Source organism: Caretta caretta, chromosome 3 (genome assembly GCF_965140235.1).
Source record: "Caretta caretta isolate rCarCar2 chromosome 3, rCarCar1.hap1, whole genome shotgun sequence".
In the NCBI taxonomy this organism is placed as follows: Eukaryota; Metazoa; Chordata; order Testudines; family Cheloniidae; genus Caretta; species Caretta caretta.
The window spans coordinates 73710368-73854546 of record NC_134208.1 but is presented as its reverse complement, the minus strand read 5'-3'; the positions used below and the strand labels follow the sequence as shown (position 1 = coordinate 73854546).

At 40.9% G+C, this 144179-nt stretch overlaps 1 protein-coding gene and 1 long non-coding RNA gene across 4 annotated transcripts; one reads left to right on the top strand and one right to left on the bottom strand.

Moving 5' to 3' along the window:
- Window positions 1–22938: 22938 nt before the first annotated feature.
- Window positions 22939–143327, bottom strand: FUT9 (fucosyltransferase 9). 3 transcript variants are annotated; one of them, XM_048844973.2, is made up of 2 exons: window positions 143145–143327; window positions 22939–24515 (listed from the first exon to the last, which is right to left on the bottom strand). In XM_048844973.2, the coding sequence occupies exons 1-2, from the start codon at window positions 143272–143274 to the stop codon at window positions 23428–23430; spliced, it is 1218 nt and encodes a 405-aa protein (XP_048700930.2). In that variant the 5' UTR covers window positions 143275–143327; the 3' UTR covers window positions 22939–23427. The 3 variants fall into 3 exon arrangements, with proteins under 3 accessions (XP_048700930.2, XP_074982689.1, XP_074982690.1); XM_075126588.1 differs by lacking the exon at window positions 143145–143327 and adding an exon at window positions 72962–72990; XM_075126589.1 differs by lacking the exon at window positions 143145–143327 and adding an exon at window positions 30163–30294.
- Window positions 101847–107781, top strand: LOC125634366 (uncharacterized). Its single transcript, XR_007355891.2, has 3 exons — window positions 101847–101932; window positions 102526–102591; window positions 105987–107781. It is a non-coding gene; the product is annotated as an uncharacterized LOC125634366 (long non-coding RNA).
- Window positions 143328–144179: the final 852 nt, after the last annotated feature.

Here is a 144179-nt window from a genome sequence, read left to right as displayed (position 1 = left end):
GGTTGGAGCCCAGAGAAGTGGGTGAGCCAGCCTGCCCCTTTCCTCTCCACTTGCCAGTGATGAGAGTGGCTAAGTCAGACTGCAGTTTGCCCTTGGAGGAAGGGGCTACACTGAGGCCAGTGATAAAACCAGAAGCTGCTGGTGCCCCAGAAGGTGGAGAGAGAGCCAGAGGAGTGGGCACAGCCAAAAGGCAGTGTTCAGAAGTGGATGCCGTGGTCTGGGAGTGATGTGGGTCTGACTGTGAGGATGGTGGAGACCAAGAAAGTAATGGAGGGTGAGATCCCCTAGCAAAGGTGTGCTGCTGAAAGAGCTAATTCCCTAACCAACCCAGAAGGAGGTGCTACTATGGTGAGTCTGACCCTGTTACAGTGAGTAATATCCTCCACTGAAGCAAACTGGGGCAGCTTCACTGAGCTATGCCAAGTTATACCAGCTGAAGATCCAATCCAATGTAATTTGAATTTTTAAAAGTAGTCCTCTTCTAACATGCTTGCTCAGTTAATTATCAAACCTTTTTATGTAGCTAGACTCTGCTGGGGCTTGTGTTGGGATTTAGATTTGAGGAGGTTTGGGGTATTTATTAGTGCCTTTTTAGAAGATTGTTAAGGCCCTCAAGGCATTCATTGGATGGGCACTATTTTATTTTACTACAAATGTGAATGAATAAATAAAAATACATAAATTTACACAGCAATTCTTCACCAAGATATTTTAGTACCTAGCTGTCACATTGTTTACTACAAATTAAAGAGGTCATTACATTGCAGGAAAGCCATTTTAATCTGCTGGTTTTTAGGATATTCCTATAGAATTGCAGTGCACTTAAAAAAAAAAAGTTTTTCTAGCTGAAGTATTCTTTTCCTAACTTGCCTTTTCAAAATTAAATGTGAAGTATGCAATAATATGTGAATTTCAAAGGGCTTGGAGGTTCCATTTGGTTAAACATCCAAATATGTTAATGTTACTTCCATTTTTTTCAAAGTCTTTGAGGTCTTTCTCTCTTGCTGCTTCAGCCTTTCATAACCCATTCTTCTGCTTTCCTTTCAACCTTACGAAGTGCTCATTTTATCAATTTTTAAAAAATTAACACCTATAGAGTTAAGGAATTTCAGCAGATGACTATCAAAGGAGCAGGAGTTCTTCTGCTTGTTCATCATTTCCCTCCCATATTAGTGTCAGTTCTATCCAGCCCACAATTTGAAATATGAACTGAATTTTTCCTTCCTTTTTTAATTATATTCAGACTCTCCTTTGTGAGCAGGAGAAATTCTACCCCTGAATAGCTATGTGGCAGGGAATAATAAGTGAACTCCTTTTATCAGGGGATTTCATATATCTACAAGATTGAATTCACTGTTATATTGTTGAGTCATGGAGGAGGACTTTGATAGCAATCTAGGGAGGAAAGGTGATCTGTCCGCTGTGAAATTTAAACATAAATTATAATCACCTTTTATATAGTATGGTTCAGGGAATTCACCTTCAGTTAAAAAGAAATCAACACTATAAAATGTGGGTAAATCTACATTAGGAGTGGGTATATTAATTGTCATCTGAATGTTGTCAGTGGGATGCACTGAACCATAAAACCATAAGATATTTCTTGAATGGATTTATAGCTCACTAGGGGCTAACCATTACTACTACCCAGCTTATGGAAAAGATGAATTTTTGTGGATGGTAGGGTGAGAATATTTTATTTCATATAACTTTTTATAAATTTTATAGGTTAAAGACTTTAGAAAAAGGGTGCCTAAAGTTAAGCATCTAAATCCATTCTTTGGTGTCTAGAGGAACACTTTCCAAAGTACCTAAAATTTTGGAGCCTAAATCCTTTTCAAAAGTGACTTAGCGCCTGTGTACACTTAAAATGCTACAGGGGCCCAGTGGAGCCACAGGTACAGGGGAATCTCCAGTTGGCATAGGTAATCCACTACCTCAAAAGGAGGTAGCTGGGTCTACGGAAGAATGCTTCCATCAGCCTAGCACTGTCTACACAGGGATGTAAGTCGGTTTAACTATGCTGCTCAGAGGTGTGGAATTTTCAAACCCTTGATGCAGTTATGCTGAGCTAATTTTCTCATGTGGACCAGGCCTTATGCACTTAGTGTCATATTTTCAAAGGTATTAAGACATCAAAAGATGCGTACAGGTGCCTAAATAACTTTAAAAATCTAACCCTAGGAGCCCACTTCTACTGAAAGCCAACAAAAGGCTCCTAAGTGCCTAGTCACTGTTGAAAATGGGACTTAGGCTCTGTCAAGGCTGAATCCCCACTCTGTCACTCCAAGTGTAGAAAGTGGGGGGGCCCCCAAGGATTCTAAAAATTAATACTGGCCACTCCAGGCTTGTATTAAACTCCCAAGGTTACAGCTTTTCTCTGACCTTGGTTTGGTAAATGCTGCCACCACCAAAATGCAAAAAAAATCCCTTAGACCCAGGAAGGAGCACTTGAGAATTCCTCCCTGTGGGGTACCCTCAAGACCTTTCACCCCACCCCCACCTCTGGGGAATAGCTGAAAAAGAAAACAAAGGAAATTAGCTGTTGCCCCCAGCTAATCAAACAGCATATGCACAAACTTCTTAGGACACCAAAAATCCAATCCTGTTCTTAAAAAATAAATTTTATTAAAAACAAAGAAAGAAAATACACCTGGAACTTAGGCTTTTGCTAGATTTTAGAAGAGCAATTCCAAAAACTAAGCACGCAAAACAGCTTTCTTGGGAGTTCAGCTTACAGGTTACAAGCAAACAAAAGCATCTGGGGTTAGCACAGAGGAGATCCACAAGCCAAAATAAAATAACTTGATCATGTCTACCTAAACATTCCCTATCCAATGAGTCCTGCTAGGTATGTAAAATTTTTCATACCTGGTTCAGACCTTACACAGCATTTCTGCTTATAGCATTGCTGCTCCATGTTCCTGCAGCCCAGAGAACAACAGACAAAGGGAAAGTTTTTTACCATTTTAAAAAGTTCTAGCCTTCCCATTGGCTCTTTTGGTCAGGTGCTCACTGTTTTTTTCTTTACCTGGGGGAATTTAACCCTTTACAAGTAAAAGACATTTACCAAGAGGGATTTTACGGCTGGCTGGCTGGGTGCCCATCAAAGGGAGCTTGCCCCCCCCTCTTCCCCACCCTCTCCTCCACCTTTATTTATCACAGGCTCTTTGGAAAATTTTACTAAATTGGAGTTTGGAGGTATCTTCTGAGACTATTGAGAGTAGCTCCTGATTTTGCCACTGTACTTTTCATACATTATTTTCCAAATGGGTTGATAACTACTTCTGAGCCTGTGGGCTCTTTGTGGAAAGTTCCCCTTTACTATTAACAGTCTGTGGTATGTTGGGTCACCTAAGCCTCGCTCTAAATAGCAGTTTCCATCGAGAACTATTTGTTTCCATCACTGTGAGCAGCGTTTTGTTTGTATGAAGGCTTGGGTGGAATGGGTTGGCTTGGGTGTTCTTCATAAACTCCCTTATTTGCCATTCTCATGTTTCAAAAATGTCTGTCTCCCAATCAGGGAACAGAGGGAAATAAATGTGGTGGGCAAGGATCCTCATATGGTTTATATGAAGCAAATGTGGTTTGTAGGGGGAAGAGGGGACCTGGAAAAGGGGTGCCAGTGGAGTGAACATTTGTCCCCAGAGAAGCTACAACTGCTGTAGAGGAGTTTAGGGAGGGAATGAGCATGAGGTGGATGCAATCCACCTATGCGGAGGAGAGAATCAGGGCTCTGGCTGATTTTTTTTTTTTCAGCCCCAAACTAGGTTTTTCCTCCTCTCCAGGGATCTGAGGAACATCTCTCTCAAGCTGTGTGGGAAATGGCTTTCCCATCCCATGAAAAATTTGAGATTTCCAAGATTTTCCTATTCCACAGCAGGACAAAACCAAGACCTTATGAATGTTTGCAGGACCAAAGTTTTGTTGAACCTGACCCTTTCCTAGAAAAAGCTTGGGTTTCAGTGGATCAACACTTTCCAACAAAAGTTTATTTGAAAAATTCCCGACCAGTTCCCCTCTTTTCTCTCTCTCCTTCTTTTCTCCCTCTTCTGCTTCCTTCCTATCAGTACCATTTTTTCTCTTCCTCTCTTTTCTTTTACTTTTGCAGAAGCAACAGGAGGGCTGGCTGCAGTCACCATTATTCTCCAGCAAGGATACCAGGGTGGAGCTGATCCATGGAGTTACGTGAGTGACAGTCTGTTTTTTATCTGCTGTATCTCTGGAGGTGGCACTGTACAAAGTGGTGGGGTATTTTTTTATTAATAGGATGGGACTGATGACAGACTTGACATTGAATTGGTGACAAGTTGAAAGATAACTAGGGAGGGGCTTGGATGTTAAAATGAGGGAGAACTGTGAAAGAAAATGTTGTCTAGGGGACAATAGGTTGGGGAGTGGGATATTTTCAAGAACATTTTAAAACTTGAATGCATTGTTGGGCAGAAACACCAACAAAAATAATTAACTTTGAACGAGATAACAGAGCTTATTAAGAATTTATTCATCTCTCCTGGGGGATGTAGTGTCATTCAATGGAGATATCACTGCAGCATTAGTACAGTGCAATCAACAATGCCTTGAAATTCATGTTTCTGGACATCACAAGGAATTTTAATTAAATTATGCTAATATGTTATGTTAGGAAAATAAGTCACGTAAGGCTTTGAGGTGGTGTAGGCTTTGAGGTGGTGGGCCAGAAAATGTGAGAGAGGAATTGTCTTGTGGTAGGAATAGGGGATTGGAAGACAAAATGAAGGAGAAGAAGAAGAAACAGGAGCTGGCCTCAGGGTGAGGCTAGCAGCTGCAAATCAGTATTGGGAACCTCCTGGGAGTGGAGCCAGGAATTGCTATAGGGAGCAGGACAAGGAATCGCCAACAGGTTGCATGCTTACAAATGGGATTATGATTGCAGTTTGGGCGATGAGTCGTTGAGACAACCTCTCTATTAAGATGTGGTCCAGTGTTTTCAACTGCATTACAAAGGTGCCCATTAGCATACTATCTAGGCACTGCCTTGTGACCAGTTTCACAAGCTTAATTATGAGATCAAGAACCTCAGGCCCCAATTCAGGAAAGCATCATGCTCCATGAAAGCTCCTAAGCATGTGCTTTGACTTCCAGGGGACAATGATTAACACTAAACATGCGTTTATAGACTTTCCAGACTAGAGATGGTTTAGGCTTCCCTTGTGAAAGATTCACAAGATATCTGGGTTCTGCTGCTGGCTATGCTGCCAACTTGCCCTGTGACAAGAAGCAACCGCTCTACTTTGGAAAAAGGAGAGGGATACATTTACATAATACAAGTGTTTTGAAGGATATGGTTCTGATCCTGCAAATACTTATACTTGTGCTTAATTTAAGCATGGGAGTGCTCCCATTGACTGCAGCTTGACCACTCATATGATTCAAGTTAAGCACCTGCATAAGTGTTTGCAGGATAAGGGCTTAAATCATTAATGCTGTGAGATCCTTGGTTGAAAGGTGTTGTAAGTGCCAATTATTATAATAGTGCACACTTGGGCCTATTTTTGCTAAAAAGATCTCCTGCAGCGCATTCCACATTTGTTCACATATATATTTTATCCTAAAAAAAGTGTGTGGCTCTATAGTATGTTTATCTGAAAACCCAGTGTATATCCTGAAACCCAGCTGAACTGCAATGCACAAATGACATGCTCAGAGTGGAAAATCTCTGCAAAGATTCAGGTTTTGGCTCTTTAATTTTTTAAAGAGGATCTGAGTAATAAGTGCCAGAGCTTGTGGGAAAGAGGATGCTTTTTAAATCAAATGAAAGATAAAATTTTTCAAACACAGCATGAAATGTGCTTTGGCAGAGGAAGCTGTAGTTGAGAAGTCACTATCTGGATGACTGACCTAGTAAAAGTAGTCCCACAGGAACAAAAACGGGGTGTATTGAATCCAAATATTTACCTTCTGACAGCAGTTGCTTACCTTTAATAACAATGAGTATGTAAGGGTATGATTCACAAAGGTGTTTAGGGACCTAATGCCCATTGATTTCACTGGCAGTTAGGCTCCTAAATACCTTTGTGAATCCTATCCTAAATATTTTTCTTAATGTTCTGGTTCTGAGCAATAGCTAGTTGAATTTCTAAGCAACAGTTGTTCTGCACTTGGGGCCCAGTCCTGCACCTTTAAGTCAATGGGAGCTTTGCCATGATTCCTGTGAGTGCAGGACTTGGCCTTGTACAATAATCTGATATCTTGAGGCACTTCTAAATAAACTGTTTTGAGGGTAAAACAGCCATTGTGGATTTAATTGATGCAGCATATAGATTACATTGCAATATATTTGTTTGACAAATTATAGATCTAATGAAAAGGCACCTGATTGCTCATGTTTCTCAGTATGACTTCATTTCAGTGCATCTGAGGACTAATTAGATTTGCATTTGGAGACAATGAATGGATAGTGGTGCAAAGCTTTAGGGTTCATGAGGTCAAGAATCGGGTTTCAAAGTAACAGCCGTATTAGTCTGTATTTGCAAAAAGAAAAGGAGTACTTGTGGCACCTTAGAGACTAACCAATTTGAGCATAAGCTTTCATGAGCTACAGCTCACTTCATCAGATGCATACTGTGGAAAGTGTAGAAGATCTTTTTATACACACAAAGCATGAAAAAATACCTCCCCCCACCCCACTCTCCTGCTGGTAATAGCTTATCTAAAGTGATCACTCTCCTTACAATGTGTATGATCAAGTTGGGCCATTTCCAGCGCAAATCCAGGGTTTAACAAGAACGTCGGGGGGGGGGGGTGGAGGGGTAAGGAAACAACAAGGGGAAATAGCCACTCCCAGTCTCTATTCAAGCCTATTTCCCCTTGTTTCCTTACCCCCCTCCACAGACGTTCTTGTTAAACCCTGGATACACATTGTATTACAATACACATTGTAAGGAAAGTGATCACTTTAGATAAGCTATTACCAGCAGGAGAGTGGGGTGGGAGGAGTTTCATGGTCTCTGTGTATAAAATGTCTTCTGCAGTTTCCACAGTATGCATCTGATGAAGTGAGCTGTAGCTCACAAAAGCTTATGCTCAAATTGGTTAGTCTCTAAGGTGCCACAAGTACTCCTTTTCTTTTTGCAAATACAGACTAACACAGCTGTTACTCTGAAACCTGTAAAGAATAGGAGTGTTTTGAGGTTTTTTCAAACAGCAAAAATTAGATGCTTTTTTTCAAAACATATCAAAAGTAGCGTAACCTCTTCTATGTTAGGAGAGCACAGGGACTGCAATTTTGCCCAGAACATGCAGACACACCTGTGAGTCGAAGGCTCCTTCAATCTTCCCACCCATTCTCTTGTCTCTTGCACAGAATTCAGGTATAGCTTGCCTTGAGTTATTCCACGTGACACTTATTCTGGATAACTCCATTTATTTCAGTGAAGATGTTTCAAATTCACACCAATGCAACTGAAAATAGAATTTGGTCCCATTATGTTTTGCCATTTGCTACTGGGGGAATTTTTTTGCATATCTATATAAAGATCCTTCAAGTGATGTGAATGTTCATCTGTAAAGTAAATCGAGCAATCAAAAACAAGTATGTACATTAAAATATAAAAACATTTCATTCATCCTTTGAGAAACACTTAGAGGCTTAGGGCCCTCTGACGATAACATACACCTGCATTTTCAGAGGTGACTAATTTTGGGTGCCCAACACGAGCACCATAAGGAGGCCTGATTTTTTTCAAAGGATGGATGCACAGCACTTCCAGAAAAACCATATATGTGCCCAAATAGTTTTACTCACTAACCTACTTCTCAGTCTTCATATTGGGAATTCTGATGACATTCTGAAGAGAATCTTCTTCCTCTTCCTTTGTCTGGAGGTTGGTCAGGACATGCAGGTGAATGACTGTCAGATGCAGGGATGGATTTATGCAGGAGGCCACAGCTTTATTAACTTAACACTGGGGGAGGGATGTTATCCACCCACCCTCTCCTAGGCCAGGCATTTAATTGGGCCCAGTACAGGGCTCCCACCCTATAACCAATAACTTGAAGTAAACCCTCTTTGGTTTACCCTAAGACTCGGCTTATTTCTGAATCCTCTCACCTTACCCTAGTTCTCCTCCCTCCACTTCCAGTAAAAAGGCTAACAAGTAACTCAATATGCAAAGTTATCAGGTTTTCCTGTCTCCTTACAGAGAAAAAGTCCACCAGAAAAATCCCCAGTCTCCTTTACCTCTGGAAGCTGTCCCTGTTCTCTAGTCACACTGGACAGCACAAATTTTGACAAACTCAACATTACTATATTTTGCCCAGCATTAAATCCCTGTTCTTACTCCTTCTTACCTAAACTGTGCTTGCAAAATACAACCCTCCAAATCCCCGGCCAATTTATCCCCATATGAAAAAATTCCTTCATGATCCCAAACAGAGACCTGTCAAATGCACAGTACGCTAGAAACACAGCCCACCTACAGGGAGGCAGGGTAGGACATCAATAGCAGCAAGATAACCCCCAGATGCCTGGGAAGGCTGTAAATAGAAAGAAGGGGGAACAAAATAGCCAACTGGTTCCTCTAATCCCTACATGGATAGCTTATGGGAGTTAGACAAGACTCTCCTCCTCTAGTCATGCTCCCATGTGTATCATGAGGGACAAGGCAGGGCTCAGCTCCAAAATGTCTGGGCATGAGCTTACCCCTCTCCCAGGAGTTGGCCACCCCCCTTCTGGTCCAGCCAAAACTCTCACCACTGAGAAAGGGAAGGGCATTTGTCCAGCCCCTTGGGTGCCATTGGAAACTGCTGTGAGGGAGTGTACCTGCCTTGTGAAAGCAGAACTCTGCTGAAACACCTCAAACACGGAGGTGTCCTGTTGAATGGTAACCAAGTCACATATGACAGCAAACCAAGATATTTGTCACAGATATAACTGGAGCAGTAGTTAACCAATACCTGACATTTTGCTCTTTGAAGATATATTTTTTTTAAAGTCATTTTTGCTTCTTACGTCTCTTTTAAGCATATGCAGAATCTCATTTATGAGACATGCCTGGAAAAAGCACAGTCAGACAGCACAATTTTGGTTAACATAGGGGACTGAATCAGGGCTACTGAGTTTAAAAAAATGACTCTCTATAGTTTGAGCTAAAGAGCCAGCCTCTAGCACTGGGGCCCATAACAGATTCACATCCTCTGGGAATTGTGCACTGACCACAAACAAGGTACAGCAGAACACATTGTAACAGGTGCTCCCTATTGTTTCAGGGACAAATGCTACTGGTTTTACTCATGTGAGTGTGTTCAGAGGGACTACTTGTATGGATAAGGCTGGGAGGAATTTCACCCTTATTGTTTTCAAATGTATGATCTATGGAGATACATATAACACCAAAAGCTATTGTTTAAAAATATATTTTAAACAATAACTTTTGGTTTGGATTTCCAAACATTCTCAGCCTAGGCCCTGCCCTGCCTCTTCCCACCCCCACCCCTGAGCGCACACCCCCCCCTCGCTCTGCCCCCTCCCTCCCAGTGCCTCCTGCATGCTGCTGAACAGCTGATCTGTGGTGGGCAGGAGGTGCTGGGAGAGATGGGAGGAGCCGATTGGCAGGGCTGCCAGCAGGCCAGAGGCACGGGGGGGAGTAAGAGGCATAGGTGCTGGGACGACCGGTGATGCTGGTGCTGCCACATGCCTTGGCTTGAAGTGGTTGCCATCAGATCCAGGGTTTACAGTTTGGTTCAGTGGCTCTCAGCACCCCTCACTCTACAAATTGTTCCTGCACCACTGGTGGGAGAAGCTGATGGAGGGGCGGGTAGGTGCTGAGCACTCACTATTTTTTTTTTTTTTGGAGGACCTGTGGAGCTGGCACCTGTGGTTCTCAGTACTGGATGAAGTCTGCTTCCATTGTAGTCAAGGACAGTTTAGGCCAACGCTGACCGCTTCTGAAAACTGTACCCGTAATGGATAGACAAACAACAGAAGAAGTGTTTATTGGCCCTGATCCAACGTTGGAGACAATGAAAAAACTCCCATTGATTTCAGTGGTCTTTGGATCAGGCCTTTGAGGAGAAAACTTACAAGAATAAAAACAGAGAAAACAGACATCAAAAATCAAGAACTATAATAGACTTAGAATGTTTCTTTTTATTTTTAATATACCTATTACAATTTGTTAGGCATATATAGAGCACTATTATTTACATATCCAGTGTTTATCCTTTGGGGTGAATTCCAGTGCTAAATAAATAAGCCATGAGTTGCTTGTTAACCATGTAGAAAACAAACTTCCACTAGAATGATTTCACATAATGATGATGTCCTTGATATGGTTACAGTTGCTTGTAGTTTCAGACAGTAGATCTCTTCAGATTGCAGTCAAATGGTGTATAAAATTATAAACATAATTACAGATAATCAGAAGAAAATTATAACAATACAGCAAATTAAAAACAATACTGAAAAACCATCAGCCTCTACATTTTTCACAGTCATTTCAGAATGAAACTATAGTCTAAGGGCAACAAAGTGATACGTTTTGGTAAAATCCCAATCATGAAATATCTAGCGCCATTTAAGATGTAACCTTTGGGGAAAATAAAGGTACTTCAGTTAGTAATTATTAAACATAAAACACATTTTAAAAGGCCTTCTTTCTGTCATGGCTTCTTAAAAAATGTCTGCATCTCAGGATTATTATTATTTTTACTGAAGTTCCTCTTCAATTATCACAATTTTATATATATATACATATAATAGATCATACCATCGACAAAAGGAACACAATTATCTGGGATCACAAAGCAAGGGTCCAAATCAGTTCCCATTCAATGTTATGCATGTAAGCTCAAATAGGAACTGGACTTTGGCCCAATCTTGCATCAGGGTCTGTAAGCTCAGAGCCCTGCAACCGTACAGAGTCCTTTAATCTTCTACTACTAGTATATGGGTGCAGGGTCCCATGCGGATATGTCCTAATGAAGGATCAGAGCTTTAAATCACACAAATAATGGTAGGTTATTTCTCATAATTCTTGTCAATAATATTTTGGAGGTCAATCCTATGACCTGTCATCAAATTGTTTGAATATCTGGGATATTCAACTATAGCACAAAGTAGTGGATTCTCCAAGCTACATAAAAAGACAGAGGATTGAGTTAATAATTGTCAAGCATTTTTCCTTACAATTTTAACATTCCCACATTTATGTTGGTAAAGAACTGGCTTTCTTTACTTGTTGTATCATTTATTATTAGACAAGACATTTTAGATTTTAACTGCACTGTAGTTTGTCAAATGAATTGTTTTGGATTTTAGAAGCACTTTTTGCTACAGATTTCAGCCTCTGGCCTTTTTAAGACACCTGTCTAACTATTAAAAATAATATTTTAAAGCAAAACTGATGTTTGATATAAAGTAACACTTGTGTTGTTGTAAACATGGAAAAATATTCTACAAAAAACAAGTAGAAAAGTGATTTCTGATTTATGAATATGGTTTATATAAAAATGCAAGTCACTAATCTGTATGCTAAGAATGGTCCTTGCTGGGCAGTGTTGTGATGGTACATCACATTTTCACAGTTTACATTGACACAGTCAGAACCATAATGTGATGACATCCTTAGATCAGAAAAATATTATTTTACGAACTGTACATTTGGCATCTGTTTTCAATTTTATACATATATAAAAGTGCAAAATACAATATGTTAATACAAGGTTTTGCAAATCCTATTAAAAACTTCTGAATTTTTAACCCTTCTGCTCAGTCACTGGAAACTGTTTGGCACATTAGGACTTTAGTTTAGATAGAAAACATCTCCCTTTGTTGCTGTCACTCTTTTCACTGCATCTTTAAATAATTAAATTACTCCAAAGGAATTAACCTTTCCTTTCCCTACCTGTAACGCTTGAGTGATTAAAACATAGCAGTAAAAAAAAAATCATAGATGCTAGGATAATTTATTCACTCAGCAATATATAGAATAGACCATGTCTGACTGCTGATTTCATCCACTGTCAGAGGACAGTGACTATACAGCATGTTCTCCAAATACTGACTGCCAAAGTGGTTGGCTGAATATGGTCTCCAGAATCCCTTAGAACTTTATCCTAACTTCAGATGTGCAAGTGCTGGTTAACCCATATATCTTTAAAATTCTGCTATTTGGCATGCCCATGTATTTGAGATTAAACCTAAATCCCAGAAGTGAAATCTGAGCTCCACTAAATAAATAGCCAAACTCCCATTGACTTCAATGGGGACAGGATTTCACCCAGGTCACTTTCCATGGGGTTGGATTCATGGAAAGAATAACAAGTACTTATTTTGACTACCAAATGACAACAAATAAAGTGTAAACTTATTAATTATTTAGAAATATTAGAAAAGTAATGAATAATTCCAATAATGATGGACATTTAATGTGTGGACTGGCACCATACTTTATAAATACTAGTACTGGATTGGCTACACGGGAGACTGAAATGCTCTATTTAATCATAAAACAGTCATAGGTAGAAGCAATGCAAATTACACCATCTTTCTAATGACTCTGTGCTCTGATCTGGAGAAAAAGCGCTAGGGGAGACTCCATTCAGTCCTTGGTTTCTTAGATTAATTGTGCTAATTGTATGAAGATTGTTGTGACACGGCCATGGATGCAGTAGGAACTGGACTGAGGTCACCATATAATGTACTGGAGGTTGTCAACCAGTTGTCAGAACAAAAAAAAAAAAAAAAAAAATTAGCAGGCATAACATAGTACTGAGTGTTTCTATTGTCCCAACAATTTTTTCTTAAACAAATAGGTCTTCTCTGGCTTTTCTAAATTACCACAATTAATAAAGATCTATTACTTTTCCCCCCATTTTCCATGTCTTGTCTGCAACTCAGCCACAATTACTTGACAATCATCCCGCAATTCAGTAGGGCCTTACTAATGGGGTTCCAATATTTCCAAGAGCATTATAACATGCGTCATTCTGTGGCAATTATACCATAAACTCAAACCATCACTGAATATAATTATTTAATCCATTTACAGGCATTTCTATAGCTCTTACAAACACATCTAACAAACTGCCTTTTCATGACAGGTTTCAGAGTAACAGCTGTGTTAGTCTATTCGCAAAAAGAAAAGGAGTACTTGTGGCACCTTAGAGACTAACCAATGTATTTGAGCATAAGCTTTCATGAGCTACAGCTCACTTCATCGGAAGCTTATGCTCAAATAAATTGGTTAGTCTCTAAGGTGCCACAAGTACTCCTTTTCTTTTTGCCTTTTCATGCTGAATTTTCTAAAGCTAGAATCAGGAATTAGCTCTGGAACTGTTTGTTCCAACACAAATAAGAAGTCTATTTATCAGTAACAGTCATACAACAGTCCTCCTCTTCTTTTAGTCATACAACAGTCATCCAGTCCTGAATTCCCTGCTTAGCTAAAACTCCAGTTGGAGTCAACAGGCTATTTGGCTATGTAAGCCATGAAAGATAATGCTGAAATAACTACTTTCTGTGAAACCTACCTGCTCTCTTTGCATTCATCCTACCAAAAACTCGTATTATTTAAAATCAGTCAAATTAAAACACAGCCATGACTGTTAGTTTTAATAGTAACTGACAATCTGCAATAGGATAAGATCCTGATCCAGCAAAGCACTTGAGTATATGGTTAAATACAAGCATGTGAATAGTCTCATTGAAGTCAGTTAAGAATGCACTTAACTTTAAGCACATGCTTGAGTCCTTTTGGAGTCAACAGGGCTTAAAACTGTATTTAGGTTTTTTGCTGAATGGAGTCCACAGTGCTTTGTTAGATAAGGTCCTAAATCAGGAGTACCTTCAATGAAGTCACAACTTTTGAAGTAATACAAGAATTAGAGTTGATCATGTCAAAAATGAAATATGCATCAGTTAAAGTTCACTCCCCAAGCCACAAAAAAGAAGCATAAATGATTTTTTGTCTTTTAATCCAACAAAAGACACAACAGGAGCATTATTAGCTAATCATCGGCAACATTTAGTTCTTTAACTGATGATCGTCAATCTGCCACGTGAGCCATCTGCTCCAGGTAAAGGAAGAAGTGGAATGGAATTACATACTAACTTTTTCTAAAGATTTTGCTTTTAGAAACCAATGTTTATACTCAGTGACACTGACTAACTTTTCACTATGTATTAAACAACACTACCAGTTTTATGTATTCTCTTCACACATTACATACCAAGCCTGAAAACCAGGAATTCCTACTCCATCAGCACAGTACTCACTTGTCTGTGTACACAGTACTCACAAAAAGAAAAGGAGTACTTGTGGCACCTTAGAGACTAACCAATTTATTTGAGCATGAGCTTTCGTGAGCTACAGCTCACTTCATCTGATGAAGTGAGCTGTAGCTCACGAAAGCTCATGCTCAAATAAATTGGTTAGTCTCTAAGGTGCCACAAGTACTCCTTTTCTTTTTGCGAATACAGACTAACACGGCTGTTCCTCTGAAACAGTACTCACAGTACGTCGCCTCAGGACAAAATGCAGAGACAAAATTTCTCGATACTTTAAATGATTGCTTCTTGGAGCAGCTGGCACAGGAACCCACAAGGGGAGAGGCAACTCTCGATCTAGTCTTGAGTAGAGCACAGGATCTGGTCCAAGAGCTAACAATAACAGGACTGCTTGGAAAGAGTGACCATAATATAATAACATTTAAGATTCCTGCGGTGGGAAGAACACCTCAACAGCCCAACACTGTGGCATTTAATTTCAGAAAGGAGAACTATGCAAAAATGAGGAGGTTAGTTAAACAGAAATTAAAAGGTACAATGACTAGAGTGAAATCTCTGCAAGCTGCATGGACACTTTTCAAAGACACCATAACAGAGGCTCAACTTAAATGTATACCCCAAATTAAAAAATACACTAAAAGAACTAAAAAAGAGCCACCGTGGCTTAACCATGTAAAAGAAGAACTGAGAGATAAAAAGGCATCTTTTAAAAAGTGGAAGTCAAATCCTAGTGAGGTAAATAGAAAGGAGCATAAACACTGCCAAATTAAATGTAAAAATGTAATAAGAAAAGTCCAAAAGGAGTTTGAAAAACAGCTAGCCAAAAACTCAAAAGGTAATAACAAAATGTTTTTTAAGTGCATCAGAAGCAGGAAGCCTGCTAAACAACCAGTGGGGCCCCTGGACGATCGAGATACAAAAGGAGCACTTAAAGACGATAAAATCATCGCAGAGAAACTAAATGAATTCTTTGCTTCAGTCTTCACAGCTGAGGATGTTAGGGAGATTCCCAAACCTGAGCCGTCTTTTGTAGGTAACAAATCTGAGGAATTGTCACAGATTGAAGTGTTACTAGAGGAGGTTTTCGAATTAATTGAGAAACTTAACAATAACAAGTCACCGGGACCAGATGGCATTCACCCAAGAGTTCTGCAAGAACTCAAATGTGAAATTGCGGAACTATTAACTATGGTTTATAACCTGTCCTTTAAATCAGCTACTGTACCCAATGGCTGGAAGATAGCTAATGTAACACCAATATTTAAGAAGGGCTCCTAGAGGTGATCCTGGCAATTTACAGACGGGTAAGTCTAACGTCAGTACCGGGCAAATTAGTTGAAACAATAGTAAAGAATAAAATTGTCAGACACATAGAAGAACATAAATTGTTCCGCAAAAGTCAACACGGTTTCTGTAAAGGGAGATCATGTCTTACTAATCTATTAGAGTTCTTTGAGGGGGTCAACAAGGGGGATCCAGTGGACATAGTGTAGATTTCCAGAAAGCCTTTGACAAGGTCCCGCACCAAAGGCTCATACGTAAATTAAGTTGTCATGGGATAAGAGGGAAGATCCTTTCATGCATTGAGAACTGGTTAAAAGACAGGGAACAAAGAGTAGGAATAAATAGTACATTTTCAGAATGGAGAGGGGTAACTAGTGGTATTCCCCAAGAGTCAGTCCTAGGACCAATCCTATTCAACTTATTCATAAATGATCTGGAGAAAGGGGTAAACAATGATGTAGCAAAGTTTGCAGATGATACTAAACTGCTCAAGATAGTTAAGACCAAAGCAGACTATGAAGAACTTCAAAAAGATTTCACAAAACTAAGTGATTGGGCAACAAAATGGCAAATGAAATTTAATGTGGATAAATGTAAAGTAATGCACACTGGAAAAAATAACCCCAACTCTACATACAATATGATAGGGGCTAATTTAGCTACAACTAATCAGGAGAAATTTATGAAGAAATTGGAAATTGGAGTCATTGTGGATAGTTCTCTGAAGATGTCCACACCGTGTGCAGCGGCAGTCAAAAAAGCAAATGGGATGTCAGGAATCATTAAAAAAGGGATAGAGAATAAGACAGAGAATATCTTATTGCCCTTATATAAATCCATGGTATGCCCACATCTTGAATACTGCATACAGATGTGGTCTCCTCATCTCAAAAAAGATATACTGGCATTAGAAAAGGTTCAGAAAAGGGCAACTAAAATGATTAGGGGTTTGGAACGGGTCCCATATGAGGAGAGCTTAAAGAGGCTAGGACTTTTCAGCTTGGAAAAGAAGAGACTAAGGGGGGATATGATAGAGGTATATAAAATCAAGAGTGGTGCGGACAAAGTGAATAAGGAAAAGTTATTTACTTGTTCCCATAATATAAGAACCAGGGGCCACCAAATGAAATTAATGGGTAGCAGGTTTAAAACAAATAAAAAGTTCTTCTTCACTCAGCACACAGTCAACCTGTGGAACTCCTTGCCTGAGGAGGTTGTGAAGGCTAGGACTATAACAGGGTTTAAAAGAGAACTGGATAAATTCATGGAGGTTAAGTCCATTAATGGCTATTAGCCAGGATGGGTAAGGAACGGTGTCCCTAGCCTCTGTTTGTCAGAGGGTGGAGATGGATGGCAGGAAAGAGATCACTTGATCATTACTTGTTAGGTTCACTCCCTCTGGGACACCTGGCATTGGCCACTGTCGGTAGACAGGATACTGGACTGGATGGACCTTTGGTCTGACCCAGTACGGCCGTTTTTATGTTCTTATGTCTCATTTGTTCTTTAAAAAAAAAAAATTGTCCCTGGCAATATCGTGCTTAAATTTAATGTACCTCAGCCAAGCTGCTTGTTCATTGTGACTGTGATCCTCTCCGGATGACAAGAAAAGGGCATTCAAAGAACTGGCAACCCTGGGTTTCTTAGGAATGCGGATGCCTTATGGCATATGAGCTGTAGTGACTGGGAAATGAAAGAAAAACTGCTTTTTAAGAAGGATCTAGTGACTGCACTGACTGCACTGATAAAGCATCCCACTATGTAATGTTTTCCACATTGATGAAGGGGAGAACGTTGATAGCTCATGGTAAGATAGGAAGCCTAAAAATGTCCAAAAGACAGCCTTGTAATGAATGAGTAAGGCGTGCAGGGGTATGGCTTGAAAATGAAGCAATGTAAAGGATGTGCTTATACTATATAACATTGTATGAAAAGCACATGTTTTGCGTCCTCTCTCTCTTTTAAGCTGGTACACTGAAAAATGTATTTTCAGTGCACAGAAAATAAATGACTGTTGGCGTAACTGGAAACTATTAAGCATGCACCCAGGTTATGGATGACTGGAAGATAAAAGATGCCTGAATGCTTGAATTAAAATCATTGATAAAAATGTGGAGAGTTATCTGGCCAGTCATTTTTCACTTCTCTTTTCCTCTAACACTATCTTCTTCCACCAAATCCTCTAAAGCAGTGGTTCCCAAACTTTAACAACCTGTGAACCCCTTTCACTAAAATGTCAAATCTCACAAACCCCCTCCTAAAAATGAATATTTCCAGGGATTTTCTCCTTTACCTGAGTATAAATTATAAAAGCAGTGATCCTGGAAATATAGTTTGTTTTTATGATATGCTTATTATACCCTATTTATTATTAATTATTATTTATCATTACAGTATTTTATTACATTATGAAAATGGCAACACTCTTCCAGGATCTCACTTTCGTAGCTTGTACCACTTTGAATAAGCCTGTTAGAAGACAAGGCTCCTATGTTTCATCAAGGAGTATCAGATGTGAAACAGCAGGAAGGTATCTAAGAAGCCAACTCAGAGTTCCTCCTACACAAGCATTTAGGTCTGAACAGTCCAGGCAAACAACACATGTTACAACAAAGCTTAAACTTGTTCTTCATAATAATTTAAAAAACAATACTAGCTGTCTATTTAATTTTAAAAACAGCAAAAAATATCCACCTCCCTTTCCATTTCTTATAAGGAGTCTTGAAGATTAAATCTCCTCAGTGTGATAGATATGCTTGCTTTGATCTGCTTAGCTCTTGGAAGTCCAGGGGCTCCGGGCTGCCGGCCCCATGCTGCCCAGGGTTCCTAGGGACATCTCTGTCTGCCATTAGGGAATTTTTTCCTGAGAACAGCACTGTTCTGTGGAAAGCACTAATTATAGCATTAATTGACTGATTTCTTGGAAGCAATTCTTTAGAGTAATCAAGTTTGCATCTAAAGAAAAAAACTTTCACTTCCAAAAGTCAAGATCCACCATCCCAAAAAAGCTGTCATTGTCTGAAAGGAGAGGCACCAACAATTACACCTGCTGCATCTGCATTTTTCCATCCGAATGGAATTGGCTGTCACCAGGCATGATATTAGGAAGAAATATTTCTAATCCCAACCTCTTAGAAGTCGATGAAAGAATTCTCGATAACTTCGATCACACTATGATTGAACCGTTAGACTCTTCTATTAAAGCTGACATGTCAAGCAGCGCCAGTGGGATTGAATATGACAATGGTTATAACAGATGTACTAGCAGCACAAGTGTGCTCCTTAGCTTATTTTAATTTGTTGACCGGTTTTTACAAAGTGGTAAACCTGATTTGAAGCTGGATTTTCATCTTTTGTGGAAGAAAGAAAACTCAGCAACAAGGAAAAAAGGAAAGAAAAAGAAAAAGATCCAGAAAAGGGTAAAGCAAATTTGTTGTTATTGTTAATTAAAAGAAAACATACATTATTAAATATTTTTGGTGTATGGCCACACATCCTACCATGTCCTGCCAGACTAACTCTAGCCCTTTGGTATGGTGACTTAGCAGGCAGAGAATTCTATAAATCTCCACGAAGGATGGAGTGTTTCTGACAGGAGTAATTCAATAAGAGAAAAAAAAACCATTTGCTTTTTTAAAATAACCTGGTTAGCCAGTCCCTTGAAAAATAAGTGACCAAAAGAAATCTCCTCCACATGAGAATTCTTGACAGTGTACATTCAGAAGAAATAGAAAAGAGCCCAATTCATCAATTTTCTTCATGTTTCCCCTCCAAGAATGAACACAAAGGGAAAGAACTAAACAAATTAATGCAGCACCCCTGGTGATCAAGGCTCAGAGCCACCACATGCATTGTGGCAAGATCTTATTTAAAACAATAAAACCAAACTGTGTACACCTATATGTGCAATTATATTTAATGGACATAGCAAGAATACTACTGCCAGCAAACAAAAAAGTAATTGTGCCTGATTCTGAGATCTTTGTCAGCGGAATACTCATTAACATCAGTGGGTACTTTGCCTGAGGTAAAATGGCAAGATATTAGGTAATCAGAAAGGAATGTTAACAAGCTCTATGGTTGTAATTGTGAAATCCGACCAACTATTTGTTAAAAGGCAATCACGTACACAGCAGTGTACAATACACAGATATAGACAGTCCCTGCCCCAAAGAGTTTACAGTCTGCAATGTAATAGAAACCTTAAGCCAATTTTAGAGCATACTGATCAGGTCAGACTCACCGAGCACAAGAGTTCTGTAAAAATATTAAGCTCTCAAGTATTTGTCAAACTACAGAGGAGACTTGGGCTGGTGTGGCCTAGCCTGAAACCCTCCCTCCTGTTTGCTCAAAAGGCCTCAAGCCCCTTGCCTGAAGCCATCTCCTTGGAGTTAAGTGGTGACTTATTTCCTCATGATTTAAAGGAGGGGCTGTATTGTCCTTGTTGGGTTATTTATGGAGTGCCTGGCTTATCTATGTCCCAGCCTCACCTTTCAGCAGAGCTGGCAATGTATTAGGATAGCGTCACTTTTTAAAGACTTGTGTATATTTTTTGGCTCATTTAGCTCTTTGTTAGGTTTCTCTCTGATTTTCTCACTAACACTCAAGACACCGTGAGAGACCTAATCTGAACGTGAAGGATTGTGTGAAAATACACAAAAGATACAAACTTAGGCCCTGCTCCAGCAAAGCACTTCAACATATTCATTACTTTAAACACTAGAATAGTCCCACTGAGCCTGATCCAACTCTGACTGATGGCACTACTCATGGGCTTAAAGTTAAGCATGTTCTTATGTGCCTTGCTAGATTGGTATCCTATGGTTTCTGTAGCAACAAAACATACACCTTCTTGTCTCATCATTATGGCTTCTTGTTGTTAATATGACAAGTACATCAGCTGAGTCCTGAAGCCAGGGGACTAGTTTTGACTTGATATAAGGGCTTTTAACATGTAAGACAACTTCAATTAGCTGAAAAGAAATAAAAGAGTATATACAGTTCACCAAGGCATTGAACCAGTCAATACAAAGACTCTCAAACTTCAGAATCAGCTGGATCTGGTCACAGATTATTTCAAAATGGTGTGGCACATTAAAATGCTGTGAATGTACTTGCCTCCTGAAGAAAAAAAAAAAGATGAAAAAGTGTCCTGGTTTTTACCTTGTAATAGTAATTTGTTCACTATAGAAATACCACCCATATATTTTACACGTGGGTGAGTTCTCTTTTTAGATAGTAACTTTCTTTGAGGACTGGATTTCATTCTATCAGATTAATGCACAACATGAGCTGTCCCTTTATATTTCATACTGCAGTACTGGTGAATTTAGGAGATTCACAGTATGCTATAAGTAAACCTTTTAAGACTTAGCAATAAATGGGCATAATTAAATATTTGAATCATGAAAGCAACTTTTGAACTCTTAGGTAAAAGATCAAGTCTAGTTCATAGTTCTATAACCTTTTCATTCAGTGTTCCATGTTATGTTCTTAAGTTTACAGTTCTTTTACACCATTGAGCATTTGTGTTCCATCTTCGATTACAAGGAGGTAACACAGAAATTAACATATCATTCACCCAATGTTTACCATAAAAATCAACTGCTGACATAGGCCCCACTCCAGCAAAGCACTTACACCCATGCTTAAAATTAAGTACGCCCTTAAGTGCTTTGCGGGATCAGGGCCTTAAATATTATTCAAGCTGTACTTTTTCCTGATGTAAGTTTTTATATTTTCTTCCTTTTTCTAAATTTTTGGGTTCTTTCTTCATGCTTTATTTCAGCTGCTGACTACTTTTTAGATTAAACTAAATCTAGAGGGATGCTGCCATTCTGTTTAGGCATAGTCCAAACTTTCTGCCTCTGATTTACTTTCATTTAAGGATGTTAAGTTTGGACCAGATCCATAACCAGTAGCTGTCAATGGAACTGTGCTGATCTACACCAGTTCAGAATCTGGGCCTTGAGTATGTTCCCTTAAAGTTCTCCTTCAACAATTATTTCTTTTCAGGTTCTTATACTACAGTATATCTTATACAGTTAGTATATTCAGATGTACATAGTCAAACCTGACTGAGATCATACCAAAATAAAGGGGCTTGAGTCTAAGAGCTGTCTACAAGTCAGTGGGAGCTGTGGGTGATAAGTACATGTTGCCATCAAGAACTATGTACAGTGGCTTTATCTTAGTACAAAATACATCTACATTATTAAACCACCAGATCTATGATTATCTATAGTATTGGGAGTTTTAATCCTAGTTGCCGAGGTTACTGGATAATGAATCCAAATAATGCACATATTAATAGACATATTAAAAACAATAATGACAAAACTGCATTTCAGAATTTGCTATGATAGCACACATAATACTATGAACATATTTATATTGAAATCTTGATAATATCCATTGTTCTGATGGGTACTTTTTAAAAATACCTTTCATATTACGTACTTTCAAAACAGCAAGAAAAACCCCTAAAAACAAACTGAGCCTTTGTTCGAACTAGAGCAGGTTGAATAATAATCTAATGTATGTAATTAGTTTCACAATTTTTTTCTAATAAAATATTCAATCAATATTTCTTCACATTATTCACCCACTTCAGGATGCTATCCAGCTGTGATTAAAGTTCAATTAAAGTTGGAACAGACTTTTATAGAGTTGGGTGAATAATTTGCAAATAATCAGAATATATAAAAATTGCAAAATCTTCCAATTTTTTTTTGAATAATAGGCATATCCAGTGGAGCCTGTACAGCTGTATCAGTAGGATGTCTCTTGCAGTGATTGTGGATGGAAGACAACCAAAGATTTGGTACACAGACCGGATATCAGCAGAGCTCAGAGTGACCAATCTGCATGATAGCTTGGCGTACAACCATGAGTTTTGGAAGAAGGCTATAAGCATCGCTGACCCCGAATAGAGAAGTGTTAAAAAAGAAGAAAAAGAGCTGAGCATCTAGTTATAAAGATGAGTGTGATCAAATGAGTATATTGCAATTTATTCAACTGTATTTAAAGTAACATAACCTGTGACCCTGATTCAAAAAAGCACATGCTTAAGTTTAAGCATGTGCTTAAATGCTTTACCAAATCGGGGCTTCAAACACTAACTTGGGAGCTTAATTTTCTCAATTCCTCAGTACTCTATCTTATGGAGATGAGAGCAAATCCATATATTTCCAAGGTATCGTAATGGAACTAACTGTAAGGGGAATACCTTTTTCCTGTTTAAAGCCCAAAGGCTCTCTTATATTGTGATAACTTTTTAAAGCTTATTTATAATACATTTTTTCTGAATCCATATACCCTATAAACAGGAACCACTTAAAGTAATGCAGTGTATTCAATTCTAGAGTGTTCTTAGAATTTAAGAGAGCAGAAATTAAACCATGACAAACATTATTGTCTTTTGAAATGTTACACAAATTTCAAAGTAACCATTTCAAACTAAACCAATTTCATTAAAATTCTCTATGATATCTTAAGATGTCTTCATTTTCCACACATGTTAAATAGCTCATCTAAAGTAAAAAACACAATGTTAAAAATCACTACATCTTGTGTAAGACTGGGACAGATAATCGACTGAAAACGTGAAAAAACCCTTGAATAAAAACTAAAATAAACAATAAATTATTCTTCAGTGCACATAATTAGCTATATACAGTATAATTTAAAACTGAGTATTGATGACTGCTGATGCTGAGCTTTTAAAATCTCTGACAAACATAAATAAGATACCCCAAGAGGGGACAGCTGATAAAAACTGACATAAAACACAGATTTTTTTTTTCCTTCCCACCTCCACTTAGGCTACAGATTATGTCAGTTTCTTTGAAAAAATGCACAAAAAGGTAAAAAGTTCAATTCCAAAACCATTTTTCTAAATTCCCAATGGACTTGTACTCCTGATGTCTCTTTACATGGTCACAAGCAAGGCATGCATGTGATTCCCAGAACCGAGGAAGATGCACTGAGAAGTCTTTCCTCCAGTTAAAGTAGCTAAGATACAGCTTATTATTTTTGTCAAGCATTAGAAGATATTCTGCTAGCTCTCTTGGGGAGAGGAAATCTTCCACATGAATGAAAGAATCTGCTGGAATATAATTCTCATAGTTTTCTCTGGATGGGCCCAATACAACTGGTACAGATCCAGCCAGAAAAGCATTGTAAAGTTTTTCAGTAATGTAATCTTTGTGGATTGAGTTTTCAAAGGACAGGTAAAATTTACAAGTGGAGATAGTTGGAATCAAGTTTTTATCATTCACATAGTCTCCAAATGCTTGCCCATAGGTATGGATTTCAGTATATTTGCTTAGCTCATTATAATACTTGACTCGAGCATGCTCGGGGTTCCAGTTACTTACAACCCAACATACCAACTTCTCTTTGCTTGGCACTTCAAATGCAAATGGGCTTGTGCTAACCTTCATGAAGCCATAAGGCACTTGAATATCTGAATCACGCCGATAAGTCAGGGTCAGGTTGAACAGGTGTTCAATGCCACTCTTTTGTGGAGTGTGAGTTGGAGACTCCAAGTTCATCCAAATCCATTTCTGGAATGGCGGCCTAGCTTGCTGAGGTAAATTAGTGAGATCCCAGCTGATGTCTCTGTGGTGAATAAGGACGGCATGAGATCGGTTATATAGTGAGCGGTCAATAGTTAGATGGCACCCTTGGATGTTGAACATTGTTTGACAAGATGCAAGATCAAATGTCTGTCCAAATGGCCAAACCCAGATCAGTATTGTTGTTTCATTAAAATAATTGCTTTTGGTAGAAAAGAAGCTCTTCATTTTCAGAACTGAGCTGGCTGATTCTATGGGACCAGAGATCCAGCTGTTTGTTGGTTTGATGTAAATAAGTAAAAATGCCATGAAACAACCCAGCACAATGAAAATAATTAAAAATGGCCGAAAAATGCCTTTGGATGTTGATGTCATAATTTGTTCTGAAAATAAAAACAAGAGGTGTTAATTGTGTACAAGTGTTCTATTAAAGCAATCACACATCAAAATGAATAGCATTTTCAATATAAAAGCCATAAAACTGTGTGGATTTACCCATGAACTTCCAAAGAATTTTCAGTAAAAAGGAAATACCCCCACACACACGACAAACAGTGGCACACCACCTTTGCATTTTGTAAGCTAATTTAAATAAACTGAAGGAGTGTTTAGGGGTTTAGATGCATGTGACTACATCAGTATAATTTGCTCTGCCAACTGTATGCCTTTTAACTTGGTTCAATATAGAGAGTGTAGGCTGAGACTGTAGGCTCAGTCCAGGAGAAAGCAGACAGTCAGACACAGTTAGTTCCTGGACTCCCCTCCTGTTCCTGGGTGAAGAATAATTAATTTACTACACTCCTTTCTGGGTATAACATTCTCCCTACCATGTGTTCAGCTGGCTGTGCTGATGAGTATGTGTCAGGGGCTGTGGGTCCATGCACTTCCCAACAACTTACTCATGGGGGAAGGGTAAACATTATTGCAAATGCAGCCCCTGCCTGATTTCTAGATGGGATGAACATCCATACCTACAATTAAGTACAGCTAGAAAAAGAATCCAGGAATACTGGCTCACATTCTCGTGCTCTAACCCCTAGACTCACATCATCCCTAAGTAAGGGAAAACACGTGATGATGAGATGCCACATGAAGGCTAAATTGTGGTTTTTGTGCCACAGGCCTGGGTAGGCAGCAGTGCAGAGTTACAGTGCCCTAGGAATACCAGAGAGATTGTGCCCCTGTGATATGCCAGTTTTCCTGTGTTACTCCTTAGATGAGGGGATGAGCAGTCTACTCTGTCCATTACTATGGAGTTCATTGCTCCCCATGGTGCACCATATGGGCCCACGTCCTCCCTGTCTCCTTTCTGGAGTCCTGTTCCCCATGGGAGGATGGGGAGATGGAGCAACCATTCAAGGTGGAGTGGCTTGTTGCTTGTCCCTCTGCTACTTAGTGTAGCCATAAAACTTGAAGGCATTTGTAAAAATACATTTATTTAGTAAATTGAGAAAGGGAGATTGCATGACAGGAGAAATGGAGAAGTAGTCAGGTACCCAAGAGGTCAGAAGGCATCCCAAATATACATACACACTGTAAATGTCTCATTCTGCAAAGCAGTTTGGTTACAACAAAACATTTTCATGGCTTTTATATATTTCTGTGACTTTAAGACTTTGTTATGAGCTGCTTTCACAAAGTTTACTATGGAAAGCCCACACCAGAGTGTAAAAACCCCATTTAAAAAAAAAATATTCAAAAGAGTAGAAAGAATTTGAGAAACCTTCAGGCCTCTTAACCCAGTTTGAAAGCTCTCAGTACCTCACCTGTAAAATAAATATTTAAATACAGCATTAACACATGACAGGAAGTGTTTTAAAGATCTATTAATACAATATGCCTTTGGGTGAATTGTGAGGGTAAAGAGTCATGTGTAAGTCTGCAGTTCAGTTATAAGAAAAACTACTTGTATGAATATTATGGGTGTCCATTTAACATACATCTTTCATCCCAAGTCCTATAGCCTCACTTGTGGCCTGGGGACAAATAGATTTTTTTCTTTTAAAAAGGCAGATTTTTTTTAATTCTCACGACTGTGCTGTGACATAAGGCTGCCCATTTCACTGAATCCACTCTGCCGCACTCCCTATTATGTACCATAAATGACACGGGCTAGCATATGCTCCGCCCCTCTGCTTACATTAGCAGAAAGGACCCTTAGTCAGCAAACCAGCCCTGGAGGGAGCAGAAAGGAGCTCCTGCGGTCTCCATGCCATCTTCTCTTCTTCTGCTGACCCATTTATGCTCCTGTATCAGGATCTGGCACTTGTAACATGCTGGCACCACTTGCCTGAAAAACACCTTATCCTGTTAGTAGGTAGCATTTCTGTTGTGAAGATGCTACAGGGGTTCTGCTGAGTCCCTAAGGCAGGGGACTCATACCTCACTTGGTATAAAGGAAGCGGGAAAGACTCTCAGAGAGAGGTGATCTAGAGTGCAGGGTGAACCATTCTGAGGAAGAAACCCTAGGCAGGGGCAAGTCTGAGGAGAAGATCTGAGGTAATCTCCATGTTACTTTATTGTTGTTTTCTTTGCTAATAAATCCAAACCCGAGGCAGGGGGTTAGTACATAAATTATGTTTGAAGAGCAGGTGGAAAGGAGGTGGAAAAGAGGAGCAGCCACTCTTCATGATACCATCCCTTACTGCTCCAGTAGCTTTCCAACTGAAACTCTGATTGGGAGTTAATGCTACCTTCCACAGATACTATGCATAGCTTTGTGTGAATCTATCAGTGGCAGCATGGCTCCTGCAGCAAAGAAAAAAATCAGAGAAGTCTCCAACAGGATTCCTGAAATCCTCACAGCCCTAATCTCTGCATAGTAGTGGCAGATGGAGTCATTCGAGTCCTTTCTTTCTAAGTGAACCTAGGGGGTAATGTTGGGCCTTTGCTCATCTGATTCGACAGCTCTCTCATATGAAAATCCACAGGATTCCATTCTGTCTTGCCTCCTTTTAAGGTGTGGCCATTAAGGTGGTTTATGATGAAACATAGTATGCAATGTCTTTAGTACATAGATAATGCCTAGTTCTCCATCTTCTGATCTGGTTAGTCCAGCTGAAGAACGTATTCGGTGCAAACGGAGACTAGGGCCTAGCTGGCTCAGAGTCAACCCAGACAAGATGAAAATCATGCTTGTAGGTTGGGAAAAGCTATTACTGACTGTGGTTATTTCAGTTTCCTTGACTGAGGGAGTTTTCCGGCCGTTTCTGACAGAAATTTTGCAACTTTGGGATTCTATCAGAATTTGCTTCTGGATATCTAGGTAACACGAGAGGCCAACAATACTTTTTTTTTTTTTAATCTGTTACTGGGTAGAAGGTTGTGATCTTTTCATTTAAATGTGGTCCATGTAGGTTACATCTGTACCGTGCTAGTCAGAATACAAGTTGCCTACTTGCTTAGCAGCATTTCCTGAAGGAACTCATTTCATTTGTGGCGCTGTGATCTGTACTGGGCCTCCAGTTTGTTTTGGGGGATGATTCAATGTGCTGGTTTAAATGTACAAAGTCCTAAATGGTATAAGACCTAGCTACACCTCTTCCTCCTTTCGATAAAGGCTGTTGAGATCAACTAAGGTGCTTGAGTGAATAACACCCTGCTTTAAGGGCATAAGGGGATGTATTTATTAATACAGATCGATGAAAGGGAATGAATAGAGTTCATGACTTTTTTGTTTTGTTTTGTAATATTTGTTAATATTCTTAATGTACACACCCTTTCTCCTTGTGCCCTTCATAGTGTGAAAGGATAGACAGACATGTTTTAGAAGTCTATCTACCTAATAAATGAATATTCTTAAGTATTCTGAACAGAGAGGTAGCTGGGGGTTAAGGGGTTGAGTTCAGGTAGCAAGGTGACCTCAGTTCTTTTCCTGACTCTGCCACTGACTGGCTTTATGAACTTGGACACTATATAAGTCACTTCATCACTACATCCTTTTCCTTCTGTAAAGGGGAATAATTGTGTTGATTACTCATAATTTTGAGTGAAAAGTGAATAAATGCAAAGTTTTGCTACTGTTATTTATTATTATTTCTCAATTTCTTTGTGATAAAATTGCAATCTAAGCAAATGACAAACATTATGAAACACTAGTAAGTGCTAGGCCATCACAACAAGATGAAATCCAGACACAAGGGGAAAACCAAAGAAACACCATAATTTTTTTCCCCATTGAGAACCAAGGTTTTTTCAAGGTGACTTATGGGGTTGCAATGCCAAATACATTATTAACACAAGGGCATAGCTACCTGATAAGAAGAATCTTAAAACAGGAACATAAAAGGAAATGCCTTATCTTGGTTTGGCAAACATATGTTAACAAGTCACTCAATAAGCATTAACGAAGTCTTATCAATTTCCAGAAAAAAGGAAAAACTACAAGAGAATAATCAAAGTATAATTCCTCACAGGGATGAAACCGAAGGAGCAAAATCATTTGCACTCTACCACAGAGTTATTCACAGCTCTAAGAAAATTCAGAATGGTTTATAATGGAAAATAATGTCCAATGATTGTACAAGAACATAAATAACCAAAAAGGTAAAAACATGACCTAAACACATAAACAAGAATGAAAACTAGAACATTTTCAAACAAAAACAAGTATCCTTTAAATCTCTACTACATACTGTAAAACTAGGAGAAGAAAAAAACAACCCAAAATCTATACTTCAAAAAGAAAACTCTCAGTTGACACCCAAGGGCTGGTATTTCTTGGAATGCGCATATCAAAAGGAAGAGTAAAAGAGCAGGAATTTCCAGCATAACAAGTTGGGAAATATAAAAGCTTAACAAAAGAAGTGGAAATCACCAAGAAGTAGAAATTTTATATAGGAAAAAAGAAGCTTTTCTGCAACAAACAAGCAGAACATTCATCTACGGGTATGGGTAAGTACTGATAGTATAATCTAAAATAGTCTGAAAGAAATGCTATATTAGTTATACACACATACATACTCTTAGAAGGTAAAACAAAGTAGGGGTGATTTTGTTTCATTTTCTTTTCTTTCTGATTTTCCTTTTATTCTGACTACTTATTATCCAGCCTAACATACATTCGGGTATATCTAAGAACAACTGTCAATATCTCATTAAATGGAAGCATTTCTACACATACCGTGGTTAGTGCACTGCACACAGAAGATTAACAGATATTTTAGTCAGTTTCTATAGACACGAAATGCTTGCTATGGAAAACTACCTTTTAAGGTTAAATATTTCCTAACTTATTCATAGAATCATAGACTTTAAGGTCAGAAGGGACCATTATGATCGTCTAGTCTGACCTCCTACACAACACAGACCACAGAATCTCACCCATACACTCCTGTAACAAACCCCTAACCTATGTCTGAGCTACTGAAGTCCTCAGATCATGGTTTAAAGACTTCAAGGTGCAGAGAATCCTCCAGCAAATGATCCGTGCCCCATACTGCAGAGGAAGGCGAAAAATCCCTAGGGCCTCTTCCAATCTGCTCTGGAGGAAAATTCCTTCCCGACCCCAAATATGGCGATGAGCTAAACCCTGAGCATGTGGGCAAGACTCACCAGCCAGACACCCAGAAAAGAATTCTCTGTAGTTACTGGTCTTTTTTCCTCCAGATATGTGGGATAACCAAGAGATATTAGTGATGTGACATTCAAATATTCAATTTTCATTTTGGTTATTGGACTTTTATTGTTCCAGAAGTATGTTACTTTCAATGTACCACAAAACTGTAAATAATTTATATTGTTCAACTGTTTTCTTAATAGGTTATGTAGAATTACTTACAGTACCTTATAATTGTAATTTGCTAAGTAGTCTTTCCCCATCTTCAGGAATATATTCCTTTCTTGTTTCTGGTACAAGCCCACTGTACTTATGAGGAAGTAGGAAGCATTTAAGAAGGGAGTGTAGAGGGTGGGGAAATTGAAGAGCTCTCACTCATTCCTACTGTAGCAGTAGACTTGGCAGAATCTGATTTTTTTAAAAATAATGTTGATAGATAATATCTGTGTATTTTTAAGCTTTTTTATTTTTACCTGTTTAAATTTTCAGTCGTGCAAAACAATGCATTTAAAGCATTATGTTCAATTTTAATCTCGGACACTGGTGACTGAATGTCACAACAAAACAGTTGCATTTGAAGGGTAGAGTATCTATCTTCAGGTGAATTTGACCTAAAAATAAAACAGAAACCACTCAGATCAGAATTCTTCAGATCATGGACACACACTTCAGTCCTAAAACACTCTGAAAGTGCATCAGTCCAGGCTTCCTTGACGGCAATAAGTCAGTAATGGAAACTGGAAGATGTAATCAAGATTCAATCAATGCCTCCTTAATCTTGACAATGTAAAATAAATCCATTTCCTTTTTTGAGGCTAAAGTAGAAAATGTTACAGAAAAGCGGAACTTGCTGTGAAATAAGAAAATATCTGGGTGGTGAAATCCTGGTCTCATAGAAGTCAATTGCAAAACTGCCATGGACTTTAATAGGATCAGAATGTTACTCCTGGTACTGAATGCAACCACTGCATTTGTGATTAAAGCTCCTTTAGAAAGGAAATCCCAAGGTAACCAAAGATCATGTGAGAGCAAAAAGGGAGAGTACTGGGAGTCTCAGCAGGGGAAGAAGGTACAAATCCTAAAAAATTTACCGGGTAACTACTGCCTAAACTGCTGGACATGGACAAGAATAGTGACTCAGATGAGAGATGCCACTGAATCCCAATGCGACATGCAGTAGGTACAGCGTGCAATGGAGGGACTATTATTGCCATAATGGCAGATGGGAGCAAGAGAAACAGAGCACAGAATTCAGTGAGACAAAAGGGTGACCTGATGTATGGGAAACAAAACCTTTTTATTTTATTTTTTTATACCTCACCCTTTTAACTCAGAGCAGGCTCAAGGAAATGGCCATCATCAAACAATCCTTAAATTATGAGAGAATCAAATCCAGCAAAATTGAAGATCACTTACAATATTTAAATATTGTACATATATTCTTGGATAACAAATCTGCCTTAAACTTCTGAAAAAATTCCAGGAAAAAAGGAAAGGCAGTGACTCAGACTGAGACTGTTAAGCAAATCTGTCCAAATATGTTGCACCTGATGACATTTTGGGAGGTAAAACAGCATTACTTAAGAATCATGCATTATAAATAAATTTGTTTTCCAAATGTTGTTAATAACAGTTTCAATTATTAAAAACAAAAGCATTTTTAAAATCCACTTTAGGTTTTCACCATTGATGCTCTTTGTTTACTTTTGGCATTTCTCAAGTTGGACAACAAAAATCTATGAAGTCAGCTTCATTTTTGTTTATGGTCAATTTTACGTTCAGGTTTACAGTGCTTCCAGGTTTGGGACACAGACATGACAAAGGGATGGTTAATTGTTTAAAAACAACTGTTTTAAACTGATTTTTAAAATATACAAATGATGGAAAACAGGATAGACACATTTTATGTTCTAAAAGCTTTTTTTTTAAATAAAGCAAACACATTAAATTCTGTGCTATACTAGAATGGATACTGATTCTTGAATTTATTATAAGTTAGGAATCTTCCTTTCCGTACCCCTGGTTTTTAGTACTGTCATATTTCTATTCCGATCTGTTCTATTCAGGTCCTTATACCATGATTATCATCTTAGTCTCCGAGTCCCTGTGATAAATGAAGGGGAGGGTAGCCCCCGTTTATGAACACCCAGCCAAGGAAAGGTCAGCCTTCATCACCCATGTAGGGTTGTATGAATTTAATGTGCTCCCTTTCAGACTGTGAAATGCACCAGCCACCTTCCAGAGATTGGTAGATAACCTTCTGGCTGGATTTGGGGAATTTGCAGTCGCCTACCTCAACGATGTGGCTATATTCTCAGATTCATGGGCAGAACACCTGGAACACCTCCAAGCTGTCTTCCAGCACATAAGGAATGCAGGATTAACCGTTAAGGCCAAAAAGTTTCGAATAGGCCTAAACAGGGTAATGTATCTTGGACACCAGATGGGTCAAGGTACTATCAATCCCCTACAGGCTAAAGTAAATGCTATCCAAAATTGGCCTGTCCCTAAGTCAAAGAAGCAGGTCCAATCCTTCATGGGCTTGGCCGGGTATTACCAAAGATTTGTACCAAACTACAGCCAAATTGCCACCCCACTGACAGACCTGACCAGGAGAAAAACAACCAACTGCAGTTCAGTGGACTGAGAAGTGTCAAAAAGAAAAGGAGTACTTGTGGCACCTTACAGACTAACAAATTTATTTGAGCATAAGCTTTTGTGAGCTACAGCTCACTTCATCGGATGCATTCAGTCGAGTACTGAATGCATCCGATGAAGTGAGCTGTAGCTCACGAAAGCTTATGCTCAAATAAACTGGTTAGTCTCTAAGGTGCCACAAGTACTCCTTTTCTTTTTGCGAATACAGACTAACATGGCTGCTACTCTGAAACCTGAGAAGTGTCAGAAAGCCTTTAACCAGCTTAAGACGGCCCTTATGTCTGACCCTGTCCTGAGGGCCCCAGACTTCAACCAACTGTTCGTCATAACCACAGATGCATCCGAGCATGATGTAGGAGCAGTTTTAATGCAGGAAGGACCAGATCAATAATTCCATCCTGTCATGTTTCTCAGCAAAAAACTTTCTGAGAGGGAAAGCCACTGGTCAGTCTCAGAAAAAGAATGTTACTCCATTGTGTAAGCTCTGCAGAAGCTAAGCACATACATTTGGGGATGGCGGTTCCACCTGCAGGCTGACCAGAATGCACTGAAGTGGCTTCACACAGTCAAAGAGACTAACAAAAAACTTCTTTGGTGGAGTTTAGGTCTTCAAGACTTTAATTTTGAAATACAACACATTTCAGGAGCCTCTAACAAAGTGGCTGATGCACTCTCCTGGGAAGGTTTCACACAATCAGCCAGGTAAAGATGTCCCTGCCTTCTAAGTCAATGTAGTCCTTGAAATGTAAAAAGTACTGTTTAGTTCTTCATGTAATTATTAGTAAAATTAAAGATGCATGAATCCTATTAACTCTGTTTCCTAAACCTCCAGGAAGAAATCCCAGCTGGTGGGGACTCAACCTGAACCAGGCTGGCCAGCACTGTCTGTGATTTGGGGTGGCGGGTGGGTGATAAATGAATGGTTGGGAGTAGCCCTGTTTATGAACACCCAGCCAGCCAGTTAGCTGTAAAATCCCTCTTGGTGTCTGTTCTCTGCTTGCTTTACCCGTAAAGGGTTAACACGCCCACAGGTTAAAGAAAAGGAGTGGGCACCTGACCAAAAGAGCCAATGAGAAGTCTAGAACTTTTAAATTTGGGAAAGAAACTTTCCTTTTGTCTGTTGTTCTCTGGAGAAGGAGACACAAAGCAGCAATGCTGTGTAAGGCTTGAACCAGGTATGAAAATTCATCTTCCATACCTAGAAGAAATTATTTGGATAGGGAATGTTTAGTTAGATACAATCAGGTTTATTTTTTATTTTGGCTTGTGGATCTCCTCTGTGCTAACCTCAGATGCTTTTGTTTGCTTGTAACTTTTAAGCTGAACTTCCAAGAAAGCTATTTTGGGTGCTTGATTTTTGGAATTGCTCTTTTAAAATCTAGCAAAAACCCAAGTTCTGGATGTATTTTCTTCTTTTTAGTTTTTAATAAAATTTACCTTTTTTAAGAACAGGATTGAATTTTTGGTACCCTAAGAGGTTTGTGTATATGCTGTTTGATTAGCTGGTGGCAACAGCTAATTTCCTTTATTTTCTTTCTCAGCTCTTTCCCGGAGGCGGGGGGTGGGGTGGGGGGTGAAAGGGCTTGAGTGTACCCCACAGAGAGGAATTCCCAAGTGCTCCTTCCTGGATCCAAGGGTTTTTTTTTGCATTTGGGTGGTGGCAGCATTTACCAAGCCAATGTCAAAGAAAAGCTGTAACCTTGGGAGTTTAATACAAGCCTGGAGTGGTAAGTATTAATTTTTAGAATCCTTGCGGGCCCCCACTTTCTGCACTCGGAGTGACAGAGTGGGGAGTCAGCCTTGACAGCCCCTTACAGAAGTACATTAGAATAACAACTTATATATTGTTCCAGAATTGTGTTTGAATCAAAGGGATCTGTAATATCACTCCACCAAGACGGAGGAGGGATGTTATAATTATTTATATTACCCGAGTGCCTCAGAGCCCTATTGTGCTAAGTGCTGTACAATCATAAAACAAAAACAAAAAACAGTCCCTGCCCCAAGGAGCTCACAGTCTGAGACAAGAGACAACAAAACATAGGTAGATAGGAGTATATGTTTATACTAATTCCACTATATTTTAGTGTTTTATAGAGGTGAAATTGCTCTGTTTGTGTGTAATTGGCTGGGTGCATGTGAGGGGATCTGCACATGCAATTTGCACCCTTTGTACTAGTGAGAGTGGCTGTGTTGGAGGCAAAATTCACTCCCAGGTGAACCCAGGAGGCTGCTCAGGAAAGAGGTTCAATCAGCTCATCTCCTGTTGGCCTGCTTCAAGTGTCTCTGAGACCTTGTAGCAGTGCTGGGGTTATCATTGGCTTGCAGCAATTTGCCCCTCCTACAGCAGACTTACCACCACAGTGCGGGGTTGCAGCGTGTAGTCAGTCAAATCAGATGAGGAGCACATTATACAAACATAAAGAAGACACTATCCCTGCTGAGAAGAATTTGTAACTCAATTTTTATAATTCATACTGGAATAAATGGCATACAGGAACCCAGTGCTACAACACAGGTGCAGATACTGTGGTGCTGGGAGCTATGCAAGTACACAAATAGATGCAGTGTTCTTGTACACATGCTGGTCCCAGGATATTATTGGAAACAATTTTTTATTTCAGAAGTTGGAGAAAGCTACTAGGGGAGAAGCTGTTGTAGATTTGATTTTGACAAATAGGGAGGAACTCATTGAGAATTTGAAAGTGGAAGGCAGCTTGGGTGAAAGTCATCATGAAATGATAGAGTTCATGATTCTAAGGAATGGTAGGAAGGAGAACAGCAAAATAAAAACAGTGGATTTCAAGAAGACAGACTTAAGCAAACTCAGGGAGTTGGTCAGTGTGACGTACCTCTCTGGTGTTATCTGGATTGGTGATCTGCTAGGTCATTCTAATCCTTGACTCTGGGAGCCAGCCTTACCCTGCACTGCTGTGAGAACTCCCACTCCTGGGCTGTTCATGCACAGCCTCTGGCATGTAAGTTGCTCATTGGATTGTGTATCCGAATGACACTAGCCAATATCTCCGGTCCCAGAAACAACCCTAGGAACCTCCATCTTGCAGTGTCCAGTTATGCCTGCTGGATGCTGGAAGCTTATATGAGTTTGTCAATTTAACAAAGAAATTGATATGTACCAGGCTTGTTATTCCAAGGGGAGTCTCTGACACACTTCAAACCAAATGCACTGCTTCAGGTAGGATAAACAAACAGATTTATTAACTACAAAGATGACTTTTAAGTGATTATAAGTCAAAGCATAACAAGTTGGATTTGGTAATATGAAATAAAAGCAAAACGCATTCTAAGCTGATCTTAACACTTTCAATGCCCTTACAAACTTGGATGCTTCTCACCACAGGCTGGTTGGTTGCTCTTCAGCCAGGCTCTCCCCTTTGATCAGCACTTCAGTCGCTTGGTGTGATGGTGTCTGTAGATGTAGGTGGAAGAGAGAGAGCATGGCAAATGTCTCTCCCTTTTATCATGTTCTTTTTTCCCTCTTGGCTTTGCCCCCTCCCCTTCAGAGTCAGGTGAGCATTACCTCATCACAGTCCTAAACTGGACAAAGGAAGGGGGAGTGACTCACTCTGAGAGTCTAGCAGATCCTTTTGTTCCTGTGAGGCTGGGCTGGGTTTGTCCCATACCTGCCCTAATGAGGTGTGAACTGCCTCTCTGCTCTTGGAGAGTTTTTTCCTGGGCTTATTTTAAGCCATGAGGATACATTTTCAACCTCCTTGCTACATACATGAAATTATAACCTGTAACATTATTGTAACAACAATACTCAGTGCATCATGAGCCTTCCAAAGACAGCCGACATGACAAACTTCATATTGAATACCACACAATCATTTTACAAGGATGAACATGGGGGTGCTGGGTGTTCCCCCAAGGTACAGAGCAACACAGTAGGTAAGATCCCATGGGAAGCAAGTCTAAGGGGAAAAACAATTGAAGACAGTTGGCAGTTTTTCAAAGAGACATTATTAAGGGCACAAGAGCAAACTATCCCACTGGGTAGGAAATATAGGAAGTATGGCAAGAGAGCAACCTGGCTTAACCAGGAGATCTTCAATGATCTAAAAATCAAAAGACAGTTCCACAAAAAGTGGAAACTAGGTCAAATTACAAAGGATGAATATAAACAAATAACACAAGTATGTAGAGACAAAATTAGAACGGCCAAGGCACAAAAAGATATCAAACTAGCAAGAGACATAAAGGGAATCAAGAAAACATTTTAAAAATAAATTAGAAGCAAGAGGAAGACCAAGGACAGAGTAGGCCCGTTACTCAATGAGGGGGGGAAAACAATAACAGAAAACATGGAAATGGCTGAGGTGCTTAATGACTTTTGTTTTGGTTTTCACCAAGAAGGTTGGTGGTGATTGGATGTCTAACATAGCGAATGCCAGTGAAAATGAGGTAGGATCAGAGGGTAAAATAGGGAAAGAAAAAGTTAAAAATTACTTAGGACTTGTCTACACTGGCAATTAACAGCACTGAAACTTTCTCACTCAGGGGTGTGAAAAAATACCCCCCCCCCAAGCGCATCAAGTTTCAGCGGTCTGAATTACCAGTGTAAACAGTGCCCCAGTGCTGGGAGCTATGCCCCTCGTTGAAGTGGGTTTTTCAGAGCACTAGGAGAGCCCTTTCCCAGTGCTGTGCTGCGACCACACAAGGCATGTTAAAGCACTGCCGCAGCAGTGCTTTAGCGTTGCCAGTGTAGACTAGCCCTAAGACAAGTTAGATGTTTTCAAGTCACCAGGGCCTGATGAAATGCATCCTAGAATACTCAAGGAGCTGACTGAGAAGATAATGGAGCCATTAGCAATTATCTTTGAAAGTCATGGAAGATGGGAGAGATGCCAGAAGACAGGAAAAGGGCAAATATAGAGTAAAAGGGAAATAAGGACAACCAGAGGAATTACAGACCAGTCAGCTTAACTTCTGTAACACAGCTGCAAAAAAGGCGAACATCATTCTGGCATGTATTAGCAGGAGTGATGTAAGAAAGACATGAGAAGTAATTCTTCTGCTCTACTTTCTGCTGATTAGGCGTCAACTGGAGTATTGTGTCCAGTTTTGGGTGCCACATTTGAGGAAAGATGTGGACAAATTAGAGAAAGTCCAGAGAAGAGCAACAAAAATGATTAAAGATCTAGAAAACATGACCTATGAGGGAAGATTGAAAAAAATGGGTTTGTTTAGTCTGGAGAAGAGAAGTCTGAGAGGGGATGTGATAACAGTTTTCAAGTACATAAAAGGTTGTTACAAGGAGGGAGGAATAGCTCAGTGGTTTGAGCATTGGCCTACTAAACCCAAGGTTGTGAGTTCAATCCTTGAGGGGGCCATTTGGGATCTGGGGCAAAAATTGGGGATTGGTCCTGCTTTGAGCAGGGGGTTGGACTAGATGACCTCCTGAGGTCCCTTCCAACCCTATGATTCTATGTTTCTATGAAGGAGGAGGGAGGAAAAATTGTTCTTAAAACCGCTGAGGATAGGACAAGCAGCAATGGGCTTACATTGCAGCAAGGGTGGTTTAGGTTGGACATCGGGAAAAACTTTCTGTCAGGGCAGTTAAGCGCTGGAATAAATTGCCTAGGGACCTTGTGGAATCTCCATCATTGGAGATTTTTAACAGCAGATTAGACAAACACCTGTCAGGGATGGTCTACTCTAGATAATACTAAGATGGACTGGACTAGATGACCTCTTGAGGTTCCTTCCAGTCCTTAATAAACAATAAACAAGGTGAATTCAGTAATATATTTAATTGGACCAGCTTCTGTTGGTGAGAGAGACAAATTTTTGAGCTACACAGAGCTCTTCTTTAGGTCTGGGAAAGGTACTTCAAGCATCAGAGCTAAACACAAGGTGGAACAGATCATTTTAGCATAAGTTGTTAGCAAATATTCTAAGGGACAATTCAAGGTGGAGAGGCCCGTTAACACCTCTGAAGTCAGAGGACAAAAAAGGGTGGGTTAGTGGCTTAGGGATTGTTGTAAACCCTAAATCCAGTGTCTCTGTTCAGTCCATGATTTTTAGTGTCTAGCAGTGTTATGAATTTAAGCTCTCAGGCTCATCTTTTGAAAGTGTTGTGCAGTTTTCCTTTGAGGATGAGGATGGATAGGTCAGATCTAGAGTGATGGCTTTGTGAAAAGTGTTCCCCCACAGGTGATAGGGTGTTCTTGTCTTTTATCGTTTTCCTGTGTGAATTCATTGGAGATCATAGTGATTGTCTGGTTTCACTCATATAACTGTTATTTGGGCATTTAGTGCAGTGGATGAGGAAAGTGAACAGACACACATTATTATTACAACGATCTGTTCGACCTTGCATTTAGCTGTGATGCTTGGAGTATCTTTCCCAGGCCTGAAGAAGAGCTCCGTTTAGTTCAAAAGCATGTCTTACTCACCAACAGAAGTTGGTCCAATAAAAGATATTACCACACGTCTCTCTAAATAGACAGATAACACACTCTTATTAGTACACAGTTTCCACAGATATGTCCATCCATCTTTAAATAACTGGAACAAAAAATGATTAGTTTCAAGTTACTAATGTTTTGTAATCCAGCCTCAGGTCACCAGTGACTAAAAGTTTTACCATTTGATAAATGCTTGAGATCCTCTGTGTAGGGAGTTGGTGTAATCAGTTCTAACAGATAAACTTTCACATCACCAAAAGCAACTGAATAATTCACAGTGCTCGAGTCCTGTTTGGAGGCTTACTGATAATGCCAATAATTGGTGTATGTACCCAGGAGACAGAAATAACCTGTCACATCTATATTACAGAACAGGATTCAGGTCAGCTAGGGTGCCTGAGGAACCCATAGGTCTGTTGCCTATGTTGTTTCTGTTCTGTGGACACACATAGGTCTGTTACTTCCAGTGGTGTCAATGTGATACTTGTATCAATTACCAGCTTCACTAAAAAAGGAGAAAAATATTTACAAATCAGATAATGAGCATTTCTAAAAATTGAGTTACTTTGAATTGCTAGTGGAGTAACTAAGTACAGAAATTATCTTCCAGGCTTCCAAGAATCCTGTACTGACTGGAAAATCTGGTTTTTCTGGTATCCTACAGTTCATTTTGAAAAGGTTTCACAGTTTACAGGAAACATTCCTGTGGTAATGGGCTTTGTTTGAATATACAGAGTGAGCATTTATTCACTGTCCATAAACATTTTAACAGAAAGTAGAAGATTATTTAGGATTCCTGGTGTAATCTGCGATCAACAGATACTGTTACTTGACTGGAATTCTACATTAAGCGCATAACAAATGAAATGTGTGTGCCTGACAAATATATTTTTAGATAGATTACCTTTATTTGCTGATAAAATTAAAATGAAAGAAATTACATTTCAGCCTCTCTTGAAGCAGCCTATTATAATGAACTGAATAGTAAAAGTGAACAGGAAAGCTCTAATAGGATCTCAAAGATTTCAAAAACAGAGTAAAATATAGTAATCTCCCAGACTTATGGAAAGATATTTTAAAATATCATTTGGTGTGAGTACGTAAGACAGTTTTGCACAGCTGATGAGTTGATTGTATCATTTTTCTAGCTAGACTATTCTTCTACTGGAGAGACAAGGTGGGTGAAGTAATATTTTTTATTGGACCAACTTCTGTTGGTGAGAGAGACAAGCTACCAGTCATCAGGGCTTTTCTTCACGTCTGGAAAAGGTACTCTGAGCCTCACAGACAAATGCAAGGTGAATCAGCTTGTTCAGCATAAGTAGTTAGCACATATTCTAAGGGACCATTCAAGGTATTGAGATATTACATTGCCACTCCCATGGAAGGGTAATTGCTTAAATGGGGTGCTCCTGTTTGGTATATAATTTAGATTTTGGAATAACAAGATTTACAAAACCAGAACAATAGAAATGTTTCCATTACAATTATCTTTAAAAATTCAGTGGAAACAGTTTTGATTTAAAAAAAAAAAATCCCTGCAGCGTCCAGATTGTGGTTCTGTGTTAATACATGACAACCTGAGAGTGATATTTACTAGAAAGGCTCTATAAACTACAGTGAAATTAACTCCCAAGAGGAAAGAAATACAAAAAGAAGATAAGAATTTTTAAATTAATTCAGTTTTAAAGTTCTGAGGCACTGGGGGTCCTAGTTCTAAATAGGTCTCCAGTACCTCTGATGGCTGCAGGCTGCTTCTGTTCCAGCTACCATTTGGTCCACTAGAGGACATGAGAATGGAAAGCATTCCACCACCTACAACTATAGCAGCAGCCATGGTGAGGACCAGGCCTGCTAGCCACTCCCATGCCTGCCTGGATGATAGTAGTTTGGGGCATCAGACCCAAGAAGCTTGCACTCCTCTCCCCTCCCTTCCCCCACAACACTGCATCAGCCACCCCTATCAGCAACAGGACCAGAGGGGAAGCCTTCATCTTCCAGCCAGCTGACACCTCCATCATCCTTTCAGTCATTTCCTTTGATCTCCTCACCTACTCTGCTGCCTGCCTCACTACACTTGTTTATAATCCACCATAATCCACTTTTTCTCTTTCCTCACCACCTCTCGCCAACAGAAGTTGGTCCAATAAAAGATATTACCTCCCCCACCTGGTCTCTCTAAAGACAGTTTAGGTGAGTTTGAATAATATTTGTTTTGGAGCCACACATCCATTCCACCATAAAGGATCTCAGCACCTTCACGTAACTTGCATGGCCAATTTCACTTTCATGCACATTGCAGATATGTATACAGTATATACCATATCCATACATTGACCTGCAACCTTGAAGTACTGTTGTATTTTTTTTTTAACACTGCCAATTGTTAGGCTTGTAAGGATTAGATTTTTAATCAGTAAATGTTGGTAAACATCCATTTCATTGTACATACAGAAACTGGTGAAAAATATTTTCACTGATAAAAATAGAAATGTATAGATATGCAAAGTAAGAAAAATACTGCTTGACAACTTATTACAGTTTAATTGAAGGATATTTATTTAGTATATTTTGAGATGTGATGTTGACAATGTGTTTTAATAGTTATAAATCTTTTTAACTTTTTGAAATCAACATCTACTGACATTAAATAATTATTGTCTGATCTGTCATGTTCTCCTAAACCTATCTCCCCATAATTTCCCACAACTGTGAAAATTTAAATAGCTAAAATATTGAAAAAAATGCTTAAATATAAACATCAATATCATACGTTGAAATTATAAAAAAAATAAAAATTGAATTCTGCTAATCCTACCCATAGTTCTTATTCAGACAAAACTTCTATTTAAGATCGTTCTTATCTTACGTTCTTTTCACATGAGTGTAACTCCTTGCTACTCAAGCTGAACACACTCCAAGGAGAGAGGTGAGGGGATATTTTTGAAGCAGTTTCTTCCGTTTTTTTGAAGCACTTCCGTTTTTTGAAGCAGTTTCTTCTGTATTTTTGAAGCACTTCTCTCCCTCTACAAAGTATGTGCCTTTCAGTTTTAAATGATTTTAAATGAAACTAGCCTTGAATCAGCCAGTAGAAAATATTGATAAAAAGGGTATATTCAACTCCTCTTAAAGATTATATTTTGTTATATTAAAAAAATAATGACATACCTTAGGGGGTAAGATTTTTTCTATATCAAATGGAAAATGTTTTGATAAAGCCCATTTGAGTGTATACTGCACTGCAATATAATTATTTAAAAAGCCCTCTTTCTATTTGCCAAAAACAATACTCAAAATAAACACTTCTTTAAAAACCCTAACTTTCTTCATTAGTTCACACCATACCCTGGCAAGAGATGAATTTACAATTCACATTTCCAAACAACGAGGAGTCCGGTGGCATCTTAAAGACTAACAGATTTATTTGGGCATAAGCTTTCGTGGGTAAAAACCCCACTTCTTCAGATGCATGGAGTGAAAATCACAGACACAGGCATAAATATATATTGGCACATGAAGAGAAGGGGGTACCTTAAAGTGCAGAACCAACATTGAAGGCCAATTTAGTTAGGGTGGATGTGGTCCACTCCAAATAATTGATGAGGAGGTGTGAATACCAAGAGTGTGAAAATTGCTTTTGTAGCGGGCCATCCACTCCCAGGCCCTATTCAAGGCCAAATTGATGGTGTTAAGTTTGCAAATGAATTGTAGCTCTGCAGTTTGAAGTCCGTTTTTGAAGGTTTTTTGTTGAAGAATGGCTACTTTAAAATCTGTTATTGAGTGTCCAGGGAGATTGAAGTATTCTCCTGATGTTTGATTTGTGTCCATTTACCATTTTATGTAGAGACTATCCAGTTTGGCCAATGTTCATGGCAGAGGGGCATTACTGGCACATTATTGGGAGTGGACCACATCCACCCTGACTAAATTGGCCTTCAACATTGGTTCTCCACTTGTAAGGTAACTTTGTCCTCTTCATGTGCCAATATATATTTATGCCTGTATCTGTGGTTTTCACTCCATGCCTCTGAAGAAGTGGGCTTTTTACTCACAAAAGCTTATGCCCAAATAAATCTGTTAGTCTTTAAGATGCCACCAGACTCCTCATTGTTTTTGTATATAATTGAGTAGAGTTGTAAAGCCATCCAAACTCTAGTGTCCCTCATCAATCTAGTGTCTGAGTGTGATGCTCTGTACCTTGGGGGAACACCCAGCACCCCCATGTTCATCCTTATAATATGATTGCGTTGTATCCAATACAAAGTTTGTTATGGCGGGTGTCTTTGGAAGGCTCATGATGCACTAAGCATTGTTGTTACAATAATATTATAGGTTATAATTTCATGTGTGTAGTTATGAGGCTGAAAATGTATCCTCATGGCTTAAAATAAGCCCAGGCAAAAACTCTCCAAGAGCAGAGAGGCAGTTCACACCTCATCAGGGCAGGTATGAGAAAACCCAGCCCAGCCTCACAGGAACAAAGGACGCTGGCCTCAGCAGCAATAAAAGGATATGTTGGACTCTCGAGTGAGTCACCCCCCTTCCTTTGGCCAGTTTGGGACTGCGATGAGGTAATGCTCACCTGACTCTGAAGGGAGGGGTGCAGGGGGGGGAAAGCCCAGAGGGAAGAAAGGACATGATAAAAGGGAGAGACATTTTCCATGCTTTTCCTCTCTCTTCCACATACATCTATAGTCACCACTCCAAGTGACTGAAGTGCTGATCAAAGGGGAGAGCCTGGCTGAAGAGCAACCAACCAGTCCGTGGTAAGAAGCATCTAAGTTTGTAAGGGAATTGAAAGTGTTAAGAGCAGCTGAGAATGCGTTTTGCTTTTATTTCATTTGACCAAATCTGACTTGTTATGCTTTGACTTATAATCATTTAAAATGTATCTTTGTAGTTAATAAATCTGTTTCTTTATTCTACCTGAAGCAGTGTATTTGCTTTGAAGCATGTCAGAGGCTCCCCTTGGGATAACAAGCCTGGTAAATATTAATTTCTTTATTAAATTGACAAACTCATAAGCTTGTAGCATCCCATGGACATAACTGGACACTGCAAGACGGAGGTTCCTAGGGTTGTGTCTGGGACCAGAGATATTGGCTCGTGTCATTCGGTTGCACAATCCAAGAAGCAGCTTACATGCCAGAGGCTGTGTCTGAACAGCCCAGGTGTGGGGGGTTCTCAGAGCAGTGCAGGGTATGGCTGGCTCCCAGAGTCAAGGATTGGAGTGACGTAGCAGATCACTGGTCTGGATAGCACCAGAGGGGAACGTCTCATCTGGATCAGTAGAAAAAACAGTATTGGGTTGTGGAGAGCCACCCAATTTTAAAATATCTGTAGGGGAACCGCAGTACTAAAAAGTGTGAGACCCACAGGTCAAAACTGACATTTCTTGTTTCCGCATTTCCTGTGAGCTCCTCTTCTTCAGTGTATCAGTCAGAACACAGAAGACTTTGGTCAGCCTAAACTGTATGAATGCAAGTTAGACAGACTTAAAGGTATTTAGGTGTCTAACTCTCCCGAGGAGCTAGGCAGCTAAATACCTTTGAGGATCTGGGTCTTAGCTCTTCTGCTTGAATCTTTCTTGATGCTTTGCATGTTTGTACCCACATCTGGAATAGGCCACCCAGTTTGTGAATTACTGTGGGCACTATATATATTTTGTCAGGAAAAGTGCATTAACACCAACAAGCTGAGTGAACCTTGTATTTTATGGTCCTGATGAGCAAACTGGAGTCCTGCAGTACAACAAAATGAAGAAGCAAAGCAACAGTCCAACAGCAGCTAATGCATTCTCTACAGACTGGCTAGACGAGACATAATGGTGTATTGGATAATCATTGACTGCTATGTACTGTGCGCTACTCATCCAGAGAAGAAGGAAAAAGTGAACATGCTTTGGGCAGTTAACCCTTATTAAGCTTCACAGTCTCTCTTAATAGCAAGGAAATCCTCTGCTGCCCAACTAAAACAAAACAATGGAAACAAAGGTACACAGAGAGACAGAAACAAGTTCTCTGATAAGACTGTAAAAAGGTCAAGCCCAGTCAATCACCTTACAAGGTATTAGTTATGACCTGACAGAAAACATGACAGACTGAAGAGCAAACATTCACAGGAATATCCTGGCTTATATTCACTGCTTGAGAACAAAACACAAAAAGTGATAAGCAGTGAAGAGCCCTTCTTAGTGACTGAGTATATTTCTTTCTTCAGCCATTGGGGAGAACAAGAAATCCCCTCAATCCTGATTTAGCATGAGGAGTGCTGCAATAACATATCACATGGATGTCAATAAGAAAGGGGAAACCAATAAAACAGACAGGTTGGGAAGTCGTCTTTGTTACTTGTGAAATCTCCACACCATGGACTGGATTCACCATGGCCCTGCACTCTGTGGAGTCAGTGAAGAGTGAGTGTGAAATGACATCAAATCATAATGATATTGTTTTGTATTTGCTTTGCACTCACGCTGCACTATGAGAGATGCCGGGCAATGGTGAATCTTGGCACAAAAAATTGGAGTGTGTTACTAAAATTTACAGGTGACACAAAGTTGGGAGGTATTTCCATTATGGAGGAGGACTAGAATATCAGACGAGAATATCTGGATGACTTTGAAAACTGGAGTAATAGAAAAGGGATGTGATTTAATAGTGCAAATGGCAAGGTAATGCATTTAGGGACTAACAACAAGAATTTTTGCTATAAGCTGGGAACATATCAGTTAGAAGTAACAGGGGAGGAAAAAGACATGGGTGTATTAGTTGAATACTGGATGACTATGAGCCGCCAGTGTGATTCGCCTGTGAAAAAGGCTAATGCAATCCTAGGATGCATCAGGTATTTCCAGTAGAAATAGGGAAGTGTTATTACCTTTATGCAAAACACTGGTGAATGCTCTGTGTGCAATTCTGGCCTCCCATGTTTAAGAATAATGAACTCAAACTAGAACAGGTGTAGAAAAGGGCTACTAGGATGATCAGAGGAATGGAGAACCTGTTTTATGAGAGGAGACTTAAGGGACTTGGCTTGTTTAGCCTAACCAATTGAAGGCTGAGGGGAGATGTGATTACCCTCTATAAATACATCAGAGGGATAAACATCAGGGAAGGAGAAGAGTTATTTAAGTTAAGGGCCAATGTTGGCACAAGAACAAATGGCAATAAATAAGGCTTGAAATTAGACAAAGGTTCCTAACCATTAGAGGACTGAAATACTGAAACAGACATCCAAAGGGAGTAGTGGGAGCAAAAACCTATCTTGTTTCAAGTTTGAGCTTGATAAGTTTATGGAGGGGATGGTATAATGAGGTTGCGTACAATGGCATATGGCCCATCTATGACTGATATTAGCAAATATTGTCAATGTCAAAGGATTGGGACACTAGATCAGGAGGGATTTGAGTTACTACAGAGATTCTTTCCCAGGTGTCTGGCTGGTGGGTCTTACCACATGCTCAAGGTCTAACTGATTGCCATATTTGGGGTTGGGAAGGAATTTCTCCCCCAGTCAGACTGGCAGATACCTGGGGTTTGTTTTTTTTTACCTTCCTCGACAGTGTGGGGCCCGGGTCATTTACTGGCTTGAACTAGAGTAAATGGTGGGTTCACTGTAACTTGAATTCTTTAAATTAGGATTTGAGGACTTCAGTAGCTCAGCCAGAGGCTATGGACCTACTACTAGAGTGGATGGGTGAGGTTCTGTGGTCTGTGATGTGTAGAAGGTCAGACTAGATCAGGGATCGGCAACCTTTGGCAAGCAGCCTGTCAGGCCAACGGCCCACGCCGCTTCCCGCAGCCCCCATTGGCCAGTGGGAGCTGCGATTGACTGAACCTGTGGACGTTGCAGGTAAACAAATAGTCCCGGCCCGCCAGCAGATTTCCCTGACTGGTCGTTTGCCAAAGGCTGCTGATCCCTGGACTAGATGATCCTCATGGTCCCTTTTGGCCTTAAAGCCTCTGAGTCTGTATGGTAGGTCATACAGTCTACAAAGAAATACATACTGATAATACATAAAAACCAACCAAGGATAAGGGCCCAAGCCTCACTCATGCAAATGGTCCTGTTGCAAACACAAAACATGTAAAAAAGCAGAAAATGTGTAGATCCCCCCTCCTGCCCCCAAAAAGTTTGTCAAAATATTGTAAAAAGTCTAACATCAGAATGAAGTGACTAGCAAACATGGGAACAAATATAGTGACAAACCAATTTAAGCATCTGATACCTTTGCCTGCTATGTAGTTTTAAAGTTAGTGACTAGCACAATCACTGTTATTAGGAAGTTTAAAACAGTAACACAGAAAAAGAATGAAATCTAGACAGAAATCCAACCTTTACTAACCAAGCTCAAGGAGAATTGAAAAGGAGGACTTGTGGCACCTTAGAGACTAACAAATTTATTTGAGCATAAGCTTTCGTGAGCTACAGCTCACTTCATAGGATGAGTGTTAATTTGAACATTCAGAAAAACAAAACAGAAAGAAGAAAAAAAAAGACTTGCATATTATTGGGTGACAGCTTTGCATCAGTGTTGGCCATGAGAAGCAAAATAGATGTGTGTGAGAGGTGTAGTAAATTAAAATGCAAATGTACTGAAGAAAGCAGGCATGACAAAACAAAATCTGTTTATAAGATTCAATGGTCACAAATCGAGAATGCCTTTAGGAGGACAAGATGCAGATACATCACTCTAACATGACTGAATTTTAATATATGTCAAAGAGACTTACAGCCCTGAATGCATACTTTTATATATCATATTAATCTAACTAAATAACAGTGGCAGCTATGGTTTTGAGCTACATAAGGAAGCCTTGCAATTAGAAGCAGGAAAAAGCTATCTGGACCAACATATTAACTCTTTTTGAAGTTAGGTTCAATCTAGGCATATTATTCACACACTTTTTTCATTTATCGTCCCCATGAACCTATTTGATGTGTTTATTTATTTTGGTGGTTTCCAGAGTCTCCAGACTTCGACATTATACCTTCTCTTTTTGAAGCTTTTCCCAGTGTGCAAAAAAATGCAACCTCTACAAACTATCAGACCCTTTCAAAGATTTGTATTAGGTCACTGTCACAGATTATTTTAACAAACATCAGGGCTAGCCACCTCTTGTTTGCAGTGATTCAGCCAGATCCTCATGGAACACCAAGGTCACACCCTTTGTTGCTACTTCCTGGCTTGTCTTGGAGTAAGACAAGGATTTCATTAAGTATTGTAGTTTGGGCTTAAAACGTTCTCACTATCTGCTCTGCTTATGATGCAGCCCAATGTATATTTCTTCTTTCTTTATCCTCCCATACCCTGAGGGTGCTGGAATCTTTGTAGAAGTTGGGGGGGCAGGGACAATTCCAAAGTGCAGAAAAATTCTGCAGGGGACATGAATTCTGCACTTATGTTTCTTTTGTTAAAAGTGGAGGGGGGCATGACCTCTTGGCCCCCTTGGTTCTGGCACCGGTGCCTCAGATACATAAGGTGTACCCCATTTTTTGTCTTTTATGTCAGTCTTGTGCTAGTCTACCATGTTAATGGATTTGACTTCTTTTTCTATTTTTCTGCATAATGGATTGCTCTACTTAGAATTTTTGATGTTGCAAAACACTCTTTCCAATTGACTCTGAAGATCTTCTACAAGCATTTCCTTTGGAATGAATTGATCTTCTTATCAATTTCTGTTGTCGATTTCCATTACTCTGATCCACAAAGGAGAACAGACATGATGCTGGCATTAGAATTTTGCATTTTTCTGTCAGTGCCAACCATACTACTTTTCTAAATCTTTCCAAGTGTATGTGTATGAAAGTTGTTTGCTGCTTTTCATATTTGTTGCTTGACATCTAGTTTGGTGTCATCATCATTGCACATCACACTCTCTAGACAGGTAAAATAACTTCTTACTTTTGGGACATTAATAGCCATATATTTAGTCTTCCCTTTGTTGATGAACAAACCAACTTGTTTTGCTGTGTTTTCCAAATGCTTGGGTGTTTTTTTTCTGTCCCCCATTAAGCAATGTGTTGACCTAAGCAGAACAGTCACCAGCAAAAACTAGGTCATCCAATTGTGCTTTATCGTTTGTTCATAAAATTCCTCAATAGCCTTCTGCAGTTACTTTCCTCATAATGACAGGTTTCAGAGTAGCAGCCGTGTTAGTCTGTATTCGCAAAAAGAAAAGGAGTACTTGTGCCTAGTCTCTAAGGTGCCACAAGTACTCCTTTTCTTTTTTCCTCATGATATAGTCAATAGTGGAGATCTAATAAACCCTTGTCTTACTCCAGTTGTCACTAGAAACCATTGGATGATGTTGTCACCATATCTGACTACACATTTGTCATTACCATATAGCTCCTTGATTATTCGAATTTTTTTGTGTTGGTACTCCGTAATAGGTCTTCAAAGATTGGCTCTGTGTATATTGTCAAAATGCTTCTAGAAATTTATAAAAATTATCACAAGAAGTGCTTGCCACTCCACAATTCGTTCTATAATTTGCCTGAGATCAACAATATGGTCTGCACATGATCTTAAACCTGCTTGTTCCTTTCTAAATTGAAGGTCTATTTGTTTCTTGATATGTTCCAGGATATGTTACACGTGATTTTCCCAGATACTCAGAGTAATGTGATTCATCTCCCGTCATTGCAATTTGGCAATTTTACTATAAGGTCTCTCTTCCACTGGGCTGCGTTCTTCATTTCATATTCTATCCAAAAACACAAGGAAAGTCTGGAGGGCTATTTCATGACTTGCTTTAAGCATCTCTGCAGTAACGTTATCATCTCCACCTGCTTTCCCATTTTTGTGCTTACTGATGGCTTTTCTAACTTATTCCATTGTAATATTTCTTATGTTAATAATCACACTTATACTGAATGCAAAACAACTTTTGGTAATGTGACTCCAAGAGACAGTAGTTATAGTACATACCCTTAAAGATCATGCAAAAACTCAGAGTATTACATAGCTATTTACAAGGCAAAATCGTACTGCAGGAAATGACTCTAAATTAAAAAAGAATGAATAGTTAATTACCATACTGAGATTTCCCAATTACAGACGGTCCTGGATACTCAGAGCCGTTTGTTTTAGAAAAATTAAAAATAGACAGCACTGTTAAAGCTCTCAGCCCTCTCTTTTTACAGGTGTTATTTCTCTCAACCTTTCTCCTCCATCAGGCATTTCTCTCAGTGTCTCTATCTGACCCCTCCAGGGAAAGCTGAAATTTGGGTGTGTTTTTGTTCTCCTTCACTCCTCCTTATAACTTATCAGCACTCAGTTATCCACATTCGCACGTACACTTAGTTTGATCCCTGCCTAGGAAACATATCCTTTAGCTCATTTAAAACAACAGCCTATATACACATGCCACCAGCGTACCAGAACTGATATATAGTCAAGGCCAGGTCAGCTAGCATACTGGGCAGGCCATGTATTTTTGAGATGGAATCCTCTGCCAGTTGCCTCCATCAAATCATTTTTATATCATTGGAATGCAAAAAAGCCCTACAATTATCCCACTAATAGCCATCTCCCAACACAAAGTTTCCAACCCAGATGATATTTGATGACTGTCCTTAAGCTAACTGTCATCAGAATTTTTTAACAGGGGCAAAATAGCATACTTTCCCCTAAACCTTATTCTTGGAACAGCTGAAATTTTGGTGGAAAATGTATAAAAAAATTCAACTGGAGGTAGATGCCCAGCATGGAAAGTTTCAGCCCAAATGGTTAATGTTTGGCAGAGTTATAAGCCACTGAAAATAGATTCTTATAACAGTTAGAGTCAAGCAACCTTAATAATAGGCAGTGCTACCAGCCCCACCTATAATAAAATGCATTTTTTTCCCCATCAATAAAATATTTTTTTCTTGCCCCTAAGACTGATGGATGGTCTGACACAAGGAGAGAGTTTCATATGAGGTTAAGGAACTTAATTTTCTCAATCTTTAGAGCAGTTTCTTTTTGAAAGGGGAAATTCTCTCTGGTGTGAGGGCCACCAGAAGGCCCATGCACAATAAGTCCCTTTTATGCACTCAAAATAGGGTGAAAACCCACTGCACTACCTGAATTTCACTCACCGCACCATTCCTGAAAATATGTATGCATCTTCCTAACTTTAAGTATGTGAGCAGTCCCATTTAAGTTAATGAGACTACTCATGTGCTTAATGTTAGTGCATGTCTATACTTACCTCTGGAGCGATTGATCCAGCAGGGGTTGATTTATCACGTCTAGTGAAGAACACTCTCCTGTCGACTCCGGTACTCAACCGGAGTGAGAAGCATAGGCGGAGTTGAGAGGGGAGCATCAGCAGTCGACCTACCACAGTGAAGACATCATGGCAAGTACACCTCTACACCGATATAACACAAATTCAGATATAACGCGGTAAAGCAATGCTCTGGGAGGCGGGGCTGCATGCTCTGGCGGATCAGTGCATCAGGCTCCAACACGCTGCTCTGAGCGGCGTGTTAAGGGTGCTGGGCTGGGGCCGAGGGGTTGGATAAGGGGCAGAGGGTCTCGGGGGACAGTCAGGGAACAGGGAGCAGGGGGGGTTGGATGGTTCGGAGGTTCTGGGGGCGGGACGGTCAGGGGACGGGGAATAGGGGCATTGGATAGGGTGTGGGAGTCCCGGGGGGGGGCTGTCAGGGAGTGGGGGTGTGGATAGTGGTCAGGGCAGTCGGGGACAGGGAAGAAGAGGGGGTTGGGTAGAGGGTGGAGTCCTGGGGGTGATTAGGGATGGGGGCGGTTTCTGGGGGGGCGGTCAGGGGACAAGGAGCAGGGGGGCTTAGATGGGGGTAGTCAGGGGACAAGAAGCAGGGGGGTTGGATGGGTCAGGAATTCTGAGGGGTCAGTCAGGGGGCAGGAAGTGACTATTAATAACGGAAATGCTCAAGGCCAAAGCAAGTTGGATATAACACGGTTTCACCTATAAGACGGTAAGATTTTTGGCTCCCGAGGACCACATTATATTGGGGTAGAGGTATAGCTCTAAGTACGTAGACTTCAGCTACGCTATTTTCATAGCTGAAGTTGTCTAACTTAGACTGACTTAGCTCGCCACCCCCACCCCAGTGTAGACCAGGCCTTGTAGGATTAGGGCCACAGGGCCAGATTTACAAAATTAAGTGCCCAACTAGCTCACACACATTTGTAAGTCCCACAAGGCATCTATTTGCATCTTTAAGCCCCTAAATACATTTAATAACCTTTTATTAAAAATGGTTGTACTGCATCCTATACTTGCCTTTAATATGGATACAAACTACCTGAAATGTATAAAATTTTATAGTATATCACTGCAGCATGTATATAATTTATTTATTTTACAAAATTTAAATACAAAAAATATGCACATTGAATCTTTTTTTAACTGGTTCCATTATGTCTGCCTGAACTAGCTTATTCTTAGCAGGCCTGGAAAACTGATTGGCAACTTGAATAGATCTCCATATTCTTCTTTTATAAAGCCGGTAAGAAATTAAAAATATGTTTCCATCATACACAATTCTCTATCACTTAATTTCAAATCCAACAATCATATAATTTTCTTCATCCTTGTGTACATATCTGAAATATCCTTATAGTTATCTAAAAAGTTTGTTTTAAATTTACTGCTCACTGTTTCTTTTCATTCTAACATTTTTTTTTGCTTGTTTTCTATTTTCCCAATTTATCCTAACTCCCATTTTTTCATTTTCCAGAATTGATCTGTCTTATATTTCTCTTCGTTTGGACTGGAATTGGTCTTTCATACAATATGTTTTTATCATAACAGATCATCATACAACAGAAAACTTCCCTACACAAACATACAAAGTACAACCAGCATTCCAATAACTCAGTAGTCCTATTGAATTGCTGCTTACATGTGTATAGTTTAGCATGTTTATAAACGTTTTCAGTATAAAATCTGAAACCAACAATCATTCTATGTGGATAATCACAATTTGGACAATCTCATTTTAACTTGTTTATTATTTCATTGTATATGGCCCCAGTTGCAGGTTTGCCGGAGTAAAGTGGCAAAAAATGGCTTTAGGGCAATATTGTATGTTGCTGTTTTGAATCCTTTGAAGACTATGTAGCTATATATATGGTTAAATATAATAGATAGCTAGAACAGTCCTGATAAAAGCCAACAGCAGTTTTGCTTGAGTAAGGAGTGCGTGATCAGGATTATTCACTGGCAGACTGGAAAGTACCCAAGGTTACAAAGCTTTCTCTTAGGCTCTGAAATGGAAGAGGCACTAAAAATAATCTGTGGGAAAGGATGGAACTACCAATACCTGAGATTTATTAAAATTATTGTTTTAGAATTTGAGACCTTTAAAAATATGATCCTCTGTTGACAGAATGATGGGTGGAAAACGTATATCTGCATTCCAATCAAATTCTGATCTTGTGCACATATGCACAACTTACATTGGTGTCAATGGACCAGACCTGAGGGCAAAATGTGTACCTCAGTGCTGTTTTCTGCTCTCTGCTTCCTGTTACCTTTCCCTCGAATGTGCGATATGCCACAAATGAGTTGTCAATGCCATTGCTAACACCGGGTAAGTGACATGCTGTTGAGTACTCCTCTCTCTTGCACCAAAGAAGATTAAAAGGTGTAGAACAGATTTTATATGCAAAAACTATTTCTTGGGGAGAATTATAAAATACTTTAGTCCACTGTATAAAATTTTCCTCAAAGTGAAATGCTCATAATGTGGCAAATATGCAGTGCTAATCAGTCCTGTCTGATGTGTTAGTCGGCTTAATCTACACTAGTGGAGATGCAGCTTATAGCAACCAAAAAAAAAAAAAGTACTTGTGCCAGTATAATTGCATCAACACTAGAGATCTCACTCCAAACCAATCTTATTATACTGGAAAAAGTTTCTCAGGTAGGCCTGGCCTGAGTATCGAAAGTACTCCAGATCAGTCAGGTGAACATCATCTATAGCATAGAGCACAGTTGCCTGATATTCTGCTCCAAATGCGTCCTGGAAATCAAATTGTTCAGGTGCATTTACCTACATAAACCAAGATCATCACCTTAGTATTTTGGCCAAAAGTTAAGAAGATATGGTCAAATTTTAGTCCCATTGAGGTCAATGATTATTTTTCCACTGACGTTACTGAGATCATGATGTGGCCTGTCTACCAGTCCTCTAGGTCCTAACTTTCTTTTATATAAGTGATATACATGCCATTTTTAAACTTCCTGATAATAAGACAGATTGAACCTAAGAGTGGCCACAGTGGGTCAGACCAGTGGTCCATCTAGCCCAGTATCCTATCTTCTGACAGTGGCCTGTGCTAGATACTTGAAAGGGAAAGAACACAACAGGGCAATCATCAAGTGATCCATTCCTGTAGTCAAGTCCTAGCATCTGGCAGTCAGAGGCTTAGGGATACCCGCAGCATGGGGTTTCATCCCTAACCATCTTGGCCAATTAATGGACTTATCCTCCACAAATTTATTTAATTTTTTTTAAATCCACTTTTGGCCTTCACAGTATGAGTTCCACAGGCTGGCTATATGTTGTGTGAAGAAGTACTTCATTTTGTTTGTTTGTTTGAAACCTACTGCCTATTAATTTCATTGGGTGATTCCTGGCTCATGTGTTATGTGAAGGGGCAAACAACACTTCCTTATTCACTTTCTCCGCACCAGTCATGATTTTATATGATTCTATCATATCCCCCCTTAGTTGCCTCTTTGTCAAGCTCAAAAGTCCCAGTCTTTTTACTCTCGCCTCATATTGAAGCTGTTCCATCCCCTTGGTCATTTTTGTTGCCTTTTTCTATATCTTTTCCATTTCTAATATATCTTTTTTGAGATGAGGTGACCAGAACAGATACAGTATGCAAGGTGTGGGTGTACTATGGATTTATATAGATTTATATGGAAATATCATCGCACCATATGATATTTTCTCTTATTATTTATCCCTTTCCTAGTGATTCCTAACATTCTGTTAGCTTTTTTGACTGTTGCTGCACATTGAGCAGATTTGAATTATCCATGATGATTCCAAGATCTCTTTCTTGAGTGGCAACAGCTAATTTAGACCTTGTCTTTTTTGAATGTATAGTTGGGATTATGTTTTCCAATGTGCATTACTTTACATTTATCAACAGCGAATTTCATTTGCCATTTTGTTGCCAGTCACCTAGTTTTGTGAGATCTCTTTGTGGTCTACTTTGGACTTAACGATCTTGAGTAATTTTGTATCAACTGCAAACTTTGCCACCTCACTGTTTACTCATTTTTCCAGATTGTTTATGAATATGTTGAATAATACTGGTCCCAGTACAGACCCTTGGGGGACACCACTATTTACCTCTCTCCAGTCTGAAAACATTTATTTCTATCCTTTGTTTCCTACCTTTTAACCACCTACTGATCTATAAGAGGACCTTCCTTCTTATTCCATGACTGCTTACTTTGCTTAAGAGCCTTTGGTGAGCGACCTTGTCGAAGGCTTTCTGAAAGTCCAAGTATACTATATCCACTGGATCACCCATGCCCACATAGTTGTTGACATCGTCAAAGAATTCTAGTAGATTGGTGAGGCATGATTTCCCTTTACAAAAGCCGTGTTGACTCTTCCCCAATAAATCATGTTAATCTGTGTCTGATAATTCTTTACAATAGCGTCAACCAATTTGTCTGGCATTGAAGTTAGGCTGACTGTCCTGCAATTGCCAAGATTTCCTCTGGAGTCTTTTTAAAAAATTGGAGTCACATTAGCTACCCTCCAGTCATCTGGTGCAGAAGCTGATTTAAGAGATAGTTTTCAGTGGGTTAAAGCAGAATTATACATGAGTACAAAAGAGGCTAAGATCTGATCTACAATAGATAAGACCTGTCAAAATCTCCATAAAGACCATCAAAGCCTTCTTTCCCAACATTTTTGGGAATGTAATGTTTCTACGGCAAAAGAAATTTCATCCGCTGAAAACATTAGTTAGATTAATTTACCCTCTTCAGTCAGGATCTGATCCAATGCCCATTGAAATCAAGTTGTAAGTAATTCCTCCTATAAAAGTATTCAGCTAGTGCAGGGTGAATAACTTATTTTTCAATTCGGTGGCTGAACTGAAAAGAAAATCAGAAAAAATAATTTTGGGTTCAGCAGAAACTTAATTTTTTTGCATTTTTCAGCAACCTAAAAACTAAATAAAAAATAAAATAAAACAATAATAATGAATAATAATAACAATATTAATTTTGAGTCAACCCAATTTTGAGTCATTTTGTTCAACCAAAAATGAAATGTTTCATTTCTTTTACCTCTAAAAAAGTAAAAATAAGTATAATTTGAAACAATACACTGTTTTAGATCCAAAAAGGCAAAATTAAACTTTAAAAAAAATTTTTTTGGTGTTTTTTTGACTGAAAGAATTCATCAAATTTGACACAAAAGCTTTCAGTCAACCCAAATCTGCACTTAAAAAAAAAAGACATCTGAAAAATTTAGCCCAGCACTACATACAGTGATGGATGGTAATTTCTTAAATGCCTAATCCATTTCTTTATTTCAAACTGTTCTTCCCCTCTCATTTTTAAGAGATAAAATGGACAGAGGTCTATGCTGATATCAAATTAACAAACACTTTTTCTTCCTTTATTCCCTTCTCTAAAGCTGTGTAGCATATAAAATAGGGATGCTGTAGCCTATTAAGTAAAGGGTGAACTAGAGGCAGACCTGCTTAACATTGTTCACAGTGAATAGTCCCATTGATTTCACAGTGAGGATATGCATTTGCAGGATGAAGGCTTAGGTACTTCAAATTTCAAACGGTAATTAGAAGACATACCTACATATATCATTGCTTTTATTTCAGCAATCTGTTTTCCCATTTGCTTCAGTTAAGTATTAGGTCTCTTTCTCCTATCTGTAGTAATGGAAGTAATAACCCAACTAACCCTGATTTAGCCATTTCTCAAAATAAAACTGATGCCACATCTGCAACTATGCCACATCTGCAATAGTGACAGAATAGCACAGAACAAATTAAGCATTTGGACTGGACGGAAAACAAGAATTCTGTTTCTTGAAGTTTCAAAATTTGTTTTGTTCTGCATTGCAACAAAAACAAGAGTTTTCAATTTTTTTTTTTTTTGTAAAAAATGAGTGTGAGAGAGAGAGAGAGAGAGAGAGACCCACCTGAAAATAGCCAATAATCCTATGGTTGGTCTCTCTCTCTCTCACTCACTCACTCAAAATTAAATCCTGGACTTGAAAAGCCTTTCCAACAAAAGTTTAGTTGGAACTGATGCATTTCCACAAAAATATTCATTTCTGACAAAAATTTCCTGACCAGCTGTATTAAGCAGGTAAAAATCTCCTGAAGTCATTATAAAACCAGAACAACTAACAAGGGAACAATCCTAAAAGGTTGAGATACAGTAACCCTGTAAAAATCACATACACAAGGAATGAGAATATAGAAATTGAAATAAAATAATTTTCCCCAAGGAACTCATGATCATACATATTAGGTACATAAACATTATATAACTCACGGAGGATAGATCCATCAGTGGCAATTAGCCAAGATGGTTAGAGATGCAAACCCATGCTCTGAGTGTCCCTAAACTTCTGACTGCTGGAAGCTGGGATTGGAGGACAGGTGATGGATCACTTGATACATTGCCCTGTTCTATTCACTATCTCTGAAGAATCTGGCACCGGCCACTATTAGAAGACAGGATACTGGATGGACGATTGGTCTGACCCAATACAGACATTCTTATGTTAACTTACTGTATTTACCAGCCCCTTCAATTTAAGATAATATTAATTTCTAAGCCTGAATCACCTGCATATGAAATATAAAGTTTCATGCAACAACATAGTATGACAATTGATCTTGGTTTTCTTATAAAAGAGGCATATACCTGGAAATCCCAATGAAAATTAAATGTCTTATGTTTAAAGTTATTTAGAGGAGCCTTACCAGATAAATTTCCACATCCTTCCCTCTGGAGCTAGGGTGACATGGTCATAGTGAACTGCATTGTTAAGCAGATAGGCTACCATGTACAAGTTGGAACTGTGGGTTTACCTGAAGATATGAGTTGCAATAATCAAACCTGGCAGTCATCTGTGTGCAAATCACTTTAGCCAGGTCTGTATCTGGTAGGATGGAGCATAACTTTCTGGTCAGTGACAGATCAAAATGGGTTTTATTTACTGCCATGGCTATTTGGGCATCTAGTAGCTCTCAGGAGTCCAAGAAGACTCCAATGTTGCAAAGAAACTTGACACTCTGAGGCAGATGACCTTGACAGTGGAGAATATCAAAGGGAAGGCAAGAGCTTCCCTTTTCCAGCCAACCTCACCTTAATCAAGCCTGGGCTCAGATTCAGTGAGCTGCCCTTTATCCAGGAGTTCATTTGGAGATGGTTCCCTTCCTCCCTTCCTCCCATTTTCCCAACCTCATAAGCTCACAGTCTCCATGCCCAGCCAGTCCCAAATCCACTGAAGTTCCCAGTCCCCAATAAACTTGTTTATTAAATTAAATTAAATTATTAAAAGAGGCTAGAAACTTGATGGTAGTTAGTGAAGTCTCTGGAGCTAAATGACAGTTCCTTTAGTACTGGTAAAACTAGTGCATATAATAGAGTAGGTGGTAGATTCCCCACAACACAGGAGATGTTGACAAACTCTGTCAGAAGGAATCCTGGGTGTTCTTTTCCATACTTTTCCTTTAGGACACCACAGATACGGGGGGGGGGGGGGGGAGGGAAGCGGTGATCTTCTCTGTGAAATAAGGGTATGTCTACACTACGAAATTAGGTCGAATTTATAGAAGTCGGTTTTTTAGAAATCGGTTTTATATATTCGAGTGTGTGTGTCCCCACAGAAAATGCTCTGAGTGCATTAAGTGCATTAACTCGGCGGAGCGCTTCCACAGTACCGAGGCAAGCGTCGACTTCCGGAGCGTTGCACTGTGGGTAGCTATCCCACAGTTCCCGCAGTCTCCACTGCCCATTGGAATTCTGGGTTGAGATCCCAATGCCTGATGGGGCTAAAACATTGTCGCGGGTGGTTCTGGGTACATATCGTCAGCCCCCCGTTCCCTCCCTCCCCCCGTGAAAGCAAGGGCAGACAATCATTTCGCGCCTTTTTTCCTGAGTTACCTGTGCAGACGCCATACCATGGCAAGCATGGAGCCCGCTCAGGTAACCGTCACCCTATGTCTCCTGGGTGCTGGCAGACGCGGTACGGCATTGCTACACAGTAGCAGCAACCCCTTGCCTTGTGGCAGCAGACGGTACAGTACGACTGGTAGCCGTCATCGTCATGTCTGAGGTGCTCCTGGTCGCCTCTGTGAGGTCGATCAGGAGCGCCTGGGCAGACATGGGCACAGGGACTAAAGTTGGAGTGACTTGACCAGGTCATTCTCTTTAGTCCTGCAGTCAGTCCTATTGAACCGTCTTATGGTGAGCGGGCAGGTGATACGGACTGCTAGCAGTCGTACTGTACCATCTTCTGCCGAGCAGCCATGAGATGTGGATGGCATGCAGTCCTTCTGCACCGTCTGCTGCCAGCCAAAGATGTAAAAGATAGATGGAGTGGATCAAAACAAGAAATAGACCAGATTTGTTTTGTACTCATTTGCTTCCCCCCCTCCCCTGTCTAGGGGACTCATTCTTCTAGATCACACTGCAGTCACTTACAGAGAAGGTGCAGCGAGGTAAATCTAGCCATGTATCAATCAGAGGCCAGGCTAACCTTCTTGTTCCAATAAGGACAATAACTTAGGTGCACCATTTCTTATTGGAACCCTCCGTGAAGTCCTGCCTGAAATACTCCTTGATGTAAAGCCACCCCCTTTGTTGATTTTAGCTCCCTGAAGCCAACCCTGTAAGCGCCCCTCCCAGCGTCAGAGCAATGGCAAACAATCGGGCATCTGAGAGTGCTGTCCAGAGCAGTCACAATGGAGCACTCTGATGGGGCTAAAACATTGTCGCGGGTGGTTCTGGGTACGTATCGTCAGGCCCCCGTTCCCGCCCTCTCTCCGTGAAAGCAAGGGCAGACAATCATTTCGTGCCTTTTTTCCTGAGTTACCTGTGCAGACGCCATACCACAGCAAGCATGGAGCCCGCTCAGGTAACCGTCACCCTATGTCTCCTGGGTGCTGGCAGACGCGGTACGGCTTTGCTGCACAGTAGCAGCAACCCATTGCCTTCTGGCAGCAGACGGTGCAATACGATTGGTAGTCGTCCTCGTCGTGTCCGAGGTGCTCCTGGCCACGTCGGCTGGGAGCGCCTGGGCAGACATGGGCGCAGGGACTAAATTTGGAGTGACTTGACCAGGTCATTCTCTTTAGTCCTGCAGTCAGTCCTATTGAACCGTCTTATGGTGAGCGGGCAGGCGATACGGACTGCTAGCAGTCGTACTGTACCATCTTCTGCCAGGCAGGCAAGAGATGAGGATTGCTAGCAGTCGTATTGCACCATCTTCTGCCAGGCAGGCAAGAGATGGGGATGACTAGCAGTCGTACTGTACCATCTTCTGCCGAGCAGCCATGAGATGTGGATGGCATGCAGTCCTTCTGCACCGTCTGCTGCCAGCCAAAGATGTAAAAGATAGATGGAGTGGGTCAAAACAAGAAATAGACCAGATTTGTTTTGTACTCATTTGCCTCCTCCCCTGTCTAGGGGACTCATTCCTCTAGGTCACACTGCAGTCACTCACAGAGAAGGTGCAGCGAGGTAAATCTAGCCATGTATCAATCAGAGGCCAGGCTAACCTCCTTGTTCCAATAACAACGATAACTTAGGTGCACCATTTCTTATTGGAACCCTCCGTGCAGTCCTGCCTGAAATACTCCTTGATGTACAGGCACCCCCTTTGTTGATTTTAGCTCCCTGAAGCCAACCCTGTAAGCCGTGTCGTCAGTCGCCCCTCCCTCCGTCAGAGCAACGGCAGACAATCGTTCCGCGCCTTTTTTCTGTGCGGACGCCATACCAAGGCAAGCATGGAGGCCGCTCAGCTCACTTTGGCAATTAGGAGCACATTAACCACCACACGCATTATCCAGCAGTATATGCAGCACCAGAACATGGCAACGCGATACCGGGCGAGGAGGCGACGTCAGCGCGGTCCCATGAGTGATCAGGACATGGACACAGATTTCTCTGAAAGCATGGGCCCTGACAATGCATGCATCATGGTGCTAATGGGGCAGGTTCATGCTGTGGAACGCCGATTCTGGGCTCGGGAAACGAGCACAGACTGGTGGGACCGCATAGTGTTGCAGGTCTGGGACGATTCCCAGTGGCTACGAAACTTTCGCATGCGTAAGGGCACTTTCATGGAACTTTGTGACTTGCTTTCCCCTGCCCTGAAGCGCATGAATACCAAGATGAGAGCAGCCCTCACAGTTGAGAAGCGAGTGGCGATAGCCCTGTGGAAGCTTGCAACGCCAGACAGCTACCGGTCAGTTGGGAATCAATTTGGAGTGGGCAAATCTACTGTGGGGGCTGCTGTGATGCAAGTAGCCCACGCAATCAAAGATCTGCTGATATCAAGGGTAGTGACCCTGGGAAATGTGCAGGTCATAGTGGATGGCTTTGCTGCAATGGGATTCCCTAACTGTGGTGGGGCTATAGATGGAACCCATATCCCTATCTTGGCACCGGAGCACCAAGCCGCCGAGTACATAAACCGCAAGGGGTACTTTTCGATAGTGCTGCAAGTTCTGGTGGATCACAAGGGACGTTTCACCAACATCAACGTGGGATGGCCGGGAAAGGTGCATGATGCTCGCATCTTCAGGAACTCTGGTTTGTTTCAAAAGCTGCAGGAAGGGACTTTATTCCCAGACCAGAAAATAACTGTTGGGGATGTTGAAATGCCTATATGTATCCTTGGGGACCCAGCCTACCCCTTAATGCCATGGCTCATGAAGCCGTACACAGGCAGCCTGGACAGTAGTCAGGAGCTGTTCAACTACAGGCTGAGCAAGTGCAGAATGGTGGTAGAATGTGCATTTGGACGTTTAAAGGCGCGCTGGCGCAGTTTACTGACTCGCTTAGACCTCAGCGAAACCAATATTCCCACTGTTATTACTGCTTGCTGTGTGCTCCACAATATCTGTGAGAGTAAGGGGGAGACGTTTATGGCGGGGTGGGAGGTTGAGGCAAATCGCCTAGCTGCTGGTTACGCGCAGCCAGACACCAGGGCTGTTAGAAGAGCACAGGAGGGCGCGGTACGCATCAGAGAAGCTTTGAAAACCAGTTTCATGACTGGCCAGGCTACGGTGTGAAAGTTCTGTTTGTTTCTCCTTGATGAAACCCCCCGCCCCTTGGTTCACTCTACTTCCCTGTAAGCTAACCACCCTCCCCTCCTCCCTTTAATCATTGCTTGCAGAGGCAATAAAGTCATTTCTGCTTCACAGTCATGCATTCGTTATTCATTCATCACACAAATAGGGGGATGACTACCAAGGTATCCCAGGAGGGGTGGTGGAGGAGGGAAGGAAAATGCCACACAGCACTTTAAGCACAGCACTTTAAAAGTTTACAACTTTAAAATTTATTGAATGACAGCCTTCTTTTTTTTGGGCAATCCTCTGTGGTGGAGTGGCTGGTTGGCCGGAGGCCCCCCCACCGCGTTCTTGGGCGTCTGGGTGTGGAGACTATGGAACTTGGGGAGGAGGGCGGTTGGTTACAGAGGGGCAGCAGTGGCAGTCTGTGCTCCAGCTGCCTTTGCTGCAGCTCAACCATACACTGGAGCATACTGGTTTGGTCCTGCAGCAGCCTCAGCATTGAATCCTGCCTCCTCTCATCACGCTGCCGCCACATTAGAGCTTCAGCCCTGTCTTCAGCCCGCCACTTACTCTCTTCAGTCCGCCACCTCTCCTCCCGGTCATTTTGTGCTTTCCTGCACTCTGACATTATTTGCCTCCACGCATTCGTCTGTGCTCTGTCAGTGTGGGAGGACAGCATGAGCTCGGAGAACATTTCATTGCGAGTGCGTTTTTTTTTCTTTCTAAGCTTCACTAGCCTCTGGGAAGGAGAAGATCCTGTGATCATTGAAACACATGCAGCTGGTGGAGAAAAAAAAAGGGACAGCGGTATTTAAAAAGACACATTTTATAAAACAGTCGCTACACTCTTTCAGGGTAAACCTTGCTGTTAACATTACATACATAGCACATGTGCTTTCGTTACAAGGTCGCATTTTGCCTCCTCCCACCGCGTGACTACCCCCTCAACCTTCTCCCCTCCCTGTGGCTAACAGCGGGGAACATTTCTGTTTAGCCACAGGCAAACAGCCCAGCAGGAATGGGCTCCTCTGAGTGTCCCCTGAAGAAAAGCACTCTATTTCAACCAGGTGACCATGAATTATATCTCACTCTCCTGAGGATAACACAGAGAGATAAAGAACGGATTTTGGTTGAATGCCAGCAAACATACACTGCAATGCTTTGTTCTACAGTGATTCCCGAGTACGTGTTACTGGCCTGGAGTGGTAAAGTGTCCTACCATGAAGGACGAAATAAGGCTGCCCTCCCCAGAAACCTTTTGCAAAGGCTTTAGGACTACATCTAGGAGAACCGTAAATGCCAGGGCAAAGTAATCCTTTCACATGCTTGCTTTTAAACCATGTATAGCATTTTAAAAGGTACACTCACCAGAGGTCCCTTCTCCGCCTGCTGGGTCCAGGAGGCAGCCTTGGGTGGGTTCGGGGCATACTGGCTCCAGGTCTAGGGTGAGAAACAGTTCCTGGCTGTCGGGAAAACCGGTTTCTCCACTTGCTTGCTGTGAGCTATCTTCTTCGTCCCCAAAACCTACTTCCGTATTGCCTCCATCTCCATTGAAGGAGTCAAACAACACGGCTGGGGTAGTGGTGGCTGAACCCCCTAAAATGGCATGCAGCTCATCATAGAAGCGGCATGTTTGGGGCTCTGACCCAGAGCGGCTGTTCGCCTCTCTGGTTTTCTGGTAGGCTTGCCTCAGCTCCTTCAGTTTCACGCGGCACTGCTTCGGGTCCCTGTTATGGCCTCTGTCCTTCATGCCCTGGGAGATTTTCAGAAAGGTTTTGGCATTTCGAAAACTGGAACGGAGTTCTGATAGCACGGATTCCTCTCCCCAAACAGCGATCAGATCCCGTACCTCCCGTTCGGTCCATGCTGGAGCTCTTTTGCGATTCTGGGACTCCATCATGGTCACCTGTGCTGATGAGCTCTGCATGGTCACCTGCAGCTTGCCACGCTGGCCAAACAGGAAATGAGATTCAAAAGTTCGCGGTTCTTTTCCTGTCTACCTGGCCAGTGCATCTGAGTTGAGAGCGCTGTCCAGAGCGGTCAGAATGGAGCACTCTGGGATAGCTCCCGGAGGCCAATACCATCGAATTGTGTCCACAGTACCCCAAATTCGAGCCGGCAACGTCGATTTAAGCGCTAATCCACTTGTCAGGGGTGGAGTAAGGAAATCGATTTTAAGAGCCCTTTAAGTCGAAATAAAGGGCTTCATTGTGTGGACGGGTGCAGGTTTAAATCGATTTAACGCTGCTAAATTCGACCTAAAGTCCTAGTGTAGACCAGGGCTAAGAGGATAAATTCTCATATTGGGAAATACTGCATTCTGAGGTTGAGTGGATGCAAACAGGGTTTCTGCTTTTAATGCATTCCATGCTGTATATACACTAAAGCACAGGACCATCCACAATATATTTTCTTCCCCATAGCCGTGGAATCTATATTTAAATCTCTTGTGCTCTATCTTCCTACCAGTGATGTTACCAGCACTTTTTTTTCTGCAGCTGCTCAGCTGTCTAGTTCCTTAAAGGCAATTACTCCATGCTTTGCATTTGTGGTCAGGGCAGCCTTTTCATTACTTCTTTCAAACTATGTATGGTAATCTACCGCTAAGCACAATATGGAGTAAATTTTCCTAGTGGTGCAAGGGCATTTAATGGTGCAGGTTTCATTAACATCCGCTTAATCCTCGTAAAACACATTGAAAACTTGCCCTTAAGGTTTCCAAAAACTGTTCAGGAAAGCAGCTGATTGTGAGGCAAGGTGAACTCACAGCAAAACACTTACCAATAGTTTAGACACCTTGATGCTACTGAAGAGGATTTCTCCTTAATTCATCTGATTCTTTCCTGTCAAGTGACAATCACTTACTTTCCTCTATCTCATTTTTGAGTCATTGGCCGAAAGAATCTGACTTAGATCCCTCTCAGTATCACACTGTCTCTCTCTTTCTGCAGCCTCCGGCTTCATTCACTGCATACTTTCCAACTTCCGCACTGAATGAGGCAAGGGTTCCAGTGGAAAAAATAGTATGTGATCATGTAATTAAAGACTTTACTATGTACATTAAAAAGAGGGCAGAATTAAGGCTGACAGCAACTTTAATTCTGTTATTTCCTAACTTTGAGTATTTTGACTTTGCAAACAACATAGTTTTTGTGGGGTTTTAGGAATGAAATACTGATTTCTTTTAGTGGGTTAGAATTTGTCTGAAGACAGTGGGGTTCAAGTGAGATTTAAATGAAGAAAGGAATAGTCCAGTCTAGATTTAAATGATTCAGAAGAAAGCAATAGTCCAGTCTAGATTTAAATGATTCAAATAATGGAGCTTGCACAACTGCTCTAGGGATATTATTTCAGAATCTACTATCCTGGACAAGAAACTTTACTGGGAAATATATCCGGGAAGAAGAAAAAGAATATAGGTATAAATGGCACGTAGTTTAAAAAAAATTAGCATGTGATAAAACACTCCCCTACATAGGCAATATCACCTTATTTGTAAATTATTTAGTTCAAACTCTAATCCGATTACTATAGTCAATGATTTTTTGTCCAACTCCATCACAGTTCAAGGTGATGCTGCCATCTACCAGCTAAGTCCTATAGACTATTTGGTGCAATCTGTTGCATTCCAAAAACAAAATAAATGCTCTTCAAAAGTATCCCTCAATGACAGAGCAAAAGAGACCTATAAAGAATGATTTGCAAAGACATGGAAATCTCCCAATTCCTCTGTCAGATCAAATATTGGGCCTGATCTTCCTTGAGGGTTGTGAGGCCCTCTCTTATTAGAATCCATAGCTCAATTCTCATTGCAGATTCTACTAGCAGATTGTCTTCAGAGTGGATATTAGTTTAATTTCAGTTTATTAATTTCTGTGCACTTAAACTGTCCTGCAGCAATATATACCAACACTGCTTTTCTTACTGTTAGTATTCTGAAAGTACATTTGAATTTGTAACTCTTGTTAAAATGAAGTGTGAAAACAAAAAACACGCAGCCAATTGCAAATATAAACCCATTTTAGAGTCCTAAAGTACTTGGGATTTCCCCCCCATAATTACCACAAATTTGAATGTAGTGTAAAAATTGCAACAACTATTGGTCTCAGCACACAAAGCTCCATCCTGATTTGAACAACTGGAGCTGTAGGCTTTTAGAGCAACAATGGCATACTAAAGACAATGGTGCCTGCCATCTGTTACTTATTGTCCGCAGACTCTTGGCATATTAGCAATGTATGTCTCAGCAAATTTTGGGCACCCATGGGTTATCAGGTGCTTAGAATAGGACCTGAAAAATACTGCATGTGACACAACCAATTCAGCACTATTGTGTAACTTTAGTTGAAAGAGTAAAGAAACATAAAAGGATAAGATTAAAATGGAACATCAAGCAGAATACAGTGTTTCTTAACGGAGATGAGGGGGTCTTTGCTTGGTTATCAATTTCCACGTACACCGATGAGAATAGTAATCATTTAATGCAGAAAGCGATAAGAAGTAAATGTTATGACTGAAATTTCAACCAGGAAAGTGCCCATGGCAAATCCACTAGCCTGTACTTGCTGCAGGAGGAACTGGAACCCCTGACCATGGTTCAGCTATTCTCATGAGACTGAGGCTAACATGCAGGCAAGTATGACAGGCACGTTAAATTCATGCGTGTCCTACAAGGTCCATGACATCTGGCAGCCCCGAAGAGAAAAATGGAAACACTTTGAAATAGGAAAAGGTTATTGAAAAAACCACGGAATTTGGCACAAGGTCTAATGGCAGATTAATGCTAGAGCTGGTCAGGAGTTCATCGAAGAAATGTTTCCTGATTTGTGGAAACTGAAACTTGTCACGAAACATATCAGTTTCAACACAAGTTTCACTGGGAAGGCGTCTCATGTTTGGAATAGAATTTCTGGTCACTACCAAAGAGAATGCCCCCAGAACAGTCTAGGGATTGAGGAAGACCCAGGTTTAAATTTTTGGTTTGATTCAGGGAGAGACTTGAACATGGATCTCCAACAGCCAAGGTGTGTGCCCTAACCCCCAGGCTACTGAGGGATGTTTCTGTCTAATGTGGTTTTCTGGTGTGGTTTGTTTTTTTGGAGGTATTTTTTTGCAAAAGTTTTTGAAAGGCCTTTTGTCCTGATGCAAAATGCGAATAATATTAGACATCTCAAAATTTTTCATAGGACAGGAAATTTCACACCCAGCTTTAGTTTTTAGAGCCAAAACAGCAATAATAGAATTGTAGGACTGAAAGGGACCTCGAGAGATCATTTAGTCCAGTTCCCTGCACTCAAGGCAGAACTAAGTATTATCTAGACCATCCCTGACATGTGTTTGTCTAACCTGCTCTTAAAAATCTCCAGGGATGAAGATTCCACCACCTCCCTAGGCAATTTATTCCAGTGCTTAACCACTCTGACAGTTAGGAAGTTTTTCCTAAACCGCCCTTGCTGCAATTTAAGCCGATTGCTTCTTGTCCTATCCTCAGAGGTTAAGAACAACAAATTTTCTCCCTCCTCCTTGTAACAACCTTTTATGTACTTGAAAACTGTTGTCATGTCCCCTCAGTCTTCTCTTCTCCAGACTAAACAAACCCAATTTTTTCAATCTTCCCTCATAGGTCATGTTTTTGTAGACCAGGGGTTCTCAAACTGTGGGTCGGGACCCCTCAGGGGGTCAAAAGATTATTACAGGGGAGTGGTCACAAGCTGTCAGCCTCCACCCCAAACCCCACTTTGCCTCCAGCATTTATAATGGTGTTAAATATTTAAGGAAGTATTTTTAAATTTAAAAGGGGGGGGGTCCACACTCAGAGGCTTGCTATGTGAAAGGGGTCATCAGTACAAAAGTTTGAGGAAGTTCTAGATCTTTAACCATTTTTGTTGCTCTTCTCTGGACTTTCTCCAATTCATCCACATCTTTTCTGAAATGTGGTGCCCAGAACTGGACACAGTACTCCAGTTGAGACCTAATCAGTGTGGAGTAGAATGGAAGAATTACTTCTTGTGTCTTGCTTACAATACTCCTCCTAACACATCCCAGAATGATGTTTGCTTTTTTTGCAACAGCGTTATGCTGTTGACTCATATTTAGCTTATGATCCACTATGACCCCCAGATCCCTTTCCGTAGTACTCCTTCCTAGGCAGTCATTTCCCATTTTGTATGTGTGCAACGGATTGTTCCTTCCTAAGTGGAGTACTTTGCATTTGTCCTTATTGAATTTCATCCTATTTACTTCAGATCATTTCTTCAGTTTGTCCAGATTATTTTGATTTTAATCCTCTCTTCCAAAGCACTTGCAACCCCTCCCAGCTTGGTATCATCCACAAACTTTATAAGTGTACTCTGTATGCAATTATCTAAATCATTGATGAAGATATTGAATGGAACCGGACCCAGAACCGATCCCTGCGGGACCCCACTCGTTATGCCCTTCTGGCATGTCTGTGAGAACCCCTGATAACAACGCTCTGCGAACGGTTTTCCAACCAGTTTTGCACCCACCTTATAGTGGCTCCATCTAGGTTGTATTATCGGTGTGTATTACTATCGAATGTATGCTTCTTTTGGTTCTGAAGAGTATTTAAATGTCATAATTAATCTAAGCAACAAACAAACAGCAACAAAGCAAATTAAGCATTTGTTTTGGTATGGTAAGAACAAATCTGTGCTGTCTTATGGGAGTATGCAAGATGTAATGAAAGTAAATTTAAATATTACTGAAGCACTAAGAAGAGATGCTGCAGTTAAGGGTTTTATGGATGTTTTATTTGAATAGATTTCTTATTTTATATTATTCTAAAAGAGTTTGGAGCAAGAAAAATGCAACATAGTGTTGCTCATGCAGAAGCATCACAGCCAAAACAGGAGGAGATAGTTACCTCTCTTTAAGGTTCAGGTTGGAATGATTTCTGCACACTTGGCAACCAGAAGGATATTGATGAAACCAAGAGATCTCAGGAAATGGCAAGAAAAGTATTAGGGTGCCGGAGGGATAGATATATGCAAAAGATTAAAAATGTAAAATCTGTAGCCTTGTTAAGCAGTGATTAAGGGTAGCAGAGGACAGGGTAGAGGAACGGGGTTCAGTGAGAGGCAGCTAGGGTAAACATGTACAACTTGGAGTAATTGGATAAATAATCTATGACAAGTATCTGAAAAAATGTCTTCTTAATTATGAGATCTATTAATAAGGGAATTGGTGGAAGACCCATTACTTATGAATAAAGCACTGGAAATATATTGTAAGGAAAAAGTGGCAATAACAGAATGGTAAAAGGATGGATTAGAGGACATAACATTTTCCGCAGCTAAATTTTTATTAGTCCTGCTATGAAATAAGTATTAAACTGGACCCAGGGGAAGATGTAGAAGATGTGCTACAGGCTCCTCACCCAGGCTGGAGAAGCAAGGATGATTTGCTATTTTCTGAATGAGTAGGGGAAGGAAAATGAACAACAATTTTAACAGAAGTAGGCAAATAACTCTTCACTGTTGTAACCACATATTATCATCAACTCAGTAAGATTTTGCTGACGTGAAACAAAAAGCTGAAGGAATTTCTGGTGAGCGAATGGTGATCTCAAGATAAAGATCTGGATGTCAATATGAAATACAGCACTTGGGCTCTATATCTCCATGGGAGAGAACCAGAGGAAGGTATTCTTTTTCTTTATATCTTGGAATGAAACTTGGGGGGTGCTTCGATGAGGGTAAAGCACATCATGTTTTTCTTGGCCTGCTTGCTAATGAAGAGCTGACATTACTACCCTGGTCTTAGGATTTCTTGCCCCATCACTACTATGAGTGGGACATGGACAGTAGGAGAGGGGAGAAAAGCCTCACCACAGGATTCTGGCTAACCCAGTGGAGTTACCTTGAGATATCATGGTCCAGATCCTCAGACCCTTAGTTCCCTGTGCACCATTCCAGTAGCACAAGGGAACAGACTGAGCTACCATAGCCAGCTCTATGCTAGCCCTTCCAACAGATGGCCATCCTAGTGTGGGCTAGGGGCTGTCTTGGGGTGGGTCCGGGACATGACCAAACAGAGTGGTCCCATAGGGATCATCATCCACCCATACAAGTTAGAATAGCCTAGAGCTGTTTAACTTCCACCAGCATTGGTTCAGCCCCCAGATCATGGGGGGGAAAAGAGAGTGGCATAAAACTATCTATGCCCCTATCCCCCATTTGCTACTCTGACACACCTGGGGTATAGCCCCATGTCTAGTATATCCAGGGTCGGAAGATGAATGTGTCTGGGAAAAACCCTTGAGCTAATTCCCTATAAGATATTCCTTGAGGTCTCTTCCTCTAGAAAAGGACCTTCATCTCTGCCAGACTAGCTTGTTTTTATTTCGGCAAGGAGCAAGCAATATACATATCAGGTAAAGGGATCCCTTCACTGACTATTGAAAAGCAGCCATTTTGGACAGGGGCTGTATCAGTGGGTTGGGGTGGGATACAGCAGTTGTTCAATGGTGTACAGTGACATTTTGGAACAGTCTATGGGCCAAATCCTGCGACTGACACTCAAGCAAAGTTGGCAGTGACTTCACTGGCAGTTTTAAATAGACTAAGTGATTCGACCCTATGGGAGGATGTAAATAGCGACGTTATGTCCAACTGAAACCAGAGAGGGAACTGGGATAGGCAATGTCACCATCCAAGTGGAATTTGACTAGGACATCAGCATTAATATCCTAATTCTAGCAAAATGTGGCATGGGATTTTTGAAATATAACAGTCAGGACATAAGTCTTGCCCAAAAGATGGTGGGCTAAATTCTCTTCCCAGTTACACTGGTTCAACCCCATTGACTTCAGTATGGTTTTACAGGTGCAAAGAAGTGCAGAATTTGGCCCAGGATCTTCAGCCACGCAATGCCACCTAATAAAATGTATTCTAGTCTGAAATGGAGAGAAGCATGACATATACTGAATTGCCAGCATGATTTTCTGCAGCACCTTGGGTATTATGACAGCTGGAAAAAAATCTCTCATCATGAAGCAAAAACCTACATAGTTTCTAATAGCCTGTACCCCAGCAAATGAATAATCCCATTCATTTTATGTGTTGTTTAATCTAGCAATATACAATTCTTGTGCTACTGAGCCATTTGAAAAAAAAAAACAAGCTAATTTTGCTTGGGCAACTGACAAGAGAGCAGCACTTTTCTCAAGCTTCATTTTGTTTCTAATTTATTTAGCCATGAGGCAGGCAAGGTAAGCCTTTTCTAGTTTATGTAAAGCTAAGAAGAAAAGAAGAATTCCACATATTTTAGAGACTACCAGATTTAACATTTGCATTTGATTTGCCATCCATAAAAATATTTTTAATAGAAGGACATCAAAGTTTATCTCTCTAGCTACCTTTGTCAGGGCTGACAATTTTATTGCTAGGTGTTGCCAGCAAAGAGCTTCTGAAATTTTTCCAGTTATCTTCTCCACTGCCAGAGTCATTACATTTGAGATGAAAGGCACTAGAGATTGTGTTGTAAAATCTAAATTTAAAATCTGTATGCACTGACAAACATCAACATGCTATAATAGTGGACAAATTGCTGTTAAACCCTACATTTATTATGGAGTAGGCTTACCTCAGTGTAACAACACTGAAAAATAAAAGGATTCTTGATTCCTAGGTGAAATATTAAGGGTGCCTTGAAAGAGTCCATATAGTTTGCTGCTCTTCCTCTGAGTAAATAAGTTCAATTCACATAATAAATATTGACAAAGATTATCCTTTCCTCTTGTGCACTCTCTTCCCTTTTCCCCGCTTTTCACCTTCCCAGCTCATTCCTTTTCTGTTATCTCTTCTCCTCTTCCCTATTGCCATTCCCTTTTTGATGCACTCCCCTTAAGTCATCCCTCTTATTTAACTGCAGTCTTCTCTCCAACCCACCCCTATTCTTCTCCCATCGTTCTGTATTTCCCCTTCCTCTTCCTCCCACTTCCAATCAGTGTTGACGCATCTCCCCCTCACTCCACTGAGTGTGTATGGAAACTTGCTTATGTCTGATAATTCATCAGGGTCTAGGTTTTCAGAAAACGTTAATGTCTGTGGAAGAGAATACAATGGAGCAGGGGAGAAATGTAACGTATGAGAGAAGGAGAGAGGCAATGCAATATGGCAGGGAAGTTGATGGAGAGGGAGAGAAACTGGAATTCCTGAGCATTGCTTAAGCATCAAAAGATTAATAAACTAAGGTTGATAGAAACATTACAGTACTCTTTATGGAACAGTAATATGATGAGAGAGGCATGGAAAGATCATGTTAGGTAGAGCTCAATCAAGACAGACAGGAAGGATACAGTGTCATACATGTGTTACAATAAAAAAGTAGGAGGAGTCAAAGAGTCATAAAAATCTTTGTCTCTTTTTCTTGTGGTCTTTCCGCTACTTATTTGAAAGCTAGAGACTCACTAAAATTCAGGTCTCTTTTTGGTTGAAGGGACCAGTCTATTCTTAAACATTTTTTTGGCCATCAAATGCTGCACAGAATATTCACTTTCACCACAGGCATAAATAATTAAGACTATTGTAAACTCTCCCAAAAAGAGTGAGCCAAATGCAAATTGTCAGTAAGAATTTATAAAAAAAAATAAAAAAAATAAAATCAGTTATTAAATACCTCCCCAAAAATATGGGATTTGGAGCAAAGCCAAAGCATGTAAGTTAGCAGGCCAGTACACTGATTTACATTCCCAGCAGTTTTTAGAACAATATTGTGTAGCTAAGCACAAATAATACACAGAGCTGTCATGAAATTGATTCCAACTGTGTATGCTCAGAAGCCAGGTTAGTGGCATGCATTGCTTTTTTAAATGTCATTTAAACATATAAAGGTATATGTCTTTATCAAAAGATGTAGAGGATATCATACTTAAGTTTTCTGGTGAAACATGGTTCCTCTCTGTAGAAATCACCTGCATTGTAAAAGGAACAAAAACACTGTATTTCATAAATTGAAATTAATTGCACATGGCATAAAAGATAGAAACATCTTTTAAAAAGAAGTTGTGCAAATGATCATCACAGCCTAGGGCTTTAAAAAAAACAAACCAACTCTGGCAAAGCAATTAATGATAACAAGAATTACCCTCATGAGATAACATGATCATAAAATACAAAGGGAGGGCTGAGATTTATTCATAAAAGGGAGTCAAAAAAGCAAACAGAATGTTGGGAATCATTAAAAAAGGGATAGATAATAAGGCAGAAAATATCATATTGCATCTATATAAATCCATGGTACAACAACATCTCAAATAGTGCATGCAGATATGGTCGCCCCATCAAAAAAGATATACTGGAATTGGAAAAGGTTCAGAAAAGGGCAACAAAAATGGTTAGGGGTATGGAACAGCTTCCATATGAGGACAGATTAATAAGACTGGGACTTTTCAGCTTAGAAAAGAGATGACTAAGAGGGGGATATGATTGAGATCTGTAAAATCATGACTGGTGTGGAGAAAGAAAATAAGGAAGTGTTATTTACTCCGCCTTATAACACAAGAACTAGGGGTCACCAAATGAAATTAATAGGCAGCAGTTTAAAAACAAACAAAAGAGAGTATTTCTTCCCTCAAGGCACAAGTGGAACTCTTTGCCAGAGGATGTTGTGAAGGCCAAGACTATAACAGGGCTCAAAAAAGAACTAGATACATTCATGGAAGATAGATCCATCAATGGCTATTAGCCAGGATGGACAGGGATGGTGTCCTTAGCCTCTGTTTGCCAGAAGCTGGGAATGGGTGACTGGGGATGGATCACTTGATGATTACCTGTTCTGTTCGTTCCCTTTGGGGCACCTGGCATTGGTCACTGTCAGATGACAGGATACTGGGTTAGATGGACCTTTGGTCTGACCCAGTATGGCCGTTTTTATGTTCTTGATATCCAAAGAAATATCTAATACCTTTTTGATTAGTGCTATGTGGTATAAATGTAAAATATAGTTTGTTATATTGGGCCTGTTGGCCTTCATCTTGTGTAATCATTTATGCTAATATAAAGTGGCTTTGAAATGCTACAAACTCAGAATGGTATAGGGTTTGTGACAGGGTCGGGCCGGATGGCTACAGGAGAGTAATCCTATTGGGATCCGGGAAGTGGGCGGGCAGCCTAAGAGGGGGATTCACAGGACCTGGACACCAAATAAATCCGGTGGACAACTAATGAAATAACAGGGACAGGAGTGTGGTCAAAGGATCAAACGAAGGGAACCGGATGGGGACACTGAGCAGAGAACCCCGGACAGCACCCACTGCTCCTCAAAGGCGTCAAGGGACTCAGTGGATGCCTCCCAGAGGAACTCTGCCCGGATACGTGAACGGACAGAGGATCGGAAATAGGCCCCACAGTCACAGGAGACTCCAATCGGCCAACAGGAGAGTAACAGAAGGCCGATATATTAGCCCCAGGTTAAGTAGGTCCCTTGTCCCCGGGTAAGGTAACAGGGAAGGTTCCAGAACAATCAGGAACCTTCTGGAGACAATTAAGACAGACATGCTGAGTAGAACACCTGCAGCCAATCAAGAAGCTGGTAGAATATATTAAAGCAGGCTAATCAGAGCAGCTGGGTTTAAAAAGGAGCTCACTTCAGTTTGTGGTGCGCATGTAAGGAGCTGGGAGCAAGAGGTGCTAGGAGCTGAGAGTGAGAACACATACTGTTGGCGGACTGAGGAGTACAAGCATTATCAGACACCGGGAGGAAGATCCTGTGGTGAGGATAAAGAAGGAACATGCCAAAGGGTAACCAACAGAGAAAGAAACCACTCACCCAGCAAAATTAAATCTTATTGGGTATACTGTAATGTACTCTATATATGATTGTTCTTTTCTGTTGTTCTTGCTGTTTGATTCCAGTGCAGTGACAACTATAAACAGTTCTTAGTAAAACTGAACGCTGCAAATGTACCATATTTGACTGCATATATTTTGCAAATAAATCCTTTATTCAAATTAAATGTATCAACATTCATGCGCTGTGCAATATTTTACTATTAATCATAGTTATTGTCCTGCAATATCACCAATATTTTATAAATAATTCAACTTCAGCCATCCATGTAGATTACAAAAATAATGTACAGTTTAGATATAACTTTGGGATAAATACTTCTGAGACTGTAGAATCCTATCTTTGTATGAATATGACATGAAGTAAGCTAGTAAACCATGACTGGATGTGCTATGAAGTTTTATTCACTGTTTCATTCCAGTCTAGTTGAAATCTCTGAATCATTCTGATATCTAAAATTTGGTCTCACCCCAATTACTGCCTGATATGGAAAGAAAATCAACTTGCTCCCAGAGAAGTCTATGGCAAATTTCATTTGCTTCAGTGGTGCAGCATCAAGTTCTAGTGGCTTTACAGTAATAAGTATCTATTCAAAATCATCAACATTTCAGTTGACCTTAACTACGTTAAGAGATATTCTCCATAGACATATGTGTAATGTAACAACGTGTGCTGTTTGGATATGAAAGCAACGTGTGTTTGGTAATAATGTGTTGTCTGAACATGAAAAAGTATGAGGCTGGTGTTTACATTGTGTATTTGAGTGTGTCTCTGAGGAATTGGGCTGTCTGTGAACTGTGGCTGATTATATGTGGGTAGTTATGATTTTAAGGTGGGAAGGCATGTAACTTAAAGCTGGTGTGGATGTGACTGTTGGTTTAAATGATGATTTTCTGTAATTTTAGTGATTATGTGGGAATAGGGGTGCCTATGGGGATAGGTGGTGTGGATTTCCATGGGGGGGGGGGGCAATAAATGGTACTAGTAGGAATGAAGAAGCCAGTACAGGTAAGAGTCAGTGTGAGTATAGGATTATTAAAGGAGGAATGAGACTTGCCTCCTGCAGCATCAGTGAATGGAAGTAGCTGATGGATCTGAGGCCATGTCTTTATTAAGATGAGGATCAAAATAATAAAGTCCCATGATTCTTCTCCTGGCATCTGTTCATTTTGCCAGCACAATTTTTGAACTGCAGTCAAGCAGCATGGAGGACCTAGCATTAAGTACTATGATCATGGCAGTCATTAACACTAACAGCATGATATATATGCATTTTGAGCTGTGCAGCCAGAGCATATGCAGAAGTAACTCCTTCTTCTCCTCCATCATTAAACATATTGCTACAACAGCAACAGCATTATGAAACAGAGCCCAATTCATCTGCCTTTTCATAAGGAACTGCCTTTTTCCCTTCAGCGTCCTGTGGGATGGAATGTAATTAGGTTGATTGAAATGGTGGTCCCGGTATGGTGTATTCTCTACATTGTGCAAGACATTGGAATGCTGCGGCACAGTGCTTGACCTTTGGAGTAAATGGTGCTCTGCATAGCTGCTTGCCTCTTCAATGACTGCATCATGTCCTTTTTAGAGCAATGCACTCGCTCTCAAGGGCTATCCTGTCCCTTTCAATCTTCTGAGAATGTCTCAGGAAACCTTCCCTCCACAGCTCTGTCTTCATGGCCCTCTGTTGTGATGAACTGAATATTTCATGGAACAGATTATCTCAAGATTTACCCCACTCTGCTTCTGAGATTTGACAACCTCTCTGCAGGCAATAACTTCCTTCTTTGCACATTACAGGTGCTGTGGGAAATCAGAACACACACAAGTACTTATTGTCCCACTCCTCACAGTCTCCATGACAACCACAAGAAAACATTTCTCTTCCCACAATTTTGGAATGCCACTTCCATCTTCTCTTCCTACTCAGTAGTTCCTTTCTGTGTGGTAAGACATTATCTAATGTATTCCAATTTATTATTTGGGCGGGGGGGGGGGGGGGGGGAGAAGCAGGGTGGGTGGCTTTATGGGTGCCTATGATTTTTTCTAACATTGTTTGCAAGGTTGGATGCCTCTTCTATATGGGAAGCAGTGAGCAAGTTAGTAATTGCATGTGCACCTCTGCAGGCTTTCTAGCTATTGGAGGATACAATCCTGAGACAAGTATCAGAGGGGTAGCGGTGTTAGTCTGTAGCCACAAAAACAATGAGAAGTCTGGTGGCACCACAAGTCACCAGGAGACAGAGCAAGGTCCTGTTCAAAAAGGCTTTGCACAAACCAGAAAGGTATGCATCACTGCTATTTACCAGGATGGTTTACCCACAACAGGTTACATGAGTGGAAGGGGAACACTTATTACAGGGGCACCACAGACAGCTGCTTTGCCATCCAATGCTCATACCAAAATTGAGCATTATCTTTGCCTTAAGTTCTCTCTTGTGAACTGCAAAATTAATAGAATTCTACATCCAAGTGCATTACAAGTGTCTTAAAATATCTATGCATTCAGATATGCCTCTGTAGCCTGATTTGGGGCATTGACATCATGAACTCTAAACTTCTGTAAAAGCTAAGTGCACTAATGAAACTGTGAGCCAATGTACCTTTTCTAATGATTCTTTTAATCTTTCTGGAGCTACAATCAAGGTGACATATGCAATGTGTTGCTTCCCCCCCCCCCCCCTTTTTTTTTTAACTCCCATGGTGCTGATAGCCTAAGCAAGGGAGGCAGTGGGGTGGGGACCATGCTGGCTAGAGGAGGGAGGAAGAGAAAGAGAAGGAAGCAGCTTGTTAAGGGGTGAGAAGAGGGCTGGGATGCAGAAAAGGTGGCTGACGTTTGTGAGAGTTCACATTGCAAAAAAATTGTAAAGGTTTAATTGTCCAGCGTGGATGTCATTTTGAGTAAGATGCGGGGGCACCATCATGGCTACAGGGTGAAGGGAGGTGAGCAGGAAGCACATTGGTATGGGAGGGGGATTTAGACATGAAAAGGGTTGCTGGCGGTTGTTGGATTTGTGGGATTAGATAAAGCATCATATTTGGCCGCAGTAAGTCTCTGGTGTGGACTCCATGTATAGCTTGCTGGGGTGGGGATGAGGGGGGTGTTTAAATGCCAAGATGGTGAAGGGAGGCTCAGCCTTCTTCCCAACATAGCACTGGACAGCACCAACCCAGAAAAACTAGTTTAAATCTCCCTATAGAGTTGTATACTATAGAATATGATACCTACCGCCACAGCTCCTCTCTACAGCAATGTCAGGCAGGGTGCTGACAGAGTTCTCCTCCACAGCTGTTTCTGGATGGCTCTCCACAGGGGGTTCTTGTGGATTGTCCACATCTGCCATGTCATAGAATTCCTGGCTGTCCTCTTGGTTGGACCCTATGGCATGTGAGGGGTCAGAGGAGCAGTCGGAGGTTTGTTGAGTGCTTGCCATTCTCTCTGCAGCACTATCTCCCACAGCCACTTTGGGTTCAGTGGTAGCATCACTTGCAAACATGAGGTCCAATTCCTCATAATATGGGTAGGTCATGGGAGCATTACCAGAGGTCCTGTTATGATCTCTTGTCCTCTGGTACTTCCATTGGAGCTTCTGTATTATGACTCAGCTCCAGGAACGTCCCTTTGCCTTCAGTTTCTTTGAAAGTACCCTGTAGATGTTTGTAGTCTAATGATTCTTATCCAGATGGTATTGGGTATGCCTGTCTCAGAAGAGGGCAATCAAGTCCAGCACCTCTGCAGGGGTCCACACAGAAGCATGTGTGTGCATGGGCATAAGTGCTGTTATAATGGGCATGTGAACACACTACCGCCTGGCATCAAAATGCCTACCTGCATTTAAACAGACAGGTTTTATCCCTCCAGAGCAGTGGCGGGAAGACAGGTACCCAGACAGGTTGACCTGCTTGTGAAGCACTGCAGTGTGGGATACTAGTTGGAGGACTGCCAGCAGCATAGTAGTTAGAGAGAACTCACCCTAAAGTGGAGTTATTCCTTTTCCAAGGAGGAATGCATACATTGCATGTTCTACTAGCATGGATATAAATAACAGTGGAGATAATGAGGCCCTGCTTAGGCAAGTGAAGACATGACTGTACCCTACATGGCTTTCTGCACACCCCAGCAGTGCCTCTCCCATCTACACTGCTATTTTTAGCAGTGCAGCATCCTGCTGCCTCCCCACTGCCAGAGTCTTTCCACACCACAGGGAAAGACTCCAGAAGCAGCAAAAGGCTCTGGCATAGGGGAGGCAACAGGAAAAGGCTCTGGCAGCTCCTTTCAGTAGGGAAAGGCTCCAGCAGCAGGGAGCTGATGGAGTCTCTCCACTGCAGGGAAAGATTCTGGCAGCAGGGAAAGGCTCTGGCAATGGGAGGTAGCAGGAAAAGCTCCCCTCTGCCAGAGCCTTTCACTGCTGTGTGTAACTACACACCGCAGTGAGGATACAGCCTATTTTCCACCGCAAGTGGCATGCAGCACAGACATACCTTATGATGCAAATTGATCACTTTGAAAACAGGTTCTGACACAAGGCACTTTAAGGTAGAGTAGCTACAGTTAGTGAGATGTATCATCTCCATGCAGAGAAGACATGAAAAGTTTCTTCTTTTGAGTGAAGGCCCTGTGCTTAAGTGCTTTGCTGCATTGGGACCTAAATTAGGTTACGATGACAGAAGGGAATAGCAGTTTTCATATTGGCTTGCAGAGTCTGAAAAGTAGCCTCTCTTTTGTTTGTGGTACTATGGATGGCTAGCTCAGAGGAGGAAGAATTGATAACCTCAAGTATTCAAAGTAACCTGCCCCTCAAATTCATAAGATTTGTTTAGATATGAGGTTTAAATGATGTGATTGTAAAAACATTAACAGCTAGGCTACAGCACTCCCATAAAGCAGCACTCATGCTAGAGCAATGGTGGGATCACTTCAGAAAATTCTCAGTGTAGACAAAGCCTTAGGGTGTGGGCTTTTGGATTACAAATAAATATGTCAGAAATGCTAGCTGAACTATGTTGAATTCTATTGAGCAATTCCATAGCATGCTGGATCCACTTGTATACTCAAGGCCGCTGGCTGCACACCAAATTGCAGATCTTCTTAATCATGAGGATAAATGCACAGCATCAAACTTTTCTACAACAGGAATATAGAGATCATCATGATGCCAACAACATGACAACCAGTGTTAAAATGAAATCTTCTTGCCCCACACAGATGGTGCCTTCACTTTCCAGATTAGCTAAATTCAGTTAGCTAATCTGAACAATTGTTCCAGACAGCAAATGGTTGGCTGGCAATTTAAATGAATTCCTGTAATTTCTTCCATAAACCCCTTTGTAAATAGAGGGAAAGACCTCAAACCTCCTCAACATTATATTTCCACGTGTAACTCCTACTTCACTTGCTGAACAAGATAAAATGAGATTTATTGTTCCACCAGGGCAGTAATAAAGCCCAAATTTTCAAAATAACCATACATTTTGGATGCCTGCATTTATAGGTGTCCAACCTTGGTCCTGATTTTCTGGAGTGTTGAATACCCATACTGGTTTTATTTGGAGCTGTTGGTACCATACAGGGTGTCTCAAATAGGATACTCAAAGTATGAGGCTCCTAAATTCACTGGCAACTTTTGAAAATCTTAGCCTAAGTGTATTATCATCAGTGCTATACTTTTCAATGCTCTCTCTCGTGGATTACTACTTCACAATATTAGTTTTTTTTCCATATTGTGACAAAAGTTCCTCCTCTTTGTGGGTCCTGCGCTTATTGGAGGATTTTGCTCGCCTCAGAGATTCACGGCAGCCCTCAGTTCGGCCACTTTCATGGCTTAAATCTGCCGTTCACTCAGATAACCTCATCACTGGCCAGCATGGGGAAGGAAAAAAAAAAAAGCAAGAACAATCCCCGCAGTTTCTGCTGATCCACCAGGTGGGTCGGGGACCAGCTCAGAGAACTTCACCTTTGGTGGAAGCTCCTGTGTTGGGTCAGGAGTTGGTAGGTTTTGGGGGGACCCAGCCCCGCCCTCTACCCCGGGTTCCAGCCAAGGGCCATGTGGACTGCAGCGCTCTAGAGTGCCTTCTGGAACAACTGAACGACAGCTACAATTCCTTGGGCTACTTCCCCTTGGCCTCCTCCCAACACCTTCCTTTGTCCTCACCACAGGACTTTCCTCCTGATGGCTGTTAATGCTTGTACTCCTCAGTCCTCCAGCAGCACGTCCTCTCACTCCCGCTCCTTATGTGCACACCTCACTAACTGGAGTGACAACCTGTTTAAACCAGGTGTCCTGATTAGCCTTAATTCTAGAAGCTTCCCAATTAGCTACAGGTGTCCTAATTAGTCTGCCTGCCTTAATTAGTTCTAGAAAGTTCCTGAGTATTCTAGAATAGGCCCTGTTATCTTACCCAGGGAAAAGGGACCTGCTTAACCTGGAACTAATGTATATACCTTCGACCACATTCTTGTAGCCAGCTGGCCTGACCCTGTCACAATATCTATTCAGATTTTCCTAATGATTAATTTATTTATAAAGTCCACCAAAACATAAGATTCCCTAGACACATGTTCAATTTTTAAAAACACTTCACAATCACATTGAAGAGGATTGCCACAGAGGCTGTATACACTGTTGATTGGTAAAGCTGGTGGGCTTTTTGGCATGTGGAAAAAATTGGGAAAATCATGGTTATGTCTGGGTGTGGGGTCAGTCTCAGTATTAGCTATAAAAGACCCAAAAACCACAGCATTTTTTTTTCAAATCTATCAACATTTATAAACTGAGTAAATGTAATATGTGTTCAAATAGGGAAAACCCATATTTCACATACATGGCTAGATTCTCTCTTGCACAGAGTGAAGCAGGTGCCCAAACAAAGGAGGGGCACTAGGGAGTCAGTCCCAGCCCTGACACAGTTTATAGCTACTTCTGGACTTTTATATAGGAGTGCTTTAATGGACCCTATGCCAGTGGAAGACTGTTCTCTGATCCCACATGTCACTTACTGCAAGAGGGGCGGAAGAGGCAGCGTTGCAGGGCCTACCTGTGGCCCAGATGCATCGGCAGAGAGTTCCCCTATGCCAGGGGAATTCTCTGTTGGGTATTTGCAGACGGATTGCGACCCCTTTGCTTCACTTCAGGCTACAGCCTCTTGCCCAGAAAGTTAACACATTTCTTATAAAGATGATATTAAGTGATGTTCTGAGAAAGCATGTTATAAGTTACATGGTTTTTATAGATCTCCTGTCATCTCTGAACACATCTTCAGATAAAGAAAATGAACACTCTGGAGAAGCACTGTTTGCAGGAAGGATTTAGGAAGTAAATATTACATCCAGGTCACTCATTTAACATTCGGAAGATTTTCTCAACTATCAGGGCTACATTTGATGAAGCCATATGCAGTTTTTCTTGTTAAAAAAAGGTAAAGGAACTCCATAGTGGTCCACTAAGCAGCCAAAAACTTTCTTGAAAATTGTGAAAAGCATGAAATCCTCTATAAACCATGACAGTATAACAAATAGCTAAGCTTAATGATTGGTGACAAGCCAGCCAAGCACAATATAATCTCCCCCTCACATACAGACATTATTCTACAGGTAATCCAAAATGATGCAATCATAGATTAGGTTGGTTTTCTGAAGACTTTTCAGCCTAAAGCTCAACCTATTTTCTTCACCAAAAATCAAAGGTAGCGGTAATTTACAGTACCAAGTGTTCAGAAAAAAAAAAAAAATCAAAGAAGGGTACACATAGCTAGTTTCCCCCTGAATACAACAGAAGAAATATAATTAGATCTAGTCCATATCATAGCCAATGCATGACGGTTCCCTGAATCTCGGTTTTCCACAGAACTGTGCTTATTGTATAATGGAACATTGAAGACACTATTCCATTCGCCAGAGAAACTTTTACATTTTTTAACACACCCCCGCCCCCCCCCCCCCCCAACATCTATACAAGGACTTTAAGGCTATGCTGCTCTTCTTAACTGTGTTTTTTTTTTGTTTCGCTTGCTACTGCATATTCTCCTCTGCTGTGCATAATCCTGAGGAATCAGGACACAACTTCTCTATGAACCGTCCAGTTAGAGGGCCACAACAGTTCTCTTCAACACACTCCAGAGTTAGAGACATGGCATTTAGCATCTGACCACATGTAAATATATTGGTTCTAACTCTGTAGTTCATACTTGACAAAAACTATTCATTTCAAGGGGAGTTTTATTTAAGTAATTTGGTCCATTCTAAAGAACAGCTACATTATTGGCTTGATAATATATTTCTAATTACTCATTACCTGCATGTTTTCTCATTATGAAATCCAGCTTTTTCTATGTTTTGCAGAGATGCAAAAACCCCACTTAGGTTCATAATACCTGGCATCTCCCGAAGAGCTTATGAGAACCCATCAAAAGGGCAGAAAACGATGGGTCATGGAGCACCTATAATACAGAACTGTACAACTATAATACCTATGCAACTATAATACAGAAATGAAAATATTTACTGTAAATAAATCTTTTCTACATTGCAGATTTTATAAAAATCAGCAAAAAATGTACTGTGGATATTTCAAGCAACAGGTAAACACAACAACAAACAGCAGCACTCATCTGTAGAGGGCATGGGAATGTGAAAATAAATTAAGGTGATTCTATAACCAGCCTCTTTTGTTATAAAATAAATAGTTCTGTGATAATACATTCTCCAGTACTTTCTCTGGTTTAATAAGGCTTCCACCAATTCCCTTGAGAAACTACTCTACAGTTTAATCTCACTTTTAAAAATTATTTTCTGCTACTCAGTTCATTTACTTTAATGTCACCCTTTTACTCTTAATAAAAATCCTCGGCGTATTCTAAATGATTCCGGGTTTTTTGGTATTTACATCCTCTTAATATATTTAGATGGCTACTGTAACTGCTTCTCATTCTTTTCATTATTTGAAAAAGCCATATGCAGTTTTTAGTCTTAATAAATCATCTTTCCAGTCCCTTAATCATTTAGGTTGATTTTCTCCAAATTCCTTTCAATTTGTTGTCAGTTTTTTTTGGTATTAAGGAGTTCACGACTGACTGTATTACAGTAAATTAGCTGTGGTGTCACCATTGCATCAGAAAATGGACTTGTCATCTTGGTCCTTCACATATTGCCTTTATACATGCAGCCTACAGCTGCAATAGCTTTTTAAAAAAAGCATGCTTTGCAACTTCCCATCTAATTTGCAGCTCATACATCTCTTTTCATATTACAGTTTTCCAAGAATTACCTTCTTACTGAGCAATCTTGCAAGGTTGAATCTCATCTGTTGTCTCACAAGATCCTGTTTTTAAATTGTTCTGTCCCTCTTGTCAATAGCAACCCATTCCCATCTGTGAGGTAGATTAATCTACTTCCAAATCTTTAACAGAACTATTAAATAAGATTGCAGTTAACAATTCCTGAAGCAGTAGACTGTAAACTTCCCCAAAATACACATTTTTTATTATCCTTTAGTTTTGGTTCATTAGAAGTTTAATTATCTGGATTGAAAACCTATCATGACAAAGATAGTAAACATCTTGCCCTGTATTTTCTACATTGTTTTTCTGTAGGTTTTCAGCCTGATTATTATACCTTTTTAACATATGCTGAATAGAGCAAAAAGCTTTAAGACTGAAAAATAAGCAAAAACTTCCTTAGACTAACTTACATGGACGTCAAAGTTCATTTGGACCAGACACAATGTCAGTGAGAACAAATTCTTCCCCTGACAGGGTAATGACTTTTCTTTTGCTAGTTTCTATGTAGATATTAGCATTGTACAGATTCCCACAATACACTGAAATCTCTCTACAGAAATCCTGTCATCCTGCCCTATAGCAGGTGTACTTCTAAGCAGCTCTTAATCCACACATCACTGACACAGAACAAGCTTGTAGCATTTCACTTGCACTCCTATAAATCATCTATCTGAATCACAATGGCTCCTCCAAAGCTGACATGATTTCAGTGATGGTTACGACTGTACATCATGGTAAGAGTGTAATTTAAAATAACCCCCTTGCTGGTACAGTAGCCACTTTTACTGTTCTTTGAGATTTCTTGCCAGACATAGAAACAAAACAAAAACAGCCTAGGCTAAGGTCATGCCAATGTGTTCTGCACTGAAAGAGCTGAGATATTGTATTCTAAATTGGCAGTCACAATGAAAACAAGAATAAACTATCTTGAGCTAATTTAAAGATATTTATTCAGTTTCAAAACAGGTGTTTGTTAGATTTTAGCTGTTTTCATGTACCTTCACTTAAATTTCATGTACTATATGGTTCTGATTAATAAAAAACGATATTGTTTTGGTGCAGATGTACCAAGGAAATTGAATCAGTTTTCACCAAACAGCATCCTGTACGTAAAAGCCAACTAAGGAATACAAGAGTTATTAGAATTCTAGTGACCTTTCAGCCACAGACTGCATGGAAATCCCAAGAGCTATTTTACAGCTAAATTAAAGATAGCACATAATATGCAAGGTCAGATTGTGCTCTTCTTCACAGAGTTTCTCTGCACCAGATACTAATTCGTAATTTTGTTCATAAAGAAAAATGTCACTTCTCTGTGCATCAACATGTGGTTGAGGTTTATGAAAGTAAGGAATAAGGAATTCCAAACCACAATTAAATACTGGCCTAAAAATACCCCTATTTATTGTTCACAGAAGCTGCGGATGCAAATTGACATCATATTGAACAAGAGATTATATAAGAACTTGAATGTGAGATGTGGTGATCCCTTTCATCTCCCTCTGACATTCACTCATCCTCCATCACTGGTTTAGTAATCTTGTCATAGTATTCTGAATGAGTGCAAAGTTGCTGAGAGGGAGCCTTATATATCTTCAGTCCAAATGTTCAAAACCACTAGGATTAGGATCAAAGCAAGAACACTAAACAGAAAATAAAGGAAGGTAAAAGGAAATCCTGACTAAGCCAATGAGAAGGAAATCCAAGGAAAAGAAAGCATTCATTGATCCCATACAGCAACACGATTAAGTCATACCCATAAAAAAGCCAATCTCATGACAGTAATTGTTTCCAATTCCTTGAACAAAGCATCCAAAACTGAACCTATAACATTCTAGCCCAAGGCGTAAAAAAATAATAAATATCCAGACTTGGATCTAGAAGACTGAAGCCCAGAATAGAGACACCCAATTACCTTTTGTGTGGAGACTACTGGAAACTCTGTATGCAATGGACTGATGATGATGATTGAAACAAACTTGTCAGGTCACATGTACTTGACAGCTCAGTTTCCATCCGATCTGTAGTAATCATTATTTGTTTCCAAACTAGCAGTCCAGCAACAGACATTGACCACTTCATAGATTTTCTTTTAAAGGCCAAGAGATCACTGTGATCATTTAGTCTGAACTCCTTCATGACAGAGGCCACAGAATTTTGCTCCATAATTTCTGCATCGAGTCCAATACTTAGTGATTGAACTAGCTCATATTTTTATATTTTTAGAAACTAATACTGATTTTAAAATTTCAAGTGATGGAGAATCCACCTCTTGTCTTCATAAGCTGTTCTGGTGGTTAGTTACCCCCACTAGTAAAAAAAAAAAAAAATTGTACCTTATTTCCAGTTTGAATTTGTCTAGCTATTGGATCTAGTTATGGATTTGCCTACTACATTAAACAGCTCTCTACTATCAGATATGTTCTCTCTGTATTGGTACATACAGACTTTGATCTTCTCCCTGATAAATTAAATAGATTAAGCTCCTTAAGTATTTCAGTGCAAGGCATGCCTTCTGTTCTTTGAATCATTCTTGTGCTTTTCTCTGACCATTCTCCAATTTTTCAGCATCCTGTTTAGAAGTGTGGACACCAGAACTGGAGACAGTATTTCAGCTGTGGACTCAACAGCTGCAATCACAGGGAATCTAAAATCCCTAGTCCTACTTCATATTCACTTCAAGAGGTCAAAAGGAACTGAAAGGGGCCAGATGCACTCTGTCTTCTCCAAGACCTCTCCGTGAGAGTACTAAAACAGGAGAATAGAGTTTATATAGATCAAAGTAAACAGCTGGCATTTTTTGAGATTTGTCTGATGACTCTGAACACTAATCATTATGGAAAATAACCTACCTGAAAACCTATCCTAATGACACCTAAAGATGACCAGGTACTTTGGAATTCTTTCTTACTGTCAGAGCAGGAAGCAGCTCTATTGAACACTTTGTGGCAGGCAGGTAGATTCTTTTCTTTCCCTACCTGTAACTGGGATCTTAGAAAGTTCTAAAATAAAATAAAGTATCATAATCAAAACAATATCTTCCTATAAAGTGGGCAGAAATGTGGATTAACTATTCTGATCATGGCTTGCCTGTCATAAAACAAAATATAAAGCTAGGCTTAGAACTTTTTTAACAGATCCCCAGAGAAAGGAAGTGGCCAATTTATTTTAACAATACTCCCCCTTACATATGAAAAATAATCCTAATTCATGAGGCACAAAAACTTTTTTTCAGACCTGGAAGTGAGTTTTTTATATTTGCCCTTCTCTGTGTTAGTCAGGTAATTTATCTACAGTTATAAGTATGGATGACAGGTTTCAGTACTTGCAGACTAGATGACCATTCATAAAAGCCACATAACTAATTGATGCTCTCACATAGGGTAGAATTTTTCATTAAGTGCTTAGATGACCTAACTGCTCCCATTGAAGTCAATGGGAGTTTTATCATTGATGTCAACTGAAACAGAGGTAGCCAAAAATTGAATGCTTTCAAAAATCCCAATTAAAGTTGCTTGGCTTCTTACATGTTTTTGTCCATGTGTTAGGATGGCATGTGTTCAAACTCAACAGAGGTTATGCCAGTTTCACTTGTACACAGGAGCCAACCAAAACTTGGCAGCATATGTCATGCACAAGTGCCATCTCTTCTTCTGGAAGTCCTTTCCCTGTGAAAGCAGTGTCACACTGTTGTCACACGCCTCTTTACAACTAATTGCACCTAACTTCTTCTGCTGTTAGTGGTGAAATAGAACATCTGAAAATGGAGGAAGGGATTATTATTATTTTTTTTAAACAAAGCATTACATGACTAATAACTAAGACTAATACCAGTTGGCTCAAATGACTTAAATGAAAGACTGGATAGGTCAGAAGACTGAGAACAAGATACTGAGTTATTCATCTACAGGTCACCAGCATAATCTCACCCATATTGGTATTGACCAAAAGCCCTTTTACTTGGACAGCTACTGAATGGCATATGTTCCATTCACCTCCACCAGAGGTACTTATATGGCCTCCATTACCATAGTAGTTGAGTATTTCACAATTTTTAAATGGATTTATCCTCACAACACTCCTAGAAATAGAGAGATACTCTACTCTTATCCCCATTTTACAGAATGGAGGCACACAGAAGCTAGCTGACTTGTCCAAGGCCAGACACAAGGTCTCTGGCAGAGCAGGGAATTGAACCTGGATCTCCTGAGTTCTAGGCTACTGCTCTAACCCCTGGACTTTCCTTCTTCGCTAAGGAATTTTTAGTAGTCTGCATCAAATTTTCAATTAATATGTTACCATTTTAGAAAAACCTCTACCTTCAGAATTAGCATCCTTGGTAGCTGTCTAAACAGAAAGGAAAAAGATTAAAAGAGCACAGAAATCTAACATTATTTAGATTGCAGTAAGTACATTCCAGACTCAGGGTCAGCCATAGCCCTTGCCCTGAAGGGCATACAATCTAAAAAGGCAAAGACAGATGAAAGGTCGAGGAAAGAGATAGGACACATAAAAATGACTGCAGTGATAACTACATCTTATTAAAATTACATGTGTCTTTTAACATAGACATGCCCCCCACCTCTTGCCCCTGAGCTTCTTCCACAGCAGTGCCTAGCTTCAGGTCCAGTACCTTCACCCCCTTCCTGACCAACATGTGGCTCCTATCACCCTGCAGATATGATCAATTCACTCACAATATAAATAAATACACTAAATAGGCAGATAGCTTAATTAGCTAATTTCCTATAGGTGTCATGGAACAAATGGGTTTTAAGAGGAACACGTGATGGCTTTGTGGACCAGCTCTGGAAGGGTGTTCTGTCCATAAAAGATGGCAAAGAATTGTGCAGAGACAGTTGTGGGCCTAGAAGACAAAAAAGGCTTTGAGATTGACATCACTGACTAGCAACGGCGATGACGGAAAACCTTATAGGAGACAAGAACGGCTGTGTGCACTGGGTTGTGAGGTCAGGATGCTTCCTCTTTCTCAGAAGATCCCAGGAGTCTGGGAGGAAGTGGTCCTGCTTGACAAACCCCACAAAGATAGATGATGGGACGATTCTTGAACACCACTGGAAAGGAGCCAACAGGAAGTAGTGAAACAGAGGAGGTGGTCACTGTGCTGCTTCGTGGACACCAACTGTCAGCAGGAGGAACCCAGAATGCAGCTGAATTTCTGCAGTCTGAACAATGTGCAGTTTTCAAGAAAAGCTTTCCCTTCTGTGGGCTTTTTGAAGAGGAGAACAGAAAATAGCTGTAAGTCTCGAGACATTTATCTCCATTCCCTCCAAAGTCTTTCCTCTAAGTAGCCCCTGAGCAATTAGTACATTAGTAAATTTAAGTCGTAAATAATCAGTGAACCTTTCATTTCCATGATTTGCATACATAGATTCACAAACCCTTGAAGAACCCTTTCCTTTCTTACTTTAACTTTCCAGTCATACCATCTGGCTCTGCATGAGGGTAACTTAAATCATTCATTTTCCTTCTTATGCTGACCTTGAGTTGACTTCTTAAAATTTCACACAGATGATTAAATGTAACTGCAGTTATTTTCAGATATTCTAATATCTTTAATTGCAAAAATTTCTGCCCTATTCCTTTTTAAAGTTCATGCAAGAGGTTTTATTTTCAAATGTGTCCATGTGAAATTTTTCTATTTCTTTTGCTTGTGCAATTACTATACTACTATTGTGCATTTAAATCAGGTATGTTCACAGTAGAAATGAGTGAATAATAGAATTTTTAGTTTGGAGGCAAACTGAAATATCCGGGGTGGGGGAGGAAATCTGGTTTTGGGGGGGGGGGGGAAATCTGGTTTTTGAACCATTTTTTCCACATTGAATTGAAAAATTCAAATAAAATTTTAATTTTGAATCAACCAATACATTTTGAATGGTCTCTAAATGATTTTGTTTGTTTTCAGTTGACCAAAATATTTCAGTTGATTCTAACCGCTGCATGCACCCCCCCTCCTTTTTTTCCTTCATTTTGATCCACCCATTTTGGGTATTTTCACCTTTTTGGTGCATGTGTTATTTATTTATTGAAATTTGAAATCCAAACACTGTTTCAAATTGAAAAGTTGAAAAAAAAAATTCAAAACGGTCAAAATGAAACTAAGATTCCACCCAAATTTTGTAAATTGTTTTGGGCCCCCTTAAATGCATTTTTTGGCAAAAAGAAAAAACAATTTGTAAAAAAAAAAGTCACTCACTTGTATGGCCACTTGTATGTGAATGACATGTCCATTTGTGGCATTATCCTACAACTGCGGCAAGAGCATACACACGTCGCTCAAAATCAAGTCTGTAGTGTTAGCAGTGACTAACGCTCCAAGAGCTCAAATGCATAAAGCACCATTCCACTGCTTCATACTATGTTGGGAAGTTCCTGAATCTTTGCCATATGCTGATGAGATCCAAATTCAGTAGGCCTGTAAAATTACTGAATAAAATTCAAATGGCATGTGGATATTTTGTCTCAATGACTGAGTGTGCATTGTCATTTATACTCACAAGATATTATAAATTAATTAAAAGACCATCTGAAAGCCCTCAGATAATTTTCAGAACACTTGTGTAGCAATACAGCTGTCCCTGGCACTCTGCAAAGATATTTTAATTTGGAATTTTAATTGTCCCTATTAATTATACTTCATTAAAATTGAAAAGGAAATATATGGCCATATGCTCTGCTTATTGACACCACTGGACCAACCTACCAAAGTCAGCAGGATGTACAGGGGGTAAGTCATTGCTGAATCTCACACAAACCCAGTATCTTACTTTTCCCGAAGTGTGTCAATTTAGGGCAAAGAAACAGCACATTTCCAGCAGTTGTCACATGCAAAACCAAAGCCATAAAATACAGACCCACGCATACTATGTTAGCCATTAATATTCATATTGTTCCATAAGATTCCATGAAAAATGTTAGAGGATGCATCCTCTAAACCAGCAGTTCCTCTGTCTGCACATATATCAGGGGATCTACTGGAGATAAAAGGCATCTCTGAAGGTCCCCTGTCTCTGCACTGCTGCCCCTCTTTCTCCAACTTCCCTAAGCCCTTGAAGCAAAGCACAGCTCCTGTAGGAGTCATGTTGCCTGGGGCTTCCTCAGCTCTGGCTCCCACTAGACTAGCATCTCTCAGAGCTAAGATTCCACAGTCCTGAAGGGAAAGCGGTGTAAATTACTGGAGACTTCATCTGCAAGTCTTGTCACTGATTCGTCTGCAGAGTTCTTGGGTTGGGGGTGATGGATAATGGGGCAATCCTTGGGAGATTTGGAGTTTTTTGGCCAAAATTTATTTTTCACTGAAAAATGCAGATTCAGGTTCATTGAAATATTTTGTGAATTTGTGTCAATTCTGCCGAATTGTTTCAGTCAAAACTAAAAAAAAAAGTCACCATTTTCCCCAGGGCAGAGCTCTAACCATGGGGCTATAGAGTGTGTGTGTATAGTTTAAAAAAAAACAAAAACAAAAAACCCACTATCTCTGACCCAGTGACTATTTTGGCATTTTATATAAAGTGGAACAGCTTCAAAAGGAGATTAGGAGAAAGCCCCTCCTTAGAATAGCCAGTAGCCCGGTGGTTAGGCCACTCCGCTAGGAAACAGTGAGACCTGGAGTCAAAGTTCCTTCTCCAGAGTGGGAATCTGAACCTAGGTAACTAATGTCCCAAGGAAATGCACTAACCATTGGGCTTTTGGATATAAGGGCAGTGGTAAGGGCACCCTGACCTTGGTTTTGTGAATCTAGTCCCTTAGAGAGATTAAAATGTCTGAAACAAAATGTTCCATTCAGCCTGAAAAAAAAATTTCCCCACTTCTTTGATTTGTGGAAAAAAAATTGATTTTAGGTCATCCTGAACCAAATTATATTGTTTTTTCCCCTGGAACTGCCAGTGATCTGGAAAAAAAAAAAAAAAACTTATTCACACAACTCTACTGGCAGCCCCCCCCCTCTGTCTATGGAGGGAAAACTCTCAGAGGGGGTGGCCGGGGGAGGGGGACAAGGGGACAAGGGGAAACAGGCTGCAGAGCCAGCACTTCCCACTTACGCTTTCCTCCAGCTGGAATCCATGGGAAGACCACTCTCCATTTACAAGAGCGGAGGGAAAAATTTTGACAATTAAAGATTAAGTTTTAAAAAAAAAAAAAAAACTTTTATTTTTATATAGGACACCAAGAGCCAAAGAGAGAGGTGGTTGTGTCCAATGGGTAGAGTACTGGTCTGGAAATCTGGAGACCTGAGTTCCTATTCCTGACTTTGCCACAGAACTGCTGTGACCTTGGGCAAGTTACTTTACTACTTCCCCTCTGTTTCCCCTCTCATTCTTTGTCAGTCTTGTTTATTTAGATTGTAAGTTCTTTGAGGGCAGGGACTGTCTCTTACCCTGCATTTGTATAGCATCTAGCATAGTGAGATCCTGGCCATGATTAGGTCTTATAGACATTACTGTAATACTACTAATAGAGAATTAATCCAATCGAGTCAAAACCACCAGAATGGATGTTAAGGGACCTCACTGTAAATTATGTATAAAATTCTATTCAGAAATATGCTGAGTTTATTAGTATTTTATACCAGCCGAAAAGTATAAGTGCTTCCCAGCAGACATAGAAAGATTTTGTAGTCTAAACTGGAGAAGTAATTTACAAGTAAAGGTGAGACACAGGGAGGGAGGAGGGTGACAGATACAACAACAAGAGATTGGGAATGTTCAGTCTAGACCTATGCGTGTTTTGGTGGTTCTGTGATTTTTAGGGCTTGAATTTATACCGTAAGAAAGGGAAAGCATAGAATGGTGAAAGTTTTTGATTCACTTCTTGTGAGCATTGTGGAAGACATTTTTGTTACAGTATTATAAGCTCTTTGAGGGCAGCAAAACCTGGTTCTTATGCTGTCAACAGTATCAAAAACAGGAGTTATACTGAGCGTAAGTGGATGGGTCTGCAGAAGAGGTAATACAGCCTGGAGCTCTGTTTCTTTTCCTAATTAATCTGCATAGAACTGGTGTGTGGGGAGCGGAAGAGAAGGGGTGCAATGCAGATTATCTTCTCCTAATCCAAATCCACCCCATGCAGAGGAAGCACACACTTCCTTCAGGCACTGATGCAATCATACCATTCTTGCTGGGCTCTCTCTCATGGTATTTTTAAGGTAGGTAAGGGGATTTAAGAGGTTAGGAAGGGGAGAGATGACTAGCTGAGGCAGATATGTTCCTGAGGTTGAAATCAGTGTACACTGTAAAAGGTCAGGAAAATAAAATATTGTGAACAATCTTTATCATGTATTTCATTAGGCTTTCACAAAACATGATTAAACTTAGCTATGGATTATTCAATGGACAGGACTATGTACTGGTTAAGGTTTCAAGTTTTAAAAATCAGGGTTGGGGGTTAAGGTAGAAAAAAAGCTGGACATTTGGGGAAAAAAAAGCACAAAAACAGCATTATATTTCACTTGCTTAAACCAAAAAATTGAAAAACATTTCATTTTAAATTACCCCGGAAAAGGCTGAGGCCAAACAAGAGACAGCTTAGCCCAAAGAAATATTTAGAAATTATTCATGCCTGAAAAGCAATGTTCAGAATGAAATGTTCTGCTCAGTATTAACTACTAAGCTGCTCATGCAATACTATAAAACCAACTAAGGTTCATGGAAGCTCCTGTACTTTATTGTTTTTGGTTAGTCCAAAAAGAGATATGACATACAGAATATAAAATGGATTTATCCTTTACTAAAACCAAGGAGAGACCCTACAACATGCAACCAATCTACTCTAAACAGAAGACAGAAGAGAAATGAATCTTGAGCGACTAGAACACATCATGCACAGGACTGCTTTAAATTTGGTGCCGGACTGTAGAAATCCCAAGTTTCCCGTTAACTCTCATTTGTTTGCCTCAACTAAGCAGGAGATTAATATTTAAAAAGTAAGCATGCATAGGAGTACTTTCCCCATATCTCTGGCAATCATATAACAAAACTGGTTGACAAGGCCCAACTGTGTTTTCAATAATTTTTCTCAGAAGTTATCAGCACCCTGGAAAAAGACTGAGAAAAATGAGCAAAGGAGAAAGAGAGAAAACAGCACAGGAGGATGGGGAGGACGGAAGAAGACAGACGGGCAAAAGAATGGAGAGTAGGAAAAACCAGAAGGAATGGAGGAGAGAGAGAGATAATGAAAATATCAGAGAAAAAGGAAGAAGAAAACGTTTAAGAATGTTACCGTCTTGGTTTCTATTTTTTCCTTCCCTTCGCTTAATAATGAGCCTTGAATGGGGACCTCAGATGTAGGAGAATAATTTTATTTTTTTCAAGGCAGCATTACAACATTATTATTTTTACAACACAATAGGTATGAAGGATACTACTAAAATAATGGGTGCAGGGACCACTCTTTAATCTAAGTGGCATTTGAGAGAAATACAGGAGAAAAGAATTAAGCTTAGCACCTCAAGCTGATCCCAAACCTAATTCTTCCAGGACCTGATCATGCCTTCGATGGAAGTTGAGGACATTTACGTGATAAGGTCCTCATTTACCAGCACTAAGTAATTTAATTCTAACCTGGCTGTCTGCATATTGTACTGATTCCTATGTATTTGGAGTGTGTAAGAACAGGGTAATATCCAAATAACCCTGTTTACTGAATATATACAACACACAAAGCTTAGCTATTTACAGTGTGACTCTGGTTGGGTCCTGCTGGCTTTTGAAACATAAAACACAGAAACCACCACTAGAGGCTCAAACTATTTAAAGGAATACTACCCTATTCTTGTACACTACAGTATTTAACTTGCATTAAGAAATAGAAGCAGAAACAGACCAAACTGTCTAATTTGGAATGCATCTCATTATGCCACATGGAATCAGAGAGAGACAGTATGCACAAAATATTTTTTTCTTTAAAAACAAAGACTGTAGGATATTCACTCATCAAAAACATCAGAAGATGAATGAATCTGTGAAACAAATCAATTTGAAAGAAAGACAAATTAGAGGTATTTTAAGGTGTCTTTGAAGGTCCCCTATTGCCTATTTCCTTCCCCTGTTCGGGTCCTGTTCCATGCTAACCCTCCTCACAGCAAAACAATGCTGAAAGTAGTTGATTCTGGAAGGCATCAATGCTGCACCAAGTGTCAGTTACAGGAATTCACTCAAGAGCTATGCAAAAGGCCCCGATCAGTCTCAAGGACTCTGAGCATAATAGAATGCTACCAGAACTCCATTGTAGCCAAAGGAAAAGTTAATTTTAAAGGTGAATGGCAAATCAGTTACAAAATAAAATCCCTTCCCTTGAATGGTACAATATATGCTGAATTCTCCCAATATCCCAACTAAAAAGCATTCATTTGTTTAATTTTTAATTCCTAGGTACTGCATGTCCATCCTCATTCTAATCTCCTTAGAGCTTCTACTCTGATGCGACATGCCAGCAAGCACTATACTGGTGGAATCACATCAGCTGCAAGAGTTCTTTGGAGTAGGGTGCTGCTGATGGCTTTAAGCAAGTTCTGGGCTGTTTTAAAAACACTCTATATTGTCTGCATTTTTTATTTTACAATGGGATATAAGGTATTAAATGTGAATTGCAAAGAAAAAAAGTTATGCACTTCAGTTCTTCTTTGTCTTGTGTAAAACATCCTAAGCAATGAAAACAGCATTCTTTTAATGTTCTTTTTGGTGGATAAATAATCTAATTTTAATAAGGGATCCCTTTTAATCTTGGGTCTAACTTTAAGTCTCTGCACCAAAATTAAGTGTGTAGGTTAATGTCCCTCCAATTGGATCTTAATGACATGCACTCCATTTTTTTCATTTAGATCACTGCATTCCTTAACGAATCAATAAATCATTCAGATCCCTAGGGAATAAACTATTAAACCAAAATCTAGTTGGCTACCAGAAAGGGAAACTTGAGTGTTCAATCTGATAGTAGAAATGGATGCCTTCCAACAATTAATGCACAAATCTACTCCAAAATCATATTGGTGATAAGACTTCACAAACTGCTAGGGTGATATCATTCATTCATGACAGTATGTGTTCTCCCATTCTCATTTATTTTATCCCAGCTGTTTATTTTAGCGGATACAAGTGAAACCTATCCTACACTGCCATCTCAATAGTCCATCAGCTTGAGTAATAATTCCATGTTGTTTTATCAAGTACCAGCTGATTATTATGAATACCACATCCCAGAATGTGCCACACAGACTAGTTAAAAAAAAAAAAAAAAAAAAAGACAGCACCTCTTGCCCTGAAGAACTTACAATCTAAATGGAGATATGATGAAATGAGGGAATACAAAACAGGGGTAGGAGACAGGGTTCTTGTAAAGGTTCAGACTCACCCCTGTGGCGCCTCCTGCTGCTAGTCCTCGGGAATTAGCTCATCCAGCCACTGGAGAGCCCTCTGCAGGCCAGTGATCCACCTTACCGCCAGCCCCCATGTCCCTCCCAGGACCCGGTGCCCCTTTCTCTGGGGTGGTGCCCCCTGGAAGTACCCCCACACTCATGTTCTGGGTCTCCCCATCTAGGGAAACCCCCACCCTCTAACCCCACCTCACCTCAATCTGGGCTACTGCCAGTCCCCACTTAGCCCCTTGTATTGGGGGCAGACTGCAGCGTATACACCACTCATCACAGGCAAGCGGGTTCTGGACCTGCTGCCTCCGCCTACCCATGGGCTGCCCCTCTACAACCCTGCACCTATTCAGCCTGTAGCCTGAGGCTTTCCAGGCTGGAGCTCCCAGCTCCTCTGGCCCTTCCCCAGCCCTGCTCCAATCTAGGTGTCCTGCTCAGCACCTTACAGCCAGACCCTTCTCCCGCTACGCGCAGAGGAAGACTGACTGGGCTCCTGGCTTACGGCCTCTTTTAGGACATTAGGAAAAACTTTTTCACTAAGGTGGTGGTGAAACACTGGAATGCGTTACCTAGGGAGGTGGTGGAATCCCCTTCCTTGGGAGTTTTTAAGGTCAGGCTTGACAAAGCCCTGGCTGGGATGATTTAGTTGGGATGGGTCCTGCTCTGGTCAGGGGGTTGGACTAGATGGCCTCTAGAGGTCCCTTCCAACTCTGTTATTCTATGATTCTCTTATACGGGCCAGCTGGGCCTGATTGAGCTGGCCACAGCTGCGGCTGCTCCCTTAATCAGCCTGGGCTTTTCCCCACAGCCCCAGCCCTCTCCCAGGGCTGGCCTCAGCCCTGTCAGGGCCAGAGCAGGTAACCACCCCGCTACAGTTATGAATACAAAATTGGGCTAGCTCAGAGGTATAGCACATATGGTTTTGTTTTAGGATTAATGTGAATAATGGGGATAGGCAAACTTTACATTGAGATGGGGATAAGATACATAGTAGAGAGGAGGTGATGAGGTCTGGAAGAGGACTAGGAACATGGCTCAAAAAGAAAACTAGGGTAACAAACTGGTGAAATAGCAAACACTTACATGACAAATTCTGCTTGAAGAAATATGTCCGCTGTGAAGAATGGAAGGGAGTAAAGGCAGGTCTGCTGGGGAATGTGTGTGCATGTGTATGAAGGGATGGGGTAGTGGGTAACAGTTTTGTCCTGGTTGGAGACACGGGCCTATATTCACCCAGGGTACCAAGGCTTCCATTCCGCAGCAGCAGCAGCCGCCAAAAGAGGCTGACATGAATGCTGGAGTCCAAAATGGGAAGACCAAAATGTCCTACTGATGGACTAAAGGGAAAAGCAGGAAGAAATTAGATATATATTATATAGTTTTAAAAGAAAATCAAGCACAGGATTAAGGCCTGAGACATTCACTTGTAGGAAAAAAAGAGATAGTAGGTTGTGCACCCCATTTTCCTTCATGAGAATCTAATTCATTCATTAAGTATAGAGCTCCACCCTATAAGTCTCAAAATGTGCACCACAGACTTTTTAAATGCATGCTACAGATATGAAAGGAGACAAGCAACAACAACAAAATAACAGAGTAGGGAGTTTGGAAAGGTACGGGATTCTTCTGCTGAGCATCTATAAAGTTTTCTACAGCACTTCACTTTTAGGATTTTGCACTTCTGATATAAATAAGTTAGACAAATAAAAAGCAAGATAACACCAGCTTTCTTCAGAACAGAGGTAAAATTAGGTCTCAAATGTGTGATATCACACTTCATGAGACACAGGTAAGAGGTAGGACTAGAAGGCACTGCCATTTATCTGTTTGGGACCTGGATTTTTGCTTTGTAAAGTGGGGCATCAAATCCATCTGTTCCACTGTTTTCAAGCTCTCTGGGTTAAATCTTTGCCCCACTGAAGTCAATGGGAGTTTTACCAGTGACTTAAAAGGAAGTTGGGATTTCACCCTTTGTTCCTGTGTAGGTTGCAAGTTTTATTTTGTGACCAATCCTGCACATGAACTATTCCCTCCCCCCTCCCAACACACACACACTTTCTGATGAAGTCCAATCTATTATGTTGTAATCCATATAGGTTTCCATAAGCAAATTAGGAAATGTAGACTAGATGAAATTACTATAATGTAGTTAGACAACTGGTTGAAAGACCGCACTCAAAGAGTAGTTATCAATGAAACACTGTCACATTGGGAGGGTGTATTTAGTGGGATCCTGCCGGGGTCAGTCTTGGTCCAATGCTATTCAATATTTTCACTAATGATTTGGATAATGGAGCGAAGAGTATGCTTACAAAATCTGTGGATGACACCAAGTTGGGAGATGTTGCAATCATTTTGGAGGACAGGATTAGAATTCAAAATGACCTTGACAAATTGAAGAACTGGTCTGATATCAACAAGATGAAATTCAATCAATACAAATGCAAAGTACTTCACTTACAAAGGAAAAATCAAATGCACAACTACAACAACATAGGGAATAACTGGCTTGGTGGCAATGTGGAAGAAAAGGATATGGGGGTTATTGTAGATCACAAATTGAATACGAGTCAACAATGTGAAAGGCTAATATCATTCTGAGCTGGATTAACAGGCGTATTGTATGCAAGATCTGGGAGGTAACTGTCCTGCTCAACTCCGCATTGGTGAGGCCTCAGCTGGAGTACTGCATCCAATTCTGGGTGCCATACTTTAGGAAAGATGTGGACAAATGAGAGAGAGTCCAAAGGAGAGCAACAAAAAATAATAAAAAGTTTAGGAAACCTGACCTGTGAAGAAATGTTTAAAAGATTGGGCATGTTTCCTGTTGAGAAAAGAAGACTGAGAAGGGACCTGACAAGAGTCTTCAAATATGTTAAGGGCTGTTACAAAGAGGATGGTGATCAATTGTTCTCCATGTCCACTATTGGTAGGGCTTAATTTGCAGCAAGGGACATTTAGATTTGATAGTAGGAAAAACTTCCTAGCTATAAGGGTATTTAAGGTCCTGAATAATCTTTCAAGGGAGGTTCTAGAAACCGTATCATTAGAGATTTTTAAGAACAGTTGGACAAACACCTGTCAGTGAGGTCTAGGTTTACTTGGTCCTGCCTTAGTGCAAGAGGCTGGACTTGATGACCTCGCAAGGTCATCCAGCCCTACATGTCTATGATTTTAATGAATATTCTGTTGGAAGCCAGCATCATAACTGAAGAACAAATGTGCTCATGGTAGTCCATGCTGCGGAGGAGACATGCTGCACCATTCTGTACTAGTTCATAGAATCATAGAATATCAGGGTTGGAAGGGACCCCAGAAGGTCATCTAGTCCAACCCCCTGCTCGAAGCAGGACCAATTCCCAGTTAAATCATCCCAGCCAGGGCTTTGTCAAGCCTGACCTTAAAAACCTCTAAGGAAGGAGATTCTACCACCTCCCTAGGCAACGCATTCCAGTGTTTCACCACCCTCTTAGTGAAAAAGTTTTTCCTAATATCCAATCTAAACCTTCCCCACTGCAACTTGAGACCATTACTCCTCATTCTGTCATCTGCTACCATTGAGAACAGTCTAGAGCCATCCTCTTTGGAACCCCCTTTCAGGTAGTTGAAAGCAGCTATCAAATCCCCCCTCATTCTTCTCTTCTGCAGGCTAAACAATCCCAGCTCCCTCAGCCTCTCCTCATAAGTCATGTGTTCTAGACCCCTAATCATTTTTGTTGCCCTTCGCTGGGCTCTCTCCAATTTATCCACATCCTTCTTGAAGTGTGGGGCCCAAAACTGGACACAGTACTCCAGATGAGGCCTCACCAATGTCGAATAGAGGGGAACGATCACATCCCTCGATCTGCTCGCTATGCCCCTACTTATACATCCCCAAATGCCATTGGCCTTCTTGGCAACAAGGGCACACTGCTGACTCATATCTAGCTTCTCGTCCACTGTCACCCCTAGGTCCTTTTCTGCAGAGCTGCTGCCAAGCCATTCGGTCCCTAGTCTGTAGCGGTGCATTGGATTCTTCCATCCTAAGTGCAGGACCCTGCACTTATCCTTATTGAACCTCATCAGATTTCTTTTGGCCCAATCCTCCAATTTGTCTAGGTCCTTCTGTATCCTATCCCTCCCCTCCAGCGTATCTACCACTCCTCCCAGTTTAGTATCATCTGCAAATTTGCTGAGTGTGCAATCCACACCATCCTCCAGATCATTTATGAAGATATTGAACAAAACCGGCCCCAGGACCGACCCTTGGGGCACTCCACTTGATACCGGCTGCCAACTAGACATGGAGCCATTGATCACTACCCGTTGAGCCCGACAATCTAGCCAGCTTTCTACCCACCTTATAGTGCATTCATCCAGCCCATACTTCCTTAACTTGCTGACAAGAATACTGTGGGAGACCGTGTCAAAAGCTTTGCTAAAGTCAAGAAACAATACATCCACTGCTTTCCCTTCATCCACAGAACCAGTAATCTCATCATAAAAGGCGATTAGATTAGTCAGGCATGACCTTCCCTTGGTGAATCCATGCTGGCTGTTCCTGATCACTTTCCTCTCATGCAAGTGCTTCAGGATTGATTCTTTGAGGACCTGCTCCATGATTTTTCCAGGGACTGAGGTGAGGCTGACTGGCCTGTAGTTGGAGTTTCCTAAGGACTGAAGGCTTCATACTCAGGAATATCATTGCTGTAGCCAGACAGGAGGTGACAAAAAAGCATGTATAACTGAGGTCAGATCATCATCTACCAGTATGGGAAGGAGTCTTCTACCCAACTGGAGATGGTAGAAAATGTTACTCAGGGATGCAGCTGTGGGGAATCCAGGAGCACTTCTAAATTATGAACTGAACTGACCAATTGTGAGTGCATGTACTTTCAACCAAAGAAGACTGTGAACTCCTTTAAGTGCTTTCAGTCTCACCAGTATATCTTCCCACTTGCTCAGCTTCAGCTTCAGCTTCAACCAGGTGTTTTTCATCCATAAGTTAATGCTGCCCAAGCACTGGACCATCTAGCAGTGTGATCGTATGTGATATGACTAAATTCAGATAAGACTGATTGGTTTGGGGAAACAGCCAGATAATATGGTGAGGATGACATTCCACCCACCTTGTTCTGGATGAATGTCTACCATTTGTTAATTGAGTTTTCAGTCTAGAGGTACAGTTAAACCCCCAAAGGCTACTAAAGTATCGTATAGAAGCAGTGACCTGGAATACTATTTTCATCTGTGCCTGGGGAGATGACTCCATTTCTTTCTAGCATGGACCTTGATACCACTATTCATGTCTTTGTCGCCTTAAGGCTGATTACTGCAATGCTCACTACATGAGGCTACACCTTAAAACCATCCAGACACCGAATATGGTGAGGAATGTGGCAGCTCACATGGTAAGCAGTGCATCTATTCCATTCTATTTTATATAGGTTCTTCTACTGCACTTGTCATCTTAGTATCTAAGCACCTTCCAGTACTTAAGCAACATGACTGCACATCTGTCATGTGTTGTTTGTTCACTCATCCTCTTGTCTGGGGGAGCATTATGGAGTGTTTTATTTTGGAATTGTATATATATTCACACATACACGCACGTGTTTATGTTAGAGAAGGCAAGGTGAAACAAGTGGACCTTCACTTAGAAAGGAAGCTGGTGAGTTTTGTGTTGGTCCTTAGTTCCTAGGGGATTTGGGCAAGTCTCCAAGAAAGTTCTGTCTCCTGCACAGATGAGCTTTCCCCTTTATGCAGAGAATTCCATTGTGCCAGAGGAGTAAAGTTGTCAACCACAATCTTCATCCTGGAGCTTTAGGTGATCTTTTAGATATTGTGGGACCAGGCCACTGAGCAAGTGCCTTGAAGATAAGGACCAATACATGGAACTCGATTTGATCTGTACTGACCATCTGTTAACTGGAATATAAGGTGTTTTGACATATAAAACCCTAAATAGTTTAGGACCAGCCTGAAAGACTTCCTTTCTCCCCAGGCCATATTGCTGCAATTGCAGTCTGCAGAGGCACCCGAGTTGGAGTCCCCTTACCGTAAGAGAGAGGTGAGTACATTCTTTGTGAGGAACTTAGCTGTAGAGCAGGCTTCTGATCTTGGTCACAGATCTGGAATCTCAGCTGAACACACTGCAACGTCTGTCTTTTTGCCCAGACGCCTGAGGAAGGCAGGGCCTAACAGGGGTGACTGTATACAAGGTAAAGGCACACCTGTTATGTGAGGGGTGGAGTTTTGGAGTTTCTTGAAGTAGGAAGTCTGAAAGAAACACAAGCAACTTTTTTTCTAAATATGATGTTTTCCTCCGTTTCAGGAATAATGCTAGCTTCTCTCCCATTGGTGGCTTATAGTAAGCTACCGTTGGAATCAGCTGTTCAAGATGTAAAAAGGTGGACTGTTGGGTTTATAGTAGGCTGCTAACCATTGTGTAATAGAAAAGTGTGAAAGCAGTATTGATCTTAGTGGGTTTTTTTAATCATAGTTGTAGTCTATAAATGTTAGAATTTTGTTATAAAATAATTATCTGGTTTATGGTATATTTAGAACTTTGCAGTGTTACTGTCACTACTGTTATTTTTTACATTTACTAAAAGGTTGCACTTCAGAGAGCACAGGTAATGCCTTCCCCTGCGGGAGGGTGGGCAACGTAAGTGGATGGTATGAGATAACTTTCTCTGCAGCCACTCCATGATCTGAAAATAAAGTGAGGGATAATTCCTTTCCTAGCCTCCATGCATCTTCCCGCTGTCAAGACTGGTTATGTGAGCTGTTTGCTAGGCTCAGGATTTGGGTACTAGTGTAATACAAAATAAGGAGTTTGAAGAGATTTTCAAAAACCCAGAGAAAAGCTTTGTGCCTGCAATGGTATATGGATCAGTGCTCCTTTGCTCCTTAATATACATATCCCCTCTTATTGGTCTTCACTTGCACAATGCAAACAGCTTCTAGTGCTTTTTCCTGCTCATTGATTCCAACTAACAATGGCTGTTATCAACCAATAAAGTCAGTAGCAGGCAAAAACCTATTTTTACAGATGCCAGGACAAAAGTGTTAATTAACTTAAAAGAGTAACAATTATTTTTCTTCTGCTCTCCATTTAGCTTTTCATGGATATTAATTATAGTTTGTCAAAACTGTATCTCTGAAATTACCTACTCTTCTGAAAGAGTTTTAAAATGAATCCTTTGTCTCCTATATCCTATAACAGAGTAGTAAAGTGCTTTCTCTTTTCTCCCTTATATAATTTAAAAACAGAATCAATGGGATGTATTTAGGAAGATTTAGCATCCTTTTTCATACCTTCTTATACTGTGAGATGTAATTTTATGTAGCTATGTCTCTCTAAGAATGCAATTTTTGTGATCTAAGGATTCATAAATGATTCATAGATGGGTAATGTGGTGGAGCGGAGGTGAGCTGGGGAGCGGTTCCTCTACCCCCCCCTCGTTACTTCCTGCGTTCCCCCACCCTCGCTAACCTCTGCTCCGCCTGCTCCCTGTCTCTCCCTCACCTGAGAGGGAGGGTGGAGAAGCGGAGCGGCGGCATGTTCATGGGAGCAGACGGAGCAGAGGTGAGCTAGGGCAAGGGGTTGCGGAGGGAAGCCTTAGGAAGCAATGGCTGGGGGGAAATGCGGCACACTCGGGGGAGGAGGCGGGGCTGGGGATTTGGGGAAGGGGTTGAGAAGGGGCGGAGCCAGGGGCGGCTGGGCATGAAAAAAAAGCAGGCGCAGCCAAAATTTTTTTTGCTTGGGGTGGCAAAAATCCTTGAGCCGGCCCTGGTTGGAGAAGGGCCTTGGTGCTAGAGGGGGGTGCATGGAGCAGCACCGTTTGGGGGGCGCAGGTCTATGGAAGGGCTGCAGGGCCCCACATCCTGTCTCGGTAAAGGGGCCGCGCTGCGGCTGGTACCTGCGCTGTGCAGCCGCTCCGGGGCCCCGTGCGCAGAGGCCGATCCGATACTGCCTCGCTCAGCAGTTGCGGCCGAGCTCTATGCTGCTTCCTGCCTGGCCCAGGAAGTGCGACCAGCTGCGCTGGGCAGGGAGATCAGGCACCATGTGACTGGGTGCCACGTAGGGCCGGGGAGCCAGGCCCCTGGCAGCAGCAGCCTCCACTGCTCCAGGAGCCGGGCAGGGCCGGCTGGTGCCATGGCTGGGGGCTGCCTTGGCTGGGGGCGTGCTGGGGCGAGCCCCCCGCAGTCTCTCCCGCTCCTGTGCTGTGGGGTTGTCCAGTCTCCGCTGCTCGGGGGTGCTCATACCCCATGGCGAGAGTCAGGCAGACGGCAGCCTTTGCTTGCAGGGAGCCGCCGCCCCATATGCCGGGAGTGACCCCACTGATGCAAGGGCTGCAGGACTCCTACGCCACCAGCAAGCACCTGGGATGAAGAACGAGCCTAGGGAGGGCAGGGGGACAGGACAGAGCCTGTGGGGCAGGATGGAACCTGGGGGGCATGGGAGGGAGCAGGACAGAGGCACATCCCTTAAATCAGAACTTTTTATAGGGAACCCATTGTAAAGATTTTTGCAGCTCATCACTGACTAAGACCACCTACTTCACATGCTGCCATACAACTTACAACACAAAAACAGACTCATGGGGAAGATGTGAAAAATAGCTGCAGCTTCCAAGCAGGCATGATCTGGAGAAATGTGGGCAGAAATGGGGTAAAGTCAAAATTACTGTGTGTTCTGTCCTGGATAATCAATCAAAGTTACTACAGAAAATTGGCAGTAAGCTATTGCTACTTGAGCAGCAATAATTTGCTATCAACAAAAATCCTTCTCTTCAATGTGGCAAAACAAGTGTTTCCATGGATGAGTATAAGGGTAAACTGCAAATGGTGAGGGCATCTGGGCTTCATATCAGACTGTAAGATGTAGAAAAATTTCCACATGGCTTAGCCCCTGAGCCATGTTTGCAGTCGTACAGTTTACAACATTTCCCGACATAGAATCTCCATGTTTATTTTTACCTCTTCAACAGGTATTTGTCTTTGTTCACAGTCTGTTACTACTACAACTGGGTGGCAGGATATGGATCAATGTAGAAAGCTCAGTTGGGGGGTCTTAGAACTTTCTGCTCTTTTTCACTATAAAACAGATCATATGGCTCTAAGTCTGTTTGGTATGATATTAGATTCAGGGGTTGACAAACTGTGTACATGTACAATTAGTGGGGGGTGAGCTTGGGGGGTGAGCTTGATGGTCCATCAGTTAACTTCATGATAATTTTGTGAGATGTTGGGATATGAATCAATTAAGTTTGAGAATCACTGCTGCAGATCAAAGCTGTCCAAACTGAGATACATGGAGCCCTTCCCACTGGACCACAGAGAACCAGACAGCCAGCTGATGCTGTTGGTTCTGCCCTCTTCTGTACAGCTTCAGCACACTATGGTGTACATTGATGAGGTTACTCCATTAAATGTTTTGCCTTTTCCTCTCCAACCAAGAAATACTACCAGAGGGAGATGAAGAAGCCATAAGGAGCCAGACCTGCAGCCAACACCACAGGAGCTGGACCAGCCACCAGTAGACCACAACTGCACTGAGATCTACACCCACAACTGCATTAGGATTTACTCCCACAACCACCACCACTGCCATCGAACCCACTGATGCTGGCCCAGGACCAGTTATCACCATGACAGCAGTCAGGGATAGGAGAAGGAGTACTGGCTGACTGTGATTAGATCTAGTAGAACTGAAGAAACAGGAGAGTGGAAGAAAACCCGATTGGATGGTAGGGGGACAGGAGAAAGAGCACCAAAGGGCAGGGAACCTGATTTGGAAGGAGGTGAGGAGAAGCAGCAGTGATGGGTTTAGAGGAGGGTAGAATTTTAAGAGGAGAAAGGGGTAGGTGAATGAGGGAGCAGAGGGAAGGAAATAGGAGGCTAGAGCAGGAAACTGTAGGCAGAATGAGATCAGGGGCATGTCTGAAAGAGCAATAGCTGGAACAGAACAGAGTTTTGAGGGGGTGTTTATGGAGCAGATCATGGTCAGAGGAGTACTAATTTTGATTACCCCACTGATTTGCAAAGAATGGATTATGGGGTGAACTGACTGTGAGTGTGTAGAATTGAATTAGTGGGAGGAAATTGATTGTGACTTGGGGAAGCTGATTAGGTATAGTGGAGAAATGAGAACTTAAGCTGAATAAGAAACTGAATCTATACAGGAAGTTTCAGTTTGATTTGTCCATGGTAGTGAAGGAAATTATGTGGATGGTTGAGAAGTACTGAAGAATTGACTTTGAATGGGATGAGGAGGAGAGTTGCTTTTGGCCATGTAGGCAGCCAGTCCAAGCCCAGTGGTGGTGAGTCTCGGTCTAGTGTTGATAGAGATGGCAGCCCACACTAAAAAGTAAGCTTCAGAGGCCCCAGTGTAATTCTTCTATATACTATTGTACCTTGTCACATGAGTTTTGCCTCTTTTTAAAAAAAAAAAAAAAAACCTTTTGGGGAACAGGAAGAAAGGAGGTCATCTAGTTTCTTGTGGCGGTCTGGGGGATCATTTTAACTTTGTAAATCTTTACTAAAAGGAGTTTAAAACTTTTAAAATCATCTAAAAGTCAAACACGTCACATTCCCCAGTGATTTCAGCCCTAGGAAATAGAGGAAAAGCAAACACAGGGCTTTTAACATGGGTATTATGCATGCAGTACATATGTAATAAGTTAAGCAGAATTTATGTATCCAATTAAAAGCACAGTGAATGTGTGCTTGCATGCCTAGCTAGCCTCACTCATAGGCCTACCTATCCCTTTTTATGCTCCAGTAGTAGGCAGGCAATACAGATGTGTCTCTGAAAATTTAGCTTATAGAACTTAGAAGGAACAATAGAGAAACATGCAATGGGTTACAAAGCAATAACCTTTTCATTTCAGACCTGTACAATATATTATGTTGGGGGGAGAATACATTTCCTGTACTGCATCATATGCCCTCAGTTGACCCATGGATCTGCCAAAGTCTATGAAAGTCCCACCACAGGGATGAAATTCTGGCCCCACTGAAGTCCATGGGAACACTGACATATATACAGGAGGAGAGACTAAATGATCTAATGGTTCCTTCTGGAGCTAAATTCTATGAATTTATGAACCTTTAACATATAATCAGAGTTATTTAAATATTAAGAAAGACATGGGCATTCTCGATTGAAGATTTATGGAATATGAGCAAATTTTACTTATCTTTTATATAATATTGTCTAGTTTTCAGTGATCTGCCAGATTTTACTGGAAAAGAGAGAACAGGCAGAAATGAACAGTAGCATCTTTGCTACAGGAAATAAACTAACTGGATTTTCACATTCTTTAGATTGCAAAGTTAATCAGGTGGTTGTTCAATTGGAGGGCTCCTTTTCACAACAAGGCGATATACAACAGGGTTTCCATCTGTTCAGAGAGGAGCAGAGCAGTTTTAATTTGGGTCAAAGCTGCTGTATTTAGCTTGAACATGGGAACAAGTGGAAATGCATTGCCACTACAGCAAAACATATTTATTCTACTGTGTAGTAGAAAATAGGAACACTGTGCATGGATTTAAGAAACTGAAGTTTAAAATATTAACAAAATATAAACAAAAACAAGGAAGCGGCTCTTAAAAACCAAACCACTTGGAAGTTTCAATAGCTGCCCTAGGAAGGGTACTTGCACAGTGCTGTGGTTGTTATACTGCTATCAAAGACCAGGGGAGTCATTATTTCCACACGTCTAGAGTGCTGTACCTCAAAATCACTCAAAAAGCTGGTTCATTTACATAGCAGTTCCATGAGGTGTCACAACCCAAGTGCAGTAGGTTAGCATGACTCTGCTCTTTAGGATAGGGTGACTAGACTACCACATTTCAAAGGGACAATGCCAACGTCCTGGGCATTTCCACTGAAACTGGGATTTCCATATGGTTTAAGTAGAACTGGCTGAGGCAGACATTCAGCTTCACCTTCTCTGGCTTCTTCTGTAGTGCTGCGGTTCCTCAGCTGGCTCCCGCCTAACTTTCATGCCATCAGCTAGCCAGCCTCTCTCCCACTTCACACTTTTTATTCTGCCATGCTATGATGTTTCAGATTGTGCCATGAAATCTGCCATGGTACCACAGGAGAGAGAGGAGGCAGAAGCAGAAGAAGTCAAAAAGAGGCAGACTAATGGGTAATATATTAAGTCAGGATAGAGGTAGCTACTGTACTTGACTTCACCAGGAAGAGAACTGGAAAGGAACCAGGAACCTACTAGGGCAGTGGTCACCAACCAGTCTGGCAGTGCAGCGGGGTGGCCGCAAAGGCAGGCTCCTTGCCTGCCCTGGCCCCACATCGCTCCCGGAAGCGGCCAGCATGGCCCCACAGGTGGGGGGGCAGGGGCCTCCCTCTGCATGATGCTCCTGCCTGCAAGCACCGCCCCTGCAGCTCTGATGGGCTGGGAATGGGGAGCTGCGGCCAATGGGAGCTGCGGGGACGGTGCTTGCACAGAGGGGTAGCGCACCTCCCCACCTCTTCCGGGAGCAGCGTGAGGCCAGGGCAGGCAGGAAGCCTGCCTTAGCCTCACTGCACTGCTGACCGGGAACCACCCAAGATAAGTGCTGCCTGGTGGGAAGCCGCACCCCAACCCCAGCCCTGAACCCCCTCCCAGAGCCAGCATCCCACAGCCGCTCTTGCACCCCAACCCCCCACCCCCAGCCCTGACCCCCTTTCAGAGCCAGCACCCTGTACAGCCTCCTGCACCCCAACACCTTGCCGCAGCCCTGACCCCCCTCCCAGAGCCAGCATCCCACACCACCTCCTGTACCCCAACACTCTGCCTCAGCCCAGAGCCCCCTCCTGCACCCAAACTCCCTCCTGGAGCCCACAACCCTCCCCCTGTCCCAGGCTCAGCCCGGAGCCCCCTCCCATACTGCAAACCCCTCAGCCATAGCCCAGAGCCTGCACCCCCCTCCCAAACCCCAACCTCCTACCCCAGCCCAGTGAAAGTGAGTGAGGGTGGAAAATGGAGTGAGTGGGGCAGGGCGGGGCAGATCCTGGGCTGCCCTTAAATTCAAAAAGTGATCTTGGGCATAAAAAGGTTGGAGACTACTGTACTAGGAAAACTGAGGCTGGAATGGTAACATGCCATCAGCTCTAACATGTTCCCCCAGTTACATGTCCCCTCTCAGAGGGTGACTGGCCCTTTTAAGAAGGAATGGATCCAGCTCACCTTAGATTCATTAACAGCCTCTCACTGGGGCCTGATGAAGTAACTGGTCTCTATAAAGAGCCAGTTGGTAGAGAAACAGAGGAGAAACAGGAAGTGGTAGCAGAGAGCTGCAAAAAGGAAGATGAAGTCGCAGTTCAGGGCAACTTCATGTGTTTTCCCCCTCAGTGGTCCAGCAAGGACACCCACATGTAGGCTTCCAGGTCTCCAGTAGTTACTTCTCTTGGGTGGAGACACGCGTTTCTCTCACTCCTGAGTGGGTTTTTTCCAGGCTGCACAGTCTCTGCCTACAATGGGAATTCCCCAGCAAAGTCAGACTGCCTCAGCAGGCCAACTCTGATTTTTCAGTTCAGAAGCTATAACCAGCATAGTTGCTCAAAGTTAAGTTACTACATGTCTCTTTCTAAGCAAGCACAGTTATTCTTAAGGTAAAAGACTTACAGAAAAACACATATTAAAAACAATAAAAGAATATATACATATGCCAATACATTTTCCAGAAATTAACCACCCCCAATCTCAACACAGTCTCTGGTTGGTGTCAGTCCTTCCAACCTTCCCTAAGGATTGGGGCCCTCCCATTGTTTAAATTTTTCATGTGGTGGTATCCCTTTGGAGGTGTTACAACCTGAGTGAATTTTTCCTAATCACCCACACTGTTCTTAGTTCCTGGAGGAATGTGGTTCCCCACTCTGTGGAATTACATACATTCCCAGGCTCAGAATGATACATAAACTGAACACAGTAAGATTTAGCTCAGTTCAGTAAGATTTGTCCAGGATATTGCAGGAAATTGCTGTATCTGTCACATCTTCCCCCTAAAGAAGTGGGTATAACTAGGGTGCTTGATTGGCACCCTAGGAAAACCCATTGACATATTTCCTTGACAGAGCATCAGCAACCAAATCTGCATTCCCTTTAACATGAATTTCTTCCATACCATAACCGTGGAGCACCAAGCTCCCCCCTTAGTACCTTGGCATTTGCCCCTTTCATTTGATGTAGCCAGGTGAGTGGTCAGTGTACACAGTGAAAGTCACTCCAAAAAGGTAGAGCTGAAATTTGCTGGGCATACACCATGACCAATCATTCTTTTTCTATTGGCACATAACTTCTCTCCTGAGGCAAGCAATTTCTTGTTCGGTACATGATGGAGTTTCTCTCCTCCTTTTCATCACTTTGCATCAGCACAGCCCCAAGCCCTGTGTCAGAGGCATCAACGAACACCCTAAAAGTCTTGTCAATGTTGGAGCTTACCAGAACCGGTCTGTGCTCAGGACTTTCTTCAGTTCACAGAAGGCCGACTTACACTGTTTGGACCAGAGGACCTTCCCTGGCTTACCCTTTTTAGATTGCTCCCATCACTGATCTATCAGAGTACTAAAGTGAGGGACAAACCTCCAGTAATATCCTGCCACCCCAATGAAGGATCGTACCTGTTTTCTAGTCTAGAGAGTAGGCCAATTCTTAACAGCCTCCATTATGGCAGGCTTCAGCTTTATGCAGCCCCTCCCCAATCTGTGGCTGAGACCATAGGCACCAACTTCCCCTCTACCCAGTGGGTGCTCAACCTCCCCACCCCAGCCCACAGCCCCACCTCTTCCCACCCCTGCACTGCCCTCACCCCATCCCACGCCTTGCCTCAAGTCCCCGCACTAATGGGAAGAGGAGGCAAGGAGGGGGTGGGGGCGTGGGGAGCTTGGCTGCCGGAGGGTGTGGAGCACCTGCTAATTTTTCCCCGTGGGTGCTCCAGCCCCAGAGCACCTACGGAGTTGGTGTCTATGGCTGGGCCAAAGTAGGTTGTCTATCCACATCTTGTATTTCTCCACCTCTACAGTCAGGCCCGTTGTCTGAATGCTCTGAAGCCCCTTCCTGATGTGAGTCACATACTCTCTCCAAGGCTGACTGAAAACACAAATATCACCGACATATGCCAGGGCAAACTCCCCCAGCCCATTCAGCAACCAATTTACCAGCCTCAGGAAAGTAGCAACCTTGAGGCCAAAAGGTAGAACCAAGAACTCAAAAAGCCCCATTGGGGTTAAATGCCAATTTGAGTCTGGCACCGAGTCCAAAGGTAACCCGCCAATAACCTTTAGTGAGTTAAGTTGTGGTCAAGAAGTAGGACCCTCCTAACTTGTCAGTATCTTATCCATTGTAGACATGGGGTACACAGACACTGATAGTTCTAGGCTTTCTATAATTGACAGTCTAATTTACCCATCCTTCTTAGGTACCAATACAATCAGAGATGCACATGGACTATTGGATCATCCCTAATTCCAGAATGTCAGTGATTTTTTTCCCCCTCCAGGCTCTGGTCTGCCTTCCCAGTAACCCAAAACAGTGAATTTCTGATAAGTAGACAGCCAGTGAGGTACATCCAAGCTTACTGGAAAATATCTGGTGATAAACCTGCAGTACCTGTCTGATCTCTGCTTGCTGTGAGAGGGTTAAATGATCAGAGGGCTATGGATTCCAGTGAGGGGCTGGCCCTGTTTCTTCTACCAGACCCAGTGATGAGCTGCCAAAATCTTAACAACGGGTTCCCTCCTCGCCCTACAAGGGGGTTGTTGCCCACCCCCCGGGACTCCTTCCCCATCCAACCCCCCCGTGTTCCTTGATGCCCCCCCCGCCAAGGACCCCTGCCCCATCCACCCCCCTCACCTGTCCTCTGACTGCCCCCAGAACTGGGCAGGAGGATCTTGTGGGCCACAGTAGTGGGTGTCCACCCCACCCCTAAGAGCCAGAGGCACCTGACGGAGGGCGAGATGTGGAGTCCCGGCAGTGCTTACCTGGGGTAGCTCCCAGGAAGCATCTGGCAGGTCCCTCTGGCTCCTAGGGGCGAGGGAGCATAGCTGGGGGGGAACGGCTGCTCCCGCACTGATTACATCAAAAGTGGTGCCTTAGGTGCCGACTCCCTGGGTACTCTGGGGCTGGAGCATCCACAGGGAAAATTTGGTGGGTGCAGAGCACCCACCAGCAGCCCCCCGCCCTGTGCCCAGCCCCAGCTCACCTCCACTCCGCCTCTGCCTCCTCCCCTAAATGCACTGCCCTGCTTCTCTGCACCCCTCCCCCCGCCCCCCCGCTTCCCATGAATCAGCTGTTCGTCAGGAAGCCAGGGAGGACTGAGAAGCAGGCCGCGGCTTCCCGCTCAGGCTGAGGTGAGCTGGGGCAGGGAGCGGTTCCCCTGCACGCCACCCACCCCGGGTTACCTGCTGCAGTGCAGGCGGCCCTCTTCGCGCCCCCCACCCCCTGCCCGAGCTCACCTCTGCTCTGCCTCCCTGGGCCTGAGCAGGAAGCTGCCGCTTGCTTCTCAGCCTGCCCCGGCTTCCCACGCGAACAGCTGATTCGCAGGAAGCCGGGGGGTGGAGAAGCAGAGCGGGGTGGCGCATTCAGGGGAGGAGGCGGAGCGGAGGTGAGCTGGTGCCGGGGATGGGGAGCTGCCCGTGGCAGCTCTGCACCCACCAAATTTTCCTCTTGGGTGCTCCAGGGCTGGAGCACACATGGAGTCGGCGCCTAAGGCGCCATTTTTGGACGGTTAAATTTAGAAGCCCTTTTAGAACCGGTTGTCCCTCGCAGAACAACCGGTTCTAAAATGGTTTCTAAATTTAACAACCAGTTCTAGCGAACTGGCGTGAACCGGCTCCAGCTCACTACTGACCAGACCTATTAGTGGATCCTCTCTCTCCTCCTCCCAGGGTCCGCACCCAGCCAGGGCCAGATTCTCTCTGTCAATAAGGTTTCATCATGTTTCTATCATGCATTCGGTGCTGGTGGGAGAGGTTAGACAAACTTCACTATACAATTGACCTCATTGAGCTGTCTGACTATTTTGAAGGGCCCCTCCAAGCAGCCTAGAATTTAGCTCTTCTCAGAAACAAGCACCATCACTCAGTCCCTTGTATCATGTGTCCAAGCACACACAGCAAAGGTTCCAGCAGAAGACTCTCAGATAGCAGGAGAGAGATTCCAGGGGAGACTACCAGAGAAATGCTGCCTGGCTGCTGCTCAGTGGTGTGACCTAGCCTCCAAGTCATGGAGGAAAGTGGGACAACTGCACCACACTAGAGATGCCATGGAGGAAGGACAATTAATAAGATGTTGTCTGGAGTTGCATATGTTTTGCAAGACTGTTACCAGTCCAGGTGGAACTAGATGAGAGTAACTTGAGGGCTACTGGAAACTATGAAAAACCTTAAATGAACTGGACCCCAGAAGGAGAATCTTATTTTTGAATACCTTGGACTGTGTGGAGTTTTTAAAAAGGCCTGAGAAGGAAATGGAAGCAGGGGTGCTGTAAGGCCACTGCAGGCAACAGGGGTGTGTGTGGGTGTGTGTGTTCTGCAGGCAGTGATCCTGTTACACACCCCTTAAGAGTTCATTCTCCTATCCATTCCTCTCCATGTCAGCTTCTCAAAACCACCAGTTGTATCTCCTCAGTAACACCACCAGACCATTCAGCTGTGGCTACCTCCCTAGCGACATGTTCTCTATCACCCCCTTACCTCTGTGACATGAGCCTCAATCCAAACTTCAGCATCCCAAACCCTACTAAGTCCCTAAGCTCCTTCTTCCAGCTTGCAAAATGAGTCCTGTCTGCTGTCCTCCCTCATCTCAAGTGAAATGTTGTGGTAATTGGACCTGCAAATTTTCCTTAATTGTGAGCTCAACTGTGAAAAGTATGTGAAATTTCATAAGATATCACAACATAATAAATATTGATGGGAAAAGGTACAAAAGGGAGACAGAAAGACTGAAAAAAAAAGCCTACTGATATAACTCAAGTACTGTGTTAAATCATACTTAGTAAACAAGAAAAATGTGAAACCAGAAATCAATTAACCAAAATAGGGGTGGTGGAATTGAAGCATAATTGGAGGACAAAATAGTGAGGGGATGAGCTACCCTATCCCCCATTTCCTTTGCGGGTCCTTAAAGACAGACTTTGTGAAGAAAAATTTGCAACTGTGGCAAGCTTCACCATCTGGCTGCCACTGCCATCATCTCCTGGGACCCTAGGCCTTCATCATCTTGATCCTAAGAGATGTCCTGTCCAAACCGGGACATAGAGCAGGACCCAGATGACATTACCACCTCTATCGTCTCCAGCTGAATCCCAACCAGCACCTTGGATGAAACAGGATTGGACATTAACAACGACAGCTCCAGCCCAACTCAGCTAACGTCTCTTTTCCCCAAAAAGGACAGTTAGTACGGTTTTTGATACCATATAAACAACTGTCAAACAAGAGGTTTTTTTCCCCCCTTTCTAAAACCTCTCTCCAGCTAAAGCGAAAGGGAAAAAGGGGTGATGATAAAATGAAGCCTTAGTTAATACCTTACATTTCCAATGCTTTAACTGATTTTCATTCCTTTCTGTATCTTTAATAAAAGACTAAAAGGATTTTAATGGTGCATTTGCCATGGTACTAAGCAGGCTGAGGTCTCTGTATACCAAACCTCAAACCTTGTTCAACACTGTTTAATGTTGGACAGTGACTGGGTTATGTTAACACTTCTTTAGCCCATATAATATTCCATCTAAATTAATACAATGAATCCTTAAAAAAAAAAAAAAGATGTTCCCCATTTACGAGTCACAATTTATAGGTTTTATTGGTGCACATACCTGTCCCAGACTGGCTTCTGAAGAGAGGAAAGTCTTATTTACAGTGAAACAAATGTTACTAGTCACTTGATAACCATACTCACCTGTCCTAGAAGCTAATACAATCTCAGTTCTCATGAGAGCTGCTCTGTATTAATCATACTACATTATGCAGTCATCTGTTATAATGGTTTAGAAAAGAGTGATGGCCATTATCAACAGCTTTCACTGTATATCCATGACAGAAAGACCTTATTTTACTTGAAAATTAGTTCTTCTAAAGATTTTATTTGTATTTATAGAATTGATTCTTTGGATTGGATTTGAGCAGCATTTAAGTATGCTGCATATAACAAGTATGGAATATTAGTTCTGTGCAAACTAGCAATAATTCAGTTTCTCTGCTTTCTGTGTGTACATAGAATCCCAACCTCCTTAAATCAACACAAAAATGTGTAAAATCATCATTAGCGAGAATACAAAAAAAAAATCAAATGTTTCTGTACAATAGGTAAGTTAATTACCTCTGCTTTTCCCACATTTTTCAATCTATTTTAAGATCTTCTATCATAGGAAGGGATTCTGCCATATATTACATTCTCCCCTATTCTCAAAAGAAATAAAATTGATAATACCTTTTTCTACTAAGTAACAAATGAAATCAATGTGATGAGATGTTAAACTTTTCACACTTTCATTTATTTTTTCTAATACAGTGTGTGTATAGTTTTACACATACAGATAGTAAGCTGAGGTCACTTGTTTTTTATAAAATATTTATAAATTCATCAATTAGTACTTCAAACATTCATTTATATTGTTAGATGCTATTATTATGCATTTAGCTTTAAATCATTTCAATAGATTCTGCTGCATTAGTTCTCCAAACGAATTTCCAAAGTGTTCAATTACTTCCCTAAATGTAGTCTGTCTTGTTTTGGAAGAAAGCCAGTTTCCCACTCTTTGCACTCTTGTTCATACTCTCCGCAACCACTTGTTCCAATGATCATGAAAAAAGAGTCTCTCTTTCATGACTGCTTCAACAGTGAGCACTCTTTTCTTGTTAAAAAAAATTCAAGCTTTTCCTAACAAAAATTAAACTGACATCTGCATTATACTGCACATTTTGTTGAGCGAAGAACCTTCAAACAAAGAAAGATTGTCTAAGGGACCTGTTCAAAGTAGGTACTGCCTTCTTGGGACTGGAGAAAAAAAAAAATTAGCTACTGACAAGCGGGAGCAGTATAACAGAACAAAATGGAATGCAACTAACTGTGCCTCAGATTTCCAGAAAGCCAGAGCAAACAGTTACAGTCTCCAGCACTGACCCTTTATGGGAAAGGAAATAACGAAGTGGAATATCAAATAAGAAAAGGAGACAGGTCAATTTAGATCATGTGGCATTTCGTTTTCTTAACCTTCACTAGTAAGATTATTAAAAACTGACGTATGGAGATAATAACCAGGGACTAAAAGTACCATAACTTAAGAAGGCCATTTAATATGCACTGGCTTGGTTCCTTCTGATAGGAGTGCTAGCAAGACTAAAACCTTTACAAAAAATTAGAAAACCAGATAAAATATCAAGAGAGTGTGTGTATGTGTACACACACACACACACACACATATCTTAATTACTGATTTACACTATTCAGACTCTAAACACAATTTGAACCTCAAATGTAATAAGAGCAGGAGTGCTTGTGGCATCTTAGAGACTAACCAGTTTATCTGAGCATAAGCTTTCGTGAGCTAAAGCTCACTTCATCGGATGCTGTAGCTCATGAAAGCTTATGATCAAATAAATTTGTTAGTTTCTAAGGTGCCACAAATACTCCTTTTCTTTTTGTGAATACAGACTAACATGGCTGCTACTCTGAAACCTCTCAAATGTAATGTGGCTGTTTATTTAAGAATAATGTGAACAATTTCCTATCTGCTGTATTTGGCTTGAAAAACAGACAGGAATTATTTTTATTACGTATTTGTTTGACAGTGTGGTCAGTCCTGCTCAAGGCATCTGCAGGGACACTCCTGGCTGCAAGAGGTTTGAAGAACAAAGTCTGATGGAGCCAAACATAATCCCTTTTATTAGATTCCCCCCCTTCATTCCTTTAGTCAATCCAGGATTCTGCAGGCATTCATATTCAGAACACAAGAACCTCCTTTGTTGGTGACTTCCCTATTCACCAAGTAACTGCGCTTTGACTACAGGTTTTCCTAAATCTAAGCATAGTCAGGTTCTATAGTTCTTTCAGAGAAACAGCTGTCTCTCCATAATTAAGATTGAGATTCAGTTATTGGTAACAATCCTATTTTAATTCCACCTGCTTTAACTTGGCAAAAACTAAATTAATTTGCCTCACAAAGAGGATTCCCTTTGCAGAAAGTTTGAAGATAACAGAGTAAGGCATTTGTCAAATCTGAAACGTAACTTTTGGAATGCTATACCTCAAAAAAATGGTTTGACCTAGAAAACAAAGGTTTAGTAACTTTCCATAGCAAGGACTGATGTTTTTGGTTACATTCATATGTTCACTAGATTAATTCTGGAGTTACCCGATACAGTTTCTTCAGACATCAAACACATGAGACTTACTAGCTTAGCTGTAACAGAGAAAAATCAGTCCATATAACCTGTCGAATTTAAGCTTCACAGCACCAGAGAGACATTGAAACCAACAGCTTAACTGGTCCTGCAAAGCTTATAAACTCCATAGGAGCCTTGGTACTAGCAAGTCTCCCCGGTCCCAGACATGGTGGCTCTTTCTGTGCATGTAAGGGTTTGTATGCTCTGCAGATCCAGAGAGACATCCATGATGAACAACATGTGGAATATTCAAGGTCAGTGTGAGGAGACAGTGCTGGGACACCGCACTAACCCTTCTCACCACTCGTTTACTTGAAGAACCACCATGCTATTTGTAAGATAAAAGGCAAGTAACTTTTCTCAGATGTGTATATGTTTAGGGTATATGGAGGAAGGGAGTATGTGGCCCACATATTCAGAGTAAAGAAAAAGTTGATCTCTGGCCTTTTTGTAGAGTGTAGGCTCTCCACTATTTCTCTGTCTTCACCGATATTTGTAACTTCTCCATATTTAGTATCATCTGAGATTTTATGAGAGTATTCCAACAGTATTCTTGTCAGCAAGTTAAAGAAGTATGGGCTGGATGAATGCACTATAAAGGTGGGTAGAAAGTTGGCTAGATTGTCGGGCTCAACGGGTCAATGGCTCCATGTCTAGTTGGCAGCTGGTGTCAAGTGGAGTGCCCCAGGGGTCGGTCCTGGGGCCGGTTTTGTTCAATATCTTCATAAATGATCTGGAGGATGGTGTGGATTGCACACTCAGCAAATTTGCAGATGATACTAAACTGGGAGGAGGAGTAGATACGCTGGAGGGCAGGGATAGGATACAGAGGGACCTAGACAAATTGGAGGATTGAGCCAAAAGAAATCTGATGAGGTTCAATAAGGATAAGTGCAGGGTTCTGCACTTAGGACGGAAGAACCCAATGCACAGCTACAGACTAGGGACCGAATGGCTAGGCAGCAGTTCTGTGGAAAAGGACCTAGGGGTGACAGTGGACGAGAAGCTGGATATGAGTCAACAGTGTGCCCTTGTTGCCAAGAAGGCCAATGGCATTTTGGGATGTATAAGTAGGGGCATAGCGAGCAGATCGAGGGACGTGATCGTCCCCCTCTATTCGACATTGGTGAGGCCTCATCTGGAGTACTGTGTCCAGTTTTGGGCCCCACACTACAAGAAGGATGTGGATACATTGGAGAGAGTCCAGCGAAGGGCAACAAAAATGATTAGGGGTCTGGAACACATGAGTTATGAGGAGAGGCTGAGGGAATTGGGATTGTTTAGTCTGCAGAAGAGAAGAATGAGGGGGGATTTGATAGCTGCTTTCAACTACCTGAGAGGTGGTTCCAGAGAGGATGGTTCTAGACTATTCTCAGTGGTAGAAGAGGACAGGACAAGGAGTAATGGTCTTAAGTTGCAGTGGGGGAGGTTTAGGTTGGATATTAGGAAAAACTTTTTCACTAGGAGGGTGGTGAAACACTGGAATGCGTTGCCTAGGGAGGTGGTAGAATCTCCTTCCTTAGAAGTTTTTAAGGTCAGGCTTGACAAAGCCCTGGCTGGGATGATTTAATTGGGGATTGGTCCTGCTTTGAGCAGGGGGTTGGACTAGATGACCTCCTGAGGTCCCTTCCAACCTTGATATTCTATGAGAGAGATTAACAAATTCTTTACTCCCTGATCCTGATTATTAAAATCTGATTCTCTTCTGAATTGTAACTCAGTAAAATCACACTGAATTACTCATAGGTCTGTTCTTTTTGAAAATTAAAACTTATACCTGATCTCTTACTGTCAAAAGAGAGGTTTCAGAGTAACATCCGCGTTAGTCTGTATTCGCAAAAAGAAAAGAAGTACTTGTGGCACCTTAGAGACTAACCAATTTATTTGAGCACAAGCTTTGGTGAGCTACAGCTCACTTCATCAGATGCATACTGTGGAAAGTGTAGAAGATCTTTTTATATACACACAAAGCATGAAAAAATACCTCCTCCCACCCCACTCTCCTGCAGGTAATAGCTAATCTAAAGTGATCACTCTCCTTACAATGTGTAAGAGGCATCTATGTGAGAGGCATCCACCTCCTTCCCTGGCCTACCTGCAACTGAGCTATAGGGCCCTCTTCTTATACTTCCTGCTCTGCCCCTCCACTTCCTGCAAGGGGTGGGGACTGAGCGGGTTTGGCTGGGCCCACATTGTAAGGAGAGTGATCGCTTTAGATAAGCTATTACCAGCAGGAGAGTGGGGTGGGAGGAGGTATTTTTTCATGTTTTGTGTGTATATAAAAAGATCTTCTACACTTTCCATAGTATGCATCTGATGAAGTGAGCTGTAGCTCACGAAAGCTTACGCTCAAATAAATTGGTTAGTCTCTAAGGTGCCACAAGTACTCCTTTTCTTTTTGTCAAAAGAGTTTTTACTGTTTTTTGCAGAGAGTCACAGCAGCTAATTCTGAGTGAGCTGGATTCACTTTTCTTACTGCACATCAGAAGAATTGCTTACTATGTTAAACTCTAGATGTATGGAAAGCAACAGGTGCATAAAAGTGTTACTGAAGGCATCATTTCAAGAAATTGGGGTTGTACAAGTTTAAACAGGGCCTAATTTGGAATACAAAACCTTAATACTAGCAATAATGCATAAGAAGGAAAGAACCCAGATTGCATACAGATCTCATGGGGAATTTGCACTGGCAGTTAAACATACTTTTGGGCATATTTGATCCTGACACCATTAAGAGAAAGTGAAAACAGAACCCCATGATGTTATTTTATATAATTGCTTTTCAGAGTAAAGTCACAATTTAAATAAGATCATAAAACAGATTGTTGCAACACCTCCCTCAACATTTTTCCAGAGTTAGTACAGTACCATTTTTCAACCACCTTTATGGACAGCCTCTGAGCTAGTTTCCAATCCTAATAACAGCCTCCCTGCCGAAGCGGATTTAAATTAATTTCTCACTTAAATTTTTTAATTTAAAATATTTTTTCAATTAAAATAGTGGTATGTTCTGTAATTTAGAGTCATGCTACATCAAATATTTTAGTAAAATCTAATGTATTAAGTCTGCCACAATCCCTTTATCCACTAAGTTTAAAGCAAATAAATAATTACATTTGCCTGGAAAGTTATATTCTTTATAATCTGTACTGAAGCCAAGTGGCCTCCCTCTGGAGCCAGGAGGGAGGAACCATCACACTCCCCCTGGTGGGCCCAGCCAAACCCGCTCAGTCCCCACCCCTTGCAGGAAGTGGAGGGGCAGAGCAGGAAGTATAAGAAGAGGGCCCTATAGCTCAGTTGCAGGTAGGCCAGGGAAGGAGGTGGATGCCTCTCACATAGAGGCGAGCCCTCTACAAAGTCCAGGACCAGCTGCAAACCAGACCAGCACCACTGCTAGGGTCCTGGGCTGGGACGCGGTGGAGTAGCGTGGGCCTGGGTCCCTCTACCACCACCCCACAGCTGGGGCTGGCTGCATACTCACCTTAGGTCACAAGGCTTGTACAAGACTGTTATTGCTTGCTCCAGTCATGAGGCTGAAGGCTACAGAGTATAGACTATTTGTTTGCTCTGCCCTGCGCAGAGGGCCGGAGCCCAGACTATTGTTGCTTGCTGAAGTGAGGCAAAGTGGCCTCCCTCTGGACCCAAAAGGGAGGAACCATTACATAAGCCCATTGCTCATCATCTCATTACCATATGTATGTTTACTGATTTATCTTGTAATCTTTGTTCCGTTATTTTACTAAAAACAGAAGTTAGACTCATGGGACTGTAAATGCTAGGATCATATTTCTTTCCTTTTTTCCCCCCCCAATCACAACCACGTTTTCTTTCTTCCACTCTTCCAGTACCAAGGCAAATGTCCATAGCTTCTCAGAAATAATTGTGAATGGTTCAGGTATTTTGATAGCTAAAACTGCTATGATCTTAGGACTTACGTGATCATACTACATGATTCACATACAATCAAGTTTTCCAAATATTCCTTTTCCTGTTCTTTATCAATAGTTATTTTTACAAGTTCTTCCATCCAATACTAATTTTCCGAACTTCTTTTCTATATTTTTCTGGCTGAAAGCATATTTAGCAAAGGTGTTCTGTACTTCAGACTTTTTGGATCATGATTAATTTCATCTCCTGTCCCTAGTACTTAATAAATATTTATGCAAGCCCTCTTATACCTCTCAATCTCTTTTGTAAGCATTACATCATTTTCCTTTTTTCTGCCCATATTTTTTTCCACTGCAAATTACCTGATTCCAAATATTATGGTTTGGTCATCTCTCACCTTTTCCATTTACAGTTCAGGTTTCCTTTTATCCCCATGTCACTGTAAAGCGCATCATGATGCCAAGTTGCCTGATCATTAAAATTAACCATAATGCCTTGGCACTTTTTGAATTTGAAGTTCACTGCTATCACAGTTGTATTTAATAACTGATCTGAACCTTCAATAATAAAAAGGATAGGGCTTTTTGTATAAGAAAAGCCAACTCATTAAGTAAATTCCTACTCATTTTTTTTATAAAAACGGAGGGATAACCAGGACAAGATTACACTGAAATGCTGCCTTCTGGATTATGATTGCCATTGTAAGCAAAATCAGAGATCAGATATGTACATACTCGAAGGTTACATTACAAAATTAAGGGTCCAACTTACACTAAGAAATTATGGGAAATGCAGTCACATCTTAAATGGATCCTTAGCCTGCGCAAATAATGTCCAGATAAAGGCAAGAGCAAAAAAGAAAAAAGAAAAAAAAATCTTCCTCCCTTGCATCCTTTCAGCAGGTTGGGTGAGCTAAGAAGGAAGGTTGGTATGGTCCATGTCCCCTCCCCATACCAGCCAGTAGAGCTTACTGGCTGTGGAAGGCAGCCTATTTGTGCCTATGGAAGAGTGAAGTATATACACTCCACCTCCACACTTGGAAGGCTTTGTGAGAGATTGACTTGAATGGGTCTACTCACATGAGTAAGAATTTCATGTGTTAGGAAAACCTGAAGAATTGGACCCTTCATTAGTCCTGTTTTATTTTCACCAGTATCAGACAAGACCATAGGCCAGTTCTGGAGCTACACAGATGTACACCAGCAGAGGATCTGTCCCATTATGTATAGTGCCTAAAAATACTTTTTAAATTACATTTTTGTGGCAATAATGTAATAAAAAATCTTATAGCAAAGATTTTTTGCACAGTCTTCTAAAATATATGCTGACCTGATTTTAGTAGTATTTTCTAAAATTGCACTGTTGATATGAATATATGTCAAGAATCAAACCCAATGTGTTTTGCAGAATTGAGTTATAAATCCTAAAAGAAAAACCTAGCTTATGATTCAATAACCAACAGTCTTAACCATAACCATGCAATTGATGTAATTAGCATTAAAGACCTAAATCCAGTCAAGCAAAAATTCAAATTTACAGTAAATACATTTGTTTACAATCTAATCCAGTTTCATACAGCATCCTTATACATCTACACAAAGAGGAAGTAGCTTTCTGATCTAATGAATTTGCATACACTGAGTTTTGTATCTTGCTTCACCCATTAAAATAGTCATTACTAGTCCTCAGACTTACGACACAATTCGTTCCTCAGAATTGCGTTGTAAGTCAAAACATTGTAAGTCAAAACCACTTTTCCCATACAAATCAATGGTATAAAGGGGGGATTGGTTCCTGAACCAAGGCTTGATACACTATTTTCACCACAGTAACCCAGATTTTTGTACTAAAGGAATTGTAGATGACTAATGTAGCAACATCAATGTATTAATTTGGTAAACAGCATTCAAACAAACATAAAATCACATATGCTTTGACTTTCCAGAACTTTTTGAAGGGCTCTTGGCTGGGGGCTTCTCTGAAGTCTGGGCTGCAGGTTTCTCTGGAGTCTTCTCTGCAGTCTTGCTTGTAAATAACTTTGTGGTTGCGTTATAATGAATGAACTTGGAAGGGGGTCCCTTCTGGCCTCTTGTCTGATTGGCTTCCAAGGTGAGGGTAGCTTGTTGCCGGATAGCCCTGCTGCTTGTTTTTGATTGGTCCCTGGCCCTGTGCTCAGCCAATCAGAAAGCTTGAACAGTGAAATCAGTGATTGGATGAGGCTCAGCATGTGATGTGTGCTATTCTCCCTGCCGGCTTTCATCGTAAGGGCGAAACAAGCATCGCAGGGGTGAAACAGGCAGTCAATTGAAAAGCAATGTACATCTGAGGACTCCCTGTATTTGCATGTAATTATGAACAAGAATTGCCAAGTTCTAGAACCTACAGGCAATTGTTCTGTGGCCAAAATACACTGAAGGCAAATCATCAGAACACTACTTTTGATTTCTATTACACAATATATAAAATACATGACAACTAATCACTGTAGGATATTCTGGATATGACAGTGGTTATTCATTTTGCTTTGTTTTTGAAAAGTATTTTCCTCATTAGGAGTTGAGCTAAGCAGTGGCTTTAACCCTCAGGCTTGAGTAGTGAATGGTGCCTCAGGCAGACACTGAGTTTCTGGAGAGCAAGAGATGCATAGGTACTGTTACTCCCTTTGAACGTGAACAACGTATGATTTCACTCCCTTATCCTACAAGTGTTGGTCCTCTGGCCAGCTGGGGTGGAAAGAGCTGGTGGAAAGTCACGTGCTGGAAGTATTCATTGGGAGGCCTACTGCCTATGTTCTGGGTTTGCAAATCTCCCTAGACAGAAGAATATGTAACTGAAGTTACAGGGATGAAGTGTATTGTCTTCCAAACCAGCTGACAATGTCTAGTGAAAAATTATTTTCCTGAGGAACTTCTGTGAACTACAAACCCAATGTAGCATTTCAGGAAAAATCTTGAGACCAAATTCTAGTCTCAGTTACATCATCGTAAATCATACGCAACCTCAGGGCTACTAGTTTTAAGTCCACCCCATGGCACCCTGTCAGAATTATCTTATGAAAGGACAATAGCTTGAGCTATAAAGGAATAGGTTTCAATCTGTCTTCCAAAGGCAAGTGCAGGTCACCTATACTATCTATTTATGCAAAGTTAGTCCCTGATCCTGCAATAAGAAAAGGAGTACTTGTGGCACCTTAGAGACTAACCAATTTATTTGAGCATGAGCTTTCGTGAGCTACAGCTCACTTCATCAGATGTTTACCGTGGAAACTGCAGCAGACTTTATATACACACAGAAATCATGAAACAATACCTCCTCCCACCCCACTGTCCTGCTGGTAATAGCTTATCTAAAGTGATCAACAGGTGGGCCATTTCCAGCACAAATCCAGGTTTTCTCACCCTCCACACAAATTCACTCTCCTGCTGGTGCTAGCCCATCCAAAGTGACAACTCTTTACATAATCAAGTCGGGCTATTTCCTGCATAGATCAAGGTTTTCTCACATCCCCCCCACCCCCATACACACACAAACTCACTCTCCTGCTGGTAATAGCTCATCTAAACTGACCACTCTCCAGGTTTAAATCCAAGTTAAACCAGAACATCTGGGGGGGGGGGGGGGGGGTAGGAAAAAACAAGAGGAAACAGGCTACCTTGCATAATGACTTAGCCACTCCCAGTCTCTATTTAAGCCTAAATTAATAGTATCCAATTTGCAAATGAATTCCAATTCAGCAGTTTCTCGCTGGAGTCTGGATTTGAAGTTTTTTTGTTTTAAGATAGCAACCTTCATGTCTGTGATTGCGTGACCAGAGAGATAGTCCTGCAATAGGCACTATAGGGGCAAACCCTTGCACCTACACAGAGCCCCAGTGGAACGACCAAAGCAGAGCCTATTGCTGGACTGAGGTCTGAGTTAATAAATGTTCACATCACTAATGCTGAGACAGTCAAACAGGAGACATGGTTTAGGATTTTGGTCTCAAGAGCTACACTGTAACAGTCTCTATCACTTGTTATACTAACAGATGTGCAATTACTTAGACATGGTATAAGTTTTATTTTGACTAGACTATTTTATCTTCTTGGACATGTTTCCCTCCCACCCATGATACGTTAATTTGGATTTTCTGTGAAATGCATGTCAGTCTTATGAGTTTTATATAAGATCCATTAGAAAAAAATTAAATCTGAGAACCATGGCTGACTTTAAACAAGATTTTTTCCCATCAAGGAGCATATAAAAAAAATCAAATGGAGTCCCAAATTTTCAATTATAATCTAAAAATAAAATAATCTGGACAAGCATAGGTATATCAAAGGTTTAAAGTACAAAATGGAAACCAATCCTCAGATTTTATATAATCATGAAATCATTGGTCCTTACATATTTTCATTTTGCAATTGAGAAAGCTGAACAGGTACAAAACAGAAAATGCTCATGATTAAGGTTATTTGTACTATCCTCAATACATTAAAAGGATCTTAATCTAGTTTTCAAGGGCTTAGCTGCTAGTCACTTTGCTGATGTAAAAAGGGTTAACAATTTAGAACTATTGTATATTTGTAATTAAAATAAAGCTGTTTATGGTGAGATAATTAATAGACAAATAGACAGTTCCCACAGTCACTAATGCTTAGAACTATAAAAACATCCAAAACACAAGAGAACAGTAATTTAGAATATTATATTTTATGGATTAAAACCAAAGTGAGCACAATAAACATGAAACAAAATGCGAGAAATATTAATCGGTGCCCTGTATTCATAGGTGAAACCGAAACAGATTCTTTCTTGTTTTCAGTTGAAGTGGGAAACCATTGTGTAAGAAAAGGTACTAACAATGCCAACTCTGTCCCTTCAGAAGGCTAGAAATGAAAGCTGTGTATCAACAGCAACCAACTTGCCCAATTTCCAAGTAAAAAAGTGATAGTCACAGGAAATAATATTCCAATAAACAGGTCTCCAATGGGTGACCTGTGGCCACATGCAAACCTCCAACTCTTCAGAGCACAGATATAATACTCAGAACTGTAGTGGAAACTTATACATTTCTCACATTTTGCAAAACAGCTGTTTCTTAAGGTAACAGCTGAACATGCAGTAACACTCATTGGGTCCTGTTCTTTTCCTATGGTAAGGCCTGAACCTACTTCCACTGAAGTTAGTACAAAGCTTCCAGTGACTTCAGCAGAAGCCAGATGAGGTCCCAAACAGGGGATGAGGCATGCCCAGTACATACTGAAGATACTGAAATGCATTGCACTATATGGAATGTACAGTAGAATAAAAAGTACAATGGATAAGTCCATAAAGTCCAAAGAGCAATAAGAAAGAAAAGCATCCAGAGAAACAAAGGCATACCGTAAAGCATCATGCTTGACAGAGAGAGCAGCAGCAGCTCTGGAAAATATGCAGCTCAGCATCAAATCATAATGCATCTGCTTCCCTATGACAGTCTCCTTGCCCCATCCCATAATTGAATGATATTTGGGGAAACCCAAAGGTTTAAAGAAGAGACCTAACTTTATATACCAAGCAGGAGAGACTGAATTAATTTGTATCCACACTTATAAATAATGTCATTGAAGTCAAAAGGACTATAGTGAGTAAAATTTCCTCACTTTAAGGGTGGCAGAATTGGGCTAATTAAGATTTACAGCCCAAATTTGCTCATTTTAAGTGTAAAAAGTTTGCTTTCTAAATAGTAGTCCTGCACATCTGGTCTGAGCTCTGAAAGCCAAGTTGTGTTCTTCCTAGCTTGCACATTATTCACAAGAACTGAAGATTCTGTAGGCCAAGTGCTGCCTTTGTTTAATCTTATATGACTTCAATGTATTCAAACTGGTGTGACGAAAGAGTTTAGCTCTGCAACTGGAAAATAGTTAATACATCTGTTGATTATGTGCAAAACAAAGATTATCCAGCTTCTCTTTTATAGAGTAAAACTCACACTAGTTCATTTGGCCCACACATGGCCATCTACACCACATAAGCCCCATCCCAGCTGCCATCCATCAATACACATTAAATGAAAAATACTTTAAAAAGAGTTAAGGGTTCAATTCCAGCTAATGGAAGCAAGAAAATTCTGAGGGAAGGCTTGCACGATGCCCTGGACCAAAATCCTCTTAAATATTGCATAATATATTAAAATACAAATGTGTAAATTACATACACTTACTAAAAGTATTTCAAAATTAGCTATATGAACTGTTTGGTTTTTTAATCAAACTACTATCATGAAATCTCTAGAATAGGCTCTGATCCTGCAGTCCACACGGGTGGATCCTTATGTCCCTACAGTACCCACTGAAGCTCTGTATGAGCACAGCGTTCTATCTCCAGGGATATTATTGTAGGATCAAGGCCATTAATAGTCTTCACGGACTTCAATGGAAGTATTTATGTAAAGGAATGAGTATGTCCTAGGGGCTAAAACACTGGACTAGGACTCAGGAGACAAGATCTTTTCCTGGCTCTACCATGGGGATGTTGGGCAAATCACTTCAGCTATGTGCCTCAGTTTCCTCATCTGTAAAATGGGGATGACAATACTGATCTCCTTTATAAAGTGCTTTGAGATCTAAATTACAAAAAGCTCTGTATAAGAGGTAGGAATTATTGAGTAGTGACTATTGGCATGAAATGAAGAGCAGGCCCTTCAAATTCAATAATTCTTTATGATTTCCTCAAGAAACGATGTCTGTTGTTGTTCAGGGGAAACCATTCATTTGAAAATCATATTATGTTCTGAAAATGTTGTGCCTGCCAAAGTTACAAGTAACACACAAGATTGCTCCAAATGAAAAAAGTTAATGGGAAAGACTGTCCACTTTTTCATTTTGTTTACTTGGTGTATTTTACAGCATTTTGTGCATCATCTGTTTCAGTGTTTTCCACTTATAGTCAGTTATTTACTCAAAAGTTTCTGCCCTGCCAAAAAAATAAAAATAAAAAATAATACCCCTTATACCAACAGAGGAACAGAAAGAAAGAATTAAAGGATTTTTTTTTTAAAATGCCAGAGTATGCTATTTAAAAGAGCAGGCCATCAGAATCTGGAGTTTTTTTAATTTGATCAATTTTTTAAAAATCATTTTGACAATGTCCCTTTGAAAGCTTTATTGGGATTTTCAAAACAAAAACATTTCATAGTGCTTTTCATTTGTAAATGTCAAAGCACTTTAGAAAGTCAGTATGCATTATTATCTCCATCTTACAGACACAAAGGTTCAGATCCTCAAAGATTGGTTTCAATGGAAGTTAGGAGCCAAAATACCTCTTAAGATTTTAAATAGTTCAGTATAACCGCACAATAATATAATTTTTCCATTATCCTCACAGCCTCCAAATCAGACTTGCAAGAGGGCCCACATATTTGCTTTCTGTAGGAAACAACTTCCGGTAAACTCGGACTCCTTTTATCTCTTATTTAAACCTCAGTTTATACAGTGAATGAACCTCACTAGTGGTAGCCTCTGATGGTCATGGTCATTTTTGACATTAAAATCCTTTGGGGATAATGGCAGAAGAACTAAGAGAAGACAGATGTTCATGTTGTGTTGACACTTTGCTGCTCATAATAGGTACCTTTTCTCCCACTCCAATCGGCTTCCAGCTCACTTCTACTCACAGTGACAGATCAAGTTGGTTTATCACAGTGATCAGCTTGCCTGGTTTCCCCTCCACAGTTGTTTCATGGGAACATTGGTAATACCCCTAACTTTGCAGACTTTCAGATGAAACACACTAGAGAAATCTGATGACTAGGCATTTCTAGGCCAAATTGTCCATTTCTAGGAAAAATTTTCCATCCAAATGTAAAGATCTTTTCTTTAAGCAAGGACCAAATTCCACTGCAACCAGGTAAACTACACCTGCCTCAGAGACAGTCCTCAAGCTGTGGCACTAACACCTCCGAGTCGTATTTAAATGACGCCATTTCTGTTGGCAAAAAAGATAATAGCCTTACAGAAACTGACACCTGCTTTATACAACCTTTCATTGGAGACTTGAGTACATTCCTCTATGGCCCTGAAGCTCTCGGAAATTTCCACTGAAAGCAATACTGATATTTCATGAACTCTGAAAACCATTCTGATTGAGAGATCCATCGCATTGTTTCTAATTTTTTGTGTGTTTCTCATCCCTTATTTTTGATATATTTGCCTGAAAAATTGATCTTGGTTTTCAAGAATTCATCAGTTCTTGTATATTTATACAGCTCAACAGTACAACCACCCCCCCACACACACAGAAAGCATTCCCCACGATGAATTCTCTCTGAACTGAATTGGAAAGTAAGCATAAAAATGCAAGAAGCATTTCTGAATTAACTGGTGGCAGAGATCTTCTTGGAAAGTGGGAGTTTTATACAAGAAATTATGTTTCTTTAATACTAGCACAACAACAAAACATTCATGTTTAATACAGTAAAAATTAATAATTTAACCTTAAAGTTCTGTACATAACTAAGAATGCAGTATTCAATAAGAGTACATTTTTAACCTCTATGATCTCACAGCTATGGACTGATTATTATGTCACAAATAGGGTTCTGGTTTCAGGTACTGAATATGATGCAAAAAAAGATGAGCTCTTAAAGAAATGAAGATGCAGTTCATTAGCGATAATGCAATGATAATAAATGCAGAAAATAAGATATACTAACGGATTTGTGCTCAAATCTAATATTTTGGAAAGCTTCCCAAGAAAGATAAACTGTTTTTTAAAATCATTCAAATTTTTCACAATAAAGGATCAAGTACATCTCTGTAAGAATCCCTCAAAGCTCTGACTCCACTCTCAGCCTTAAAAGAAAGCACCCTTGGGCCTCAGGCTGTTTATTAATATAAAAGTGGGCTTTTCAAGACCTGTTCGTAACAGTTCTGGTACCTAGGAACCCCGGGCCAGATCCTGAATAGGTGTAAACTGGCATCACTTTACACCTGCTGAGGATCTGGCCCCAATCTACAAGTTAATGAAGTGCTTGCCTGGCAATTCCATATTTTTAAAAAGTGTTAAAGTACTGCATCATCCCAGCAGATATTTCAGTCTCTCCATTTCCAAAGGAAACTGTGAGTTGGACATGAAGATCAACCAGGTCATAGGTCCCCGACCCATCTTAGTAGCTCCCCAGGTAACTGTTCTAGCTCATGTATATTTAAAAATGCACATCAGCAGCCCATACAAACATGTAAAAAAATAAAAAGGCATAGGCCCAGAAGTGGATTTAAAAAGCAAGTGCTATGGGAGGTAGCCAGAGCCAACGGATAGAGGATCTGTGAAGAGCTGGGATCTGGGTTGACCATACAGGAACCGTGAGGTAATTTCCAATGAGAAAGGGATGCATAAATATAAAGCTATCTTTTACAATTTCAAAAAGGTCTAATTTTCAAATTGTTACAAATTGATTAAATGACTTGCAATTCACTGAAAAAAATCTCCCTAAAATTAACAACAAATTTTAGATTAAAACTTTCTCTTTGGGCTTGGAACATGGGCCTTAACATAGTTATAATTAAAGTCAGGTTAAAACGCTAAATTAACAGAGTTACAGCTGATGCCTTTGTAAGTGTTTGCTAAGTGCCAAGAGTGTGCTTAGTGTATATAAAATGCCTGAAACAGGTTACAGTATAAATACAATTTTAAGGGTCACAACATCTGATAGCTTGTTCTCTTTCATGGTCCCCATTGGACTACTCTTGCAACAGACGTTAGTGCTCTTGGTAGACTCCATCTAAGAACAATGATGGCTCAAAGGAGGTGGAGCGGTATCATCACATTAAGAAGGATGAAAGTATATTTCATCATTAATAAGACAGATTATGAGGAATTCACAAAGGCCTTTTGATACTACACAATTCTCAAGCAGCGAAATGTTTGTTTTGTAAAAATAAACAATATAATAATTAGATTAAGCTTGTCATTGTTTAGATTGCAGTAAGACCTGGAGGCCACAACTGAGCTGGGGCTCCACTGTGCTGTACAAAACCCACTCTTCTCTGCCCTGAAGAGTTTACAATATATACAAGTGAGACAGACGAAGGGCTAGGAAAAGGAAAGGTCAAGTCACTTCGGACAAGAGGTCTTTCAAGTGTTAATATCTTTGGAAATGCGGCATGGATCCACCTTAGTCCATTGTGTAATTTCCTGAACTTTTGTCTCAGACTGAATTATCCTCTAACAAACTGAAGCAAATACGCATGGCACTGTGGGCAGACTTCACTATTACTCACTGTGCTAGGATTAGGAGGATAACCAGAGGCCCTCAGTTTCCCAAGCTAGCAAACAAGCACCTTTTTACACACTAAATTCACTTAAAGTTTTCATATCTGTAGCTATAAATGCTTTTAACTTTAAACTTTTTATTTCTCTGAATTCAGCTTTTGCAATCAAAGCTGTAAGTCACCACAGATAAAATGCTAGTGAAATCTGAAAACTCACCCATTCCTGAGGGAAATAACCTCCTACAAGTAAAATCACTGAAGATAAAATAAAGAGCTGTGAGAAATGCAAGACGACAGAGCAGACAAGGTCCTGTGAGGCAAAGAGAGGAGACAGGTAACAAAGAAGCTACTGTAGAATGTGCTACTGTGGACATGAGGGTAGAAGGATGAGGAGGAGCACATGGATCAGCATCTAAGCAGCAGAAGAAATCACTTTAAATTATAAGGAAACTTAGAGAGTCTAGACATTCTTGTTCAATCACACCCTTTAGTTTTGCACTCACAGGCTCAATCCTGCACTCCTGCATGATCCAGCAAATGGCTTATACAAGTATTTAATTTTAAGCATCTGAAGTCAATGGATCTATTCATGTGCTTAAAGTTAAGCATGAGCTTAAGTACTTTGCCAAATCAAACCAGAGCGTTCAGCAACTTACAAAATTGAGCCAAGAGAGCCTAACCCTATTTCAACTGAACAGATCTTATAATTATTTATCATTATACCATTAGAACCCGTTTAACAGTCTCACAAACGTGCATTCTTGGTAGAACGGGAGCTATCTGAACTAAAATAAAAACACTGTAAAAAGAAACATTATGTCTAGTTTTTTGAGCAAATGTCTGGGAACCACGACTCCTGGGTTCCATTCCTACCTTCACAATCATGACTTTGAGGAAGCTACAGTTTCTCTATGCCTCCGTCTACATATATGAAAATTAAAGACAACTCTTAGCAGCTGTGCAGCATTGCGCATGTTCAAAATGCTGTACAAACATCATATCCTTTCAACAACCAGGTGAAAGAGGTTATTGTTTTCACTTTATAGATAGTAAATCAGATAAAGAATATCAATCCAACCAAATCCTGGAAGAGATGCGAAGCCCAACAGAAAGGGCTTTGCTCCAGGAAAAAAAAAAAAAAAAAGTGGAGTCTCAGGGATACAATCTTGAGCCGCAGAAAACTAGGTTTCTCTGAAGAGCTGGGCTATCCACACAGACCAAGAGGAACAGAATATGTGGTCTATACCCACTGGTAAATTAGATTATTGTCCATTCCTTTAACACATGGAAGGTACAGAGACATGCTGTAGAGATATTCATGCAATAGAATGTCTTCTTACACTGTATAGAGTCTAAAGCTGGTCAGAGATTTTCCAGCCAAATATGCCAGTTTGTTGAAAATGAAACATTTTGTGGAAATTGTCAATTTTGACAACATTTCATTTAGAAAGAAAAGCTGAAAAAAGAGTTTTGAATGGAAAGTTTCCAAACAACTGTTTCAATTGTTTTACTTTATTACATAATTAAATTTTTTAAAAAGGTCAAAAGTTGGAATTATTTTTTCTTTTTAAAATAAATTGGAAGAATTCAAAATTTATTGTTTTTGTTCCATTGCAGATCAGAACTTTTTTTGAAATTGCAGAATTTCCCACAAACAAAAAGTCAGGTTCCCACACAGCTCTGATAGTCTCCTCTTTGATGCATCCCACTATGCAACAGACCTACAGCTTTTAAATGTCTTTTGGGGATCGTGTAGGTGCACAGGAAACCCAGGAGTAGTTCCTAAATTATTTTTATCACTATATAAAAGTGAGGTGGTACAAAGCCACGGTTAGAATTCAGAAGTTCTTGGTTCCCAGTCTGTGCCCTCTTCTCCATTAGTCCACATTGCTTCAAAATGAGACAGACAAAAATACTGTGTTCTGGAGGTTATACAAACAATATTTGTAAAGCACTTTGGAAGTGTCAGATGAACGTGCTACAGAATAGAAACGGATGAACATTTTACTAACACTCTAACAGAAAAATAGCTTCTCAGCACTGTCAAGCATGGACTATATACCAATTTCATTATTCAGTTGTATCTTATAGTTAAGAAAAGGGTGCAGGGGTGATGTTGTTTATGATGCTCTGTGCAGGTTTGTATGACAATACCATTTTGATTATATCTTACAAACAATTAGTCCTTCTGGTAGGTTTAAACTCTACTGGACCCATTCACGCTTGTCAATATAAAAAAATCATCTTCCTAATTATTTCTCTGATTATATGAAATTAAATTACTCATAATCTCTGATCAAGTAATAGTTTTAAAACTCCCAAACCCAAATTAAATTGTGGTACTTTTCTATTTAGCTACAGTGTGCAATCATTTTGCAATTCTTTTCTATTGACTATTAAAGTGTCACTTGTTCTGCAGGATTTAAACTTCTGTTGTCTAGAGAGAGCTGAAAACTGCATGTAATTATTGTTTTTAATGTTTTTGTCTGTTATGATTACTGTGACGATATGAATATGCACTGCTGCATGCACTTCTCTATCCCAGGATGTCCTTAGAAACTTTTTTTTTTTTCATTTCAATTGGATTTTTCTGATGAAAGATTTTAAATAAATACACTTTATATAGCTATATATATACCACAATTACCAAACACTGTAAAAGTATTTTCATAAACCCCTCCTATAATTATTTTCTTTACTTACATATGTCTCTCACTACTTCCCTGCTTAGGAATCCTGGCAACCCAGACACCGTCACTTCTCCGTAGCCCAACAAATAAAAGCGTGGGGGCAAATTATGGCATCCCCACAAGAGTGTGATGCACACTCTTCCTTGTCTAAGGAGATGATCAAAATTCACCCATGCCCTTAGAGATTAAGTAGTAGAGAGGACAGCCGCAGGTGCCTGCGGAGCTCCAGGTCCCGGTGGATGGGCACGGAGATGGGACCTTAGTACTGCTTCTCATGAACTCTGAGCAGCAGTGCAGTGTGGGGAGTGCACTGAACACCTGTGAAACAGGTACAACAAGCGCAGCTAGTTAGCAGCCCTGAAGGCACTAGGCCTGCTCCTGGCTTTCACTGACAAAATGCCTCCCGGAAGTGGCATTCAATTCAGACCCCTACAGACATAATATTTAAAATTAAATAATAAATTACCATTGGGCAAATACTATTAAGAAGAATGTTTGTTTTGGACAAGTAATTCCAATTCAAAACAGTCCTAATTAGAAGTTTTAGTATTAGCAAGTGTTCTGGTCCAAATGTGTTTCACTGAAGATGATCTTGTTTTCTTTCTCCATTCAGTTAAACAAGTTTTGTTTAAACACTCCTCTGTAACTTTGCTTGAAACTAATTAACATGTGTGTCAGAGACAACTTGTGCTTCAAGTTGAACATTTAGCCATTAAACTATGGGTATTTAGAGCTACTGAATAATAGTCTTAAACAGTTAGTTTACTAAAAATCTGCATTACCAGACAAAATAAAGCTTGAAATCACTATAAGATCAATTTGATAGCTTGTGTTGTTTAGTTGGTGAATTTTATTTCCACACATAAATACAGGCAATAATAATCATTTGTTCACTAAGAAGTTTTCCCATTATATTTTAGTGGGAATAACCACCAATAGCAAATGTGATAGTTGAGATTGTAAAACATTTCCCATTATAAACCCCTACTTTCCAAACCTCATAATTTCTTATAAACCCTCCTTTTCTGCACTGAGATTTTCTTTCAGAGTAGCAGCTGTGTTAGTCTGTACTCACAAAAAGAAAAGGAGTACTAGTGGCACTTTAGAGACTAACCAATTTATTTGAGCATAAGCTTTTTTATGCTCTCTCTTTGCCGATGGACAAGAGAAGCCCCAATTCTGCAAACATGCACATGTAACTTAATCCATACTAAAAAGAAAAGGAGTACTTGTGGCACCTTAGAGACTCACCAATTTATTTGAGCATAAGCTTTTATGCTCAAATAAATTGGTGAGTCTCTAAGGTGCCACAAGTACTCCTTTTCTTTTTGCGAATACAGACTAACACGGCTGTTACTCTTAATCCATACTGGCCTCAGTGAAGCCAGTAAAGTTATACATAAGCATACATATTTGCAGGATTGGAAAATTTGGGCAAAATCCTTTCAGTTGGTATAACTTCAACCCATTGTAATCATACTTGTGAATAGTACTAATGAATATATGGCTGAAATTTGAAACTTGGAATAGCCTGTACCTTCTCTCATAAATACAAAGGGAAGGGTAACCACCTTTCTGTATACAGTGCTATAAAATCCCTCCTGGCCAGAGGCAACGTCCCGTTACCTGTAAAGGGTTAAGAAGCTCAGCTAACCTGGCTGGCACCTGACCCAAAGGACCAATAAGGGGACAAGATACTTTCAAATCTTGGGGGGTGGGGGGGAGGCGGCTTGTGTTTGTGCTCTTTGCTTACGGGGTTGTTCTCTCTTGGGAGTGGGAAAGGCCAGACAGAAATCTTATGAAATCTTAGGAAAGCTTATGCTCAAATAAATTTGTTAGTCTCTAAGGTGCCACAAGTACTCCTTTTCTTTTTGCGAATACAAACTAACACGGCTGCTACTCTGAAACCTGTCATTAAAGATCAGGAAATTTCACAAGTTAAAGGTAATGCTGGCAAGGTTAACTCGGATATAAACAAAGACAAATCTCATTTAATCAAAGAAAGAGAAATAACTACATATGTGCAGTATGATCAAATTTGTGTTCCTGGAACAACCTCTAATGTTTTTAATTCATTCCATTGAAAACATGAAGTTCTCAGACAACAACATGCTTTAAATTGGAAACAACCTATTTTGATATTGTCAGACTGAAATGTTTTGATTTTTCATTTTGAAATGGCTTTTCATTTAGAATTTTTTTTTTTTTTTTTTTTTTTTTTTTTTTTTTTACACACACAATAAAAAACTTTAAAGAACAGTCAAATCTGAAAAAGGAAAAGGAGTACTTGTGGCACCTTAAAGACTAAAATTTGAGTATAAGCTTTCGTGAGCTACAGCTCACGAAAGCTTATGCTCAAATGAATTTGTTAGTCTCTAAGGAGCCACAAGTCCTCCTTTTCTTTTTGCGGATACAAACACGGCTGCTACTGTGAAACCTGTCAAATCTGAAAGAAAGTACTTTGATTTTGTCACAACAAAATACTTCAGTCAACCTGAAATGATTTTTTTGGCATGTTCTTTCCCAGAGAATTTCAAAATTTTCAATTTTTGTTCCAATTTGGAATGAAGCCAAATTCTGAAATCTTTAAATCCTTTTTGAAGTGAAACTTCCTTCCTCCACACAGTTCTAATTTGAGTCTTTAATCTCACAACCTTAACATTGCATTAAGAGCTTCCCCACTCCTCCACAGGAAGAAAAAAAACAGGTGGGAGAGAAAATATGGAGATGATTTTCTTACACAGCCTATAAGCTTTTCTTTGTTAGTAGAGCTTGCAAATTCTTTGAGCCAGCAAGCACACACTTACCTAGTTGCAAACACATGGAATGCACAGCTGTGTTTAACTCCTTACTTTTACACTTCAGGAAGTTTTCTGTAATGCATGCTCTGTACACAATTGTATTATGTGATTGTTACGTCAGGGAAGAAAAGAATCTAATTGATAAGCATGTCCACTGAATTTATACCTATGGAGATTAGAACCTTATGTGTTCCTGCCTGGCAGTGTGGATTGTCTATATCCTTTCTGACCTTACCAGCCCTGGCAGCATAACTGGGTTAGTAAAGTTGTTGCCATTGGTAATTGGCCCATTATTGCACGGTGACCCATCTTGAAGAGGGATCTTAGAATATTAACTCCCTATATGTTGTTTTAAACATTAACTGTACTCATTTCAGGGCCTGATCCGAAAGCTCACTGGAGTCAATAAAAAGACTCCTACAGTTTTGGTTTTTTGGGTGGGAGGGGAAGGAGGGGGTTACACATAATGCTTCCTATGACCCTTCCCCTGTTTCTCATACAGCCAATAGGCCGAAGAGATGTATTGTGGAACAGGGAAAACTACACAAAGGTAAACACACAGTTTAGCCATCTATCATTTCCCTTTTGCCAAACTGTGGTTTTAGTTGTAATTTTTTGTTTCTTCTGCATTATGCAACAGATGTGGGTAGAGGGAGAGGAAACAAGAGCATTGGAACTTTTGAATTTTAGCCCCACATCACCATGGATAGCCAAACCACTAACTTCTAACAGGTCATAAATGAAGCATAATGTGGTCAACAATAGTAAAATCAATAGAAGACCAAAGTATTTATTCCAGAATTGAATATCTTACAGTGCTCCCACTGATAGCCACACTATAAATTTAACAATATTCATTTGAAAGCTAATTTTTTTTAACTGAAGAGGAATAAATGTTTTTTTATTAATTCATTTTATTCATTTCTGGATTGTGAAGTACATAAATTAAGTAGATCCACAGTCTGCTCACATATTTCCAGTAAGACATCCTTGAATGATTGAATATCTCAGGAGACTGGTAATCACATTTATGAAACCTTTCACTGATTCAAATATAGCCAAGATGCAGCAGTGATGGAAAATCATTGCCATTTGAAAGCTGGTTGGTGGCTTATGTGAAAAAAGCTAGTTATTTCAGTACATTTCTTAGTGATCAAGGGACAGAACCTGCAAGATGCTCAGTACCCTCAACTCCCATTGAAATCATAGGAATTGAGAGTGCTCAGTACCTCTCAGGATCGGACCACAACTGCCCAATTATAAAGCTATCACCACAATTGGCATCTTTAAGGATAATATCAGCACAGAGGACAACAAACAAGGGTTCAGTTCTGACAGAAGCTCAGCAAATTTTCCTCCAGATGCTGAATACTGTGCATACTGAATACTGTACTACTCAGCAGCTTGCAGGATCATGGAAAGTAAACAATATCCTCTTCTCTAGCATTGGACCCTACAATAGAGTTGAGGTGCACTGGTGGAATAATGTGGAATGTTTGCACTGCTGCTAGCCAGCATATATTTGTGTGAATAAACAGAAATTTTCATTTTTTATTCCTGCTAATCTGGCACTTTTCACCTGCAGTGAATATACTTAATTTAAAAGCAAAAAAATTAAGATAAAGATACCACAAAGAAAAGATTGTGCTTTTCCAAGGATCTCTTAATGAGAAGCTATATACTTTTGTTAAAGAATAGGCAACAAGCATTTCGATATTCTAGAAATGTTCTATGGCAAGAAAAATTTAAAATATTTCAGAAAAAAATGTCTGATAATTGTCACAACTGGTTACTAAAAAAAAAAAGAAAAAAAAAGTTCCCTCTTTTCCCCCCGCGATGGCTTTAAAAGTTTTTCTATCTATAAAATTTCTTTTACATAAAGACACTTCTCTTCACAAAGGATACATTTCTTTGTGGGAAAATGTACACCATCATTTCGCCTTAAATACTTATTCAGAATGCTTAATGTATCATATTACGAGCTTCCCAGAAGAAAGAAAACTGTCTTAATTAACAAAATGTAATGTCATCTCACCTATATACATTTCTTCTCTGATGTCACATTTGATTCTATTAGTTTAGAACTTTGATAGAATTATTTTCAAACTTTGCTTGTTACAATGGCACAGGGCAGGTTTTGAATTATTTAGCTTACTACTGCATTCTGAAAGCAATTTTTTTTTTTAATTTCATATCCTCTATGGAAAACTTGTTAAAAAGAACAAAATACAATAACTAGATGTAAAAGAAAAATCACACATAACTATGCAATAACCTGACCTTAGAAAAAAGGTAAGGTCTTTGGGTATTCAGTGGACAATAAAATGTTTAAAGTAATTAAGACAAATAAAGTTATGCCTAGTTTGAATATACTTACACACTGAATAAAAACAAGTTAAATACAATACATAATTTATTTTAAAAGTCTTTCAGATATATAAATATTCAAGATGTAATCCTGCCTCCATTGAACTCAATGGCGAAACTCCAACTGATATCAGTGAGGCCAGGATTTCACTTTAAGTGAAAAATACATACATTTATGAAGTCTAACTAAATATGTCAGAAATCTTCTGTTATCTAATTACATTAGCTCTACACTTTCTGCCTCTTAGATCCTGGTCCAATGCTCATTAAAATCAATGGGAATCTTTCCACTGGATCAGGCCATTAATGCTCTGATAATTATTGATCATCTTATTTTCCAACTTACTTTCTGCCTTTTCGTCATCTACCGTCCCCTAAATATTAGATTTCCCCCCATTTTCTTATTTTATGTTTCAGTTTTACCTCTATAAAAACTGAAATAAGTTTATTGTGTTAATTAATATAAAGTATCTTCAGCTGCAGTTCCCCCAAACTGATCACATTTGTCTTTCTGTTAATTAAATATTACAAATTAAGGGTATTTTTAAAAGCCTACACTTGGAAACAGCTGTTCTCCAGCCTGATTAAATGCAACAAGTCCCTTCATATCAGAAATGTAAACCAAATGCTTCCATTTTCAGAAACATTTTACTCCCATAACCTAAATGTAGTTTTATTGGTGTGACATAGGAAACAGTCATTCAAAGTCTTATCATTCCATTTACAGGGTCCAATCTTCCAACCTATATAAGCAATCTTTATTTACCAAAATTACTTCAACTGAACTAGTTGGGTGAGTAAGGACTATTTGTTTGAGGTAAAGGTTTGCAAGATCAGGCCTAGGATATCCCAGTGTCATGCACCAGATAAATCCTGATAGCCATAGTAATGGAAATAAGAAAGAAAATCCTTTTATGTTGCAGTTCTTCAAGAGTGGTTAGCAGAAATTTACCATATAGCACTCGGTCCTGCTCCCATTAGTCAGTGGGAAATCTCAAATTGATTTCACTGGGAACAGAATCATGCCCATAGTTATCTTAGGAAAATTTACCTAGATTCCCACAAAGAATTCAGAGATTTTTTCCACCAGAAATTTAGTTTCTCATTAAAGGAATGGGTTTTTCTAATCATCATCTCTCTTCTATTAGCCTACAAGACCCCTATTTCAAGATTGGACTTTTTTTTTGTTATAGATAATGGTTATTTGCATTACTGTTTGTTCTTTCATGTATTTATCCTATACACATATATGTAGTCTGTTTACACATGCATTGTACTCATAAGATCTACTCATGTATTTTTTCTAAAGAAAAGTAAAATGCGCTTAAAAAAATGTAACTTGAACTAACATGTCACAGATCCAAATACTATTTAATCCTAAAATGTCAGGAAAAAAATCCAAATAAATTTGTACTGCTGGAAAAATAAGAGCCATGTACCAATCCCGAAGCCTTTATTCAGTTATCATTCATAATTTTCCCACTAATGACAATGAATGATTAAAAGGAGGTTACTTCATGATATGGCCATGTAGCAATTTCATATCAGTTTTTGACAACCATCTTAGCCAAATGCCACAAAATGTAAATGCTGTTTCCATATTTTTTTTTCTGAAAATAGGATAGAGTAAACTGAAATCAGAATAATAGCTTTTCATTTACAGCTGTCTGGAGCTTGAAGGGGGAAGGGCAGCAACATTAAAATCACCATTACGGATTACAGATTGACATCTCCATAACAACCCATAAATCTTATTGTTCTGAACTACCAACAACTTCCTCTCTTTACCTACAACAATATAGAAGTGATCAAAACTTACTGATGATTCTTGCACAGATTTCCTCACATACCACAAAACGAAAATGCATATTTAAGTGTATAGTACATAAATGCTAAATCAGTGGAAATCCATATAATTTTCCTTCCAAAATACTGTGTGCTATTTATGTTTAATGGTGTCAGAATCCCTTTTCCCATTTACAATCCAGAACTGCCTTGCTGCATTACTGAGTGGTATCTCCAGGAAAAAGCACATGTGTAACAGTTCAAATTTTTTTTTTTCCCCCTAAGTGGTAAAACACCTAAACCCCAAAGCAGGAATTATTGCAGAAAATGTCATGTTTCCTACCTCTTTCAATCTTCACCATTATCACAACATGTTCTGAGAAAGGGAGGGTGAAGATCTGCTGCAATTCTTATATTCATATTTATCAGGGTATTTTGGAAAGTGTCAAGGAGTTGCTCACTACTACTACAATAAGTACAATTATTTATATCTCTAATACTGCACTGAACCAGAGATCCTATAGAAAAGAAGAGGGAAAAGACTACTGCCATAACAACCCTACAACAGAGAACTGTTGGGATACTGATAGTTACTGCACAAGGTACTGTGCATCATTAAATATAAAAGCAGAAAATGCATTTCAGCAACAGAAACCTGCTATGATTCTCCCTCTCTCCTCTGTACAGTGAAAACAAAACATGGACTTCTGCTGGCTGCATTTTCATTTTGGCTGAAAAGTTCATTTTTGCCCTCTCCTCTGTCCAAAGAGCCAGCACCCTACCTTACCTTCACCAAAACTACATTTAGATCTCCTCTCTCCAGAGATGTGTGTGTTGTACAGAGAAAAGGTCCACGGCTGAACTAGGCAAGTCCTGTAATTACCCCAACAAGGCAGCGGGTATTTAGGACCCTCTTTAAGAGGCATCATGGAAGGAGGAGGGAAAGGGACAGAAGAATGTGGGGAGAAGGCGATATACTGACTCGACTGAGCTAAACCTCCAACGCCGCCCCCCCCCCCCCAAGAAAGTTAAAGACCTTTAACCAAGCTCCAATATTGACAGAGTGACACCCCCACATGCACACCCCCCAGGAGAGGGCGCAGCACATAGTAATTCCAGGGTGCTAGGATGGGCGGTGGGGAGAATATTGTGGTCTCCGTGTTTCTCCGGGGGGGATGAGTGGGAGCGGAGCCGGGTCTAGGTCAGGCAGAAGGGGATGCACGGGCAGGGTGCACGCCCGGGAAGGGGGTAAGGCTCAGAGAGGCAAGGCGGCCCCATTGGGGGAGTGCGGGGCACGCTGGGGGGCGGGGGTTGCAGCCGCAGGGGCTGGCTGGGGACACAGTGGCTCCGGGCTGTGGGGGGCGGGAGGGGGGTCAACGAGGTGAAACGCTGCTCGCAGCCCGCGTCCAGGGGGCGCAGCAGGTGCGCGCGGTGGGGGGGGGGCTGCCCCGGCTACTCACCCGTGCAAGGCGGGAGCTGGAGGCGGCGCGGCGGGGGCGCTGCCCGCGGGGCCGCGGGGCAGGAGCAGCAGCGGGAGCAGGGGGGAGCGGCGGAGCCCGGGCTGCTCCTGGACGCGCTCTCGCTGCCCATCCCAGGCGCTGCCGCCGCCGCCGCCGATGCTGCTGCTGCTGGAGGAGGCGGCGGCGGCGAGGGAGACTCCGGCGCGGGCGCGCGCGCGCTGGTGGGAGATGGGGGGGAGAAGCAAGGCCGCTTGCTGCCCCCCCTGCCGGGCTCTGTGTGCTGCGATCGCCTCCCTGCGCGCCACCCCCACGGGGCTGGAGCGCACCCCCCTACGGCTGGGGGACCATCAAACGCCGCCTGGGGGGGGGGGAACCCGTTAGCCTCTATCACCCCCCTACTCCCGGCCACTCCGCGGGGAAGGTCGTTCCTGTGAAGGCCAGGGAGAGTCCTCCCCCCCACCCCAGCTCCAGGGCTAGCAGCAAGCCAGGGCTACCTAAAAATGCAATGAGGGGAGGAGGGTCCCCCCACCCCACATGTGATCACTGCGGCCGCGTTTGCCTTGACCCTGCAATCTGCCGGGGTGAGGGCAGCTTCACCTCCAGCCGCCCCACATCAGCCCGCTCCAGCATCATTCGGCTGGAAAACAAAAACGGGCATGCAGAAAGCACATAAGAAAAGGCTTATCCTGGGTCTATCTCTCTCCCGCATTTGCATGGGGGGGGGGGGAGGTGTAAAAATGCCGTAGCTAAATGGGGACACCTGGGAGGCATGGCTGAGAGGTGTTGGGGAAGGATAATTTGATGATCTGCACGTGCTTTTATTATTATTTCAGGTAGGAGGAAGAATAGAGAGAATCGCCTACAATATGCCAGTAGCATCGACTCATACGATTTTATTTCTACAAGGCAAAAAAAAAAAGTGTTCTGGCAGGAAAAAATATATGGTAAACAAGAGCAAAACAAACAGAGTAAAATAATTACTTACTGTGTGTGAAATAAGCCCCACATTGGAGTAGTTCTTAAAATTAAAATAGG

Coding starts and splice junctions, on each gene's coding strand:
- FUT9 (XM_048844973.2), bottom strand. CDS start 143,274: ATGGGCAGCGAGAGCGCGTCCAGGAGCAGCCCGGGCTCCGCCGCTCCC. Junction 24,516..143,144: donor CCAGCTCCCGCCTTGCACGG/GTGAGTAGCCGG, acceptor TTTTATTTTCAG/AACAAATTATGACATCAACA.